The sequence below is a fragment of the Xyrauchen texanus genome, chromosome 26 (genome assembly GCF_025860055.1).
Source record: "Xyrauchen texanus isolate HMW12.3.18 chromosome 26, RBS_HiC_50CHRs, whole genome shotgun sequence".
Taxonomy (NCBI): domain Eukaryota; kingdom Metazoa; phylum Chordata; class Actinopteri; order Cypriniformes; family Catostomidae; genus Xyrauchen; species Xyrauchen texanus.
Window position 1 is genome coordinate 4,798,384 of NC_068301.1, and position 134,718 is coordinate 4,933,101.

Sequence of the window (134,718 nt, forward strand, 5' to 3'; positions counted from 1 at the left end):
CACAAGATTTATCCTCAAACCCCTGAAACGTGGGCTTTCTCAAAACTTAGTGAGCTACCTAGACACAGAACAGGCACATTATGATGCCAAAAATGGTCTAAGTAGGCAGCAAACTACATTTTTTGCTTTGGGTGAATGGACATACGTGTTCTTTTATTGTGTGTTGGCTAAATTGCACACATTTTCCATATCCCCTCTTCATAATAGCGGATACTGTGTTGGCATACACACACACACACACACGCGCGCGCACGCACACATCATAGTTTCATAAAAAAGCAGCAATATAGTTCTGAGAGTCTTCTGTTGAGTCTCTGTGCACCTGGAACAGCAGGTATAACTCAAGAAACACTCCAGTAATCTCATGTGTACGTCAGTGCAAACTCAGCACACTAGTGTGAAGGCCCTGTGCTCTTTGAGGTCCGTGAGTCCTGGGTTAAACCAGACTTCTGGCTGTACCATTTAGAGCTGCAGATTTGAGCCGGCTCAGACCGTTGCCGCTGCAGCTAGGGGGGCTGGACTGCACCGCTGCTCCCATCCTCTGGGAGGAGCTGCTCACCTCAAATACCTCATTGATGGCCTTCCGAAAGCAGTGGAAGTTGTAGTCTATCAAACCTGCGGTAGAAAAGAAAGTTACTGTTGAGGCCTTGAGAGTCATGTGTACCTAGGATCTCTCAGTCTATAGTATTATCTGTCTCTGAACTTGTTTTGAACTTTCTATTCAACTTGGAAATGCCAGTAATGATTGTGCAACAGTCAAGTGAATAATTTGTTATCAAATACAGCCCATTTAAACAAATTAGGCCGAATTGCATTCATGCCAATTGCTTATTTGAACCTCAGAATCAATCTAAGGTTACTCTGTATTCTGATAAAATAATTAGTTTTCAAGAAACATTTAAAATCGCAAATATAAATTTTTTAACAATCACAGATTTTATTCATGTGATTTGGTACCCAAAACCAGAGCTAATCCTGCTGTCTAAGGCCCCCGTTTACACCTGGTATTAAGATACGTTTTGGTAGTGTTGGGTAAGTTACTTAATAATAGTAATCCACTACAAATTACTAAGTATTTCACCAAAAGTTTAATCAATTACTTAACTTTAAGTAATTGATTAAGTTACTTTCTAAAACACTTGTAATTGGATTACACCCCAACAATGTTTTTGGGTAATCCGTTTGAAACGGGACGAAGCTAAAGACAGGTGTACACGGTCCAAAACATTGAGAGATTTGTCCATTTCAACCACATTCGGAGGTGGTCGAAAGTGGTCGATAACTCGTGTCACAACATTGGGCTCATAGTGTAAACGCTCATCCGTTATTATTTGAATGTGTTCGAATGCATTTGAACAGCGCCGTGTACTCACCCGTCAATCAGCCAATGCGCTAAAACAAGACTTTAAACCAGGCCTGCAACTGCTGGCCCGTCTGAAATATTCAGTGGCCAGCATGAGATTGTTAGCTGTCTTAGTGGTTGTTCATACCAAACACTTTTTGTGTCTATTCAAGCTGTTTTTCAACTGCACTAGACGGACATCACACCACGTCTCGATGTTTTTACAGTGTCTTTAGACACATTCACAGGTTGCGCTACAAATAATCATTATACGTCATTTTGACGGAATGGGAAGATTAAAGAACTAAAATCATGGATGACTGATAAGCTTGAGTTCGGCCAAACAGGAAAGTTCTATTCAATAATTTGGTCATGTCAACATTTTATTTGAGGGGTTTGGGTAGCTCAAAGAGTATTGACGCTGATTACCACCACTGGAGACGTGAGTTTGAATCCAGGGCGTGCTGAGTGACTCCAGCCTGGTCTCCTAAGCAACCAAATTGGCCCGGTTGCTAGGGAAGGAAGAGTCACATGGGCTAACATCCTCGAGGTCATGATTAGTGGTTCTTGCTCTCAATGGGGCGTGTGGCAATTTGTGCAATGATCGTGGAGAGTAGCACGAGCCTCCACATGCTGCGAGTCTCCGCTGTGTCATGCACAACGAGCCACGTGACCAGATGCACGGATTGACTGTTTTAGAAGCGGAGGCATTTTATATAGCCCTGCTATTCATTTGATATCAAAATGCACCGACACATATGAGAAGCACAAATATCTGAAGCTTAGTTAATACAGGTACTCCACAAATAACTAGAATTAAACTCTAAACCTCATGCTTCGTTATCATGCAGAAACACCATGGTAAATAAAGGTTTTAGGCATTTGTGGAAAATGTTGTCTAATCAGGATGTTCTCAAAAATAATGGCATAATTATTTTTTGTTTTTCAATTAACGTCATACAAAGTGCAGTAAACATAAAACTAAAATCAATATTTGGTGTGACCGTACTACCAATTCTTCCAGGTACACTTGGGCAGTTTTTCAAGGTTGATGGGATATAAAATAAACCTCTTAAGACAAATATTTTTTGTGAAAAATCTAATGTGCCTAAGACTTTTGCACAGTACCGTATGTCGTCATGAAATCAGGGACCCTCCCCTCGAAATCCGAACACAAGTGGTCAAGATATTACAACCAAGTGTAAACAGTGATGTGTCTCGCCTGTCCACTTGCTATCGGATCGTCCAAATCACATCTTTATACAAGGTGCAAACAGGGCCTTTATGACACTTAAACATCCTCACCTTTTCTCTCGAAGCTCTCCTCTCTCAGGATACAGACCAGTGCCAGGAACTTGGTGACCTCCTTCAGGTAAAGCACTGTGGTGTTATTCAGCTTTATAATAGCCAGAGACTCCTTATCGTAAGCGTTGCTGTCCTCTTTCAGGCTAAAAACACCAACAAATGGATAAGAACATCATTTTATTCAACATACAGTTTGAGGACAAATGGAGGAAACACTATATTAACCTGATATGCATGCTGGCAGCATAATTTTTTATTATAACAGTACAGTATATCTATGGTGCATGACAGTATATTGAAGACAAATAAACCACAAGGTCTTTAGTATTATTGACATTTTCATGTTCATAGTTTCTCACCCATAAATACACGAGACATCAATAACGACATCGATCATGTCACAGCACAGCTCATACGATTGCATGTCCACCGGTGAGCTGTCTGTGGCGATGTAGATCTTACTCACCACATCGAACAGGAACGCTTTCTCAATTCCGGAATTCTAAAAAGGCAACAAATACATTTAAATTAATTGGACATGACTGGACTGAATAAATACGGAAACTCCCAAGAAACACATTCAGATTTACAGAGCAGCATTCCATAAATCACGCTGAATGGAGTCTTAATTGTAAAGATGAGGAAAAGCAGCTGTATACATACAGAAATAAAGATGTTGAGGAGGTTTTCCAGTGTGGGCAGTTGAGGGATGAGCTTTTGGACCACCTTACTGAAGGCCTCAAAAATAGAGTGGTCATAGATGCTAGTGAGATAGAAACTGAAACCAAACACAGACATATCATAAAACCAGACATTAATCGCATACAACAGATACTCATACAAACAAATTTGAGTAGAAACAGTAAGAGCAAAGTTAAATACATATAATAAATCTAAAAAGTAATAGTAAAAAAAATTATATAAAGTAATATTCTATAGCATTTACAGAGTCTAAAGTACTCACAATTAATTTAACTTCCATTTCATTGGGAAATAATGTAGGGAAGGGGCTTGGTTTTATCCATCGGGATTTGATTGGGCAGTTAAGTAGGCTTTTATATAATTGGATAATGTGTGTGTGTGTGTGTGTGTATACATATATTTTAGGGCTGTCAATTTAATGCGTTAATTCAGTGGGATTAATTATATTAAAAAAATGTACGCAATGAATCGTGTCCCCAGCCCATAATAAGGAGTATTTCTTTTATATGAACAATTCAAGCATGGAGTACCACCTGTTTTCTCCAGGGGGCAGTAAGCAAAACTCGCTGTATTATACAGAGAGCAAACCACACTTACCGAGAGCAGACAACACAAGATGAGAACACGTACTTGCATATAAACATAGCTTAATGGAGCACAAATCCAAATGCAGGGATCTCAAGACGTGTTTTTCTAAGTTTCAAACTTCATTTAACTTGACACTAGTGACCTAAAAACAAAGATGCTCCAAAAGTGTCCGTCTGACGCAGGTGTACATTGACGCATCCTTAAACAAACCCTTATAATAAATCTTGGACTGATTGATGAATTAAATTACAAAATGGATTGCAGAGAACTGTAGGCCAGTGATAGGCTTATGTTCATTAATATGGACATAAACAATATGTTGCATTCTAAAGCCACTTTTTGTATTGAGTTTAATGCATTTTAATGATCTGTATTATAATTTCTTTTACAATATATATATATATATATTTTTTTTTTATTATTTATAATTATTTAAATATAACTAAAGTTTGAAGTTTGGAGCAGAACAAATAGAAATAAACCTTATGTAAATTGTCAGCTTTATGCTAAGCTAAAATGTCATTTTACATGCACATTTTACCAGACATGATCATATTTTTGTATCAAGAAAATTCACGTTGGATCATAATTTCTTTTTTTCTAGCAAGACCTTCTGATACAAGGCAAACAGTTTAGATTTCAGGGTCAATATGTTTGGATGACTTACCTGAGGTGAAGCTTTTCCAAGCTGGCGTCGGCTAGATCATCATTAGCTCTCTGATGAATGTCTCTCTGCGTCTCTATCTTATGATCATCCGATAAACCATCCACTTTGTGTATAAACACCTCAAAATTGATCTCTGGATTCACCCTGAACGCCCGTGACACTGTCAGATGAAGCCGCCCTAATGCCTCTACATAGTCATCCTACAGAGAGAGAGAGAATTTTATTTTATTGCATGACACTTTTATTATGTTGTCTTGGCAAAGCAAGCATACTGTTTTTAATAGACCTGTAACAATTTCCAATCGTAACTCCTCCTAGGGCTTTCAAACTACATCCACCAAACTTGGTACAGACCTTCAGACTGTTCTTTGTCAGGTTGCTGTGTGTTTTCTAACAGATCTGACTTTCGGTTTTCGCACAACGGACAATCAAACTTCAGAAAAACCCCATATACTCACATTGACGTGATGTTCAAATGTACTAACATTGTATGCTGTATACAATATATAATATCGTATGTTAAAACATTCATGTCAGTAAAGTACTTTGAAATAATAATAAAAAAATATATATAAAATCACCAGCCACTTTATTAGGTACACCTGTACACCTACTTATTCATGCGATTTTCTAATCAGCCAATCGTGTGGCAGCAGTGCAATGTATAAAATCATGCAGATATGGGTCAGGAACTTCAGTTAATGTTAATTTAACTGGGTAAATAATGTGATATCAGTGATTTGGACTGTGGCATGATTGTTGGTGCCAGACGGGCTGGTTTGAGTATTTCAGTAACTGCTGATCTCCTTAGACAACAGTCTCTCGAGTGTAAAGGGAGTGGAGCGAAAAACCAAAAACATCCAGTGAGTGGCAGTTCTGTGAGTGAAAATGACACCTGACCACTTTTTAATGACAGAGGTCATAGACTGAAGACTAGGCAGGCCAGACTGGTACAAACTGACAGGAAGGTGACAGTCACCCAAATAAACACACGCTGCACAAGTGCTATGCAGAAAAACATTTCTGAACATACAACACGTCGAACATTGAGGCGTATGGGCTACAGCAGCCAAAGACCCTTCTGGGTACCAATACTGTCAGCTTAGAACAGGAAACGGAGGCTGCAGTAGACTGTAGACGATGGGAAAAACATCACCTGGTCTGACAAATCTGGATTTCTGCTGAGGTACACAAATGTTAGGCCCACTGGAGCCTCAGTTTTCTGTTTGTGGCTGACAGAAGTGGAACCCAACATGGTCTTGCCATCTTGCCGGTGGCGGCACGACCCCACCCTCCCTCCGGTCAACACAGCGCGCGCTGAAGCAGGTTTCGCCCAGGGTGCCATTCAAGCTTGAACCGCTACTGTATAAATTTCAGTGCTGCCACACGATTGGCTGATTATATAATCGCATGAATATGTAGATGTACAGGTGTACCTAATAAAGTGGCTGGTGAGTGTATATATAACACTGAGAGAAAGATCCAAACACAACATTGAAGAAATAGTTCACCCAAAAATGAAAATTCTGTCTTCATTTACTCACGCTCATGTTGTTTCAGACCCATGTGTGATTTTTTTTTCTATCCTTGGAAAACAAAAGGAGATTTGGCTTAATGTTAGCTTCAGTCACCAATCACATGAAGCATGAACAGGCCCTCTACATGATGGAAATGCGCATGCTCAGGTGGATACTGGGACTGATCAGACTGGACCACGTAATGAATGAGGACGTCAGGAAGATCATGGGAGTGGCACCGATCACGGAGAAGATGAGAGAAGCTCGCCTCTGATGGTATGGCCATGTGATCCGAAGAGAGGAGGAGTCAGTGGCGAGGAGAGCACTGTGGCTCTGCCCAGACGGAAAACGGCTGCGCAGGCGACCAAAGAAGAGGTGGATGGATCGAATCAAGGAAGATACGGAGCACGTCAATGTCGCCCCCAGGGATGCCCTGGATCGGAGAAAGTGGAGAACGGCTTGCCGGAAAGCGGACCTTTCACCTGCGTGAGAAAAACTCTAGGGAGAAGTAGTTAGCTTCAGTCACCGTTCATTGCATCTTTTTTTCCCCCATGCAATGAAAGCGAATGGAGACTGAGGCGTCCACATCATAAACAAAGACTTAAAGTTTGAAACGACATGAGTAAATTATGACAAAAGTGTCATTTTTGGGTGAAATATCCCTTTAAGATGGAAGAAATGTTTAGGCAAGGAGGCAATTTTAATCCCAAACAAGAAAAAAAAAAAAGGTTTCCAGAAGCAGATGCCCACACTGAACTCAGAGACGGATTTCGATGACATTTATCATTCTTTTTCATTTATCTAGTTTTGCAGATTGGTTGATGAAGGGGCATGTAAGCACTAAACATTCTCCATAAAACGTTGACATGCTGTCAAAGCCGCAACCACAAAACAAACATTGAACTTAGATAACCCTTAGTTGTAATGCCACTAAGGATTTTCTTCGCTTAAAGGGATTTTTTGCGACCGGACTCAGAATCATATTTGGTTCTTTTACCTGAGCATCAATGACAAATATCAATGCACCAGTGCCCCTGAAAATCATCTCGTAATCGAAGGTTGGGTCGAAAAAATCCACCTGCCCCGGAAAGTCCCATATGTGAAAGTTCACAAAGGAACTGCTGGAGATGTCGTCCTTGTGGATCTTGTTGGTGCTCTCCAGAAACAATGTCTCGTTGGGAGACATTTTATGAAACACCACCTGAGATTCAAACAGAGGACACAAGCACTAATAAGTACCAAAACGTACACAGTACCATGGTACCATATTATTTTGACTGGTATATATAGTACAAATATCATATTATTACAACCTGATACATCCCATTTACACTGGCGGCCAAAAGTTTGGAATAATGTACAGATTTTGCTCTTATGTAAATAAATGGGTACTTTTATTCACCAAAGTTGCATTCAACCGATTATTAGTCAGGACATTAATAACGTGAAAAAGTACTATTACAATTTGGAAAAAAAAAATCTGAATTTCTTAAACTACTTCAAAGAGTTCTCATCAAAAAAATCCTCCACGTGCAGCGATGACAGCTTTGCAGATCCTTGTTATTCTATCGGTCAGTTTGTCCAGATACTCAGGTGACCTTTCACCCCACACTTCCTGTTGCACTTCCCATAGATGTGTCTGTCTTGTCGGGCACTTCTCACGCACCTTACAGTCTATCTGATCCCACAAAAGCTCAATGGGGTGAAGATCCATAACACTCTTTTCCAATTATCTGTTGTCCAATGTCTGTGTTTCTTTGCCCACTCGAACCTTTTCTTTTTGTTTTTCTGTTTCAAAAGTGGCTTTTTCTTTGCAGTTCTTCCCATAAGTCCTCCTGAGTCTTCTCTTTACTGTTGTACATGAAACTGGTGTTGAGCGGGTAGAATTCAATGAAGCTGTCAGCGGAGGACATGTGAGGCGTCTATTTCTCAAACTAGAGACTCTGATGGACTTATCCTCTTGTTTAGTTGCACATCTGGTCTTCCACATCTCTTTCTGTCCTTGTTAGAGACAGTTGTGCTTTGTCTTTAAAGACTGTAGTGAACACCTTTTGTATGAAAGTCTTCAGTTTTTTTTTGGTCAATTTCAAGCATTGTATCGCCTTCATTCCTCAAAACAATGATTGACTGATGAGTTTCTAGAGAAAGCCATTTCTTTTTTTTTTGCCATTTTTGACCTAATATTGACCTACAGACATGCCAGTCTATTGCATACTGTGGCAACTCAAAAACAAACACAAAGACAATGTTAAGCTTCATTTAATGAACCAAATATCTTTCAGCTGTGTTTGATATAATGGCAAGTGATTTTATAGTACCACATTATCAATTAAGCTTGATTACTGAAGGATAAGGTGTTGGAGTGATGGCTGCTGTCTAGATTTGATCAAAAATGACTTTTTTTCAAATAGTGATGATGCTGTTTTTTTACATCAGTAATGTCCGAACTATACTTTGTGATCAGTTGAATGCCACTTTGGTGAATTAAAGTACCAATTTCCTTCCGAAACAGCAAAATCTGAACATTATTCCAAACGTTTGGTGTATATACCAGTGTATATACCATGGTACTCAAGAACACCATGGTACTATAACTATGGTAGTGTCCAAAAACTAATTATATTACCATAATGTAAGTAGTCAAATAGATAGAAAGACCATATATTACTGTTGTATCAACATTTACAGAATGGTACTACCATGTTTTAGACATCTACAACGGTATACATCAAAGTATCATATAATTACCATCTGGTTTTACAAGATACTTAAAAGAATACCATAAAATACTTCCATTATGGTAGTGTCCAAACCATGATTTTACCATCTGATCTAACGAAAAGCTGACAGATACACTGTTTAATGACATTACCATGGTAGATGTCCCAAAAACATGGTATTTCAATGGCATTTTTATGTTAGCCTGACCTTCTGTATTGAAGATTTTCCACTGCGCCTCAGTCCCATGAGCAGTATTCTTGGTTTATTGTCAGCAGAGGGAGAATTCTCCAGGTTTTCCTGCATCATGTCCATGTTTTCCACGCCATAGCCGAAATCTTTCGGGAAAGAGTCAACCAGGCTTCCGGCTAGCTGTTCCTCGTAATCAATTGACATGTTTAAACCTCTTTTAAACGTTACAAACACCTCTAATCTGTCTATTTAGGCGTTATGGGCTCTGTTTAAGTGATCGAGGCGGAGTCGGTGTGGATTAATGGTTTAGTTTGGATACAAATGAGGAGGTTTCATAGTGAGAAGCGGTTAGCTTGCTGCGTCAACAACACAAGCAAACGGGAAGCTGATCATATGACAGGCGCAGTGAAGGGAAGCTGCAGGTGAGCTTAAAGGCCTATAGGGTGAGCGGCCTATAGATGGAGCATTCGCGGTTATTTTACTCGATTGGCATTTAAAAATGATTTATTTATGTATTATTTCATTAAACATAAAACACACATTAAACAGTTTTAAATATTTAGATTTATTTTTACATTAAAAATATATTAATGTATTATTTTTATATTAACCCATATTTATATTTATTTTTTCAATTACAAAATTGTAATGTATTATTTCATTGCTATATTTAACAACACGAATTAAATAGGCTAGTGTTAAATATTTATATTTATTTTCAATTGAAAACTATATTTATTTATGTATTATTTTAATGTTGTTTCAATACATTAAAAAAAGAATTAAATAAAAATATATATTTATTTGTCAATTACAAAATATCAATGTTTTGTTTCATTGTTATATTGAACTACATTTTAAAACACGAATTAAATAGTGTTAAATATTTATATTTATTTTTCAATTTAAAACAAAATATATTTATGTATTATTTTATTGTAGTATTTAACTAAATTATGAAAATATTTAATACATTTTAAAAAAAAAATTCTATTCAGTTCTATTCTATTCTACCCTGCATAAAATGTAATGACATCTATGCTAAAATTATTCTATTTGTTTCTCAACCTCGGGATTCATATACTATAATATGATGACTCTAAAACTTTATAGATATTAGTTTTAATTTTCTGTTAATGCATGCTTTTCTGTAAAGCTGCTTTGAAATGATGTGTGTTGTGAAAAGCGCTGTACAAATAAATGTATTTATTTCATCAATTAGTATTTATTGATGAATTTCAATTTTTTGTATCTTTGAATTATTCAATCGATAACTGATCTCTTCATTTCCTTTTTAAGAGGCATTCCTTGTCCTCTTTAGTTTGTAAGTCAGCAGACATATCACCCTGCAGCTCCTGCCTGGTTGCCCACTAATGCTAATTGAGGTTGAGCCTGGCCAGTTCCTGGGTTTGAGACCTCCTGGGGAAACTAAGATTGTTGCTGGAAGAGGTATTAGGGAGTCCAGCAGGGGTACTTTCCCTGCGCTCTTTGTGGTTCCTAATGCTCCAGTATTGTGACGGAGACACCATTCTGTAACAAAGCACCATCTTTCGGATGAGATGTTAAACCAAGGTCCTGACCCTTTGTGGTCTATCCTAGAGCACTTCTCGTAAAGAGCAGGGGTATAACCCAGTGTCCTGGCCAAAATTCCCCCCATTGGCCCTTATCTATCACAGCCTCCTAATAATCTCCTTCCCAGAATTAGCTACATCGCTCTACTCTCTCCTCTCCACCAATAGCTGGTGTGTGTGGTGAGTGTTCTGGTGCACTATGGCTGCCGTCACATCATCCAGGTGGATGCTGCACTTTTGGTGGTTGAAGAGATTCCCCCTATACTATGTGAAGTGCTTTGAGTGCCTAGAAAAGCGTTATATAAAATGTAAGTACTTATTATTATTGTTATTATAAGCACTTTCAAAAAAGATTATATTGAAAACATTATTATAAACATTATTTATACAATGTCATAAAGAGTGAATTAAATGTATAACAATAAATGAATGCATGCTCAATTATTGAAACAAAAATGTATATTTAGGCCATGATAAAAAAAAATGCATTGTTTATTATTTGTTTGACTTTATGACTTAGGGTTCTTTATACCTTTTCATGTTGAATACAGTACCTAGGAGTCAACAAGCACCTTTTGTGCAGTATAGTACAGCAAAATACATTTTAAGTGAACAATCTTATGACCAAAAAGTCACAATCATGTTTTAACCACTCAATTATATATGTCTCTCATATATATAATTCCTTATATCCATATGCACATGTTGAGCCAGTTTTCTGAAACAATATAGAATTAGTTCATGCCTTTGTATTTCACGTCGGAATCTAAATATCTGGCACATCTCAGTAAACACATTTACTGTATGTATTTTTTACTGTATGCATGCATACACTGATATTTATCAATGCATTGTGAATGTAGTTTCTCCAATCCAGCAGGTGGCGCTAATAAAGATTCACGCTCACAGTCACAGACAGCGACAGAAGAAGCTGCAGCTGTGTTGACAAGAAGAGTGTTAGTTTTTGACAGTCCGTGAGTAAAATCATAAACATTTTACTTTTAAATACATGCATTTATCATTTGATATAAAATTTGAATAAATCTCACCGTTTATGTTTTGTATCGTTTTTTAATGGGGCTTCTTAGTGTCACATTGACATCAGCTGATATTTTTTAATAATGTTTCATTCAAACACGCCCCCAAATAAACTTATATTTTATATATCATTTTAAATGAACAAAAGCGTTATATTATTTTATCTAATGACAGGGATGTGGATTTAAATATGATCTTGCTCTGCTCACAGTAATATGGACTAAAATATTTGGTGTGTTTATTATAAGTTTTGATGAAATATGAATTAATGCCAATTTTTAATTATGCATGTGTTGTGTTATTTAACATTGAACTATTCAGGATAGTGTGTGTCAGTGAAGATTACACACCTACTGTATTTCTGGGAGTCATAGAGACTATCTCCAGTGAGTAATCAAGTTTTAATTAGAGTTTTAAATTTCAATCATAATTTTATTTAAAATATTGTCAGTGGTTTTTTTTTTGGGTTACTTTTGCATATCTAGATTTGATTGGAGATAGCTGTCAAATTAATCTCAAGGAAAAATGTTGCAAACTTTAGGGATGCACTTGATGAACACACAAATCTGCCAAATGCATAAATGCAAAAGTGGCATAAAGTAAGAGTATTTTGTTTTGTGGATTGTTTCTTCTCTCTAGAGTTTCTGTCTGCAAACATGAGTGTCCCAGACTACATGCAGTGTGCTGAGGACCATCAGACTGTTCTGGTGGTGGTCCAGCCCATGGGGACCAGTTCACCATTACCCCCCTGAGAACAATGTATGGGGGGGACTTTCAAACCCACCGCAAAGTCAAGGGTCTCATCGCCGTGACCAGCTGCACCGCGGCCAAAGAGTGGCCGCAGACGTAGGACCGTTTTCACGGACAGAAGGAATTGTTCGGCTCCACGCTGTATGACTCATGGCTGCTGGTGTTCGGGATGCAGGGTGAGGTGGCCAAACAGCAGAGGACTAATGTGTACCCCAGCTACGACGACTGTCCTGACGTGGAGAAACGGGTGGAGGATTTCGTAGAGTCCATATTTAATAATAATAATAATAATAATTCCTTGCATTTATATAGCGCTTTCTAGGCACTCAAAGCGCTTTACATAGTATAGGGGGAATCTCCTCAACCACCACCAGTGTGCAGCATCCACCATTTATCGTCCTGGAGTGAAAAACCTTCCAGTTTTGTCTGTGTTTTCCCTTTGCACTGCATCTATTCCTCCACTCCACACCTCCAGCCTTTCTGAGCTCTATGCGTAAGCAGCGATTGTTGATCTTAATGTGAATGTCTGATGAAGATCACTGCTCCTCTTCCTCAGGCACTATAAGAAACACTGTCAGGGCCGCATGAGGAAGCACGTGGGCGATCTGAGTTTGCAGGCGGGCATGTTACAGGACGCTCTCGTCCATTATCACATGGCTGCGAAGCTGCTGCGATCCGTCAACGACTTCCTCTGGCTAGGTGGTAAGACAGTAATTGTTTGACTAAATAAAGAGATAGTGAAACAAGCAAGTACAATCCCCCCATTATTTAAACCATGATCAATGGAAACATGTTCCAATGGAAACAAATGCTTCACGCAGCAACCCCCCAATGTTCAAGCCAAATCTACGCCCTCGGGGATAGTTCACTGAAAAATGTAAATTCTGTCATCTTTTATTCACGTTTTCTTTCGTCTATGGGACACTAAAGAAGATGTTAGCACGATGTTAGACTCGGTCACCATTGAGTTTCATTGTATGGAGGAAAATAAGATGTATTGAAATGGTTACAGAGGCTAACGTTTGAACAGAAAGTTGTCCGGTTTTATGAGGGTGAGTAAATGATGACAGACTTTTCATTTTTGGGTGAACTATCCCTTTAAGACCGTCTTTGTTTTGACGTTCACAGTCACATATTTATCTTTCATTATTTTCCGAAGATCTGCTGTTCTCACATATAATGTACAGGCTTGAATAAAAAGGAAATGGCATTTGTTTTATTCCTCAGCCGCTCTGGAGAGTTTGTTCTCTGCATCTGTCATCTTCCATTACCTATGAGGCACAACAGGAAAGAGTGGAGCTCGCAAACCTGGAATCTCATCTGCTGCAGACGCCGGAAAGAGAGACAGACCTGGTGAGTGTGATTACACGTCTATAGAGTCCCTTATTTTATCGAACCAAACTGTTTCTCAAAATGCAATAGACCTTAGTCCATTAAGTCTGAGTTTGGATTATTTGGTTGGTGTAAAAGCTGTTCTCCGTTCTCGTATGAACACCATACATTGAGGGTGCTTCTCATTTCTGAAATTGTGCATCCTCGTTTCCTTTCCTTGCTTCCTTTTCTCGTTTCCTTGCTCCACCCACTTAGGAAACGAGGAAAGGATGGAAGGAATCAAAGGAAGATGTTTTTGTAAAATGGAATGTCCTGCTCCCTGCTGACTCTGCCGTCTCTGTGCCGGTGCATTACATCGGAGCACTTTCCATTATATTGTTGAAACTTTATAAATGTATATTTTCATGATGAAACGTAATATTTCTGAATGAACTTCGACCAAAAAGTCGTCTGCATAGGAACTCCTGTGTTTCCTCGCTCAAGCGTCTTTGGGAAGCTTTCTCGGTCCTCGATAGATACGTTCTTCATGATGGCAGACTTTGATCCGGGGTCAGGGGCTCGATGACGGAGGAGTGAGGAAATGAGGAAGCAAAATTTAGGAAATGAGAAGCACCACATGTCTTTCTTCCTTCCTTTCTTTTCTTTTCCCCTCCTTCCAATTTTCATTGGTTGGTTGACAAATTTCCTGCTTAAACAGGAAGTTGGCTTATGTTTAATAGGCTTTAGTTTACACCGCAGCCCGGTAAAGCCACACACATACACATACAGGTGTTCAGCTTGGGAAAATGAGAACTGATCTCAATACTGAAGCGAATGAGCATTTAACTGACCTGGTTAAAATGTAACCAGCCCACAACCAAAGACATCACATCTTGTTTACAAGTCTTGCTAGTTTTAAACAGCATGGATTGTGAACCCTTCATAGTGCCCTGTGAAGGGATCTTCTGTGTGGTTAGAACACACATATGTGCTGACATGTGCATGATTTTTAGCTGTTAGAATATCTAATCAATTGTTTTGTGACTTCTGTGCAAAGTGTATTGATTGATTTGGCAGCTTTTGCAAATTGCAACACAGATTGCACCCTACATTGCGTTTGATTGTTCACACAGACAATTTTGCCTATGTATACCACCAGATGGCAGTGCTGAGTGGTAGAGCCTTGTGTAAACCAGTCACATTTCTATGATTATTGTTTTGCAAACCTTTTTTTTTTTTTTTTATCCCCTTTTCTCCCAATTTGGAAAGCCCAATTCCCACTACTTAGTATGTTCTTATGGTGGTGCGGTTACTCGCCTCAATCCGGGTGGTGGAGGATAAGTCTCAGTTGCCTCCGCTTCTGAGACCTTCAATCTGTGCGTCTTTGCACGTGACTCATTATGCATGACACCGCGGAGACTCGCAGCATGTGGAGACTCATGCTACTCTCCACGATCCACGCACAACTTACCACACGCCCCATTGAGAGCGAAAACCACTAATCGCGACGACGAGGAGGTTACACCATGTGACTCTATCCTTCATAGCAACCGGGCCAATTTGGTTACTTAGGAGACCTGGATGGAGTCACTCAGCACACCCTGGATTCGAACTCACAACTCCAGGGGTGGTAGTCAGCGTCAATACTCGCTGAGCTACCCAGACCCACATTGTTTTGCGATCTTTAATTAATGAATCTATGTTGGTCTGACATGGTAAAAGCAGCAGTTCTTTGAAATGGCACTTTGTTCAGAAATCTTTTGCCAAAGCACTGTTTATGTCATAGATGATTTAAAAATGACACAGACACGGGAATACTGCCCTTATATCCCTTTTCTTTAAAGACATGAAATTGGCATTTGCAATGGATTTAGCTGGTATTAATGGTTAATATTCATGTTTTTTCAACCATGCAGTGAAAGAAAAGTTGTTTCAGAGGTTGAGAAGGTTTTTACATTTTGATGAATGATGAAAACAAACATTTATTAAGAAAGTGAATGCCTTTAGGGCCAATTCAATTTCAATTTGTCTGTAAATATCTTGAGTGTGTGATTTATGTTTCAGCCAGCTGGAAAAATCTGAACCCTTTATGACTGTCACATGTCTTTAATTGTAGAGTGTTACTGTGTTAGGGCCTATGCACCAACAAGTTTTACAATAGCATGCAGAGTACAGAATTTCCTTCCTATCTTTTCCCTTCCTTCTATCCTTTGTTCCTTGCTTACTTTGCTTTTTTCATTCCCTTCTTTCTTCCTTCCTATCTTTCCCTCCAATCTATTTTCCTTCCTTCCGTTCTTTGTTGCTTCCTTCTTTTCCTTTCGTCTCCCTTCCTATCCTTTTTCCTTCCTTCCTTCCTTTACTCCTTACTTTCCTTTTTCCTTATTTCCTTGCTTTCCTTTGTTCCTTCCTTCTTTCCTTTACTCCTTCTTTCCTTCCTTTACTCCTTACTTTCCTTTCTTTACTCTTTCCTTTCCTTTTTCATTCCTATCTTTTTCCTTCCTATGTTCCTTCCTTCTTTCCTTTACTCCTTCTTTCCTTCCTTTACTCCTTTCCTTTCTTTACTCATTTCCTTTTTCCTTACTTCCTTGCTTTCCTTTTTTCCTTCCTTCCATCCTTTACTCTTTACTTACTTTCCTTTTTCATTCCTATCTTTTTCCTTCCTTTACTTTTCCTTTTTCCTTCCTATGTTTTTCGATTCCATTCTTCCTTTTATCCTTTTGTCTCCCTTCCTTGCACACTACCTCCCTCCTTTCCTTTCCCCCTCCTTTCTATCTTTCCCCTTTCTTTTTTTCCTACCTTCCTATGTTTTTTCCTTCCCCTTCCTTTACTTTTTCCTTCATTTCTTCCATCCTTCTTTTCTTCCACCCACTCATCCCTTACTTTCTCCTTTTCTCTCTCCCTTCCTTTCCTTTTCCCTCCTTCATTTTTGTTTTTCAATTCCCTTTTCCCTTCCTTCCTTTCAATGTTCCTTCCTTCCAATTTTTTCATTCCTTCTTATTTTTTTCTTTCCCGTATCCTGCATTTATTTCTTCCTTCCAGCCTTCCTATCGTTTCCCTTTTTCCTTTTTTGCTTCTTTCCTATCTCTTAACTTCCATCCTCCCTTACCTTTTTTCCTTCCTTCCTTTTCTTTCTTGCATCCTTCCATCCTTCCTTCCTAAGTAGCCTCAATTAATCATTGTCCAGTTTCTCTCTCCTCTTCCTGCTTCCTGTTCAGTTGCTCTGACGACCAATGGGATCAGTGCAGCCACAAGTACTGAGATTGGACGACCCAAAAACTCAGGAGTTTTTGGAGGATATCATTGAGAAATACAAGGAGGCCATCTCATACTATGGCAAGGTAGCTAAGGCACATTCATAATGTTCCAGAATTCAATCTAAGCCCCCAGAGATGGCCTATAATCAAGATGGAAATATATTTTTGTTGGGTGTATTGTAAATCACTCTTCCTGGCATTTGTTTTATGTATGAGTCAAAGCATTTGACTCCAGAATTGTGAATGGAGCTGCTCATACAGTCTCTTTGTCTCATTGATTTCAAGGGCTCATATCTGCCACATCAGCTGTTCTGCTAGTAGCCACCAGGGGACACTATGTCCTCAAGTTTATAGATTGGGACGGTGCAGAGCTTGCCACTGTCCAGTGCTGAGCTTTGATTTTCAAATATGATGACATATCAAGAATAAATGGACATTTCTGTACAAGTGAGATGGATCTGTGAAGTCCTTTCTCTGACCCTCAGATATTTTATTTCTTTATATTTTAGAGGTGTACCCCAATATTTGCAAGTATAAGCAAATATAATGTTACCCCTGAATCAACCTTAAATACACATAGCAGCATGATCGAAATGTCTATTAATTTTGTTTAGATTTACATTTCTGCATTAGTCAGACGCAACTCTGGTCTGCACTTATATAGCGCCTTTTTAACCTTAGCGGTATTTAAAGCACTTTACACTGCGTCTCATTCACCCATTCACGCACACACATTCATACACCAATGACATACATGTAAGGCGCTAACCTGCCATTGGGAGCAACTTGGGGTTCAGTGTCTTGCCCAAGGACATGTGGCATGTGGAGTCGTGTGGGACGGGAATCGAACCACCAACCCTGCGATTAGTGGCCGACCCGCTCTACCACCTGAGCCAAACCCATGACTGTGGAGTAGCAGATGAACTATGGGAACCATTAATTGAAAACTACAGGAATCAACCTTTAGTTTTTTTTGGATTGTACCTTGAACTTTGAACTATCCATTTATATATACTGTAGATAAAATGATATTGTTTATATCATGCTGGTTTGGTTATCAATGTAGAGATATTGGTAGATGTTGCCCTTTGATGTGGATATAACAGTAACAATAGTAACATTTCGTATAAAGGTTAAGGTGAGTGTTTGTGTTGGGATCAGGATGTGTTTTTTTATCTGTACTAGACTGAAGACATGCCTTTAAATAAAGTACTTGTATGATCCTGCAAGTCATACAAGACACACACCACAGAAAAATTATGTGAACCCTAGAGAATTAGCTGGTTTTCTGCATTAATTGGTCAAAAAACATGGTGATATCTTCATTAAAGTCACAAGTATAGACAAACACAATGTGCTTAAGTTAACAACACTAACAATTATAATCTTTCTAGTCTTCATTGAATACATCCCATTAAACATACACAGTGTGATAGAAAAATTAAGTGAACCCTTGGATTCTTGAGGTCATTCCACTGCATCTCTATTGGGTTAAGGTCTGGGCTCTCACTGGGCTACTCCAAAAGGTGGATTTTCTTTTTTTGAAGCCATTACTTTGATGTTTATGGTCATTGTCCTGCTGCATCACTCATCTTCTACTGAGTTTCAGCTGGTGCACAGCCACACTGACGTTATCCTTTAGGAAATCTTGATAAATATGGGAATTAACTTTTCCCTCTGATGGCAAGCAGTCCAGGCCCCGAAGCAGCAAAGCAGCCCTAAATTATGATGCTCTCTGCACCGTACTTCACCACTGGGATGATGTTTTCATGTTGGTATGTGATGACATTTTTATGGCATACGTAATGCTGCAAGTTGGTAAATGGTAATGCTGCAAGTTATTCCCAAACAATTCAACCTTAGTATAGTCAGTGTGCACAAAATGCATGGGAAAGCAGTGGCTTCCTTCATGGTGTCCTACCATGAACACCATGCATGTTTAATGTTTTCATTGGAAAGAAGTGGCTTCCTTCATGGTGTCCTACCATGAACACCATGCATGTTTAATGTTTCGTTGGAAAGCAGTGGCTTCCTTCATAGTGTCCTACCATGAACACCATGCATGTTTAATGTTTCGTTGGAAAGCAGTGGCTTCCTTCGTGGTGTCCTGCCATGAACACCGTGCATGTTTAATGTTTTCGTTGGAAAGCAGTGGCTTCCTTCGTGGTGTCCTGCCATGAACACCATGCATGTTTAATGTTTCGTTGGAAAGCAGTGGCTTCCTTCATGGTGTCCTACCATGAACACCATGCATGTTTAATGTTTCGTTGGAAAGCAGTGGCTTCCTTCGTGGTGTCCTGCCATGAACACCGTGCATGTTTAATGTTTTCGATGGAAAGCAGTGGCTTCCTTCGTGGTGTCCTGCCATGAACACCATGCATGTTTAATGTTTTCGATGGAAAGCAGTGGCTTCTTTTGTGGTGTCCTGCCATGAACACCATGCATGTTTAATGTTTTCGATGGAAAGCAGTGGCTTCCTTCGTGGTGTCCTGCCATGAACACCATGCATGTTTAATGTTTTCGATGGAAAGCAGTGGCTTCCTTCGTGGTGTCCTGCCATGAACACCATGCATGTTTAATGTTTCGATGGAAAGCAGTGGCTTCGCTTCGTGGTGTCCTGCCATGAACACCATGCATGTTTAATGTTTTCGATGGAAAGCAGTGGCTTCCTTCGTGGTGTCCTGCCATGAACACCATGCATGTTTAATGTTTTCGATGGAAAGAAGTGGCTTCCTTCGTGGTGTCCTGCCATGAACACCATGCATGTTTAATGTTTTCGATGGAAAGCAGTGGCTTCCTTCGTGGTGTCCTGCCATGAACACCATGCATGTTTAATGTTTTTGATGGAAAGCAGTGGCTTCCTTCGTGGTGTCCTGCCATGAACACCATGCATGTTTAATGTTTTCGATGGAAAGCAGTGGCTTCCTTCGTGGTGTCCTGCCATGAACACCATGCATGTTTAATGTTTTCGATGGAAAGCAGTGGCTTCCTTCGTGGTGTCCTGCCATGAACACCATGCATGTTTAATGTTTCGATGGAAAGCAGTGGCTTCCTTCGTGGTGTCCTGCCATGAACACCATGCATGTTTAATGTTTTCGATGGAAAGCAGTGGCTTCCTTCGTGGTGTCCTGCCATGAACACCATGCATGTTTAATGTTTTCGTTGGAAAGAAGTGGCTTCCTTCGTGGTGTCCTGCCATGAACACCATGCATGTTTAATGTTTTCGATGGAAAGCAGTGGCTTCCTTCGTGGTTTCCTGCCATGAACACCATGCATGTTTAATGTTTTTGATGGAAAGCAGTGGCTTCCTTCGTGGTGTCCTGCCATGAACACCATGCATGTTTAATGTTTTCGATGGAAAGAAGTGGCTTCCTTCGTGGTGTCCTGCCATGAACACCATGCATGTTTAATGTTTTCGTTGGAAAGAAGTGGCTTCCTTCGTGGTGTCCTGCCATGAACACCATGCATGTTTAATGTTTTCGATGGAAAGCAGTGGCTTCCTTCGTGGTTTCCTGCCATGAACACCATGCATGTTTAATGTTTTCGATGGAAAGCAGTGGCTTCCTTCGTGGTGTCCTGCCATGAACACCATGCATGTTTAATGTTTTCGTTGGAAAGAAGTGGCTTCCTTCGTGGTGTCCTGCCATGAACACCATGCATGTTAAATGTTTTCGATGGAAAGCAGTGGCTTCCTTCGTGGTTTCCTGCCATGAACACCATGCATGTTTAATGTTTTCGATGGAAAGCAGTGGCTTCCTTCGTGGTGTCCTGCCATGAACACCATGCATGTTTAATGTTTTCGATGGAAAGCAGTGGCTTCCTTCGTGGTGTCCTGCCATGAACACCATGCATGTTTAATGTTTTCCATATAGCACACTCATGAACTGAGATGTTAACTAGTTCCAATGATTCCTTCAAGTATTTAGCTGTCACTAGATTTTTTTTACCTCACTGAGCATTCTGCAGTGTGCCCTTTGAGTCATCTTGGCTGGATGGCCACTTCTAGGGAGAGTAGCCACAGTACTAAATTGTTTCCATTTATTGACAATTTGTTTGAATCATGTATTTAATATGTACAAGAACAATACAATAATTTGTGCGTTATTAGTTAAAACAGATTGTGTTTGTCCTTTATTGTTACATAGGTAACTATCTAACTAGATTTTAAAACAAATGTATTAATAAATGCATTTAATTCCAAACGGTTCACATACTCTTCTTGCCACTGTACTTTATATAAAGTTGAATAAACTTTTTATATAACCTAAAATGTCTTTTTGTCCTTCTCTCAGTATAAGAGTGCTGGAGTGATTGAGCTGGAAGCCTGCATTAAGGCTGTCAGAGTTTTGGCAATTCAGAAGCGAGCCATGGACGTGTCAGAATTCCAGCAGAATGCTGTTTACATCAACCTGGGCCAGGTGAGTGCTTCCATCCTTCAAACACTCAAACGTGCTTAATGGTTCAGCTTTGCACTAGTAAAGTTGTCATTTGGCAGATGCAAAGCAATATAAAATACACTTATTACAGGGACAATTCCTCTAGCGGGAAGTGCTTAACCTTAACATTAAGTGCTATGATCAAGGGAAAACTGATGATAGTTAATTGGTCATCCCTTGCATGATTTTAACCTATTATCTTTAGGTTTCTTAACAGCTTGGAAAGCCCATGTAGAATGCCAGAATTGCAATACTTTTCATTTACAAAGGTCTACACATCCCCTGGTTTGAAAGCCAGTGATGGTTTCAGTTGACAATAAGAATGTACAATAATATTCTCAGTTTAATATAACGCATCCATTTCAGAGAATTCTGTAGATTTTATTTGAATAAAATGTCAATTGTTTTTAAAGAACTGTAGACTTTGTTTTGAAATTCAGAGCAGCTTTTTAAGCTTAAATGATTTTTCAACATATGTTTATCTGTGATTAGCTCTCAGAAGAGGAGAAGATCCAGCGCTACAGTGTTCTCTCGGAGCTCTACGAGCTCATCGGCTTCCACCGTAAATCAGCGTTCTTCAAGCGTTTTGCTGCCATGCAAGCCGGTGTGTCGCCCCCACCATCCCTGAGCCAGGCTGGAAGGCCTATTACAAACTTCTGCTGGAGACACTGCCAGGATACAGCCTCTCTATTGACCCTAAAGACTTCAGCAAAGGTAACACACATATCAAATGTTGTCTTTGTTTTTCTTTGTCTGGAATGCAAGCACTTAGCACTTACTAAGTCCCGGTTAGCCAATCTTGTGACTATCAGAATAATGTCTGGTCCACATTGCAGCTTTCTTTCAGCCTAAAAAGGGGCTATTTTAAAATTTAGACGCATTCTTTACCTCCGTGTCCTCAATTAAAGACAAACAATGAACGAACAAGTAGTGAGTGCGCAAGTCTGGAAGTGAAATACACCTTGCATACATTATGGTACGAGTGATGTGCATGCACATTTCTCAAGGTTTTTGAACCTTGATAATGACATCATTTCCCTCTCTTTGTTGTTTACTCTTAATTAAGTTAATGCCTTTTGTTTTTTATTAATGCATGCTATTAAGGTGCTTTATTGTCTTCTTGTCCTCTCAAACTGTTGTTTATTTCAGTGCTCTCTTTTGCAAGACAATGATGGCGGAATATGAATTATTTGAATTGATCGTATTTCTTTAACTCTGATTCTTCAATTGGATTTGGTTTATTTGCAGTCTAACGAGGTGATGTAGAAGTAACCTTGTCCTCTTTGTATGCTTAGAGAAAAGTGTTGTGCTTTCAAGTGCTCTTCTCAGGGTGATATATATATTCTGTCAGCTCTTTGTGTTGGAAAACAATGCAGAGAAAAAAAAATGACCCTGAATGGAGATGTCAGAGTCCGAGTTGCATCGTTTAAGGGTCCTTAACCATATTCTGTTTTCATATGAGAGGCTCTCAACCTTCTGGCCGACTCACTCACTCTCTCTCGCACGCAAGCACGCACGCACGCACTCACACACGTTGTGTTTCCATGTTTTATGGGGACTTTCCATAGACATAATGGTTTTTATACTGTACAAACTTTATATTCTGTCCCCTAACCCTAACACAACCCCTAAACCTAACCCTCACAGAAATTTATTTATTTTTTTTTCCTCATGAGGGCTGACAAATTGTCCCCACAACGTCAGCTCAGTGGTAAAGATGCTGGCTATCACCCCTGGAGTTTTCTCGGTGGGGTGTGTGGCGAGTTGAGCATGGATGCTGCGGTGGATGGCGTGAAGCCTCCACACACGCTATGTCTCCGTGGCAACGCGCTCGACAAGCCACGTGATAAGTGGGTTGATGGTCTCAGACGTGGAGGCAGCCGGGATCCGTCCTCCACCACCCGGATTGAGGTGAGTCACTACGCCACCACGAGGACTTAAAAGACGATGAAAAAACAGTGAGATGCGGCACAACGGTCAAAAACCTGCATCTAGCTGATCTTTACAAAGAAATTACATTTAAAATAGAAATTAAGTTAAATTAAAACAGCCCCTTAGGAATCTCATAGCAACGCCCTGACAACCACCTACAACACCCAAGCATTATGGTGGCACGTTTTGCATGGGATAGCACCACTTTTTCATCAGAAAATGCCCTAATCTAGTTTAATGTCCTAATCCCTTCCCACATGGCCTTGATTACATTGTATTGTTTTATTTAAATGAAATATTATATTGTGTGTAATTGCACAGTAAGTGTGTAAGACTTTGTACATAAAGTAATACATTCTCACAGCATTTACTCACCCTCATGTCATCCCAGATGCATATGAATTTCCTTCTGCTGCTGAGCACAAATATTTCAGCTCTGTAGGTCCTTACAATGCAAGTGAATGAGTCCAAAAAGCACATAAAGGCAGTGTAAAAGTTATCCACACAACTCCAGTGGTTGAATTAATATCTTCAGAAGTGATATGATCGGTGTGGGTGAGAAACGGATCAATATTGAAGTCCTTTTTTTTACTATAAATTATCCTCCCTGCCCAGTAGATGGCAATAAGCATGAAGAATGTGAAGTGCCAAAAACAAAAGAAGAATGTGAAAATGAAAGTGGGGATTGGTTTTAACAAATTGGTTGTAATAAATTGGTTTAAACAAAAAGTTGATCTGTTTCTCACTCACATCATATACTTCCGAAGACATGGATTAAACCACTGGAGTCTTATAGATTATTTTTATGCTGCCTTTATATGCTTTTTAGACTTTAACAATTTTGGAACCCATTCACTTGCATTGTGAGGACCTACAGAGCTGAGATATCTTCTAAAGATCTTTGTTTGAGTTCAGCAGAAGAAAGAAAGTCATGCACATCTGGGATAGCTTGAGGGTGAGTAAATTATGAGAGAATTTACATTTTTGGGTGAGCTTTAATTTTAGATTGCATGATTTTATCTTAAAACAAGATTAAAGAAGGTTGTCTAAATATTGACTCCGCTTTCCCGTGCTCAGTCGAAATGATTCAAACTGAAGTAGAATATTGATTTCTGAATATATCGTAAATATTTCTGTGTTTACTTCAAACAAAGCATTGCATTTCAGTCAGAAGTGACCGCTCTAAAAGACTGGCTTGTAGACTGGGTGTGTGCCAGCTCATGCTGTGGGTGACTCTGGGCTTACTGAAGCTTTAACGGAAAGAGTGAAGAGGACTTAGGTCAATAGAGACACCCGAGACTGCCGAGAGAGAAGAGAAAATAGGTTTTTAATTGGCCTGGGAGCTTGCTTGCTCAACTCTCAATTACACTGAGAGAACGGAGTAGGAGAGAGAGAATATATCATCAACTGCTGATTGATTGGGTTTAGCCCGACCATTGTGTGCAGGGATCCAGATAGTCAGTTAACACACAGATCCCGAACGCAGAACCACAGCAGACCCCTGAGTACTGTAAACCAGTTCCCAGACACTCTAAACAGCCTGTTCGCAACAGCCGTTTTGAGCCCTAAACTACGACATTGATATTTTGAACGGTCTCTGGTTGTAGAGGGAATGAATTGGCTGTCTTGATAATTGGCAGCTAAATGGACAGCAGGTGTTTGTAAATAGTCCAATGTTTTATGGTGTGGTGTTTGTGTTAAAGATTGTTCATCCAAAAATTAGAATTTTATCATCATTTACTCCCCTCTATGTTATTCCAAACTCGTATGACTTTCTTTGTTGGAACACAAATTTGGCACAATGATGACCTTGCGCTTGTCCTTGAAATGAAATCAGTGAAAAGGGGCCGTCAAGCTCCAAAAAGGAAAAACAAGTACAGAAAAAGAAGTCCATAGGACTCATGCGCTATATTGCAATTCTTCTGAAGTTGAACGATAGTTTGTGTGAGGAACAGGCCACAAATTTAAGCCGTTATTCGCTAAACATGTCAAATCTCAATATAGCTTTTTTAATTTTATTTTAAACTTATTTTGCATTACCAGACATGTGAGAAACCATATTTGAACATACACAAACACAAAGGAAATTTGAGAGCTTTGGTGGAGGGGAAGATTTGAATAAAAAAACTTACTTGCATTTCAATCTGTTCATCACACAAATGTAATGTACTTCACTAATGATGGGAAAGTACATACTTTTAGGAATGCGGTAAGACAGTTTTGGGAAATACTACAGCGTCATGAAATTGCGTCTTGATCCCACAGACCCCTTTGTCGCGTACTGTTTGAGTTTGCATTTAAGCGCCAAGTCCAAAGTATACTTCAGTTTTTTGCGTGCCAGTATGTCTCGTACACAGTAAGCGTGACATGAGGACAGTCCGCATCTCTGCTCATCGTCGGCGCATGCTGCATTTAAGAGTATCACATAGCAGTCGTAGTGAGCATGTGTCGTACTAGGGATGGGACGATGTATTGCATTTCGATATAAAAACCAAAGGAATTACGAATCATATCATAACTCGATATTTCAAAATTTCCAACATTGTGATCATAAATTAAATGGTAAATGGTCTGCACTTATATAGCACTCTTTTTTTTTAACCTTTGAGGTTACCAAAGCACTTTACACTGTGTACCATTCACCCATTCATACTCACACTCATACACCAATGGCGGCTGAGCTGCCATGCAAGGTGCTAGCCAGCCATTGGGAGCAACTTGGGGTTCAGTGTCTTGCCCAAGGACACTTCGGCATGTGGAGTTGTGTGGCCGGGAATCGCACCGCCATCCCAGTGATTGGCAGCCGACCCGCTCTACCACCTGAGCCACAGGTGCTCCAATGACCTGTCAAACATCATAATCTCTCTTTCGCTTTATTTTTTAATCCTACTGTGCTTTTTTATACACTGTTTACAGGGTTCACAGAAGGTCCTTAAAGTGCTTGAATTTAGCTTTTATAATTTTAAGTACTGGATTACCTTTAAAATCGCCTTGTTTTGATGAAAAGTGCTTGAGTGTTTTCTCCGTGTAATGTGTGTCCATCAAAGATGAGGCGACTCCATTTTCATTGATGCGTGTTAATATCCTTTCTGTTGTGTTCAGCAGAAGAAAGAAAGTCTTACACATCTGGCATGGCATGAAGGTGAGTAAACGATGGGAGCATTTACATTTTTGGGTGAACTGTCCCTTTAACGGGACAAACGACACTCCGCATCCACCACCACAGCACATACTGGCTGTTTGTGAAAGGATATGTTAATACACGTTATATAATACTACTAAAATATGACTTTGCGTTTATTTTGAATACAGTAAGAGATGTGGAACTTGATCTAAATCAGCTATTTGCAATGCATATTGAGTAATATGCATGTCTGATGGCAGTTTTCATTTTTATATGCCACATTTCTCAGGCCTTAGAATTGTGTTAAACGCAAGGATGTGTATTTATCAACTTGTTTCATGTTTGACTAAATTGTGCAGGCCTTTTTAATAATGTTAAAACTGGTTTTGTCGATAGTTTAAAAAGAACCCAAATATATGTCTTTACTATAAACCATAGATATCCCTTTTTAACCATCTTTATTAATATTAACAAACGTGTTTACATTTACATTATGTAATGCTCAATAGATAAATATAAAATGCAGCGCTGCTCATATCACCATTAAAAGCTGCTGCTCTGGACAACCTGGAATCATGGTTGCCTGCTGGGTGACATTACAGTAATTTAATCTATGCTTGAGATATGGCAGCAGTGATGAGTCACAATTGTCTTTCAGGTGACCCTCTGCCAGCACTGTTCAGTTGTCATACCCATCTTCTGGATCGGCGATAGTACGGCATCACGATTCAAGTGGAGGCGTGTCCTCCATCACAGAGTGGGTGTACGCTGACAGTGTGTCTCAGGTTGAGAGTTCAGCGGCTGTTATCTCCTCATAATGCTTATGTGCCTTATACACACCACCAATAACTCCTCACATGCACAGAGAGAGGGATAGATAGTGTGAATAGTTCAACCAGCGTTTCCTGGTTCGCTCTACGTGCTTGCAGATGGTTGCCTCCTGTTTTTGTATATAAAAGCATCCGACAGGAGAAACGCTGCCATTTGTAGTTTCTCTTTGCAGACACACTTTCTCCCCATAATGCTTAGCATGGATTTACATGAATTGAGTGTAAGGTGAGTGTAAAATTGACAGATGAGAGTGAAATGGTGTGAGTGGCAGAACTGCGTGAAGTGATAAATCCACACAATCATTCCAGAACGACACCCACATTCTTCAAGAGCAGCACGGATCAGCGTCACCTCTCTCTCCTACTCGTTCTCTTTCTCTAATTCTTTCTCTCGTTTGACAGCTTTGCTAGTAGCCTGATGGATGAGTTTTGTAACTGAATGATGTAATTTAGAATTGTAAAATTGATGATGCCTCGGACCGTTTTGAGCACCGAAAGATGCTGTTTGTACAAACAAAGCAAGACTGCGTTTGGCCTTTCTGTCACATTATATTTTCTTCCTTAAAGTGGATATGGTCGCGAAATTATTTATTTTTTGAACTAGAGCTTGATTTATGATCTAGATGTACTTTAACATTCACAACACAATTTGAATTAAGCTCGAAAAATGGCTTGTTAAGAAAACGTCTGGGATGTCGATTATGATTGTCATGATTTTGCATAATAAACGCCGACGTATGTGGGGCAGAGGAGTCTTGTATCGCTCTGAGATTGATTTTGAGATGATGACCTGCTGAATATAGATTATACAAATAAATAATTAAATGGGCATGAAATAATTATTTGTTGAGTTGAAATTATGCTATTACGTGCAAAGAAAAAGTATCCAGAAACAGCTGAATTCAACCTCCTGTTGGTGTTTATATTGTGAAAATGACCATCTGACTGCTCATTATAACGCTTTTTCTTTCTTTCTTTTTTGTGATTTTCTCCCCAATTTGTAACGCCCAATTCCCAATGCGCTCTAAGTCCTCGTGGTGGCATAGTGACTCGCCTCAATCTGGGTGGCGGAGGACGATTCTCAGTTGCCTCCGCGTCTGAGACCGTCAATCCACGCATCTTATCACGTGGCTTGTTGAGCGCGTTACCGGAGACATAGTGCATGCAGAAGCATCACACTATACTCTGTGGCATCCACGCACAACTCGCCACGCCCCACCGAGAGTTACAAGCACATTATGGTGACCACAAGGAGGATACCCCATGCAACTCTACCCTCCCTAGTAACCGGGCCAATTTGGTTGCTTAGGAGACCTGGCTGGAGTCACTCATCACGCCCTGTATTCAAACTCACGACTCTAGGGGTGGTAGTCTGCGTCTTTACTAGCTGAGCTACCCAGGCCCCCAAAATGAAGTTTGTTTGACCAGACTGATAATACTAAACAAGCAACATATAAGTCTTATAGGTCCCTATATGAGTCATGGCCTTTTAATACCTACAATTGCAAGTCGTGGGTGTGGCCTGCTCTAACCTGACATCACTTTAGAGCTGAAATGAAAACCGTTCATTTTGACACACTGTTTTTGATGAATAGAAATATAAGAAAGAGGAGTGGGTGGATTTTAACAATGTAGGGTGGTTGTGTACACACACTGCCGACTTACATTTATGTACAAACACCATGTACAAGTTAATTTTGCATAATAGGTCCCCTTTTTTTCATTTTTTCATTGTTTGTGTGGAATAAAAGCAATGGTGATATTAATTATAGTGACAGCATCAAACTTGAACATACAAGTTAAATAAAACTAATGTCACGCTAGGTGTGGACGGTATGACTAAATATTTGTAGAGTGGAGGAGGGCGGGGCCGGGCTTGAAGGACGCACGCTTGGTCCCCAATCACCTCTATCCCTCACACGCCTCATCAGGCTGATTGGGGACCGGCGTGCGTCGTTCCAGCCCGGCTCGCTGCCCTCCTCCGCTCTACAATATTATATCACAGTATGAGTAATTTTAACGATAATGATTTTTTATGATAATCCTGTGAATTATATATTTTACAAATAAATAGTACTTCATCTCATTCGATTATTTTATGTTTTTCATAACTTTTTTTTTTTTTTTTTAACAATGTAAACAGCGAGCCTTAAAAACAATTTCATCTTTGTTTTGACTTGTTTGGGACATGCTTCATATTTTTATATTTCACTGTTTCTAAATAATATCTACCATACCGTAGTATACTGTAAATATCTACTGCATATATATATATATATATGTACGGTATAGCATGTTATGTACCAGGTGACGCATTTCTACCATTGCACTGAATTTATACTCATTCAACACAGCCCTACTGAGACTTGCAGCACTGAAAATATTTTTTTTGTTAAATTAGTAGTGTTGCATCTCGTAGTTAGTTACTCTCCAACATTGTTTTAGTGTAAGTGTACTTTTATGTATACGTGTGTAAGTTTATTGTGGCTCTGAAAAGAGAATGATGTTCTTTTTTTTTGTAGTTCAGCCATGGTTCACATCACAGCGTCCACAGTGGTTTGTTGTAATCCTGTCTGCCTACACACACACACACACACGCGCGCGCGCACGCACACACTCACACTCAATGGGGCCTCCAGCTCTTGGGTATTGAGCTCTGCCAAGCTTATCATTTCCAAGCAGACAGAACAAATCCAGAGTCCCCTCGACTGAGCTCTGGGATTGGTCGAACTGTTTTCAACACCGTGTCAAGGTAACAATGGCTCCCTGTGTTCTGATAAAACCCATTTCTGCTCCCGTCTCTCCTCTGAGAGCTAACGGAACCACTCTTATTCAGGCGAATGCATCATGTGATCTGTTTTGGGTAATTTCATGAATAAATCTGGGCATATGGAGTTTGAATGAGACTGTGGAAGATTCAGATGAACATAGCTGTCTAATGAACAAGCACAAACTAATCTTCAATTTAGAGCATAAGCTTGTTAAAGGGAAAGTTCACCCAATAATGCAAATTCTGTTATTTACTCACCCTCATGTTGGTCCAAACAAGTATGACTTTCTTTCTTCCATGGAACACAAAGGGGCAGATTCACTAAACTGTTGCGCCATTTTTGCGTGTGGTGTTTCAGTGCAAATACCTGCATTTTATTCACTAGCCACCAGCAATCACGTTTAGCGGGCACAATCAGTGCTGAAATTGAGCTGCGTCTTCAATATTTAAATGAAGTCACTGTCATTCCTTTATGCGTAAACATGCATCCTTTCTATGTAAATTAGGCTCATTAAAGATTGCACTTCATTCACAAAATTCAGCGCAATTTGCCCTGCTCAATTTACATCGCGATATTAGCGGCAAATGAATGTAGGCCAGAAAATGAATTTTATTTGCAATAGAACATTTGTGAACATTTTCAAGCGATCATTTCAGCAGTAATTAATCAAATGATGTTTAAGAGTGTTATAGTGTTATAACCTGCCAAATATGCAGATGCATCATGCGTGATGGTGTTTTCAAGCCGTTGCCTGATCTGCATAATTCTTTAGGTGAATCGGGCGCTAAACGAGCGCAGTTAGCTGTTGTGCATGTTTACAGTGAAAAACAATTGGAAAAACATTGCAGACGGATGCAAAAACTTTTGTTAAATAACTAATGGAGGTGCTACTAAAAAACACCATAAAACCACAGTAAAACTAGTTGATAGACCTCATTTACAGTTGCACCATCTTTTTTATTTATTTATAACATTTTCTCCCAATTTGGAATGCCCAATGCCCATCTAAGTCCTCGTGGTGGCATAGTGACTCGCCTCAATCCGTGTGGCGGAGGACAAATATCAGTTGCCTCCGTGTCTGAGTCCGTCAGTCCACGCATTTTAACACGTGGCTTGTTGAGCGCGTTACCGCGGAGACATAGCAAATGCGGAGGTTTCACGCCATCCACCACGGCATCCACGCACAACTCGCCACACACCCCACCGAGAGCGAATCACAATATAGCGATCATGAGGAGGTTACCCCGTGTGACTCTACCCTCCCTAGCAACCGGGCCAATTTGGTTGCTTAGGAGACCTGGCTGGAGTCACTCAGCATGCCCTGGGATTCGACCTAGCGAACTCCAGGGGTGGTAGTCAGAGTTTTTACTTACTGTCTCTTCATTAACATGCGCTGTAAAGCTGTCAAAAAGCTCCTAAATCACAGTTTTTTGTCTACTAAAACTTCTTGGAAAGACTTTTTCAAAGTCTCTTCAACAGAACGATCCAAAAGCACTTTAAACAACTGTACTTTCAACTCTTTAAACAATGACTGTAAATGTATTCCTTACAACCTTGTTGTCTTTCAAAGATTAAAGATGGTGCTGCTGTAAATTAGGTCTAAACGACTCATGCATAATATTCCAAGTCTTCTCAAGGCATACGATCAGTTTTTGTGATGAAAAGCTCAACGTTTAGGTTGTTATTCATTGTCAAATTAATTAAATAATTTATCAATTTCTCATAGAAATCAAATATAGCAGCACGCAAGTAACATTAAACCTCATTTGATGTTATTGTCGTGTCTGCATGTTTGATTTGTGCGTTGTTTGCGGGAGTTGATGACCGTTTTGATAGTGAATAACAACTTAATTTAACTTTATCACGGTCAAATTGTTTCAGAAAACTTGTATAATAGTGCACGAGTTGTATTGACTACTTTTACTTTTAAAATGTGACAGGGCGGGACTGGGTGGTGATTCTGCACACCCGGTCCCTTATCAGGCTAATTAAGCCTCCGAGAGGGATAAAGGCCGACTGCGGATGGTGGTGCGAGAGATAGATCGCTTACGGGCAGCTGTCCGCCATGTGTCTGTATTTGTGTCATTTGTTCAAGTTTTTCATTAAAATATTATTTATATTGTCAAGCCGGTTCTCGCTTCCTCCTTTCCATTGAACTCCTTTACACTCTCCCCAGCCAGTTGGCGGCCGCCGGTAATCGATCCCTCTATCTCACACCACCATCCGCAGTCAGCTTTTATCCCTCTCGGAGGCTTACTTACCCTGATAAGGGACCGGGTGTGCAGAATCACCACCCGGCCCCGCCCTCCGCACTGTCACATAAACATTTGTTCTTTTGTGTTACTCGAAAGTAAGAAAGTCATACATGTTTGGAGTGACATTTGGGTAATTCATAATTCCTTCGAAGTCCCATTTTAGGTGGGTGATTTGGTGATTTGGATGTGTATTATGCAAATCATTTATAATAATCCGTATTTAGTTTTTTGTACGTATTCACCTCTTATGAATTCAGCAGAAGTTTTGCACTTATACATTTAAATGCATAGTTAACCCCAAAATGAACATTTTGTCATCATTTACTCACCCTCATGTGGTTCAACACATATGACTTTCTTTCTTATGCAGGATACAAAAGATGTATTAACGAATGGCGCATATTATGGCGTGTACAGTGTGTTAGCGCATTGGCGCCATGAATTCTGTGGAGTGGTGGTGGCGTAGTGGGCTAAAGCACATAACTGGTAATCAGAAGGTCGCTGGTTCGATCCCCACAGCCACCACCATTGTGTCCTTGAGCAAGGCACTGAACTCCAGGTTGCTCCGGGGGGGATTGTCCCTGTAATAAGTGCACTGTAAGTCGCTTTGGATAAAAGCATCTGCCAAATGCATAAATGTAAATGTAAATTCAAAATGTAAACAAGACAAATAAAAAATGTTCTACTGCATATTGAGATCTTGAGTAATCGAGTTAACATATATTTTTGTGATCCACATAAGAAAGTCATGCTAGTTTGTAACGACATGAGGGTGAGCAAACGAAAACATAACTTTGCTATGTAACATTTTTAGGTGAACTGTCCCTTTAAATGCGATGAAAAGGTTCACAAAAGTTCTGTTGGCTTCACAACAGGTGTGTGCGTACCAAACATTTTTTGACCCTTGTTCTAATGTTGAGTCTCCCTCTAAATAAGAAAACTTGTACACCGTTATTAGTGAATGAGTCTCACTGTGTGGGCCGGCCAATCAAAAGCCTTACAGAGAAGCCCCTTTCTGTTCATTCACATTACAGTCAGTTACCCACTGTTCAACTTATCGATCTTTGATTGAAGAGCTCTGCTCAGCCTACCTGAATTTAAATAGCCATGCATTTGAGAGGTAAAGGGATCATTAGCGACAGTTATGCTTTGTTTCAGTCAGCTTCCTGTTGATTCAATTCATGTCAACACTGCAATTCACTCTCTGTGCACAGAGAGAACAGACAGTACAGTCACATCTGAATCCATCCCGTTATACGCTGCTATATAATGACCAATGATTACCTGTTTGCAGGGGTTGTTAGAAACGCCCTCAGAACAAAGACACTTGTGCTGACTGATTTAAAAACATCTACTTGACATTGATCAGCGTTTAAAGTCAATCTTGAGCTCTAGTGGGGATAACAGCGGAAAAATAAATGCTTTTATGAGTTTTTATAGGGATTGTGTGAGACGACGCCTTTAACAGACCTGACAGAGTGACATTAGAAGAAAAGGCAAGAACGAGATTATTATTTAAGGCAGGGCTTTGTTGAAACTTTACTCTCATAAGACACATTAATGACACAGTACGCATGTTAAAATCTGTAAAATGTAAAAAGCAAAGTTTTCAGCTAATTAGCGTTTTATCAAGTTTTCTTTGCCAAAACTAGCATGTCAGCAGGAGCTGTCTGCTTGGAGCAGTGTGAAAGAAGCTATTTAAGGTATGTGTTCAACTGCTATTTTTGAAGAGATTCAGGAAGACGAATCAAGAGTGCCAAATAAAGAGCTTCATTTAGAGAGCTGCCACGGAACGGAGGAACATTCTTGTGAAATTATCACCAAATAATAGGTGTAAATTGCAACACAGAGATTCATTTTCGGCACAGCTCTGATGTCGGTGGTGTTAATGTAGTTTTATTTAGGAGTTAGTAACACATTTTGTGAACGGATATGTCCAAACCACCTGACGAGACTTTACCTGCGGGAAACTGTGGGTTTGGATTCTATAGAGACACTCACTCTTAAAGGGACAGTTCACCCAAAAGTGAAAATTCTGTCATCACTTACTCCGGTAATGGTATTACACCCTCATACCATCCCAGATGTGTATGCATTTCTTCTGCTGAACACAAGCAAAGTAGGTCCATACAATGCAAGTGAATGTTGGCCAGAACTTTGAAGTTCCAAAAAGCACATAAAGGTAGCATAAAAGTAATCCATAATACTCCAGTGGTTAAATCAATGTCTTCAGAAGCGATATGATTAGTGTAGGCGAGAAACATAAAAATGTATGTCCTTTTTTACTGTAAATCTCCACTTTCACTTTTACATTTTTCTTTTGTTTTTGGCGATGCGCATTCTTTGTGCATATTGCCACCTACTGGGCAGGAAGGGGAATTTACAGTTGAAGTCAGAAGTTTTTATACACTTTGGCTGAAGTCATTAAAACTCAAACTATATAGCAAACTATAGTTTTGGCAAGTTGTTTAGGACATCTACTTTGTGTATGACACAAGGATTTTTTCCAATAGTTGTTTACAGACCGATTGTTTCACTTTTGTTTCACTTTTAATCGACTCTATCACAATACCAGTGGGTCAGAAGTTCACATACACCAAGTTAACTGTGCCTTTAAGCAGCTTGGAAAATGACAGAAGATTATGTCAAGCCTTTAGACAATTAGCTTCTGATAGGATGTGTACTGAATTGGAGGTGTACCTGTGGATGTATTTTAAGGCCTATCTTCAAACTCGGTGCCTCTTGACATCATGGGAGAATCTAAATAAATCAGCCAAGACCTCAGAAAACAATTGTGGACCTCCATAAGTCTGGTTCATCCTTGGGAGAAATTTCCAAATGCCTGAAGGTACCACGTTCCTTTTTTAACAAAACATCATTTCTTATTTATTTCTTTTGATGTTGTGGTGAAAAATGACCTGGACATGTTCTTGACAGGTTTTGTGAGATTCACCGATATTCTCTCAGATACAGTCTAAGAAAATGTTTGTTTGTGTGAAAGGATTAGAGTGTAGTCCCATCTATGTATTGAATAAAACACTTAGCCCGGTTGGTCTCTGTGGCACTGTGCTTATTTCACTCTTATACAGCTTTAAATAAACACTTTCTCAACCTTTACAGCACTGCTAACACACACACACACACACACACACACATGCACGCGCGCAACACACTCTCCAAAACACTCTCATGGCAAAAATATGAACGCACTCACACATGCACCTCTCTAAACAACCTCTCTCTTGATTTTAAACTCTAGCTAAAAGCACTCTTGTTCCTGAAATATTAAGAGCAGCTCTTGGAAGAAGGACAGAGAGAAAGATAGATAGAGAGAGAGAGAGAACTTTGTGACAAAAACAGGGACAGGTCTTTTTAAACGGTTTTCAGGCATGATGTACCTGGTTAAAATATTCAGAATTTTTTAGCAAGCATGACTATTACGATTGCTCATTGCTATTGTTCACATCCTTAACCCTTCATATTGAATTTTGAAGCAATACCTTTGCAACTTCTCAGAACACAATAGAGCAGGGGTTCTCAAACTTAAGTCAGCCCCCCATTAAACTGGATAACTTTGAAGCCCATCTCTCAAGGCAGCTTACCTGATGTGTTATCCGCCAGATACGTCACCCTCAACGAACTGATTTTCAAATGACGCCTCGCTTAAAGCCTGATTTATACTTTGGAAGAAGCCAAACATTTTTCTCTTGGGCGAACAAACGCACCCTCGGTGAACGAAGCTGCCGTCTATACTTACACATCAGGTAAGCCGTCTCAAGAGATGGGCTTCAAAGTTATCCATTTTAACCACATCCATGAATGGTGTGGCAGGGCAGAGGGCGGGACCGGGTCGTGATCCTACGCACCCGGTCCCGTATTAGGCTAATCAAGCCTCTGAGGTTTAAGGGCCGACTGCAGAGGGGCGCGCCTATTGCCCCTGCTTTCCGGGGAGGCGCAGCTGGCGGCACAACAACTTCCCGCCGCCAGCCTCCTGGACTATAATCACCTGAAGAAGGCCATTCAGCAACGGGTCGGTTGGACCCCGGAGCAGAGTCGGCAGCTATTCTGCTCATTGAGCTTCGGGAAGGACGGCCGCCCGTTTGCGTTTGCGCAGCAGCTCCGTGATGCCTGCCGGAAGTGGCTGTTGGTGGGGGGATCCCGCCATGTCGTGGAAGTGGTCGACATGGTGGTACTGGAGCAGTTCATCTCTCAACTTCCCCGAGGCATGTCGGAGTGGGTCCAGTGCCACCGCCCGGCGTCGTTGGATGGCACCGTCTAGCTGGCAGAGGACTACATGGCGGCGTTCCCAGGAGGCGGCGAGGCAGTATCTTCTCTCTCTCTCTCCCACACGATACTCTGCAGTCGGCCCTTAAACCTCAGAGGCTTGATTAGCCTAATACGGGACCGGGTGCGTAGGATCACGACCTGGCCCCGCCCTCCGCCCTGCCACAAATGGTTTTACCCAATCATCAACGCTCTTCGACCAGCCGAGTTCTCTTGGGTCAAGGTGTACGCGAACAGGAGAAATCTCACCACACGAACTCTTTGGCCGAACTAAAAGGTCACTGCACTTCGTCAGCATTTGTAGGCATACCAAGCGAAGCCTGTTCGCCAAGTAAGTATAAAATAGCCTTAAGTATAAACGCCAGCTTCGTTCGCCAAGGGTGCATTTGTTCGCCCAAGAGAAGAAAGTTCGGCTTCTTCCAAATTATAAACCAGGCTTTAGGCAACGCCCTTGCAACCACCCAGAACACCCGAGAAATCACAGAGAAGCGACCTTGCAACCACCCTAGGAACCACATAATAACACTCTTGCAACCTTCCAAATGTTGTTTTACATTGTTAATTTGGGAGCTTTTATTTGGTCAAAATAACCTCCCATTTTTATACTAATTACAGTTTTTTTCCTTCATATATTCTTAATTTTCTTCTAAAATCTTTCCTTCGAGGGTCAAAAACTTATGTTATGTACCCTCATGTCTTTGCTTTTAAGAGTGCAAATCTGTGCAAAGTCGGTAATTATACCTTGATCAGGAGGCGTGCAATTACGTTGAGCTGTCATTTTGAACATTTTTCCTTCACTGGCTTTTTCCTATGCATCCCAACATGTTGAGATTTTCCATAGAAACAACCCCTCCCTACCGCATCCAAAAAAGGTGGATGGCATTATGTGGACCTTAGTGATGGACCGTAGTAACGCCCAATCTATTCTTCATCATTGCACTGCAGAAAACATCAATTTTCTGAGTCACTTGTCAGTTTACTGCATCTCTCCAGCTCTGGTGGCTCTCAATTTAGGGGGCACTTTTTTTACTATCCTCACATTCTACCTCTCCGGTTAAGCACTGTGCAGAAGTTTTTGCCATTTTAGTTAATCGGTAATTTCATTGCAGTTGACTTCAGTGCCCCTCCCTGCCTCGCTGATAAATTATTCATCATTTATATGACAGTCATCTGTGCTTTTATGCCGTCAGCAGCCCTCGCATCAACCCGAACGGAGAAGTTAATCTCTTCTGACAGCTCCAGGCATTTTCCTCGCTCAGTCATGTTTTGGGATTTTTTTTTTTGTCGAGTCGATGACATTTTCGCATTATGCAACACATTCACTCGCTCTCTTTACTCACAATAGTCTTTCTCTCTCTATCGTGTCCCATCAAAAATACCTGTAGCTAAATGTTTTGGGTGGAAGAAAATTGGTGATTCTTTTGAAAGTGAAATCAGAGAACTTCAGTCAGAAGATATATTTTCTACGGTTTGCTTTGATCACTGTGATGTAGTGTTGTGTGTTGTTTAGTCAGTAACAGTCAGGGGTGAATTCACTTAACGGCTGCGGCACTTTTATGCACGCAAAAACCTGCGTCTTATTTAATAACCAACTGCAATGTTGTTTATGCCAGCTCAGTTATCACCGAATTATAATCTTGTCTTGTGTATTTAAATTAAGTCGCATCTTTCCATTCAACATGTCTCCTTTCTACGTAAATTAGGCTCATTATAGATTGTGATTTATTCACTAAACTCTGTGCTTTTTCCTCTGTGCAATAAACATCACCCTATTATAGTCAGAGGAAAGCAGGTGGTAAAATACATTTGTATTTTTTCAAAATACATTTTCTTGAATGATCATGGCAGCTGTAATTACCCCTCCTGTGGTATTGAAAAATGACACCTCCCTTTGGTATTCAGTCATTTTTGACCAGAAGGGTCAGATGCCAACAATGACCAAAAGATGGCTGTAGAGCTTCACTTATTAATGCCCTGTGTAAGTGTTCTCCATTGTGACTGATTTGTATTTTGACAAATGTATAAAAAAAAAAGCTCTGCGTTACAGTCTCACCAGTTCATTTTTGTGTATGTGTGTGTGTATGTGTATGTGTGTGGGTGTGTATGTTTTGCACTGAGGATGTTTTAGAGTCTCACCCTGTAATTTCTGTCTCTTTTTTTTTTTGTTGCATTGTGGCTGATTTAGTTTTTTTTTGTATTTATCTGTCATATACAATTAGACGTCTAACGCTTTTTTTTTTAATGATGATCATGATATAATTTCTTCATCACTCAAGGACAATATAATTATGCATTTCTTTTGGGATGTTATGCTGTATGATTTTATTTCCATGTACATTTCTAAGTTTTACCATTAAACCTACATTTTAAGATGAAACATGAGGCAGATTGCTGCCAGCTGATGAACAAATATCAATTACATGATTTGAAAACCATGTCATGCCAGTAACAGCCAGTAGATAGCTGTAGCCACATACTGTGTAGTCTGACGGCTTGTTGTAACCTAATTTAATATTTTCTCACAAGATATGCATTTGGATATACAGTACTGCGCTAAAGTCTTAGGCACATAAGATGTTTCACAAAAGCATTTGTCTTAAGATGGTTATTTATATCTTCAGTTTTAGTGTGTCAATAGGAAATATAAATGTTAGACTCCTAAACATTACATTTGCAAATAGAATAGAAGAACAGGGAGCCCTGCATCAGATGTCATGGCCCCCACAGAGCCCCCCACTGAACATCGTGTCAGTCTGATATTACATAAAGAGACAGAAGCAATTGAGACCGCCGAAATAGACAGAAGAACTGTGGTGAATTCTCCAAGAACTTTGGAACATCCTATCTACCAACAACCAAGAATAACTGTGTCCAGGTGTATCTAGGAGAATTGGTGCTGTTTTAAAGGCAAAGATTGTTACACTGAATATTTATTTAGCTTTTTAATATGTTTACTGGACTTTGCATAACATTAATTGATAAATGAAAACTATTTGTCATTATTTTTGAAGACATCCTCCCTATGCAACATTTTTCACAAGTGCCTAAAATGTTTGCACAGTCCTGTATAATTAGACATTATCAAACTATAATTTGTCAAAGTTTAGCATTTAAAATGGTTTTCAAATGTAAGTTTTTGCAGTTTTTGTCATTATGCTTGTCATCAAACATGACCATGGTGTTACAAAAAGACACAAAAGAAGCATTTTTCTACTAATATTTTAAACATAAAAATGTAATAATGCATAACAATGTCAAGACAATGAACATCAAGAAACAAATGAACTGCACAATTCTGAAAATTCAATTAGAGTATTAAACAAGAATCAGAGTAAACATTTAGCAATTTTAAACTTTATAGTAAAAATGTATTAGTGTGTGTGTGTGTGTGTGTGTGTGTGTGTGTGTGTGTGAGTTCTGTCATCAGCTGATTAACAACAATGACCAAACGATGGCTGTAGAGCTTCACTTATTAATGCCCTGTGTATGTGTTCTCCATTATGAATGATTTATGTTTTTTTATTTGACAAATGTAAAAAAAAAAACGCTCTGTGTTATAGTCTCACCAGTTCATTTTTGTGTGTGTGTAAGTGTGTATGTGTCTGGGTGTGTATGTGTCTCACTGAGAACATTTTAGAGTCTCACCCTGTAATTTCTGTCTCTTTTTTTTCTGCATTGTGGCTGATTTTTTTTATTGTATTTACAGGTAAAAAAAAAATAAAAAGCTCTGTTTTTTGCTCTTTCCCATTTATTTTCAACGGTCAGTCAATTTTGACCGTGAATACCAACGTTTTTTATTAGTTTACGCCCACTTAGATTTATCGAATCAAGCCCAATTTTTTTGTATGTTCAGATGGCTATTGGATGAAAAGTCACAAAGTCGTGTGCTGCTCAGATAATGGAAACCATTTTTATTAAATTAGGAAAATGTATTTAGATAAAAAATGACCGAATACCATAGGAGGGTTAATCAAATCATCATCATCATCAAATGATGGAGAAGAGTGTCATAACCTGGAATATATCAGGTTCAGAGCGGAAGATCGGAAATTGCGCTGTGAAAATTGTGTCCAGCACAGATTTGGTACATTTACATTTATGCATTTGGCAGATACTTTTATCCAATGTGACTTACAGTGCACTTATTACAGGGACAATCCCCCCTGGAGCAACCTGGAGTTAAGTGTCTTGCTCAAGGACACATTGGTGGTGGCTGTGGGGATCGAACCAGCAACCTTCTGATTACCAGTTATGTGCTTTAGCCCACTACACCACCACCACCACTCCATTAGTGTTTTTTTAAGATTACAATAAAACTTTCATTTTGAAATGGTCACATTATTGAAGTGAAAAGGGTTGTGAATGCTGTTTCATGAAAAAGTCTTAAAGGTGCACTCAGACAAATGTGTTTATGTTGCGCAAACACCTATTGGCATAGATGCAAGTCAAGTCATTCTTATATGTATAGCTCCTTTAACAACACACGTCGTTTCAAAGCAGCTTTGCAGACTTAAAAACCAAAGTTTTCAGTTAATGGTGCCATTGTAAAAAAAATAGCTAGTCACTGTTAGCCATGGATAGTTAAATGCGCAAGTGAATGTGTTCAGTTATGAGTCTTCATCTCATGTAAGTGTACATCATTTTAAACACTTTCCAAAGATACTATTCTACTAATACTTTTTAGTTTCTGTTTAAACGTTTAGCAATTAGCAAAAATGCTACTGAGTGCACTTTTAAAGGTTACTTCTACTAAGTGCATTGAACAGGCCTTCACATAGCAGTGATAAGAAATGATGTATTTGGCATGCAAGGAAGACTTGGTAAACAATAAACTGTTCTTTCACCCAATTAATTTATTTCAAATACAAATGCCAAATCAAAAACCTTGAATAAATTACATGTCAGTTCCTTTCTGTCGGAAAACGTTTTTGATTTATGCAAAGAACTGAGAAATGAAGTATTATGAAAACGTTGGAGGAGAGCACATTTTAATACCATTTTAAAAACTCTGCTCAACTCTGCAATAGTTTTATAGACATGATTAATGTGTGCTCCGCTGTATCATTTGATTTTTCATTTCACAGATGATGAGGCAAAATAAAGCCTGAGCCAAACAGTCCATTAACAAATATATATCTCTCCTGTTGACTAGTTGCAAGATGAAGAGACACGTTAATGCAACAGCATTAGTTCACCCTAAAATGACAATTCATGTCGTCTCAAACCCATATGACTTACTTTCTTTTGTGGAAACATAATAGGAAGATTTAGGCAGAAAGTTGGACTCCGTCACAATTTGCTTTCAATGTATGGTAAAACGATGCTATGTAAGTGAATGGTGACTGAGGCTAACATTCCGCATAACATCTCCATTTGTGTTAGGAATTAAGGAAATCGTACAGGTTTGGAACAACATGAGGGTGAATAAATGACGACAGAAATGTCATTTGATTGAGCTATCCAACACATCAAGTCCTGTGGTTTGAGATTATCTGTAGACAGATCACCCCTCATGAGCATCATTTATAAAGTGATATATTCACACAGAGACTTTCTCTCAATCATGTTGACACTATAGAGTCCATTAGTAAGAATATGAATGGCTACGACGGTGACTGGCCTGCTGTTTCTAATCTAATGGGCTTTCATGTTTTCATTCCTCTTTTCAATATCATCTCTTCAAACGAGAGAAAGCCCGAAATAAATCTTTGTTGTGGTGTTTTGATAAAGCAAAAAAGAGTAAAAAATAAAGAAACACTTAGTAACATGGTGTCTAGACTTGCTTAAACAGCCGTTTGCAGTGCATTTAACTCATAAATGTGAAATATTAAGAAGGAGATTTTTCGGTGGGAAATAAAATAGGGAGGGATTTATATATATATATTGTGGCAGGGCGGAGGGCGGGGCGGGGCGGGGTCGTGATCCTACACACCCGGTCCCGTATTAGGCTAATTATGCCTCCGTGAGGGTTAAAGGTCGACTGCAGAGGATCGTGCGGGAGAGAGAGATTGTTTACGGACATGTCCGTCATGTGTGTGTTTGTGTCTTCTTTTAAGTTTGTCATTAAACCATTATTTATATTGTCAAGCCGGTACTCCGATATGCCGCAGCTTGTTCCTCGGCCACTCCTCCACCCTCTATCGGACGACAGCCGCGCCTCTCCGGGCAGATCAGAGGCAGTCCTCCAGCCCCTGGCGGACGGAATGCCCCGCCGCGTTCTCGGGGAACAGAAGGGCTCTCCTTCGCCCCTGGCAGCGGTTCTCCAGCTCCAGGTGGTCGCCAGTGAGCCCCTCCCTACTCGCAGTCGGCGGTCTTAAACCATGTTGCGTTTCAGCGGCCGGTAGGCGACTCCTGCGCCCCTGGCAGCGGCCCTGACCGTTCCAGGCGGTCGGTTAGGAGCCCCTTCTCCCCTCGCGGTCGGCGGCCATCGTCCTCTTTCAGGCGGCTGGGCTCCTCGTCCCCCGGCAGATGGCCACGGCTGCTCCGTTGGGGTGGACGGTAGTGGCGAGAACTCTACTACGGCGTATCCCTCCTCCTTCCCGGGCTTCGGCACCAGTGTAATGCAGTTAAAGGATGGGCAAGGAGGAGGCGAGAACCTGCTTTTGAATATAAATAATAGTTTAATGATAAAGAAGGCACAAACACACACATGACGGACATGTCCGTAAACGATCTCTCTCTCCCGCACGATCCTCTGCAGTCAGCCTTTATCCCTCACGGAGGCATAATTAGCCTAATACGGGACCGGTGTGTAGGATCACGACCGCCCCGCCCTCAGCCTCTGCCACACATATATATATATATATATATATATATATATATAATATATATAATATATATATATCCATTCTGATTTGATATGATTGTGAAAAGTGGTCCATTTCAGTTTTGTCAATGTTGAGGAATGATGTCGGTGATTAATATAATTTTTCCCGCCTGCATGGCCTTAGTTACATTGTTATTTCAAAGGCAGAAAATATTGAACTTGGATGACCGTTGAGTAATTTTGACACATGACAAAAAGTTGTCTACACTGAAAGAAATTATGTTTTGGTTAAATAGCACAGAAAATATAATATTTCATTTATGCATTTGGCAGGCACTTTTATCCAAAGCGACTTACAGTGCAATTATTACAGGGACAATCCCCCCGGAGCAACCTGGAGTTAAGTGCCTTGCTCAAGGGCATAATGGTGGTGGCCATGGGGTTCGAACCAGCGACCTTCATCGACCTTCTGATTAACAGCCCTGTGCTTTAGCCACTATGCCACCACCACTCCATGAAGTGCTTTCTACATTGAATAAGGTAGTTTATGTGTGAACTTGAAATTATGGCCTACCCTTTTCTCCCCAATTTGGAATGCCCAATTCCTAATGCACTCTAAGTCCTCGTGGTGGCGTAGTGACTCAACTTAATCTGTATGGCGGAGGACAAATCTAATTTTCCTAAACATCTGAGACAGTCAATCTGGGCATCTTATCACGTGGCTTGTTGAGCGCGTTACCGCGGAGACCTAGCATGTGTGGAGGCTTCACGCTATTCTCTGCGACATCCACGCACAACTCGCCACGCACCCCACCGAGAGCGAGAACCACATTATAGTGACCACGAGGAGGTTAACCCAATGTGACTCTACCCACCCTAGCAACCGGGCCAATTGGTTGCTTAAGAAGCCTGGCTGGAGTCACTCAGCACGCTTTGTATTTGAACTCGCGACTCCTGGTGTGGTAGTCAGCATCTCTACTTTCTGAGCTGCCCAGGCCCCCCAATTTTGGCCAGTATTGATAAATTGTGCATCTGTATTCATCTTGTCTCTAATGTATAGTGTGCTACGGATCCTTTCCGAGCATTTGGATCCAAATCTAACTGCATCAGGATCATTGGTTTTATCGGAAAGGCTGTGAGGTGTAAATTGATGGCCGAGTGATGCCGTAAAATTTTTTATAGACAGCGCAGTAAGTCAGTACGATGCTCACCTGTGGAAACCGAGCTTAAAATAGACCCGATCGTTAGCCATGCACGTCTCCCCTCATGATGTACTGATGCTGACATTATTTGCCTTGTTAAATTTATATCTCACTGTGGGCTAGAGGCCTGTGAGTGAGGATTGTGGGTAATTTCTCCCTAGGGGCTCTCGGCTCAATTTAGGTACATTGATCTAATGATTTATGTGCTGTTGGGTGGGGGTGTGGGTGTAGGGTGGAGAAATGCTTGGTAACACGTTTCTTTTGACTACTGCATATTTACCCCTCCCCTTGTGTTCATATTTTTTTTTTACCAGTTAAAACCAATCTTAAACTTGAATTTGGTCAAATGCATTAGGATTCTCCTCAACATTAAATAAACGAATAAGGGGAAACATTTTTACGACACTTGTTTATATTTATGCAATGTCAGGGTGTTTTGGGTGATTAATATGGTGTTTCTAGGGTGTTGCTATGCGGTTGCTAAGGCAATACTAATTGGGCTACTGGGCCAAGTCAAAAGAGTCCATCCCCATCCACCTTTTCAATGATGTCTATGGGATTTTCTTTGCAAGTATTCTTACTAACTACTCTAAATGAAGAGTTTACTCTGTATCTTCTGTAGAAAGAATCGTTCCACCATTAATAAATTGGTGGTGCTCTTTCCAGATGAAATGCTATTTTAAAAAGCTTGTGTTGAGTGTGAAAAATTAGCCTCTGGCAATGTTCATGATTACAATTAAAAGGAAGTTGTTTGGAATTTTCTCTAAAACAGAAGGTTTAAAGGGATAGTTCTCCCAAAAATGAAAATTCCATTATCATTTACCCTCACTTTTTTTTGTGAACAAACCTAAAGACCTAAAGATTCTGCTCTCACTCCAATACACATACACACGGGGCGGCTGTGGCTCAGGTGGTAGAGTGTGTCGGCCACCAATCGTAGGGTTGGCAGTTCGATTCCCAGCCCACACGACTCCACATACCGAAGTGTCCTTGGGCAAGGCACTGAACCCCAAGTTGCTCCCAATGGCAGGCTAGCGCCTTGCATGGCAGCTCTGCCGTCATTGGTGTGTGAGTGTGTGTTAATGGGTGATTGGGACACAGTGTAAAGCACTTTGTATACAGCTAAGTTAAAAAAAGGTGCTATATAAGTGTAGATCATTTACCATTTACCATTTTCTCCTTTCCCTCTTCACACAGAGAAAAAAGAAGTGACCCTGAGTTTAGAGAACTACACGCCAATGTGTCCGGGTGTAATGGAGGTGATTAAACTTCCTGACAGACTCACACTTCCTCCTGTTCCGTTCACCAAGCTGCCTATCGTCAGGTGAGAGATCTCACGACCCACATTGTTTAAATGAGGCAACATAATCCTATCCTTCTGTAGCCTTTTATTTTTCCACAAAAGTCCACTTATAATGTAATGGCAAGGATGATTGCGACAAAACCAATCCGAAATCGTTTTTACCACCATTCTTTAAAGCTTTTTAGCCAATAAACTGTTAGAAAACTGTAAAAAAATCTAATAAAAATAACTAGATTTTATTTCATTTATACCTCCCATTTTAAGCATTTTAATGGGAAGCCGAAAACCTTCTTCTTTTATCCTTTCATCTCCCCCATGGAAGTTACTGGTCTTCATTGTGCATTGAGCAGAAAGGCCTATAAACATGTTTAACAGATACATTTCATAATCCCACCATTGAGGAAAGCTTCATATATTCACTTGATTAAAGTCTCTCTTTCTCCCAGTGCTTTTCTCTGAAGGGTCTGTATGTAAGAATTTGAAACTTTTGCTTAATTTATTCTTAAAGGGATATTTAATTGTAGAAGTTTAGACGAGTTGTGTTTCTCCTGACATCTATCTCCCTGTCCGCATGTCGTTAACATGCAATATCTCACTCGCTCACGCGCTGTCTTCTGCCAGCTTTTACACAGAGGCGTAATTTAGGCATTTTTTTTAAGTTCCATGAAGAAATAATAACACTGTCTCACAAGAGAGATTGTTGTCTTATAAGAAAGACTAAATGTCAATGCTGAACCCCTACATTTTTTTGTTCAGAGATTTTGTTGCTTTGGCAACAGTTTAAGCTCTAAAGCTGAATTGTTTCCAAATGCAGTTCTGAGAGTTCTCTCATTCTGGTTTAGCTGGAGTTTATTTACCCTTATGTTTCATTTCTGCTTTAACTTTTGATTAAAAAAGGGTCTTTGAGCTTTGAAAAGGTGCCTTAAAGATAAAGTATATATAGTAGAATGTCGCACGCCCGGTCCCCAATCGGCCTGATGGGGCGCGCAAGGGATAAAGGCGGCCGGTGACGAGAGAGAGAGAGAGAATTACGGGCATGTCCGTCATGTGTGTTTATGATTGTGTGTTTTGGTTTAAGTTTTCATTAAATTGTTATTTATATTGACAAGCCGGTTCTCGCCTCCTCCTTGCCCATCTTAACCCCCATTACATAGGTGCCGAAAACCTGGGAAGGAGGAGGGATGCCCGTCGCAGAGTCCTCGCCACTGCCGTCCACCCAGGGAGCGCCGCTGCCATCTGCCGGGTGACGGAGTAGGTGGACCACCCGGACGTGGGGAATGGCCGTCATCCGCGGGGTGAGTGGGAACTGGATTCCCCGACCGCCTGGAGCGATGGAGCCGATGCCAGGGGCGGAGGAGTGCCCTGCCGTCCCCCAGAAACGTGGAGGGGTCGAGGGAAGACCGCCGTCCGCGAGGGGAGGAGGGAAGTAACTCCCCGATCGCCTGGAGTGGCTGGTCACAACGAAGCCATTTTTGTGTCCTTTTTCCATTATTTTTCGACATAAACGCTAGATGGCCTCTTTGACCATTTTACCGCATCCAGCTGTTTTTTCAGCATCTCGCACAGGTGTGCCACGTTTTTTGGATGCCGTACAAAGATGAAAAGAATTTCAGGTAAAAAAGTCAACTTTTAAAAGTGTCTCGAGACATCTTTGTTTTATGCGTTGAAAAAAGATATTTTGTCTTGTTTTCAGAGAAATTAACAATGTTTAGTATGTTTACTTCGCTTATAATAATAAAAACAAACAATTTTACAATGTGGTCAGAAAAAAAACCCTTGATTTTGAAGGAAAAACTTTTTTTTTACTTATTTTAAGCATAAACCAACCACATTTTATTATTATATATTTTTTTTTAAGGATCTTTAGATATTTTGACTTTAACACACAAAGGAAATACACAAAATAAGGTTTGCTTTTTGCAGTGTTTCTGAAGGCACAGTATTGTTGTATTGAGACATCATAATATATATTTGTAAAATTATTTAATAATTTGTTTTAAATTATTGTCTGTTTTAGGGCTTTTACAATGAATTGTCATACTTCTTCAAGTATATTAGTGCTTCATTAACCTCAAGTCATTTATTCAGATTTAACTGGGAAGCATATAATAAAATAGGGGTTTATAATTTCCTTTTAGGCTTTAAAAACTTGAATGAATGACATAAAATTACATGAAAATATTTAATTACATTTACACCATTGTTTTTGGAACCTAGCCAACCTCAATAGCTATTATATTATATTATATTATATTATATTATATATAAGCAAGAGTGCGATATGGCCCTATATCAGCACTGCTGTGATTCAGCTGTAGGTAATCAGTGCTGATTTAAGGCTATATAGCACGATTGCGAGTGTGATATTCCTTATATACAATAGTTCAATGAACAAGTACATTTTTTTAAATTAGGAAAAATGAGTACGGTCATAAAAATGCTTTTGTGCATGGAACTACTTTCTTACGCAGCTGATCAGAATCTGGCATGGCTGGTTCAAACCAAATGATGCATCCAAGCATATCAGAAATAGTATCACGGCTTGTGCTGTTTCTAAGAAGCTATTGGATTAACAAGGATGGATGTGTGCATGTGAGAGTGAGAGAGAGATCACCTGTTGCCACACCCAAGCAGAGATGCTGTCAGCTTTCTGAAGATCAGCTTTCTCAGTGGATAAATATCATCCAGGGGAATTTCTCCCTATTTCGCCGTAGCCGGTGCAAACAAGTTGATCACTATAGAAACCGCAATGTCCTCCGCCAATTTAAACAGCACTCATTGTGTAATTAATCAGCCTGCTGTGTCTCTCAGCTGTGATGAGCCGTAATGCTGAAGTTGTTTACTTAAAGCTATTTCCTAGCTTTAGTAGTGTAGTAGTAATATGAGCGATCAAGAAGAGCTGTTGTATGTAAATGGCTGACGTGGATTCACTTCACGTCCTCTAACTGGGTCATATTACATACAAAAATTATCTTTTACAACCAACATATGTAATGTTAAAAAAAAAGACTATCAGTAGCTCTTAACACATCTGCACTGCTCTTACACTTTAGTTTAGAATGGCATGAACACAAGCAGAGTGATACACACGCACACACACACACACACACACACACACACACACACAGTGAAGCGTCGGAGTGCTGACGGTATCAGACCATCAGTGCTCATGGAACATCTCTCGTCCAATCAGATTTGAGGACCGGAAAAAACTGTTGTGTATATATATATATATATATATTCTATTATAGTTCTACACTCTAAGAAACTTATGTTAGTATCTTTCCGGAAACTTTTTTGTTTTGTGAATCACGTGTATTATCGAATCAACCTAAATATATAATAAAGATTTATAATAGGATTTTAAAAGATGGCTGTTTGGGTTCTGTGGAACTTCCACAGAGATTATTGCATAAGTTTGGGCTTTCAAGAATGCAGGGCTTTTTGATGATTTCGTTTTTTTTATATTTACAGTTTGCTGTGACAACTTGTCACTCACAATCATAGACAAACTCCAGTCCCTGTGGCTGTGCCTTAGGGCTAACTCTCCGTTTCCTTTGTCATTGATCTTTCTAGATCCGTATCTCTGCTTAATCTGCCGGTGAGTCTGCGTCCTCATAAGGTTAAAGGACTTCTGGGACGGGGGTGTCCACCGCCAGTCCATTCATCTACTCTCCAATCACAATGCACAGCAGAGGAGATGAGCACTCCAAGAAGATTGGTACATCAACAAAGGGATAGTTCATCCCAAAAATGAAAATATGTCATCATTTACTCACCCTCATGTGGTTCCAAACCACACAAATGAGATGTTTCCATGGACGATAGAAAGCCATACAGGTTTGGATGCATTTGTACATTTGTTGAATTCGTGGACTGTATCTAATGATCTACTTGTTTAAATTGTATTGTTTTGTTGCAAATTTTTTGGGGCGTATTTTTGGATCTTCGGGCCCTGAGGAACTGGCAGGAATCTTATGAAGACAGATGGCCGTTCACAGTGAGGTTGCCCCGACTTTTCAAACAAATCATGTTGTATAAGTGTCAGATGGCTGTTTCCAGCCTGTCTTATTTCGTTCTGCCAAAACCCACCAACGTCTGCTGCGTCCGCCCAGTTTATTTTTTGTTTCTTTGTTAGTTTTTTTTAATCTGCTATCCCTTGAACACTTTGGTACTCCCAATGGTCCTGATTTCACTCTCGATTACATTTGTGTGGTTAGTCAACCACTTCTGTTTTTGTTACATGTTTTGCTTGAGAAGTGCACTTGTGCTATCTTTCTAAATGAAAATGCCACTTGGTTTGACATTTTGCTATCAGATGCAATGCCATTCAGATATTTTTAAGTGTGGTTTCAAGGAATATTCCGGGTTCAGTACAAGTTAAGATAGATCAGCAGCATTTGTGGCATAATGTTGATTACCAAAAACAATTATTTTGACTCCTGCCTCCTTTTATTTATAAAAAGACAATATCTGGGTTACATTGAGGCACATACAATAGAAGTGAATGGGGCCAATTCTTGGAGGGTTTAAAGACCGAAATGTGAAGCTTATAATTTTATAAAAAAATCTTCTGTTAAAACTCATGTATTATTTGAGCTCTAAAGTTGTTTAAATCGTCATTTTTAAAAGTCGTTTTTGGGTTTGTTGACATTACATCATCATGGTAATGAAGTTGAAAAAATATCTTTACACAGAAAAGGTTTGTTAATGATTTTATCTCACTAAAATCATGTTATCACACCTTCTGGCTACATTTTTGAAACAGTGAGTACTTCAACATTTACAGATTGGCCCCTTTCACTTCCATTGTAAGTGCCTCACTGTAACCCAGAGTTTGTTTTTGAAAGAAAGCAGAGACAAGTAAATGTTTTTTTTCCCAATATTATACCACACAAATTATGTTGACTAAGCTTAAAGGAATGTTTCTGGTTCAATATAAGTTAAGCTCAATCGACAGCATTTGTGGTATAATGTTGATTTACCACAAAAATTAATTTCGACCCTCATTTTTATTTTTTTTTATTAAAAGTGGTTACAGTGAGGCACTTACAAATGGACGTGAATGGGCACAATTTTTTTAACATTAACATACTCACTGTTTCAAATGTATAGTCATAAAACATAAAGGATATATGTGTAAACATGATTTTAATTTGATAAAATAGTTTGCTTACCTTTTGTGTGTATAGATACACACAAATCTACATATAGATATAAAACACTTCATTACAATGAAGATATAATGTCAACAAACCTTAAACTGACTGTAAAATATATGATTTAAACAAATTTCAAGCTCAAATAATACACAAGTTTTAAAAGAAGAATTTAATACTTTTTTTTATAAAATCACTTATAAAAGTACTTTAAACCCTTCCAAAATTGTCCCCCATTAACTTCAGTTGTAAGTGCCTCACTGTAACATCTATTTTTTATTAAGAAAAGAAAGGACAAGTCTAAATAATGTTTTTGTGCAAATCAACATTCTGACACAAATGCTGTTGATTGAGCTTAACTTGTATTGAACCCGGAATATTCCTTCAACTTGTATTGAACCCGGAATATTCCTTCAACTTGTATTGAACCCGGAATATTCCTTCAACTTGTATTGAACCCGGAATATTCCTTCAACTTGTATTGAACCCGGAATATTCCTTCAACTTGTATTGAACCCGGAATATTCCTTCAACTTGTATTGAACCCGGAATATTCCTTCAACTTGTACTGAACCCCGAATATTCCTTCAAATTGTACTGAACCCGGAATATTCCTTCAGCTTGTACTGAACCCGGAATATTCCTTCAATTTGTATTGAACCCAGAATGTTCCTTCAACTTGTACTGAACCCGGAATATTCCTTCAACTTGTACTGAACCCGGAATGTTCCTTCAACTTGTATTGAACCCAGAATATTCCTTCAACTTGTACTGAACCCGGAATATTCCTTCAACTTGTGCTGATCCCGGAATATTCCTTCAACTTGTACTGAACCCGGAATATTCCTTCAACTTGTACTGAACCCGGAATATTCCTTCAACTTGTACTGAACCCGGAATATTCCTTCAATTTGTACTGAACCCGGAATATTCCTTCAACTTTACTGAACCCGGAATATTCCTTCAACTTGTACTGAACCCGGAATGTTCCTTCAACTTGTACTGAACCCAGAATATTCCTTCAACTTGTACTGAACCCAGAATGTTCCTTCAACTTGTACTGATCCCAGAATATTCCTTCAACTTGTACTGAACCCGGAATGTTCCTTCAACTTGTGCTGATCCCGGAATATTCCTTCAACTTGTACTGAACCCGGAATATTCCTTCAACTTGTACTGAACCCAGAATATTCCTTCAACTTGTACTGAACCCGGAATATTCCTTCAATTTGTACTGAACCCGGAATATTCCTTCAACTTGTACTGAACCCGGAATATTCCTTCAATTTGTACTGAACCCAGAATATTCCTTCAATTTGTACTGAACCCAGAATATTCCTTCAATTTGTACTGATCCCGAATATTCCTTCAACTTGTACTGAACCCAGAATATTCCTTCAACTTGTACTGAACCCAGAATATTCCTTCAACTTGTACTGAACCCAGAATATTCCTTCAATTTGTACTGAACCCAGAATATTCCTTCAATTTGTACTGATCCCGGAATATTCCTTCAACTTGTACTGAACCCAGAATATTCCTTCAATTTGTACTGAATCTTTTGTTTTTTTGACACTTATATTAATTGTATAATAGGACAGGGATTGATGGGGAGATGAAGGTGAAATGGGTTTTAAAAATGATACTTGCATGGCATACTTGCGACAAGAACTTCTTAGTCTTTCAACCAGTATTTACAAGTACAAGTCCAGATGATTTAATCAGACACCTGGGTTGTGATGTGGAGAGGAGCAACAGGGGAGAATCATCATCATACAAGCCCCACATTCTCCTGGCATGACAGAAGTTGTTAGTCTTCCTTCAACTTGTATTATTTTAAAGTTTGAAACTCACAGCACAAAACACCACTGAGTTACAGACAGAAAATGGTCTCCACCAACGACAAGGTTTCTAGGGACGAATTTTGATAAAGTGCCTTTAGAAGAAGTTACCCTTCCCAAAGTCTACTTAAACCCCTTCCAGTTCAGGTGGGCTGATCCCTCGTTTGACATCTTTTCCAAATAACCATGTAGTCACTCTCCGTTTACACACGACTCACTCTGACTTCATGCCTGTCTGGTAATCACCAGAATCCTTTACTTCAAAGACATGAAAGTGACAAGCGACAAGATGTCACTGTGATTCACCGCTTTCATTTAACCCTCCTTCCACAAACATGGGTGATCGTGCCTGAAATTCTCAAAACAAAAAAGTCTCGGGCTGTGGTGCTGCCTGCTTAACGATTTTAATTATAAATAAGTTTTCTTGCTTAACGCCTCCCACGCACTTTGTAGTGTCAAATGCGACTTGGAAACGAGCCACATTATACGATCCTTCTCAATGTTGGACGGATGCAACCCGATTAATAACATCCCAGAATGGCACAGCGAGGATGGGATGTGTCACTTCTGTCTCAGGGTAAGCCGTGCACCCAAGGCTAGTGTTTCTGAGTCACACACTTTCTCTTGACAGAAAAATCTTTGGGCCAATGAAAAATGTCACTTGTTTGTTGTTTGCCGTCAAGGCAGCAGCGGTTTGAATATTTTATGTGGTGATGACGTGTCGCTGTCCCGCACAGCTCTAAATTTGGCCAGGCAGCAGCGGTTGCGGGTAATGAGCGCTCTGGTAAACATTCGTCTGTTTGATCTGAGGAGAGGAAAGAGTGTGTTTGCATTGATTTAGGATTGTGTGGGTCTGTTTCTTACTCTGGTGTTGATGTGCAAGCTGGTTACTGTGTGTTTCTGAATCACAGTAATCGACCCTAGACGGTTTCATTGGTGTGTGTGAGAGTTTGTGTGCTTTCTCAGTCTTGCCAGATGAGTCTGATTCACACTCACCAGATGTCTCTGGCGAGAAGACCTTTATCAAAGCGAACAACACACACACACACCCACACGTTGTGTTTCCATGTTTTATGGGGACTTTCCATAGACATAATGGTTTTTATACTGTACAAACAGCTGTTTTCCTCATGGGGACCAACAAAATGTCCCCACACTAATCATAACCCAAACCATTTGCCCTAAAAGAAAATGTTTTTTGAAAATAATTAGCTATTCGTGTATCAAATTCCTCCTTTTTCAATCCAAATATCCCCAAAAAGAAGGTATTGTCAGATTTAGCAAACTCCTCCAACTATAGCTAGTTAAACATACACACAGTTACTTAGCTATCGAAAGGACCCCTTATCAAAATGTGTTTTGCCCGTTCCATTATAAACTGCCCCCCTAGATTTTCTTTGTGCCCTAAACACTAAGGGTAAATTTAAGGGAGTTTTGATTAGCTCATCCCCCCCTGTGGTATTCAAAAATGGCACCTTCCTTTGGTATTTGCGGTTATTTTTGACCGGAAGGTTTAGATGTGTAACACTTTTTTTTATGATGATGATGATCATGATACCATGTTTTCTTACCTCAAGGAAGAACAGTAAAATTATGCATTTCTTTGGGGATTTTAGGCTATTTTTATCTTATTTACATGTATTTTTCGAAATTTTACCATTTATTTGCATATACAAATAAGCAATTTTGGGGAAAAATGTAAAATTCTGAACCTGCACTTCTATAAATTGAAACATGACGAAAATATGAGAATGTGACAAATTGGAGGCAGATTGCTGCCATCTGGTGAATAAAATATAAATAACATAACTTAAAATAACCATGTCATGCCGGTAACAGCCAGTAGATAAATGTAGTCACCTACTGTGTAGTCTGATGTCTTGTTGTAACCTAATTTTAGGATTTATCACAAGATATGCATTTGGATATGTATTTATACATCATCAAGCTATTATTTGTCAAAAGTTTATCATTTTAAAATGTATTTGAAGTGTCAATTTTTGCGGTTAATGTCATTATGCTTGCAATCAAACCTGACCATGGTGTTACAAAAAGAAGTCACATAATAAGAATTGTTCTACCAATAATTTATTTCAAACATAAAAAAAAAAAAGTTATTTCGCAAACGTGTGAAAATCTCGTTTTGAATATTATTGTGACACGTTCCCTTTTATGTTCTTACTTTTGCCCTTTTGATGGTGTGGTTTGAGCTCACCTAGAGTAATGTGGACAGGTAAAAATGTCACGTGACTTACACAAAACAACACCTAGGAAAACTATGTATATACACATCAGGTAAGCAAGTGAATGCCACCCTTGTATGTTTTTGTGTTTGTTAGTCAGTGTAATTTAGAGAGGGCGTTTGACGCTGAAGAGGTTTGTCTTTACTTTTCTTTTGTTTATTAGTTAGATTAGAGGTTTGATTTACAAGTCAGACTGAGTTGTGTTTTGTTCTTTTTATTCATTTGGCTTCACTAATTACGTCCCTTTATTCTCTTGGGTTAATTATTTTGCTTATTATTTTCTTTGTTTATATTCAAATTATTATTATTATTAACATTAGTCATATTTTTGGTATATGTTAATTCACTTATGTATAATAAATCATTTTTTCTTTCGCATTATTTCGTTACGTGTTGTCTCTTGCCATTTTACTCACAGCAAGTTCATCGCAACCTCAATGTTACCTTGGCTCGTAACACACCATTTTTTTTTGTTTATTCAGATGCAAGTGAATGAAAAGTCACCAAGTCTTGTACTGCTCAGATAAAGGAAACCATTTATATTAAATAAATAATTAAATAAAAAATTATAAATTGGTAAACAATTAACAAATATCATAGGAGGGTTAACATTTTTGGTCACTACATAATTTCCATATTCCCATTTGAATTAATTCATAGTTTTGATGACTTTATTATTATTTAAAAATGTGGAAAATACTATTAATAAAAAAATACGTAGGTGTTTCCAAACTTTTTGATAGTGTAAATCTATAATTTTTGTATTAACTATAAACTATGAACCAAATATTGCATTTGACTTGGACTAAACACACACACACACACACACTGGTGCGACACACACATTGGTGCGGCTATCCCTATGAGGACTATCCCTACCCCAAAACCTAACCTCACAGAAAACGTTCTGCATTTTTACATTTTCAATAAAACATCGTTTAGTATGTTTTTGTTTTTATTTTTTTTAAGCGATTTGAATTATAGGGACACTAGAAATGTCCTCAAACCACATTTGTAGCATAATATCCTTGTAATTACCAGATTGTAACAAAAAAACACTTTCCTCGGATACACACACACACACACACACACACACACACACACACACACACACACACACACACACACACACACTATTCCTTTTTATCAGGTAGGATACATTCTTCAAAGCCTATGTCCAATTATAAGAAGGAGTTAGGATGAGAGTCACAGATGCATCATGGGACTGGACCCATGTCAGTTCCCAGAGAGTGACCTTTCTATTAGAGATGGGGCATCTAATTTAATGTGGACCTGTGGCTCAACCTTGCCAGACAATTTCAGGAAGTGTATCCTGCCCAGGAGGAGTGCTCTGTTTAGATAAATCTCGGCTCTTCCCAAGGTTTCTTCCTCGTCTACATCTTAGCCACTGTTGCTTTTGCCCCCCCCTAAATATTACTATACTAAATATTTGAGAATTAAACTTGGTGAAACGTAACCAAGGATGCACCGAAATTTAGTCCGCTGAAGATACTTTTTTATATAATTTTTTATCTGGAAACAGAAACGGTTACATGGAGAAAAAACATTGTTTATGTTGCACATTAAAATCCACATCCCCAGAAGTAACATGATAGCTGAATCAGCGCAACTCTAATCCGTGGACTTTCCGGTTTGCGTCGCCCAGTTTCTACACATACGATATTTGGTCCAACCAAATTAAACACTGACCTTCTTAAGACTTGCCTTGCTTAGACCTTACTCAAGAACTTCGGTTGTGTTCACACTTGGTGCGATTGCTCTGTTAGTGCGATTCATTTGAACAAGTGTGAATGCTGTCACCCGAACCTTGGTGGGCACTAAACAAGCGGACCGAGACCGCCTGAAAAGTGGGTCTCGGTCCACTTCCAAATTAACTCTGGTGCAGTTCGATTGATATATGAATGCAACATGGACCAAAGACGTCTAAACGGACCAAAAACAGGAAGTCATTTGCCTAATACTGACCTCAAGCATACCTGGTTCTTCTCATCATAGGAGCTGTTTCCCATTACAGTTCGGTACAGGCGTCGGAACCGCCGTCAGCTGTCCATGCAGCATATCATCGTTTGTGTGTGCAACGGAGGAATCCCTGCCGCTGTTTTGACTCCTTTACACATTTTATTAACTCTTCGTTTGTTCTCAGCTGTTAAAAATACCACCATATATACATATATAAATATAACGAGCGCATTCGCTCAGCAGCCCAACATTGTTTTGGATTATAGGCAAGTTCCGTTATATGATATACATCATAAAAGCTGTCCAAGAGAACCGAACTACAAGTGTGAACACACCCTTACGTGCAACCCTACCCTGCAATCTAACGAAAGCGTGCAGTACTCTGGAGTGGAAAGAATTGGTCGCCCCAGCATGCCACGCTTGGTGTTGATTCTTACACTTTGAGCCAAATGGAATTTCAGGAAGTTCCACTGGAATCTTCTCAAGCTTTGTCCCTCTTCCATCTTTCACTTGTAAAAAGTTTGTCTGCAACCCTTACAGATCTCGAAACACTTCCGTTAATTGTCGCGTTGCTTGTTTCGTGGGCTGATCTGAGAGTGAACTTACAGCTGCAGGGCATTTAGAGATTCGCCTCGTCGTCGGTCTCCGCCCCTTCCCGTCTCCTCTCTCTGTCTGATCTGATATCAGAGTTTAGCCACCTCTGCTCGTCTATCCTGCTCCATGGCTACAGACTGAGAGAATATTTAATGTTCTGTGTTGTGCTTTCCCATCCACGTCACATTCTATAACCTTGATTGATGTTTGCTCTAAAATAAAGGGGGTTATATAACCGGAGATGGGCTTTTCTATAATTGCCCAGGCGGAGGATGATTCAGAGGCCGCCAAGTTCTGCCTGATTCTGTTTGTGTCTTGAATCATAAAACGAGACCGATGTCTTGCTTGGCTATGTACAAATGCAGAAAAAGCTTTACGGATGGAGGGGGAGGAGAGATTAGGTGTCTTCTGACATGTAATCAATTTCTTTATCTTCTGGAGTGTGTTTGGGAGTTTAGTGATCGGTGTTGCTTTGTGTGAATTGTCCTTTTGAAATGCCATAGATTTTATATCATAAGAGTAGACTACAGTACCGGTTTCCAATAAAAGTACTAAATGTAACAGAGCAGGTTTCTTTTCTAATAAAAATATTACAATGTTTGTATTTTATAGAGTTTTGAGAGAGGGTACAGTTTTAGGCTACCTGAAGTTGGTTGCTGTTTAATTTGAGGCTCATTAGATAAAACCACAAAGTATGACTGCTGGCCATAGATGCAAGAATGGATGTTTGTTTACTGGTAGGTTCCCTATAGAGAATGGAATCAAACTTGAGCCATAGAGCAAACTGACAGTAAACCCAAAACACTGTTAAATCTCAGCCCAATGCACAGAGCCCAAACGGATTTTTTGGAAAGTATGATTTGTTGTCGTCCCTGTGTGCGAGGTGACGGCGTCTGCCTTCAAGCTACCTTTTCAAAAGGTGAATATATTAACTCTTATTCCCTAAGAAGAGACCACCAACCTTTTAAATCTGTGTGTGTGTGTGTGTGGGCGGGCGGGTTTGGGTGGTTTACGAGGAAATATTTTTAGGTTACAAACTGGTAACCTAAAGTGTATTATGCTATAAATGTGGTTTATGAGGACATTTCTAGTGAGGATTAGGGTTAGTGGATAGAATCTAGAAATTGTACAGTTTAAAAATCATTATGTATATGGACAATCCTCATAAGGATAGCCACACCAACGTGTGTGTGTGTGTGTGTGTCTGTCTGTGTCTGTGAGAGAGAGATAGATAGATGTCAGACAGATAGATAGATAGATAGGTAGATGACGGATACATTTACATTTACATTTATTCATTTGGCAGACGCTTTTATCCAAAGCGACTTACAAAAGAGGAAGAACATCAGCGAATCATCTTAGGGAGACAGTGGTACAAAAAGTGCCATATTACAAAGTTTCACCATCATCAGAATAGAATACAAAACAGATTTAAGTGCAACAAGAAATTTAAATAATTATTTTTTTTTTTTTTTTTTTTTGTGACCGGTTAAGTGCTTTTGGAAAAGATGTGTTTTTAGCCGTTTTTTGAAGACAGAGAGTGAGTTAGCTTCCCGGATTGAGTTGGGAAGGTCATTCCACCACCGTGGTATGATGAAACTGAAAGTCCGGGAAAGTGTTTTGGTGCCTCTTTGTGTTGGTACGACAAGGCGACGTTCCTTAGCCGACCGCAGGCTTCTGGTGGGAACGTAGCTCTGCATAAATGTTTTTAGGTATGCTGGAGCAGACCCAGTGACTGTTTTATATGCCAGCATCAGGGCCTTGAATTTAATACGTGCATGAACCGGCAGCCAGTGGAGAGAGACAAAGAGTGGTGTAACATGTGCTCTCTTCGGTTCATTAAAGACCAGACGTGCTGCTGCATTCTGGATCATTTGCAGGGGTCTAATAGCACATGCAGGAAGGCCTGCAATGAGAGAGTTACAGTAGTCCAGTCTAGTTATGACAAGGGACTGAACGAGCAGTTGTGTGGCATGTACAGAGAGGAAGGGTCTTATCTTCCTGATATTGTAGAGTGTAAATCTACATGATCTTGCAGTTTTTGAAATGTGGTCTGTGAAATTTAGCTCATCATCAATGGTTACCCCTAGATTTCTGACCGTTTTGGAAGGCAAAACTGTAGTTGGACCCAGCTGCACGGTGATGTTGTGTTCAACAGCCGGGTTGGCTGGAAAGACAAGGAGTTCGGTCTTGGTAGGGTTGAGTTGAAGGTGGTGTTCCTTCATCCAGGCTGAGATGTCTGCCAGACAGGCAGCGATTCGAGCGGTCACGTTGGGCTGGAAAGACAAGTAGAGTTGCGTGTCATCAGCGTAGCAGTGGTAAGAGAAACCATGTGACTGAATGATGGGTCCCAGTGATGTTGTGTATATGGAGAAGAGAAGTGGCCCAAGCACTGATCCCTGAGGTACCCCAGTAAGTAACTGGTGTGTCTTGGATACTTCCCCTCTCCATACTACCTCAAAGGACCTTTCTGAGAGATAAGAGTTGAACCAGCCCAGTTTAGAGAGGGTGGAGAGTAGGATCTGATGGTTGACTGTGTCAAAGGCAGCAGAAAGGTCCAGCAGAATCAGAACGGATGATCTGGATTCAGCTTTCGCCTGTCTCGGCGACTCGATGACAGACAGCAGGGCAGTCTCAGTGGAGTGTCCACTTTTGAAGCCTGACTGATTGTCATCCAGCTGCTTGTTCTGTGAGAGATAGGCGGAGAAGGTGTGATGGAATGGGGTCAAGGGAACAGGTTGTGGGGTGGTTGGAGAGGAGGAGTTTAGAGACCTCAGTGTCAGTTAAAGGAGAGAACATAGGGAAAGAAGGGTTGCATACAGGAGCCAGGTGTTTGACAGGGTGTGGTGCTGTGAATGTATTGCTGATGGCTGTAACCTTATCAGTAAAAAATGTGGCGAATATATCTGCTGTCAATGATGTGTCAGGTGGTGGAGGGGGAGGGCAGAGAAGTGTGTTAAATGTTCTAAACAAGCTACGAGTGTCTGTGATGCTGTTGATCTTGGTCTGGTAATATGAAGTTTTTGCAGTTTTTATAGATAGATAGATATATAGATGACGGATAGATAGATAGATGACAGACAGATAGATAGATAGATAGATAGATGGATGGATTGATAGATGACAGACAGACAGATAGATAGATAGATAGATAGATAGATAGTTGGATAGATAGATAGATGACAGACAGATAGATAGATGGATGGATAGATAGATAGATAGATAGATAGATAGATAGATGACAGACAGATAGACAGATAGACAGATGGATGGATGGATGGATGGATAGATGATAGATAGATAGATAGATAGATAGATAGATGACAGACAGATAGATAGATGGATGGATGGATAGATAGATAGATGACAGATAGACAGATAGATGGATGGATGGATAGATAGATAGACAGATGGATGGATGGATGGATGGATGGATAGATAGATTGACAGATAGATGGATGGATGGATGGATAGATAGATGACAGACAGATAGATAGATAGATAGATGGATGGATGGATAGATGATAGATAGATAGATAGATAGATAGATAGACAGATAGATGGCAGACAGATAGATAGATGGATGGATGGATAGATAGATAGATGACAGACAGATAGATAGATAGATAGATAGATAGATAGACAGATAGATGACAGACAGATAGACGATAGATAGATGGATAGATGATAAATAGATAGATAGATGGATAGATGATAAATAGATAGATGGATAGATGATAAATAGATAGATGGATAGATGATAAATAGATAGATGGATAGATGATAAATAGATAGATAGATAGATAGATGGATAGATGATAAATAGATAGATAGATGGATGGATAGATGATAAATAGATAGATGGATGGATAGATGATAGATAGATAGATAGATAGATAGATAGATAGATAGATATATAGATGACGGATAGATAGATAGATGACAGACAGATAGATAGATAGATAGATGGATGGATGGATAGATGACAGACAGACAGATAGATAGATAGATAGATAGATAGATGGATGGATGGATGACAGATAGATAGATGACAGATAGATAGATGGATGGATTGATAGATGATAGATAGATAGATAGATAGATAGATAGATAGATAGATAGATGACAGACAGATAGATGGATAGACAGATGGATGGATGGATGGATGGATAGATGATAGATAGATAGATAGATAGATAGATAGATAGATAGATAGATAGATAGATGATAGATAGATGACAGATAGATACAGTAGATGGATGGATAGATGGATAGATAGATAGATGGATGATAGATAGATAGATAGATGACAGACAGATAGATGATGGATGGATAGATAGACAGATGGATGGATGGATGGATGGATAGATGGATGGATGGATAGATGATAGATAGATGGATGGATGGATGGATAGATAGATAGATGACAGACAGATAGATAGATAGATAGATAGATAGATAGATAGATAGATAGATGACAGACAGATAGATGGATGGATGGATGGATAGATGATAGATAGATAGATAGATAGATAGATAGATAGATAGATAGATAGATAGATGGATGGATGGATGGATGGATGGATAGATAGATAGATAGACAGATAGATGGCAGACCGATAGATAGATGGATGGATGGATAGATAAATAGATAGATAGATAGATAGATAGATAGATAGATAGATAGATAGATAGATAGATAGATAGATAGACAGATAGATGACAGACAGATAGACGGATAGATAGATAGATAGATGATAAATAGATAGATGGATAGATGATAAATAGATAGATGATAAATAGATAGATAGATGGATAGATGATAAATAGATAGATAGATAGATGATAGATGATAAATAGATAGATAGATAGATAGATAGATAGATGGATAGATAATAAATCGATAGATAGATGGATAGATAATAAATCGATAGATAGATGGATAGATGATAAATAGATAGATGGATGACAGACGGATAGACGGATAGACAGATGGATGGATGGATGGATGAGGAGAAGACTGGAGCTGTTTTCGCCCGTACTGGAGATCTACAATTGAATTGACTTTCTCCCCAAGATGCTGAGATTGTGTGCTCGAAGTCGATGTGAAACTGGGCTTTGATCAAAAGTCTGACTTCATTAACCTGTTGGGGTTCCCTATTAAATCTCTCATCCATGTTCTGCCTGTCGGTTAGGCATGTGCAAAACTACGTTTTCAAAATAGACTAGTCAGTAGGTTACCTGTGTGACTATCAACTAATTGTTCTTAAGGAAGACCTGTATATTTAGGGCTGGCTTTGGGTTAACCTGACCCAAATCTGATGTGTTTCTCAGTTTTTACGTTTACATCAAGACATCAAACTCAAATCCATATTTGAAGTTTTTATTTATTTGGTAAGTAGATTTGTAAAAAGCAGGATACTGTACAGCCTGCCGGTCATTATATCTTCTTCAGGGTAATACTAGAGCTCTTAGCATTGCATCGGGGTCCCGATCACACTGTTGAGGTTTATTTTGAGATAAGACATAAGTGGAAATGTGTGTTGACTTCAAATTCAGAATTTCTGTTCATCCAAAGTAATACATTCTAATTATGTTTTTAATTTATTTATTTAATGCTAAATGCATATTCATGTGATATTAATAATGATATAATACATTTAATATATTGTACAATAAAATATGCGTTTATTTAATATTGAATAAATATGAATTTGGATCAATATTAGATTATTTAATATTAATATACTATATATATATATATATATATATATATATATATATATATATATATATATATATATATTTTACTATATAATATGTATTAAATAATTACTCACTTAATAATATTTATTTATTTAATAATAAATAATAGCAATTTAATATAAAATGTTCAGTTTATACACAATATATTAATATTGAATATTTATGAATTTATTATTAAATACTCAAGATATATTAATATATTTCTAACATATTTATTTTATTAATATAATGTTATATGTAATATAATGTAAACTTATTTAATGTTAAATATATTTAAAAAATCTTTTAATAAATAATATTATTTTGGTGTATTATAATTTATGTAATATATTATTTAATATTACATTTAGCATTTATTTAAAACAAATCTATTAGAACCCAGTTGACTTTACAATTTGAAATTTTATTTATGTATTATACAATATATTTAATATTATATATTGATTTAATATAAATGTAATTGTATATATTAATGATGTATATATCACCTGTAATATGTTATAAAATTATTTCATATTGAATAATGATTCATTTAATAATATGTCATTTAAAACTAATATGATTCTATTTATGCAATATATTATAAATGTATTTATTTAGAAATAATCTACTATAAATCCTGTTGATTTTACTCATCGACCAGTCGGTTGTTGGAGGACAAGTCTATCATCATGAACCATACCAACCGTCAGAAGTGTAATCTTGTGCCAGCAGTGATTTAGTGTGGCTTGGCTGATTATAAAAAAAATCCCCCTGCTCAGAATCAAATCAATGCATCTGAATATTTGATGCTCAGCTCAAAAGGAGCTTCTTTGTATTCAAAGACTGTAAAACTCTGCTGGTTATGCGCTGAACAATTCTCCTTTCACCTCAAGGCTGCTATTAACAAAACACCCGGCACATTTTTAAATAGCAAGCTCAGAGATGAAAACACAGCCAAGCTGCATTTAAAGATCCCTGGATGCAGTACAAAATAAAGTTTGTTTGATCTAGAAGCTTTACCGTTCAAGAAAAGTGCAGATAAGACATTTAGTTCAATATTTAATTACCTGGGAATGATGTTTATGTTTCTGTATTTCCATATCTAACCCCAAAGTCCATAATGTCAAATGTTAATTGGAATAAACGATTTGTAAAATATCCAAACAGTCTTTCCTCACATTATAACATGGAAAATGCGACTTCAATTAGGTGTTGTTAAAACAGAGTGGCAGACTAACCTTTTTATATTTGCTGAAGAATATGTAATGGTGCTTACTACACTAATGTTGTTCTCACTGTCATCTCCGTCCAGTATACGGTGACAACGTGTTCTTGTCTTGATTCAGCTGTACAGTCTGATCTTCAGCACTCTTCCTGTGGTAAAGCTTTAAGTTAAGACTGACATGGGAACAGCCTGAAAGAACAAAATGAATCGCTCTTTACTAAGTCCTATGTGTGACAGATGTCTGAGCACATGCTGTAAAGGTTATAATTGCATAATAGAATAATAACACTCAACTATGTTTGATACAATATTCATTAATTTGTTCCCAACGTGAGTTCTGGTCTTGTTTGGTTGCTGCAAGATACGTTTTACAGAATATCAAGTATGAAAAAATGTAGGATTGGACTTGATATTATACATTGGGATTAGATCTGGTGGACAGTCTGTGAGCAGTGCAGGAGTATGAAGTTGAGTGTATTCCAGCGGAACAGCAGGAGGAAGCTTTATCCTCTTTTCTGAACGGATGGAGATTTTAGTAAGGGGGAGATATTGTCTGCTCCTTCATTACGCACCTAATGAGGCATTAAACACTCCTTCACATCTTTATCAGGACTGTGCCTCACGTGTTTGCTCGTCCTGATGCTGTTTCAGCGTTTTTTAAAAGCACCGTCTTCCCACTGACAAATGAAACGTGGTTTCAGCAGACACTTTTATCCAAAGCAACTTTTATCCAAAGCATTCGAGGTATTTTATCGTAATGTTTTTGGTGCAAGATATTTTGACTTATAAGTGGACTTCAAGGGGAAAAAATCTAATCATAAATAAGGAAATGAATGGTTATTAAATGTAATTGTTTTTAGTTGACCAAAGTAAAGTAATATAGACATTTTTACTAGGAAGTGGCACTGTAATAAAATGAGCACGACTGTATTTTGCATGTTTATGTGTGAGTGGTATCTCAGTATGTGCTGCGTTCGGGTGAACAGCTGCTCACACACTGTGCGCATGGTGATAATCAGCAGCACTTACTAACGAGATAATTCATCTCTCGTTAACATTTGTTATGACCTGCAGGAGTGCAAAGAGTTTCTCTCTCTCTCTCTCTCTCTCTCTCTCTCTCTCTCTCTCTCTCTCAATTTTTTTCAATTCAAATGAGCTTTATTGGCATGACAAATTGTACATTGTATTGCCAAAGCATTTATATGAGCATGAAAAATAACAGAGTTGAACAAATTCTGTATTGAACAAGTGTGTAAAAAAAAAAAAAAAAAATATATATATATATTTATTTGTATAATAATGATTAACAGTGTATATACTTTCAGTGGTGTGTGTGTGTGTGAGTGAGCGTGTATGTAGTGTGTAGTGTGTGTGTGTGTGTGAGTGAGCGTGTGTGTAGTGTGTAGTGTGTGTTGTGTGTGTGAGTGAGCGTGTGTGTAGTGTGTGTGTGTGTGTGTGTGTGTGTGTGTAAATGGGCGCATCACTATTTGGTCGACTCTTCCCTCTTTTTGTGGCAGGAATTTATGTATTTTGCTGCTAGTGAAATGCAGTCTCTTTGTTCACCAAGTAAATAGTGGAGTGTAGTGGTGGTGGTGGTGTAGTGGCTAAAGCACAGGGCTGTTAAGCTGGTAATCAGAAGGTTGCTGGTTCTATTCCATGGCCACCACCATTGTGCCCTTGAGCAAGACACTTAACTCCAGATTGTTCCGGGGGGATTGTCCCTGCAATAATTGCACTGTAAGTCGCTTTGGATAAAAGCATCTGCCAAATGCATAAATGTAAATGTAAATATTGAGCTTGTGCATCATTCTTCAACTTTTTGAAGTTGGGACAAATCATTTCAAATTTGGGAAAGAAGTGTTTTCGAATTTCATTGTAATTAGGGCAGGTGGTTAAGAAGTGCAGCTCTGTTTCTATTTGTCCTTGGCTACAGTACGGGCATAGCCTGCCCTCTCTGGGCATCCAGCTCTGTCTGTATCTGCCCTTCTCTATCGATCAAGTGTAGTATCTCTCTTCTCTCTCTCTTCTCTCTCTCTCTCTCTTCTCTCTCGCTCCCTCTCCCCTGATTTTCGTTTTACAATTTCTCTATGTCCTCACCTGTCAGATCTCAACAACCCTTAGAGAAGTTTATTGTGATGGTTTGTGTGTGCTCAAAAGAGCAAATATTTGAAGTATTTGTCTGAATTCCAGACAGCTTTTTTGCTGTACAGCGAGAAGAAGGGTCCTTCCAAACATAAGTGCGCAACCCTTTAAAACGGGATCATTAAAATTTCATTATTTTATTTCCATTTTATTTTCAGTTTGTAATTCTGATTTAGTTTCGTTTACGTTTTCACATAGTTGCTGTTAGTTTTAGTTTATAGCTTTAATATTTTGGTGTTTTCTAGTTTTAGTTTTAGTATTTATATTATATGGATTGTAATATTTTTTAAGATAGTTTGTGTTTTGTGTTTTATAGTTGCAGTTTAGTTAGAATTTATTTTAGTTTTTGTATTTTTTTTAATTTCCTAGTCATGTGTCAATGTCTATAATTACGTGATCCTCCAATTTTCCAGGATTTGAAACCGGAGTTAATTTGTTTGCGAGTTAAACCAGTTTAACCCCCACTGGACATATTCATAAATGTTGCTTAAAAAAACAAAGATGTAAAGTTTTTATTTGTTACAAAAATTTTAACAGCTGTAACAATCATTTTAAGATAACATTCAATTAACCAAAAAAAGTGTAAGGTGTTCCAAATGGCCACATATGAGACACTAATGCCCTGCGCCTTTTAGAGAATTCACTTCAAGGGCTCTCTTTCTTCTAAGAGACTGTAGTCATAGTCCTTTGTGTACCGTATGTGGTTATGGAGTGTGCACTCAATAGCACTCAAACCAGCAGATGATGGTTTGCCGTGTGTCACTCTGTACCCACCTGTCCACTGCAGCCCCACTGTACTGTACCTGTTTGCTAAGCCGTAATGGATGAGGACACAGCGTGGGACTGTATAATGACAGTCACAGGCCTGTCTTTCAGCACAGAAGTCCTGTTTTAGACAGACTCCCTTTCACCCAAAACCAAATGCTGGTCTCGTGTATAAATATAGATCAACATTTAATTGGCCCCCGGACGGGACATTTGGCGCATAGATAGCATCAGCGTCTAATACAGTATATTTTAGACAGGCTTGTTGATAAGCTTATGAAATTGCATGACCTTGGGTATGTTGGGAATGACGTACTACTTAGTGTTTTTGAAAGTAGTATGCAGTACATACAGTATGCAGTGCACACAATGCAAATTTGCTGTAGGCATGAAATAACCTGGATTATATACTACAATGGCTAAGTGTTAAGTATACTCCTTATGGCTTCAGGGAATATTGACTAATTTTTGGCTAAAATTAAAACCTGTGAGGTCATTTGACAATAACGTAGCACACTACTTTTTCAAATGTATATAATCTCATACTGTTAAAGAATGCCAGAAGCCAACAGTAGACAATACATACGGTGTAGTATGCAGTCACTAGTATGCCATTTTTTGTGGTAAAACATACTTAACCGTCTCATACACTCATGTAAAAGATATTTCACTACCCTTGTAGCATACACTCTTACATTCAGCATAGATAATAGTAAACATATCTGCTTTTGTATACCTACAAAGGGTTCAATACCATGAAGTTCAGCTTATGAGTCATTCAAGAGAGCTCCTCACGCATGCTCAACAGCAGAGATAAAGAAATGATGGTGAGTCTCTAGAGAGGTTATGCTTGGAGTGGTGAGTCACATACACTTGAGCAGGGTTTCCTAAATTCTTCAAGAGCAGCCATGATATATGAGTGTTTGAGTCAGAATCACTGGTGGGAGAACACAAGTACATTAATGCAGAGAGAGAGAGAGAGAGAGAGAGAGAGTGTGTGTGTGTGTGTCGTCTGTAGAGAGATTAGAATAATCAGTCAACCATTTTCTGGTCTGATGGAGGAATTTGATCTTTAATTTGTTCTTTCTGGGCCACTTCTATCTATCTATCTGTCTGTCTACCTATCGATCGTTCTTTCTATTGTTCTGTCTGTCTGTCTGTGTGTGTCATTTGTTCCATCAATCTGTCTGTCTGTCTGTCTGTCTGTCTATCGTTTGTTCATTCAAACGTTCCACAGTATCAGTCTGTCATTCTGTTTTGTCTGTCTATCAATCATTAGTTTGTTTGATTGTTCTGTCTGTCTGTCGGTCTGTCATTTGTTTCATCTATCTATCTATCTATCTATCTATCTATCTATCTATCTATCTATCTATCTATCTGTCTGTCTGTCTGTCTGTCTGTCTGTCTGTCTGTCTGTCTGTCTGTATATTTGTTCGATCTATCTGTCGATGTGTTTGTCTGTCATTCTGTCGGTCTGTCTGTCTACCTATCGATCGTTCTTTCGATTGTTCTATCTGTCTGTCTGTGTTATTTGTTCCTTCAATCTGTTTGTCTGTCTGTTCATTAGATTGTTCTATCTGCTTGTCATTCTGTTGTGTCTGTCTTTCAATCGTTAGTTTTTTTTTTTCATTTTTTTTTTCATATTATTTTTATTGCTCCATGGTAAAACACAAAACATTTCATTTTCTTCTTTACATAATTTAAATTCCCATGTGCAAAAGGGAGCAGAAAGAAGATAAAATCTTATAATATCTGTCCCCTATTCCAAAATACAAAATAACTTTCTTAAGCAGCTTACAGCCAAAATTACACTGACAAAAAACAATGTTGGTTTAAATAACAGCAATTCATGCAGTATAAAAAAGCAGGCAATGCCCAGACAGCAAAACAACATGGATCTCACCATATTAATACTAACCGAATTTACTCTGCTTATATCTCTACTTATGCTAACCGATATTATTAGACCCAATAAAATAAAAATAAAAAATCAAAAAACTAAACAAAACACAACAACAAACCAAACCAAACAAATCCAGAAACAACATAAACCTCACCATATTAATACTGACTGAATATACTCCGTTTATACTTATACTTAAACTGACCAATGTTACTACAACTTTTAAGATTATCATGCAATGAATTCCACAATTTTACAAGTTTGTTTGATTGTTCTCTCTGTCTGTCTGTAATTTCTTTGCTCTGTCTATCTGTCGGTCAGTCATTTGTTCGTTGGATCATTCTTTCAGTCTGTCTGTCTGCTTTTTGGTCATTTAATCATTCTAACTGTTTGCCTTCCTATCAGTCATTTGTTAGTTTGTTCCATTGTTCTGTCTGTCTGTCTGATTGTTGTTTGTTTGATCAATCTTTCTGTCTATCTATCTATTGATATGCGTATCTGTCTGTCTGTATATTAGTTCGATCTGTCTGTCTGTCAATCTGTTTGTCTTTCTGTCTACAATTTGATTGTTCTATTTGTCTGTCTGTGCCATTTGTTCTTCAATCTGTGTGTCATTCTGTCCTGTCTGTCTGCTTTTTTGGTCGTTTAATCATTCTAACTGTTTGCCTACCTATCAGTCATCTGTCTGTCTGTCTGCCTGTTTGTTTGATCAATCTATCTTTCTGTCTATCTAGCTATTGATCTCTCTGTCTGTCTGTATATTTGTTCGATCTGTCTGTCTGTTGATCTGTTTTTCTGTATTTCTGTCTGTCTGTCTGTATACCATTTGATTGTTCTATCTGTCTATCTGTGCCATTTGTTCTTCAATTTGTTTGTCTGTCTGTTCATTAGATTGTTCTGTCTGTCTGTTGTTTGTTCATTCTAATATTCTACAGTATCTGTCTATCATTCTGTTGTGTCTGTCTATCCATCAACCATTCATTAATTTGTTCCATTATTCTATCTGTTTGTCTTTCTGTCGTTTGTTTGTTCAGTTGTTCTATTTGCTTTTGTTCATTCAGTCTGTCTGTCTGTCTAGCTATCTATCTGTCTGTCTGTCTCTCTGTCTGATGTTTGCTCTATCGGTCTATCTATCTATTGTATAAATCTTTCTGTCTTCATTCATTACCCTCCTGCCTGTTTTCTGTCACCTGTACATTTAATGTATTGTAGCAGCATGTATAATGTATCATGAAGCTCCAGGGTGGTGTCTCCTTCAGGTATTCTTGTGAAGAGAGTTTAAGTAACTGGGTTGGAAAGTTGAGCTCTGAGCGTGTCTGTCTTTCTTTCCTATTCACTGCCAGATTCTAACTGCATAACATAAAACTGCAAATAAAACCACAATCTCATTTATTCCTCTGTTGATCACATCAAACCCATGAAAAAGCCAACCAAAAACAATGGAAATGGATGAATTAATAGTCAACATGTATTTATTAACTTTCTTAATACTTGTGGTCTCTTCAAGGCTTGTCTTCGTATTCGTTCATTAATATTTAATGTCTTGCTTAATCTCTGAAACTTTCCCTTTCAGCTGATATCACCTTCAAATAATGTTAGGTAATAGCCTAAAAGCTATACAGCCATTGCTACTGTTAGACAGTCAATCATTTCTAAAACATTGCCAATAGTTAATGGAGAAATTTAAAGCTGCGGATGCCATTTCATGTTCAATTTAAACCTTTAAACAGGCAGATTTCTCGTTGTCTCACGGCTTTGGCTTTGCTCAAGCCCTCTGAGCCTCTGGTTTCTATAAGCCACCCATAATGCTGCTCACCTCCTTCACAGTTGTGCCACGGGGCCTCTGTCTGCCATCCAACTCAAATTAAATAGCCCCTGGACTTCTCCTTTCAGGGTAATATTACATTTAATTGGCCCGGCCTGTTACTGTCTCATCTCTTCTGAGGTATTTGCTTCATTCTGAAGCATTCATCTTATGGATAAGCTGTCCCCTGCCTAAGACTTCACTACATCTATAATATGGAAGCTCCATTTTCAACCATGCTTTAATTTCCCACAGGAGCCAGGACTGGAGTTTACTCTCGGTAAATTCAATGTAGCCCAACGGCATGTTCAAACTGGATTTATGCACTGATTGGGGAGTGGATTAATAGATTCCTGATGGAAATGGAAAAATATGGTATTTGGATGCGAGTTCAGGGGTGGAGAGAGAGACTTTTCAATGTGTTATATCATGGAAAATGGGATTTTTCGCGAACTTTTGAGGTAAAAAGAGTTTGATTTGTTATGTAGCGATATTGTAATGTTTACAACTCAGAGTTCCCTCGCCTAGTCCACCTAGACCGTGCATTAAAACTAAGCTGCAAAAGATGTTCGAAATAGTTAAAGGAATAATTCACCCCAAAATAACAATTTTGTCTTTATTTACTTTGTCATTATTTACTCAATATCACGTCTTTCCAAACTGTTCCATTATTTTATCAGTGGAACACAAGAGAAGAACCAATGACATTTGATGATGTCATTAACTATTTTTCCATCCAAGGGTTTTTTTGCGACAAAAGGTGAAGGGCATCAAAAAGTTTAGCGATATAGCTGATGGAAATGCAAATTATCGCTGAAATTTCACAACTGTCAACATATAATTTTTCTGTTTAACTCTGGTTTGGAAACACATTTTGTTGACATGTAGTGTCACATGACAGAATTTACCCCAATCGTTAGCCTGTATTAACCATGACGACAAGGTATACATCCTTGAAATCCAGTTTATTGTACGTGAAGCATTACTTGCACTGTTAAGGATTGGACTTAATGGCATACCTGCACAGATCCGATACTGCAAACACATCTGCGTCATGACACTTCCAGGAGTACCAAAACAAATATCTCGTATCATGCACCTGTCAACGAAAAGTGCAAGGAGAACAAATTAATGGCCACTGTTTGCGATTAATTTAATCACGGGAGCCATCCCTTTATTTATCAGAGTTGCTTTTCCACACCATTCAAAGTAATAGACGAAGTCATGGAATTAGCCCACAATGCAAAAACATCTTGTTTCTGTGCACAAAGTAAATAAATACACAATACTAGGAGAAAAGCTTCATTGTGCTTTTTTGGAACTCTAACATAAATTCTATAAATGATTGTTTAGTTTTGAAAAATTGCCGGCAAAATTCCTTGTATTAAATAAAATAAATTACCAAACGAAAACGTAATATTGTTAGGGCTTTATACTTGTCTTTACTTTACACAAACTTAAATTAGCCTTACACTGTAGACGAAAAAAGTCGTCTGAATGACAATCTCAGAATGTTCTGCACTTTTTTCATGACTATAAACTATCAGATATATTTGTTCACTTTCAGAAAAGAAGCTTTTGAAAATTTCAAAACTTTTAAATATTTAAAATCGAACCACCTCGGATCGCATTTGCTGAGCTTCTTCAGAAAATGTCAATTGCATTATGACACTAAAATAAATCTTAGATTACAATCAAGTTCAGTTGGTCGTTAAAAGTTGCTAGACAAATATCCGGGACATAATGCAGTTGTGATGGTGATGCTTTCGATTAGATCAGTTGATTAGATCAACCCTGTTACTGGAGACCCCCCCCCCCCCAACACTGCACATGTTGTATATCTTCCTATTCTGACAAACCCAATTCAGGTCTTGGAGTCTCCACTAACGAGATGATGATTTTAATCAGGTGTGTTTGATTAGGAAGATATCCAAAATGTGTAGTGTTTTGGGGGGCCTCCAGGAACAGAGTTGGGAACCATTGGATTAGATGATTGTTCAAAATTGCCTATTGAATATCAGGAATTGTAAACTAGGCTATTGACATCCGATCAGAGAGATGGGTGGATAATGATAATGTAAACCAAATGATGACTGTTTTTGGTGCAGGACTAACAATATAAGTCAGTGGGGAAAAATGCAAAAAATAAAATAAAAAGTAAAGTAGAATATGGCCCTTTAACTCATGAGTTTTCACACATTAGCCGCGGTCAAGTGATTGATTAAAGGCAGCCTCTCACAACAACGAACAAACAATTCCTAAATGATTCCAAATACACACTGATTCCATAATTCATGAAATTCAACAGCAATGTCGACAGTAACCTACACCGTCTTTCAAAGGCAACGGATAAGAATAAATGCATGCTGGTTTTCATTCTTTGAAAATAATTGATGCGTTTTAAATTCCATATGGCTTTCGGTTTTTTAGTGTGAGACGGGGCTGCGGTTAATTTGAGCATGAAATCTCAGAGCATACTGTAGATAATACAGTGAATAGATCTCCATCCCGAGGGAATGAGGGGCCATTGTTTGGAAACACTTAATCAGTATCAGACTCCTTCTTAGGTTTAATGGAAAAAGCTCCTTTCCGTTGGCTCCCAAGTCTGGATTTCAGCTAACATGGAGAACAAAATTCAACTGAAAATGCGGATATTATTCTATTCAATATTATTGAACAAACACAAGTGTGTGTTGAGTTTGGATGTCCACATACCTTTGGCTATGACGTGTATTAAGAAAGAGTCTCATACAAGGTCTGTTTGTTTATTAAAGATCTATACATAAAGTATGAAAATAAATATTGCTGCTGGCAATGCAGTTTAATCCGATTTACATTGCAGATGATGCATACATGCTCACGCAGCATAAACGTGTTTGGGGCATTTTTCAAATGTTTTATTTAACTGGGCGCTGGCAGACAAGCTGGCGTTATTGATCATGCCTGTCAACATCAATGAATCTTTGTAAGTTTAAAAACTGGACATTCTTTGTATGTGTATAATACAGACCGTGCTGCTTTCAGTTGATGTTTATATATGTTTGGTTGCAGATTTCCAATGGGTGCAGGGTGACGTGTGTGAGGTGCAGGTAATGGTCTATAACCCTATGCCATTTGAGTTACGAGTAGAAAATATGGTGAGCATCAACTGCACATGCTCACAAACACACAAATATTCCACGAGGCACTGTTTTTTTATTACCATTAATAATGTTCATCCAGAGAATTACAAAATGGTCATATAATTGACTGGTTAACTCTTTCCCCGCCAAACACGGAATTTTCCGTGTTTTATGAAAAAACGCTTCCCCGCCAAACACGGAAACCCTGGCGGTGGCTGGCAACTTTTTTTTAAAAACGCTGGCGGGGAAAGAGTTAAAGATAAGGAAGAATTGGAAAGCTTGATTTGTTTTTCAGCCGAGGTACAGGCACCTCAATAGAAAGAGACTATTTGTTTTGTTGTTTTGATGAGAATCATGACACGGCACAACCATCCGCCCTGCCACATTCCTCCCTCGTGATGTACCCCCCCTTTTCCCTGGGGAGGGCCGTGCCTTCCGCCCCGTCTGTCAGCAAGTCATCCCCGTCTACCTGGATGAGGGAGGGGACAAGGGGAGGGAAACAAAAAAAAGTGTTGCATCTACACGCCGTAATGGCGATCGTGCCCAATGAGCTACTAGCTCATTTTGCTGCATAAAGCAGTTGTTGGATGCTGATTTTACACAAGTGTAACAGTTAAATTGGTCTGGTTGTTTTAGAAGCTTCCAGTAGCTGGTCAACTAAATTATAGAGTTAACATAACAAAACGTACCATCCTCCATCGTGGATCAACGCCAGTCCAGGGCACTCTCCCTCCCATCGCTCGCCGGTTTAGATGGCGTCCATTTGGTCGAAACATTTCTACTTTTCCTTAATTGTTCTGTAGTCACTTTTAAGTGTTTTTACGTGTCCATACACCGTTGGTAGGTCCGGTGGTAGCCGTGTGCGGCCAACAGCTGATACACTTTATGAGAGACTTTCGCTCATCGCTAACGAATGGACTGTCGGCACCTCGTTTATTGACCATGGCTTGGTTTTGTGCACAGCCATTTTTTTTCACAATTCAAAAGTCGTGTTAACAAATGATACTGTTAACGCTGTTGTTAACTTTAAAACTAGCGGGTTGATGTCACGTATCGTAAATCCAGTGACGCTGATAGTGACGATTCTCCCTGACCAATCAGTGATCTGCAGGATATTGACATCACATTTAGTATCGGCTCGGCTCGCTTGGAACCTCGACCGAGGTGGTACTAAAAAAGTATCAGGTACCAGGTACTATCCACAGTGGAAACCCCCCAAAAAGCGAGCAGAGTCTAGCTGAGTCGAGTTGTACCGTGCAGTGGAAAAGCCCCATTATATTACCTTTGTAATGATGCAGAAAACCTGAGCTTGACACTTTAATGTCCTTATCACAGTTTAAAACAAGATCTTTCATCAAGAGACCCCTACAGAGACATTACAATATTACTCTTTATGTCCCTGTGCACATCACTGTCAGAGAGCAATCCGAGAAAAAGAGTGTTATTCATCCACACTTCTTTTGGGGCTGTCTAAGACGAATGGCATTGAGCACTGGGGAGATCTTTTCAAATTCCTTGTTTAATGGTTGTATCGTTTCACATCCTCCATTAAGCTCCTCAAAAAAGAGATGCTTTAAAAAAAGAAAAACAAATCCATCCATACACTATTTTGTTAACACGTTTCAGTACACATTTATAGGTTTTGTCTGAACTGTAAAAGGAGCTGAATACCCTTTTTTCCATCTAAAAAGACCTAGAATCACACTGTTCTTTGGGCAGTTCATGGGTTAAGTTCTTACAACAGGGATGAAACAGTGATGAAGCAGGAATGTGATTGTAGTGACTCTTGGATTGAATCCACAACCTTTATGCTAGCAACACAGATCCATAACCATTAGACCAACACCACCCCACAGAGCTATGAGTGAGGGCACAGGTGTATGCTTCTACCAGAAGTTAAACTCCAATCCAGAAAGTTTTTTGCCCTTTCCCACCAGGAAGGTTTTTGGAGAGGTAAAAATAGTCCAAGAGTGTTCAGTTGTGCTACAGACATGCCCAGATCTGCCCCCAGATGGTATCTGCATGGTGCCCTATAAACCCTCGTGCCAATCACAACTTGTGTCAGATGGCACCACAAAAGGTGCCAGTATGGACCTGTTTGACACATGTAAGTGGTCAGGGTTTGGCTAGTTAGAATGGACGTTAGAACGTCTTTCTAGGCTATTTAATTATTAGTTATTTAACAATGAAGTTGCTTCATTGCAATGGACAATGATAAAATAAAAATAAAAAATAAGTTCTTCAAATATGTGTGAAAGGCCAATTACTTTCAACATTATTTAAAAATGTAAAGTAAAACAAATAGAATTTAAATGACTTAAAAATTAAGTAATTATAATTATAAATAATAATGACTTATTTATCCTATAAAACCTTGTTTTTGAATCTCAAAGCTCAAACTGTTTCTTAATGTCTTTCTTAATGTCAAGTGCAACTCTCATTTTATAATGTCAGTTCATGATACGGCTTTGAAAAAACTGTATTTCTTCTGAAGGTATTAATTTCATTCTAGCCTCGGTTTAGTTAAGTGCCTCTGATAATGATATGGTGCTTTTGAAAAGGGGTTTTATCATTGTTGTCAGGTGGAATATATTAAAAGACACCAAAGAGCAAATTTTCCACAGGGTCTTTGTAGCAGCCACTGAAAACCGCCGTTGGACGTCCAGACCAGAAAAGAACTGATATTTAGCATTAGCTGTCAAGCTAATTAACCTTTTCAAAAAGGAATGCAAATGAGTTATTTCAAAATATACACAATACTGAAACCTTTTACAAAATATGAGCCGCAGGTTTAAGATAGTAGAGTATTTTACAGGTTAGGCACTCACGGCTAGGCTTCGGCGCATCAAAGAGCTAATCACGTCTCTCATTGTACCTAATGGCTAACTAAGGATTGACTATACCATAGTTATTGAATTGCTATATTTTGTGGCTTAAAATGAATGCTGCTCACCAGAGGTTGAATGAGGAAGACATCTTTGATGCGTCTCAGTTGTTTATGGTTCTGCTGTCGATCTTTGACAAGATTTCTTTAAAGTGCTATAAGTGGTTTTAGCCGTTTTGCTAATGAAAAGGCACACACTGATTTCCAGGCAGAAATCACTTCTGATTGACTATTGTGTTGAGTCACTAAAAAAAGTGTGGGGCACTCAGCAATGTCTTGTTTGCCGTTTTTAGTGCTAAACAATTATTATTATTATTTATTTTAATGTGAAGATACGTGCAGGCATGGGAGGGTTACTTATAAAATGTATTCCACTACATATTACAGACTACAAGCTGTAAAATGTAATTTGTAACGTATTCTGTTAGAAATACTTTGGAATAGTTTTATTTTTTCATGTGTTTTGACAATAAACAAGTTAAAAACAAGCCTGTACAGTAAGAGAAAATACACTTATATTAAAATACATTCTCTGCAAAAATCCCAAATATGCAGTATTGGATCAAGTAAATGAATCTTGTTTGAATCTTGTACACCATCATGCTGAAAATCAGCATGATGGTGTACCTGACGTGAATTTTCTTGATAGAAGTTATTATAAAATATAATCGCACCTGGTAACACATGCATGAAAGGGCTAAAAATAGCATATTAGCTTAGCATAAAGCTAAATGTTTGTGACAATTTACATACAGCTAACTGTTTCTTGTGCTACAAACTTACTTCAAAACCCCACAGAGTATATGCAAAGACATCTTTTTCTGATCATATGTACATTTTGTTTATAGAATGAGGCAGAAAATATATAATTAGCAGCTTTCTATACGATGCTAAATGCTACATTGATTAGCATTTCTCATATAAACATCCTTTATTCTTGTTATTGTTGTTCTGCCTAACAAATAAAGTCATACTGTACTTTTCATTTTGGGTGAAATTTCCCTCTAAAGCCTGGTTTACACTTTGGAAGAAGCCAAACTTTTTTCTCTTGTGCGAAGAAATGCACCCTTGGTTGCACAGCTGGCGTTTATACTTAAGGGCGCTGCCGTTTGAAAATTTGTTAATTGAGGATGACGTCTCTGGCGGATGACGCGTCAGGTAAAGTGTCTTGAGAGACACGGGCTTCAAAGTTATCCATTCTAATGATGGTAACCTACCTGTAGGTACCAACTCCTCAGCTGGCATGCCTGATTGCAAATGCAAAGTGTCACGTCCAAACCACACCCACGAATACTTTTAACCAATCATCAGCGCTCTTCGACCAGCCGACAGTACCGCCGAGCCCTATAAGCAGACTACACAGACTGCGTAGGGCACCAACTCCCTAGGGGGGCACCATCTTACCCTTTTCAGGGCACCAGAAAGTCCACCAGCTGCCCTTACTCGCATGTTATACGTTATTGAAGGACCTGAAAGCAGTTGTGGAACACAGATGATCGTTTCGTGCTCATATCACGTGAACCCCCCGTCCACCTGGAACTCTGCATAGGCCATCAATTTGGCCAGCCCTGCCCGCCGAGTTCTCTTGGGTCAAGAATTTCAAAGATGTACGTGAACCAGGGCCTAAAAACGAAAAACGACAAAAACAAACAACATTTTAGTAGAATGTAACCAAGATTTTCAATTGTTTCGCAGTGAAAATGGCTAATTTTGGGCTTGTTTTTCCAGAACATGTAGCTTGTTTCACTTGCAAGATCTGGCAACACTGCAATTGGTATTTCACCCACCCCTTATAGCACAAAGTACTTTCATTTGAAAATGAATGCTATTAACCATTCTTTTATTTCATTCTAACCGGTAACCTTTTGGAAAGGAGGCTGCAGAACTTCTGAACTGGAACGAAAAAGTTATGTTTTTGCTCAGAACGAACCAAAATTATAAACTTTTGTTCCCAGACTTGAAGAGGAGAAATCTCACCAAACGAACACCTTGGCATAACAAAAACGACATTTGTAGGCGAATCAAGCAAAGCCTGTTTGCCCAGTAAGTATAAATTAGTCTTTAAGGGCCTACAGAAAGTTCTCTTTGGATAAAAGTTTAGTTTCACAGATACATTGGACACTATGAGAGGAGCTGAGCTAATAATATCCTCTTGAATCATCCTTATAAATCTCTAAAAGCTACATTGGATGGAGTCCGAATGGTGTCTCTGTGTTTGAATAGAAAGCAGGTAAATACTCAGTGAGGAGCAGCTCGACTTCTTGGGGCACGCTAATAATCGACCGTACCCCTGCGGTGAGGGTGAGGCGTCCCATTTTCAATCTGTCTCTTGCTCTCATCTTCCGCTGTGATTCCAGTAACACTGTTTCCTTTCTCCTTAGAGTTGTGAACAAGAGCAATTTTCTTCATGGGTAATGGGTAGAGCATGCTGGGAATGATTTCATGTCTCCCATATCAGATATCAGGATGATTGATTATGTGATGTTTGGTGTAAAAAAAAAAATGGACCCTTTGTTTTTTTTTCTTTGTTTGTCTTTTTCTGTCTATTCATTTTGCTGTCTTTATTTTTTGCATTTATCTCTGTGTCTCTCTTTATATAAATTCAATTTGAGAACTGTGACTCTTTCGGTTGTGTGGTTATGTTTAACTTCAAACTTTTCTCTCTGTTTGTGGGTTTTAGGGTCGGTTGACGTCAGGTGTGGATTTCGAGTCCCTGCCGGCTGCTCTGTCATTGCCAGCCGAGTCTGGCCTCTACCGGTTACTTTGGTTGGAGTTCCAGGCACCACAGGAAACATCACCATCAATGGTGAGTTTAACAGCTGGCCTTTGATTTGATTGTTAAAAGTAGGTGAGGCTGTAAAACATGTTAGGTTGAGATATTATTGCTTAATATTATTATCCTCCACCCATTCGATTTGATGAAGGATTATGAAAACTTATTTTTCTTCTATTGTTGAATCCAGCACAGTACGACCAGGGTAATTTATTGAAGAAATTAGGGCCAATTTTTACTTAATCAATTGACTTTATCATTGTCTTTTAACTACTAGTCAGACGTTTCCAAAACGTATACATATTTGAATGCAGATAAAATAATAGATTAGTTTGAGCAGAATATTTAATCTGGTCAATAATGCAATTAACAGAAACAGTAAAGCAGAAATCCTTGCTGCCTCAATCTTTTCTGTCCTTGAATAAATAGACTAAATATCTCCTCATTAAAAAAGGATTAATTAATTGATCCCTGTCTTACGGCCACTTCTTAAATGCTACAAACCATGACAGTGTTTTAGAGGGCTTTAATGAGCTCTTATTGGCTTATTATCATAAATGTAGTCTGCGATTATGAAACATTGAAAGATATATATTTTTCTAAATCTGTCTCGTTCACATGTGTAAGGATGTGTTCAAGTAAATGTATTGGTTTTGTGTGTGTCATGCAGGTTACCACACATCAGTGTTTGGTGACTGTATGCTGGAGGGTCTGATTGGGGTGAAAAGTAGCGGCTGTATGGTGGAGGTGGTGCCATCACTCCCTCGACTTCAACTCTGCACGTCCTTACCAAGGTCTTGTCTCTTTTTTTCTCTTCTCGTCTCGTCTCATCTCATTTTCATCTCTTTTCATCTTGTCTCTTTTCTTCTTGTCTTGTCTAATCTTGTCTCTTTTCTTCTTGTCTTGTCTCATCTTGTATCTTTTCTTCTTGTCTTGTCTCATCTTGTCTCTTTTCTTCTTGTCTTGTCTAATCTTGTCTCTTTTCTTCTTGTCTTGTCTCATCTTGTCTCTATTCTTCTTGTCTTGTCCCATTTTGTATTGTTTTCTTCTTGTCTCATCTTGTCTCTTTTCTTCTTGTCTTGTCTCATCTTATTATTGTTTTCTTGTTGTCTTGTCTCATCTTGTCTCTTTTCTTCTTGTCTTGTCTCATATTGTCTCTTTTCTTCTTGTCTTGTCTCATCTTGTATCTTTTCTTCTTGTCTCATCTTGTCTCTTTTCTTCTTGTCTTGTCTCATCTTGTCTCTTTTCTTCTTGTCTTGTCTCATCTTGTCTCTTTCCTTCTTGTCTTGTCTCATTTTGTATTGTTTTCTTCTTGTCTTGTCTCATCTTGTCTCTTTTCTTCTTGTCTTGTCTCATCTTGTATTGTTTTCTTGTTGTCTTGTCTCTTTTCTTCTTGTCTTGTCTCATCTTGTCTCTTTCCTTCTTGTCTTGTCTCATCTTGTATTGTTTTCTTGTTGTCTTGTCTCATCTTGTATCTTTTCTTCTTGTCTTGTCTCATATTGTCTCATCTTGTCTCTTTTCTTCTTGTCTTGTCTCATCTTGTCTCTTTTCTTCTTGTCTTGTCTCATCTTGTCTCTTTTCTTCTTGTCTTTTCACATCTCGACCACTTCTCGTCTTGTCTCTTCCTCTTCTCGTATCATAATTTTCTCTTGTCTCAGTCTCATCCTTAACTCATCTTGCCTTGTCATCTCATCTCTTCCTGTCTTCTCTTCTTGTCTGTTCTAATCATTTCTCATCTTGTGCTGTGCTTGTCTTCTTCTCATCTCGTTCTCTTCTTGTCTTGTCTCTTCCTATCCTCTTCTTCTCCTGTCTCTTATTGTCCTCTTCTCATCTTGTCTCATACGGTTTTCTTCTCATTCTTTTATTTCTTGTCTTGTCTCATCCTCTTCTTTTTTCGTCTCATTCTTTTCTCTTTTCGGTCTTGTCCTCATCTTGACTTGCCTCGTCATCTAATCTAGTCTTTTTCTCATCTTATTATTGTCTCTTCTCGTCTGTTCTCATCACATCTTGTTTTGTCCCATTCTCTTCTTGTCTTTTCTCACACAGTCTCGTCACTCTATCACCTCATCTGCTCTCTCCGTCTCTTCTTCTTCATGTCTCTTCTCATCTAACTCTTCTCTCCTTCTCTTTTGTTTTGTTTCCTTCTCACCTTCTTGTTGTCTCTTCTTCTTTCTCTGTCTCGTCTCATCTCACTCTCCTCTCTCTGTGTCTCCTCACTCCTTCTCATCTTGCAAAATAAACCCTGACGGGGGTGATCAGTTCATCACGGCCTCTGAGTGGACTATAAGCTCATTCTAGAAGTCATTTGACAGCTGAGATCCTCCCCTTTCCAATGTTATAAAATGTTTTATCATCAGTAGACGAAAACATGTTTTCTGATGATTTGCTTAGCATGCATGGCATATTTTGTTCTATACAACTAACGCCCGGTGCCCACTGTACAATTTTGGCCACGATACATTTATCATGCATTTTCTTTACAACTTAATTTTAACCTCCTCAGACCTGGTGTCCACATACGTGGACATCACATTTTTGGTTGTGTGCAGCATAATACTTAATTCTGTGTAACTGGAACATGTTTTTCACAAACGAGGACACTTACACTGCCATCTGGTGGCGTCAGGAGAGAAAAAAATTTAACATGAATAATTTAAAGATGGCGGAGAACACAGGCTACATGTCACGCAGCCACTCCAGACCAAAACGTCCACAAGGTAAACAATCTAATAACATTTCATTGTTGATTCTTGTTAAGTTATGCATAATAGTGTTGTATGATTAAAATGGCATGCACTTTTGACAAACTTTTGTAACAGTAAAGATTTACTATGCCGCTAAATTTGATGTCCACATATGTGGACAATGGGACTTAGCTTCCTTGAAACTGTATAAGAATGTTAGCAAAATCGCACTCACGATCACGAGCACGCACGCGCACACACACACACACACACTCTCTCTTGCTTCATGATCGCATGCACACACACACACACACACACAAACACTCTCTTGCTCACTCATGATCAGCATCACACACACACACACACACACACACTCTTGCTCATGATCGCATGCGCACTACACACACACACACACACACACACTCACACACTCTTGCTCGACGCTGCACACACACACACACACACTCACGATCATGCACTCACACACACACACTCTTGCTCACTCGTGATCGCACACACACACACACACACACACTCTTGCTCACTCGTGATCGCACACACACACACACACACACTCTTGCTCACTCACGACACACACACACACACACACACACACACTCATGCTCACTCACACACACACACACTATCTTGCTCACTCGCGATTGCACGCACACACACACACACACACACACACACAGTCGCGCATAAGATTGAAAAATTTGGCAAAAACTTAGTTTGGGAAGAATTCGTTAGAAAACATCAATTGCAATAGTTTATAACAGTATATATTGACATTGCATGTGTGATAAATAATTTTACATTGATTTTTATTTTATTTTCCTCATGATCTCATTTCCAGAGCGTTTTCCTGCGTCAACGGCACTGGAATTGATACTGGATTCAATTTCTGGGGACAACTCCGAGGTAGAAGACTGGTCCGACAATGATGAACCAGTAAATGACGTTGATTACCATCCTCCAAAACAGGAGCCAAGCAGCAGCGAGGAGGAGAGTAGTGGGGATGAAGACCCCATTCCACAGGCCACCCGGGGACGTAAACGTGCTGAAACTTGTCGTTCAGACCGTAGCACTGTCGTTTTGCACACTCCCAGACGTCGGACTCAGCAGGTTGAGTCTGATGGCTCAAACGAGGACCTTGAAGAGCCAACACCAGGACCAAGCTTTGAAGGACAACCCAAGCAACAACGAAAAATGTTCAGCCGTGCTCAGGCTGTAAATAAAAGAGCTTTGCACTTTGTTACACAATGGTGTATTGATTTTTTTATATGAATACAGACCCAGTGTCCACATATGTGGACATCATTTTTTTTCAAAAAGTGCTTCATGTTCAAAGATGATATCTGGTTATTATATGTATTGGTCCCTCCTAACCCCAAAAAGCTAGAAGAAATCTAAAATGCACGCCAAACCAAAGCTCAGGTCTGAGGAGGTTAATGACTATTTTATTTTTAATAAATGTACTTTAAACATCTGTAAACTTCTTTAGTTATGGTTCACACCACTCCAATTTTATAAAAGAACAATTTATAATGGTAAGTATTTATGGGACGTTTTTATCCAAATCAGCAGATACAGTTGGATACGATTATAGAAATCTATATTGTGTTTGTGTATTATCCATAGGGAATTTGCAAGCACGATATATTATTAGCCTATATGAATTTTCAAAATTTTGCATGGCTTATAGGTTACTAAAAGGAGAAAGGCGTACTATAACCCATCTTTTTTGTTTTCCCCAATGTGAACGGAGAAGTTTAAAATTTTCATAATGAATATTTGCTTGTTGTAGCTAATTATTGCTGTAGGCTACCTCCCGCACTCGTTCATTCTTAACATCTGTAATGTGGTGTATTTGTGATCAGGCTATCTTATTATAGGCCTATCTGACAAAATACATCTTTCTTTTTATATGTTAGCCTATGTTCGCGATGGCCTAAATGCTGATGTCATGACTTGAAGAAAAAAAATCCAAAGTGGGCAAATCTCGCCATTTCGCTTCGATTCCGCAACGCTCCCGTAAAGTGAGTTTTGGGGCGATTGGGCCCAAAGTCGGCTATGGTGTGTATCGTACAGTCTGACTAATTTTGCACAGTGTGCCATGGCGATATCATTGCATTCAATTTATAGAGTCTGACAAGCAACGATCTTAAAGTGGGCTTAAGATATAACATTAGATTATTCAGCCAAGCAAGCTCACAGACATGTAAACAATCACATTCTTTAGAGGTTTACCTAAGGTAAAACCAGATATATGGTTTGTTTGAGCAGATTTTGGCTGGTTGAAGACTCCAAAAGGTCCCAAAGCCCACAGTGCTAATTACAGTAATTCCTTAAGGCCTCCTTCAGTAATTCCTTAATACACAACCACACAATAGAGCAGAAATAAATGACCCTTTCTCCTCCATTTGACAGGATTGTCAGTCTTCTTTTAATAACAGTTAGTGCTGCCGTGGATGCTGTAAACATATTAATTGAAATCATTATTCTTCAAACTGGCATGAGTCAGTATGAAATGACATTCTTTTGACATTTGACATTTTTTTCTCACAGCAAAATGAGTTACTTTATGCAAACGCTTTACAAAGCAAAACACTGAAGCTTGGGGCCCACATTCTGACTGATCTCTTTTTGGGAACCAAAAATCAGAGCTTGAATTTAAGGTTCTTAAAAGCAAAGAAGTGTGAAGATGTAAGAAATGGGTTAAAACTTTTAAAAGGTTAGCTAAAGGTTCTTTAGACAACACCAAAACAAAAAAGACACTGAAGGAAGATTTATGGGACCGATTGTGGATGACACAATGTCTTAATGGAACGTTTATATAACATGGAGTTTTGCCGCAAGCTATTCTCAAGAAATCAAAAGTTTCATTTTACAAGCCAATATAACAACAGCAAAGTTGAAATTTCATAAAGATATATTTCTTTCTAGAATTTTGTTGGTTTAGCTTGCATTGTTGCATCACCTAAAGTAATGGCAAAAATAATGATTGTTTTCAGACGGTTTTTCTGAACACTCTCCCCATCTGCAATTGGTTGGATAAACAGATAGTCCAGTCTCAAACTTATGCCATTGGATGAGCAAATGTTGCTGTATTGGACTGATCGGGATGCACAAACAAACAGAGCAATGATTTGATAGACCCACTGAGCCACAGTCTTACCATTTTTGGGGAAGTCAACCTGCAAATGGATTGCATGTTAAGATACTAGAGAGTTCCTTCTTGGAAAAGATGAGTTTTAGCACTTAAAGATATTTTTAGTACTGTAAAGTGTCATCACTGATAATATTAATTGTCAATTATTTTTATTTTTGATTATAATTGATTTTATTCATTAGTTGTTGCAGCACTAGTTTGGTCTTTGTTGACTTGCCATTGATCACATGACTTCAGTTGCCCTTGTTGAATATGGCAACAGCTTTCCACTAAATACGTCTCTGTGTATTTGCGTACAAATATATGCAATTATGGGAAAGGGAAAATAACTTACATTTACATTTACGCATTTGGCAGACGCTTTTATCCAAAGCGACTTACAGTGCACTTATTACAGGGACAATCCCCCCGGAGCAACCTGGAGCTAAGTGCCTTGCTCAAGGACACAATGGTGGTGGCTGTGGGGATCAAACCAGCGACCTTCTGCTTACCAGTTCATTGCTTTAGCCCACTACAGCACCAACAATCTATGGGTAACCCAGAATGTTTTTTGTCCACAAAGCACGTAATGAGCCGAATGCAATGTGGACATTTAATATGCGCGCATACAAATCATAATTTTTGCGCACTGAAACTAATAAAGTGTCTTTCACAGGCCACAAGTTTCTTGTCCGCTTTGCGTGAGTAGCGCTATTTGTATTGCACACGGAGTAACAGAATTTTCAAAGATACAAAAATTGTTTAAAATAACAGAATTGTTTTTTATTTTACTCCATGGGTGTGTGCAGTATATTTATGCTTATTAGAATATCGTGCCGTTCCTCTCACGCCACCTGTATTGAAATCCATTTCTTCCTACATGTATGTAGAGTTGCTGCCTATTTTCAACGTTCCTATTCACTAATGTAAGACGTTCCGGGTCGGTTAGGATGCTGCCTTAGAAGGCTGCTACCTATGTAGGCAGTAAAAATCGAGGCAGCTTACTAGGTTTGGAAACAGACCCTGAACATTGTCCTGCTCTCTATCAAGCCGTAAACGTTGCAGTGTTTTTTGATACAATGCGAGTGCTGTAATGGGACTGCAGTTCAAAGGCTGCTCTGATTGTTCTGAGCTCGTAATAGAGTCTGTGCATTAGTCTGATCACTCGAACCCATCTCCAATTTCCCATGACTCTACTGTTTTGATGTGCGCTTTCTTTGAATTAAGACGTCTGCTCTTACACATGCCGTCTGTGCGTCTTTGAGGATGGAAAATAAGACAACGCAGGGCTCTTAGCAGTATTCCACACACACACGCAAACATGAAAAGCGTTGTCTTTGTGCTCGGTGAGTGTGAGTGTGTGTGTGTGTACTCTAATCCCAGACTGCTTTCAGCATCGGTGACTGAGCAGCTGGCCTCTACTGGCTGTGAGTGCGAAACGTTTACAAACACACACACATTTTCTTTTGACGTTGTTGTGCAGGTGTCCTTTTAGTGAGCTCTGTATTTGTGGGCTTACTTAGATGTATTTTGGGGACAGATTTGTCCCTAGAAGTGAGCTAAACCTGACAAAACTTCCCTTTGGGGACATTTTGGGATGCCCTCCATTGGAACAATGGTTTGTAAATAAAGCAAACTAAGTTTTATTGAAATGCTTTATTTTATGATAGGAATGGCTCGTGGATTAGTCTGTAGTACTGTAAATTTAGTTAGCTTTACGGTATGAAAAAAACAATAAAAGTATGCCATGTTGAATTGACACAATGACAAATAAAGAGGACAGTCTTATAGGATTATGGATGAGGGTTAAAGGGTGATTCGGATGCAACACCACAAACTGAATAGGTAAAAAAATGGCTTCTAAAGATCTGGCCGCCAATGTGGACACCATACATCAGGCTAAGATATAGCACACCGCTCCTGAACAAGTCACACCATTTGAGGTATCATTCATGTCCTTTGCTTATACATGGGACGAGTTGGGCGTTAACATTTTTTAAGCTTTAAGGTGTTTATAACTAAGTGGGTAACACATTGGTTTGGTTGGGAGCCCCTCCTCCCCTCATGGTCGGCGACCGTTCCTCCACTTCCAGGTGACCGGGCGACCGGGCTCCTCCGTCCTCCGGGGGATGGCCACGGCTGCTCCGCTGGGGTGGATGGTAGTGGCGAAGACTCCACTATGGCGCATCCCTCCTCCTTCCTGGAGTTTGGCACCAGTGTGAAGGGGTTTACAGGGAAAGGTGGAGGCGAAAACCGGCTTGACAATATAAATAATAATTTAATATAAAACTGAAACCAAAAAACAAACACGCAAATGTGTCGGACAGCTGTGCGTAAATCTCTCTTTCCGTCGCACTGTAGCTTCCAGTCGGCCTTTATACCTCTCTGAGGCTTGATTAGCCTGATTAGGGGCCGAGTGTGTGGAACCACGACCCGGCCCCGCTCTCCAACCTGCCACAGCGCTGTATAAGTGCAGACCATTTACCATTTTTTTATTATCAATGTTAAAATATATGGATTAAATACTTCCTTTTTGTTGCAGTTTGAATTTGATATTTCATGGAATGATTTTTTGGGAGCTCACGCATGTTTGTTTATATATCTTTACACTTTCTTCCGGGAGTTGAAATGCCCAAGAGACTCCTGTAGGCTGCAGTTGGACTATAAATATCATGTTTAGTTTCCTTCTAGAAGCTGACATCGCTACAGGAAGGGAAACCAGGAGAGAGAGAGAGAGAGAGAGAGAGAGAGAGAGAGAGAGAGAGAGAGAGAGAGAGAGAGAGAGAGAGAGAGAGAGAGAGAGTGAGAGTGAGATAGAGAGAGAGTGTGTGTGAGAGAGAGAAAGAGAGAGAGTGAGATAGAGAGAGAGTGTGTGTGAGAGAAAGAGAGAGAGAGAGTGTGAGAGAGAGAGTGAGATAGAGAGAGAGTGTGTGTGTGTGTGTGTGAGAGAGAGAGAGAGAGAGAGAGAGAGAGAGTGAGATAGAGAGATAGAGTGAGAGTGTGTGTGAGAAAGAAAGAGAGAGAGAGAGAGTGTGAGAGAGAGTGAGATAGAGAGAGAGTGTGTGTGTGAGAGAGAGAGAGAGAGAGAGAGAGAGAGAGAGAAAAATATCCATTAATCATGTCACATTTGGATGTGGAAATGTCAAGCTATTGCAGTCCTTGCTGCACATATCCCAGGACCTCCAAGCACTAACTAGCTCACCTGTCTGTTTCACAAGCTGGTTTTATTACTAAAAGTTTCCACAAAAAAGAAAAAGAAAGACATAAAGAATCTCTCAGAAACAAATGCTTCTGTGAAGCCACACAAATAAACAAAGCTACCATATTCCCAACATTGAACTACCTAAACTAACTTTAACTTTTGGCAGCATCCAATATTTCATTGGTGAGCCAAAAGCTGTTGACGCTGTCCTTTTCTGCATATCGTGGCGGCACATTTTAGGTTATTGCAGCCCATTCGGCACGTTTCACGGCCCACCCACCGCCCTTGATCGGCCCCGAAGTGCGTCGGCCCACCGGGAAAATGCCCGGTATGCAAGATTACCAGTCCAGCCCTGATTAGACCCACAAACTTTGATAGTAACAATACAAATTATAATAATAAAAATATCTTAATCTGTGTTTTTATCTGAAATATTCTTAAAACAAGATACATTTGTTTAAGAAGATAAATTGTGTCGGATAATAACATTTAATTTAGCAAATATAGCTTGAATTCAGTTTATTTTTCTTGTTTTTTTAGTTCACGTGAGAACTTGTTTTTAGCACTAAACAATGCAAGTTCTCATGAATACACTAGCCGCTGTTAACAAGCTCCACTATAGCGCTCATGAACACACAACAGATATTGAGATTCTTACTGAAAAATGATTTCAGAAGATTTCGTTTGCCTTCAGAAGATTTGGAATATAATGCACGAGTCGCAGTGATACTTTTGGGTCCTTTTTAAGTTAGAACCTCCTGAGACCCCCCTTGACCACATATGAGTGTTGGATATTCATGTTTTTGAGACATTACAGACATTACAGCTGATTTTCTGTAAAGCTGAATAAATAATAATTATTCAAAGTAATGTCCAGCATCATCCAATCACTGCCAACCTTGTTAAAATAAAATGTTGCATTATAAATTCTGCATCTATGTACTGATTATCATTGTCCCGTGTCTGCCAAACATGTTGAGTGATCCAAACATCATCTGCAGCCTGAAACTGAACTTTTGGTCGGATTTTAGGATTGAATGCACTTAACTGCATAGAGAGCTATTGGATGCTCCCTTGCTCCCTAATTAGTGAATGACTTAACCTCCAGTGTGCTGTCTGTCTTCACTGGTCTCAGAACAGTTTGAAATGCACCGTATTTTCATCCTAACTCCATATAAAGCCTCTGAAAGCAACATTTTTCAGCTTTTGGATGAACCCATTTATACTCAATGTGAAAATGCAGAGTAAATATAGGGATGCATTAACTGATGTTAATGAATATAATCATATGCACAGTGATATCAGAATTAAACATAACAAAATATATATTAAAATGAAGCGAAATGACCCACATATGTGTTGGAAGTTAATCAAAATGACTAACTAACAATAAAATAACTTTTTCTACTTTTGAGGAAATTCGGTACCGGAGTACACATATGTGGACATCATGTTTATCAGCACGCTGATGTGTGAAAAATGAACGGATTTTTTAAAGCGGCATATCAAACTAAACTAGAGACTCTACTCTTTACAACCAAACATGTTTCAATGAAAAAACTTAGAGATTTCTTACAAGAGGCACTTTTGTTTGCGCTGCATCCATAGGAGCGCTTCACGGAAATTGACTACATGCTGTTGTGTCACGTGACTCGGTGCGTCAGAACTTTAACCCTTAAATGACAGTCTAGAGTCTTGTGAAGTATTCAGTCGGTTTCTATTTATTTAAATTATGCGTTGCGTATAGCAAAGCCAAAATACAACGTCCACGCATGTGGACACGGGGTCGCACGAGGCTAAAGTGAGACACTATCCACTGCCAATGCATCGAAAAGACGGACTGAGATATTCAATAAAATTTGGAGTTTGGAACAAACATGAAATTGAGTCAATTGTGATGGAAATTTGTCTCCAAACTCCATTGGGCAAATAGTTTTTTCTTGTTTTTATCCAAAGGGATAAAAAATAAGCTTAATTCAAGATTTTTACTGGAAACAAGATCAAAGCACGGTATAAGATATTTGTATTTAATTAAAGCGCAACAACTCTAGTATAAAAATGCACTGAAATCTTTCACCTGATACATAACTTAGAACAATTAAATAGAACTAGCCTTGTTCTTGCTTCTTGAGAGAAGACCACTATGTCTATCGACCTCAGCAGCTGCTGACCATCTCATTTCTTTCTCTCCTTCTTTCTAGTATCTCCATCCTATAGTGAGTCTCTACATCTATGTGAGCTCTCAACAGCTGTTTGAACATGTTTTCCAGGCTGCCTGAAGGCAAAGACACACACTCACACACACATTGACTTTCTTGGTATTGTAGAGCCACACTGGCAATGTATTTGAGGCTTAATGTGACTGAACAGAAAGCTGAGGAATGAGATATGGGGAAGGACTATATCCTGCTGCCGCCCACAGATGTCTTTATTTATGTGTGCTGATACTGAAACTTCCATACCTGTGCCCATAAACAGTACAGTGTTTGCTGCTATACTTCACCTCGGACAGCATGTTCCACATGATAAATGAGATTTCTCTGGTCTTTGTGGTTTTGGAAGAAAACATTTGAGTCTTTTAGAGGATTCCAACAGTATTTCCTTTTGTTAGTTAAGTTCAGTAATTATTTAGTAACCTTGTTTTTCTTTCTACATTCCTACGCCAGTGTTGCGGAAACGAAGGCGAATATTGTTCACTTTCTCAGGTACAAGCTACTCATAATTTGAACTCAATTTGAGTTAGAAGTAGTTAGCTACACTACACTACACAAGTTGCTTAAAGAGTAGCTAGCAACATTAAAGGTATATAAGGAGGCAATTTGTTTTCTTAAATATGTTAAGATGATGTATTTTGATATTGAACATTTCACTACCAAGAAAAAAATAAATACAAAATTTCAAAAAGATTTTATTTTCTTACATCACTTTTGTAAATCGGTTAAACAACCTTTCAAAGATTCACTAGAATGAGGTTTTCCAAACTTTCCAAATAAGGCTTTTTATGGCTTTCATTTCTTTGTTCAATAAATGGTTCATTTAACATGAATTCATTGTTTTATAACTCTTTGAATTAACCGATTTACTGAAATGAACTGAATCACAGAAATCAGGATTTTCCAAGTTTTCGTTTTTTATTTATTTAACTGGTTTACTGAAATGAACCGATTCAATAAAACCAGGATTTCCATGCTGTCCAAATCAGACACTTCAAGATTTTCTTCTCTCTCTTTTTTTTTTTTTACTTCTTCATATAATATGAATCCCATTTTTGAACCGTTCGAATGAACGGATTCACTGAAATGAATCCACATGACGAAATCAGGCTTTCCAAACTTTCCAAATGCGGCTTTTTATGGCTTTAGTTTCTTTTTCAACTGGTTCATTTAACATGCATCACTTTTTTTAAATTGTTTGAACTAACCGTTCTACGGGGCGTCTGTGGCTCAGGTGGTGGGGCGGGTCGGCCACTAATTGCAGGGTTGGCGGTTCGATTCCTGGCCCACACGACTCCACATACCGAAGTGTCCTTGTGCAAGACACTGCTGTCATTGGTGTGTGAGAGTGTGTGTGTGTGTGTGTGTGTGTGTGTGTGTGTGTGTGTGTGTGTGTGTGTGTGAGTGAATGGGTGAATGAGACACAGTGTAAAGTGCTTTATAGAACCACTAAGGTTAAAAAAGCATTATATAAGTACAGACAAATAATAACAATAATAATAAATTAAATAATAACCGATTTACTAAAATGAACTGATTCACTGAAATCAGATTTTCCTAGTTTTCCAAATCAGGCAAAAGCCTGGCAGTAGTCTTTTTTTAATAATTATTCTTAACTGGTTATTAGAAATTTTTTTTTTTTAAATATATATATATATATAGTTTGAACGAACTGATTCACTGAATTAAATCCGTTCACTAAAATCAATATTTCCAATTTAGCCTTTTTATAGCTTTCTTTTCTTGTTTCAACTGGTTCATTGAACATGAATCACTTGTTTGAGCTAACCGATGTTTCTGAACCTGTTCACTGAAATCAGACTTTCCAAACTTTCCAAATCAGTCTTTGCCAGGATTTCATTTCTTTTTTGGACCGATTCAATTAACATGAATCACTTTTTTGAACCATTTGAACAAACCTATTCAGTGAAATCAGGCTTTTGTTTCTTATGTTTCTTTTTTTAAGTGGTTAGTTTAACATGAATCAATTTTTTGAACTGTTTGAGGGCCTATTGATGAAATGAACTCATTCACTTAAATCAGGCTTTCAACACTAGCACACAAAAGGTAAATTCTTGGGGAGTGTGTTTGATAATTGACTCATTTTAACAATTTAATTCACTTGGCTCTAAAGCTGCGTTCGCAACACAATGTGAAAATAAATTGGCAATGCCGGTTTAGTCAAAAAAATGGTTAACTTTTTAGTTGCTCTTCAACACTGTCCTACGTTTATCATAAACAGTCATAATTTCCACTGTCAGACTTTGGCTTCCTTAAACTCTGCATGCTCTCTCTCTCTCGCTTTCTCTCTCTCTCTCTCTCTCTCTCACTGCATTGATGTGATGTAGCTTGACTGAAGTTGATTCCACTCCAGCGGAGACGCAAGGACAAAGACATGCACTTTAGTTCTGCCATGCTACACGGACTCCACTTCCCTTTCCATCTGTATCGTCGTGATGGGAGTACTGTCACGCATGTCAAAACACATATACACCTGTCACAGGTGTGCTGCGTACAGTTCATGACCTCTAACCTGCTGCATCTGGTGATAACCCAGCATATCTGTGGCTCACCCGCAGTTTGTCTCTGTCTGTTTTGATGATGCTCATGCATACGGTACCACTGCTCTTCTGCAAGTTTGCAATGCGGCTTCCTTTTGCTTTGTTAGTTTCATTTCCAGGGCTGTTGTATTGTCCTGACTGGGAATGCCACTCTCTGTGTGTGTGTGTGTGTGGCTTCACTTAAAGGGATAGTTCACCCAAAAATGAAAATTCTGTCATTATTTACTCACCATCATGTTGTTTAAAATGCATTTGACTTAAAACTGCAAAAGTCTCTAAAACACTCAGGAGTGTACTGAGAGACTCTCTATGGAGCTCTGGGAGAATTCTGTGCACTCTCCAACCATGTGCATACTAAAATGTTCTCATAATAACCTTGCTACGAGATGCTCGTGCTGCCTTCAGGGGCTAAACCAGCATGTAGCAGTCGATGGTCTAATTACGCCCCCTAATTACCCAGCAGTACATTAATACACTGGAACAGAGTCCCTGTTAGGATAAAAAGCTCTAACTGGTATTGTTTTATTTGCGGTCCAAGTGCTTTCATAGGCTCATCTGATGAAAAGAAGCCATCAGAACCACACATAAATATGTGAAAGCCTGTGAAAAATTGCTTTGAGATTGCTGTGAATGAAGTTACATTTATATTGAAGCCATGACCTCTGAGGTTTGGAGGGCAGCACAGGCTGACAGTGAACCGAGATGTGTATTTTTTGGTTTTCGGTCTCAGGAACATCAACGATTTAAGAGCAGGTTATTTTTACTTCAGACATCTCAAGAAAGTGATGTCGATATCTGAAATGTCACCCCTGACATTTTTTATACTGCTTTATTTTTACAAACCAAATACTAAAGTTTCTGTTCATAGTTTTATGACAATGACATTGGGGTTTTGGAAAGCTTGACAGCTAGAATGTGGATTTTCAATGTTGAGATTGCGGTGAAGCGGCACCTTGCAAGGCAGCATAGAAGAATATTGTTTAAGATTACAAAATATTATATTCAAAGTATTGTATACTTGTAGACAAGTAGAGCATGGCATCGGCAAGGCCAAGGTCAGGGGTTCTGATCCTAGAGACTGCACAAAGCCTATCTAGCAAGTCAGTCCACTGTCGGCCAACTTTGGAACGTTCTTGGGAGGCTATTTCCAGGCATGATTGTGTAGCTCCTCTCTACTTGAATGGGGAAAGACCGAAATCTTAAAAACGGTTGGTCAAGGTTATGATCAAAGAACATATTTCAAATCAGCAATACAATCTGACAATAATGGTATCATAAATCATGATTCTTTACCTGAGATTGAAATTGTCCTAGTTTGTATAGCTAATATGCATGCATGTTCTCGAGATGATTGACAGGTGATGTCTGTTTCTAAAAGGTGATTGACTCTTTTAACTGTAAGGCAGGACTTACTTTCTACATCCATTGACTGTTGGGTGCTAGAGCTCCTTGGTTGGACGTTCCGGTTTCTCCCATTCAGTTTAATAGAAGAGGCCCGTCTCTGCTAAATAGTGTCTGGAATTCGTGAATAAAACATATTGCTTAAATGCACTGTAAGCTTTGGATAAAAGCATCTGCCAAATGCATACATTTAAATGGTAAAATGATCCAGAAAAGGAGATGAAAGCCAAAAGGATTTGGATATGGAGAGAAAGGGACCCATTATGACATCAGCATCTATAGCAGGCAGGCCATAATGACATCGTTGGAGGCCAGATATTGAACACCTAACATTTCTATCAGCTGCTTTCAAGTCACATCAGTATTATCGTATTTAAGATACGAACGCACATGGATGCCGCCACAATGTCTTCATTACCAGTTGGGAGGATGTTAATTTAAAAGTCAGAGATCATTTTTTAAGTTGTAATTGTGAACATTGATTGCATGATTTAGTTTGTACACATTTTGTATACTGATGCTGATATAGAATTGCAATGAAGCTTGGCAGAAAATACTCATTTAGCCCATTCATAAGATGACAGGCTTGTGCGACAACTCATTTTCAATCATTCTCTGTGGCAGTAAGCATCAATCACACACCAAATGTGCTTCATTTACTCGTCATTTTGTTGCGTGAGTGCTAAAGAAAATCCAGCCTATATCCAAAAGTGAAAAAGAGAGGAATAAATATGAAATGTATGCATCATTTTACTTCTGATGGAGATCACTTGAATCACAATTTATTTCTGGTCTTGAAAGTCTGAACTTCTCGGGAGGGCAACATCCAGACTCTCCTGTTTTTGTGTAAAAACTCTATCTCTATCTATTATCATTTTCCAAAATATATGATATTGTGTAGCATTTACAAAATGCTCCATTTTCAATGGAGAAAAATGCCATTCCATTGCAGATGAGAGGTGTAAATGTAATGAAATAAATGTGTTTTTAAACTAAAACTTAGTCGTGTGCATGTGGCCTAAAGGCGTAGACACATTTATCTTTGCATGACAAAATCCTGGGGGCGAAGAAGGCTTGGGTGGATGTTGAGCACGTGTGAAACCAACCAAAAATATCTGCCAAAAAGCCTCTTTTTTTTTTAATGCTGCACTTTATGCTTTGGGAGAGTGAATTTAAAAAGAAACTCGCTGTAAAAATGTTGTCCTTGTGCAGTGTGTATATTCAGTTAGCTGTGTACAAAGCATATAGTCCATATAGTGGTCAGTGGCAAACAAAACAATTTCTATTAGTCAACGTGGCAAATTCGCCTTTCAAAGTTCACCAAACTTGAACTTGACACAAAATCCGTCCAGGGTAATTCTTCGCCACTTGAAGTCCATCGTGCGAAAGTCACATTTGCACGGATTCCCATTGAGATGACAGTATTTCAGCCACAGAATTTCACCGTGCAAAAGGAATTTTTAACGCACCTTTCTAGGAAATGTTCAGAAATTTAGACTGTGGTAGGGCAGAGGGCGGGGCCGGGTTGTGATTCCACACACCCGGCCCCTAATCAGGCTAATTAGCCCTCTGAAAACTCAGTTTTCATTTTCCCAACCTCATTTTTTCCCAAGGTATGCAGTAATGTAGAGCGTTTCCAAAGCGCTCTGTTTTCACTTGAGGAAAACGCTGTTCAAGTGTTGATGAAAGGTGTAAATGGAACGAAATCGAGGCATTTTGAAATTAAAATCTATTAGTAATGTCATTTGATTTCCAAAGTATTTGGTATGATAAAGCATTTTCCAAAATGCTAGGTTTTCAATGGAGGAAAACATGGTTCCAGTGTGAATGAATGTATAAGTGAGGGATAAATGTAGCAACATCGATGCGTTTTCAAACAAAAATGTATTCCAATCGACGTGAAGTCAGTGGGACAAGTTCTAGAATGTTTGTTGGAAGGCTTATAGAGTTCTTGTAAAGATTCATGGGGTGGCTGTGGCTCAGGTGGTAGAGCAAATTGGCTGCTAATCAGAGATGTATAAAGTACTAGAGTCCCAGACTTGAGTAAAAGTACAAGTGCTCTATCAAAAAGTGACTTGAGTAGAAGTTGAAGTGCTCTTTAAGCACCATACTTAAGTGGAAGTACTAAAGTATTCAACAATTTTTGTACTTAAGTATTGCAAGTAGTTTATTTTAAAATGTACTACTCAAGTACTGAAAGTAAAAGTACAAGTATTGTGTTATGTAGTTATTAAAGAAAGCAGTCAAAAGTTTGAACATCATATTGTTTATTTAAAATGTTTAGCCAGTAGGCCAAAGTGGCCACATTCAAGTATTTCTTATGTAAAAACAAAAGTGATTAGAGCACCTAAAAACACTGAGCTTAACTCTTGTATACAAAACAGATCAAGTATGCCCTTCCCCTTAAAGCATCCCTCTCTCCCTGCTTGTGCTTTATTTATCCACAGCTTATTCCTTCTTAAACTTGTTAGGCAACAAAGATCTCAAAGGCCAGTAGGCCACATTAAGTATTTCATGTAAAACAAAAGTGATTAGACCAACACTGAGATTAACTCTTGTAAACAAAACAGATTAAGCATCCCTTCCCCTCCCCTCTTCCCTGCTTGTGTTTTTTTTATGCACAGCTTATTCCCTTCTTAAACTGGTATGCATAAAGCAGTCATATTTAGGAAGTTAGAAACCTTTTGTTTATCCTCAAAAGTAGTTGGTTTTCAAAATTTAATGTATTCAGTCTCGCTCTTCTAGGGCTAAAGACTAATCCTGCGATACTAAAAAGCCTCTCGCAGGCTGCTGATGCTGGAAGGGGTGTGTTTAACTTAACAGACAACTTGCACACAGCTGGAAAAGACTTGAGCAAGTCCATGTTATCTGCTGAACAGGACAAGTACGCATCTAGCTGTTTGATGCCGTCTTGTGCCTTCGAACCCTGCATGCCAGAAAAGAAGTCGTCCTCATCGGATGAGCTGGACCTGTTGACCTCACCGGACTGCAACGAGGGGTCTTCAATGCGTCGTTTGATATAGTCCATTCCTGAAATATAAGAGTGTTCTATAAACAATAATAGTTTCAACCCATCATGACAGTAACCACAGATTTGACATGATGACATTATCAGTAAGAGAATGATTTTAATGGAAATGACGACTCTATACTTTAAATAATTCCCTTAAACAAAAAGCCACCTTTTGCAGCATTTACAGCCTGGCAGACCTTAGACAGGAAGGCTTGGCTGCCATACTACTAGGCTAAGGAGGAAGGCTCCCATACCCACACAATACTTTGTGGACAGCACTTGATTGGGGGATAGGAAACTGGCTCCAACCGAGTGCTGTCCGCAGGGTATGGCATGACGTGGGTTTAGTAGCCTACCTTCAAGACCCCTTTTCACTCTATACAGATCTACAGTTTCACCACCTCAGACGCAAGACCAATGCTTTAAGCTGTCTATCAAGCACGGTGGAGATAGTCTGGGGTACCATCAGGTCATCTAGAAAAATTGAAAATTATAATGTCTATGGTCTGACAGGCTGTAAATGCGGCAAAAGGTGGCTTTTTTGATGAAGGCAGTGTTTGAAATATAAAGACATAATTTCCATTAAATCATAATTTCATACTCTAACATCATAATGCCCTGTTTATAGGTATGTCTATATTTCTATGCAGGACAAGCTGTGTGTTTCCATTAAAAAAGAAATTCAAAGTAATCCCAAACTTTGAGCGTAATATGTGTGACTTGATTGCAAATTGGTAAAATACACATAATGCACCCATACACTATTATCTTACCTGTTTTGATTGTCTCATCTTCCTGTGTCCAATTTGTCTTGAATTTTGGAAGCAGAATAGCAGCGGCCACCAGCTCTGGGTCTTCCAACATAGGGCCAAAGCGATCCTCAATGCCCACCTGCAAGGCATCCACAAGCGGCTTGCAGTACTTCAGTGGTAGCTTGATCCTGTTCAGCTTGATTTTCAGGAGCTTGACGGTTGGAAGCAGCCACCCCATCTGGACATTGGTTTCAGCTTGCAAAATGTTAGTTGCTTGGGCGACTGGAGTCATAACAGCAGCATACTCTGCCAGGAATGCAAGTTCAGCTGGATTAAACCTGTGATGAAGACAAGAATAAGAGACAATAATATATATAACAGCAAGAGACAAAAAAAAACAGCATTGCTAAATGATCGGATCATTATCATGCAATAATAATGCATTTTGGATATCATGTAATGATAGTGAGTTCATCATTCAATGTTAATCATTCAATTCAATGTTTTACAAGTAGACAATATGGACCAGAATTGAGTTTGACAGAAAGAGTGCCATATGAAACATTTTTAAACTTACATTGGAACCTTCAAATCTGTGCAGAAAACTCTCATTGTTGCCTCTCCCTTTTCTTTCACTATCCTGAGCAGTCTCTCCACAGCCATGAACACAGAGTTCCACCTTGTTGCATTTGGTCGCACAAGCTGGAGGGAGCAAGCATCTTCCACAGTTTCAGCTGCTATTGAGGATCTTGAACACTTATTCCAAAGTGCATTGCACTTGCCAAATGTTGAGTAGCATAATTTCTTGTACGCGTCATTGGACACTGCCTTGCTGGCATCGGCAGTGGCTATTAGGTTTAGAATGTGGCATGCACAACGCTGGAGCTGGAACTCAAAACCATCATCCTCATCCAAAAGTGAAGATACATCGTCAAACTCTACCTCCTCCTCATCTTTGTCTGCTTCTTCTTCGTCCTCCTCTTCCTCCTGAACTAGAGCACCAGCATTGTTATTTCCATCTTCACCGAAGACTTTGAAGGCTTTGATGAAGTTGGAGCCATTGTCCGTTGTTGTTCTGACTATCTTCCCCCGAATTTCATACTCAGCATGGATATCATTAAGTGCATTTGCCAGAAGGACGAAAGTGTGAGAGCCTCTTAATCTTTTACAGGCCAGGGCCACTGAGCACCTTTTTAAACTTTCGGGGTCAATCCAGTGAGCCGTGACCCCAATGAAACTACGGCGCCTGGCTGACCAGCAGTCAGTGGTTGTTGCGATGTGGTCAACAGTTTTCATGGCCTCAGTAATCTTGATCTTCATCTGTTTGGCAGCATCATCAATCATAGATGTGAGTGTGATTCTTGTCATTATTTTGTTATTTGGGACCAGGTCTAACACAAAGTCGCGGAAAGCTTCTTGCTCTACAATGTTGAAAGGCTGAAGTCCTTGGACAACAAACTTCATGATTCTCTTGTCGATAAATCTCTGGGGCATCGTGGTCCAGCTACCCATTAATGTGGGCTGCTTGATGGAGGGGGAGGGAATCGCAGCCTTCTTCTTTCGCTTTGCAGATGTGAGTTCCTCGTAACTACTCAAGTGGCAGTTATGCTTGCTCTGAAAAGAGACAAAAAATATATAGTTTTACCTTCACAGAATTATACCATGAGCAACATTATAGGTGAGTGTAATAACTGCTGACACACTATTGATAAAAGCTAAATTAATTCAATTAAAGTCAGTTATCCACCATAATTTGTCAGCACTTTGGTTTCATTACCAAAAAGTCAGAAGAGAAATGTGGTCACAAATTGGCCTAGTCTACATGTATCACAAAATGCATGTAGCCAACACAGCTCTAACAAGCCATTAGCAACTTATAGTGGATTAACAGAATGTAAGGTTCAAGGTTGACATTCACTAAGACATGTTGGGGCATGCTGGTAGCGCGAACGGATAACTCACTTGATGCTACATTACACAAAACAAATCGGTAACACTTTACAATAAGGTTCATTAGTTAACATTAGTTAATGTATTAACTTACATGAACTAACCATGAGCAATACATTTGTTACTGCATTTGTTTATCTTTGTTAACGTTATTTAATAAAAATACAGCTGTTCATTGTTAGTTCATGTTAGTTCACAGTGCATTAACTAATGTTAACAACATTTTAATAAAGTATTAGTAAATGTTGAAATTAACATTAACTAAGATTAATAAATGCTGTATAAGTGCAGTTCATTATTAGTTATATTATATTATATTATAAGTATATATTTAGTAAGTATATTATATAACTTACCTTGATATGTTTCTTCAGATTCGACGGTGAATTTTTGAAGGCCATTATTTCGCAATCTTTCGGAGGCAGAGTAAGCACTTCATTCGATATGAATTGTCTTTCACTCCGATAAATGAAAACATTGACTCTAAGTAGGGCCAGGGTGGTCTCCTTCCTCACCGCCATGATCACTCGAAGTGGAAGGTGTTGAAGGTGGTGTTCTTTTCTTCCATCACGAAACAAAAAGCTTCTCTATGGATTCAAGCAGCAGAGCGAAAGGCAGAACGGGAGCGCGCGCGGTATCCTTGATCGCTTGATTCGCTCAATGATGAGCCAGCTTCATGATCAAACCTGGTGACAGAGCCATCTACCGCTCTGGCAGTGATAATGTGGGTTTGTAATGATTGATTCGTAACATTTTATAATAACGAGTAACGATGCAGCACATAAAAAATGTATCGGAGTAAAAGTATTAAACTCATCGAAAATATGTACTGAAGTAAAAGTGGAAGTAGGAGAAAAAATAATACTCTAGTAGAGTACAGATACAGCCTTTTAGTACTTAAGTACAGTAGTGAAGTAGTTCGACTTCGTTACTATACATCTCTGCTGCTAATCACAGGGTTGGTGGTTCGATTCCCGGCCCACACGACTCCACATGCCGAAGTGTCCTTGGGCAAGACACTGAACCCCAAGTTGCTCCCAATGGCAGGCTAGCGCCTTGCATGGCAGCTCTGCCGCCATTGGTGTGTGAGTGTGAGTGTGAATGTGTGTGTGAATGGGTGATTGGGACACAGTGTAAAGCACTTTGGTAACCTCTAAGGTTAAAAAAAGCGCTATATAAGTGCAGACTATTTACCATTTACCATATCTATGGGGTGTAGAGAGGAGCCAATGATTCTGGATGGGAGTGGATTTGGATTTCTGATGTTTTGTGGGTGGATATAAGCAGTTTTGGAAAAAGGCCAGGGCTGGATATAGAAAGAGCAGATGGCACCTTGTCTTAAGTAAAGGATGGAGACTCTACAAGGAGCAACGAAGGTCACTGTGAACACCACAACACACAACACACACGCTGTGAGCCACTTTCGGTTGGAGGACCGCGCAGCAGCGCGGGCGGGCGGGCTGGCGGGTGGGTGGGCGGTTTACACACACGGTATGCTTGTCTGCAGCACGTTCTCCTGTAGCCTACAAAAGCAAACGATGAACAAAAGATGAGTAGAGAGCACTCTGATAAGACGCACACACTCTGTGTGCAAAGTGCAGTTATGCCCTCAGCCAACAGGGGGAAGGGATGCCAATAGGACCATTAGGAGGGCAACTGCTCTGTTTGGAGAAATCATTGTTAAACCTTATGTAGCCCATGCATTCTTCTCTTGTGGTTTTCTTAAAGTACCTTAAAATCAACATGAAATCAAAATGGACCCTGTTTACTTTCTTAGTACATGTTTATGATCATATCGTGGGTGTTATTCCAAAGGAGAAAAAAAAAGATTTGTCTTCTTAATTTTTTAGCAAAATATTGTTCTTATAAAACTGTTCAGGTTGTAGTCCAAAAACCCAGAAGCTGCAAAAAGATGCTTTGATGTTTACCTTACAATCTGCTACATTACTGACTGCACTAACAAACTATATCTGGCTAACAACAAACAGATGTGATGAACATGAGTGACATGGTTGTCAGGGACAGGGTTAACGTTATATTATTTATATTGAAAAGGGAAAATTATGGGGTCATTGTTTATTAACTTTCCAGTATGTATTTCACAAACTAGTTAGAAGCTTACTGAGAAGACGCCGCTTAACTCTGCACCGCTTAACTCTACCCTGTCTGCAGAGTCACCGTCAGCTCAGCTCTGTAAACAATGGAGTCGGAGCACACTCTGCTGGACAAACTAGGTTATGACACCAATTCTAAAGCATTGTTTTCTGCATTATATGTTCTGAAAAAAGTTTTCTTATCCGGACATATCGGTAAACATATACGCTGATAGTGATATATTGGTGAAAGGCTAATATCGCCAGATAATATCGGCCAGGCACTAGTTGCAAGATTGTACGCCAGTACATCTGCTGCATTCATGTCCTCCTAGGAAGTTTCAATTTACAAGGTCAGAAGTCATAAATACAATGTCTTTATTACTAGTCATGAATACAATGTCATGTGCGCTCAAGTATTTAGTCAGAAAAGATGGAACCGTTTTCTATTTTATCTTTCTTTCTCTTTTTCACTTGACTTGACAAAGACAATAAGCATTGTTGACACCAGAAACTACATGATGAGCAAAGCACTAGATGTGTCATTGATGCATTATCTCTATATTTTATCATTATCGCGCGGACACAAATAGTGATGGGAAATGTAGTTTTGTTGCACACACCTTTCGTCTCATAAACCAGCTAAATGAGTCTTATTTTCTGGAAATATTTTTGCTTTTCTTCATTAAAAGTACAAAAACTGCATACAAACTAATCTGTACGGTCAGATTTTTTCATAATGCCAATTTGCTTCAGCCACGATTCTTTAATCAAAATGTCCCCTAAATTGGAAAATCGGTACTCAAAAGAAAACCTTGCGTTTCCTACTATTAATTCTGACTTTGTGGTTTTGCGTGGAAGTTTTATCAGCTAGCTTAATTCATTACCTTAAAATTGGTTGTAACTTAAATTTTAGGTTCGTACATTTAAAAACATCTGTGGCAACTTTGGCCTTACATTCCTCAACACTTTTCTAGAAAAGAAAGGGAAAACAATCTCCTCAAAAAGCATTCACTGAAAAACACATCACAAATCCACAGGAAATAATACGCCATTCGACAAGAATAAGTAAAACATTTTACTGTTGAAATCAGTCAGTGTTACCGAAATTCAAATCACTACTCCCAGTGGCCTATACTGGAAGTGTTATTTACTGAATGGGCACATTAAAGGTGCAATATCTAAACATTTTCATGTAATTTTTGCCTTTTTTGCCAATGTGTGAACGGCTTGTAACGCAACTTAAAAAATGAATCCTTCCCGGACTTCCTAGGTTTCCTATTAAAGCTTGTAGACTGATTTTTATGCGAAGGGAGCAGGTCGCTTTTGCCAGGAAAATCCAAATTATATGACGTTTTGCGCTCCCCCGAGAGCCTTGCCTCAGTAATCGCTTCTGTTCCGCTATTCAACAGCATCAACAGACAGTCTGCAACACTAGGTAATGTTATCTTAGAGATGGAATCCAGCAAATGTCCGGCTCCCAGCATAACACCGATTCCTACACAAACTCAAGAGTAAGCCCAAAAAACAAAACAATTATCTACTGAATCCCATCTGGCTAAGCGGGAACATGATTGTGGTTGAGCGCAAACTAGAGTGAACATCGGCAGGGCATTTGATTCCTGGAGGGAACTTTTTTTGGTTTTGGGGATCAAAACCGACCCTGAATTGCCGTTCTTCTTATTGGACAGGTAAACTTACATAACTGCAAAGCATGTGAAATATAGTGCCATAAGGATTGATCTGTTTAATTTGAGCTAACTGATCTTGCCTGCTAACTGATCTTAACTTGCAAACGAATTGCAAGCTACCTTGCTTCCTAACTTTCAAATACTTTAATTAGCTGGCTGCTGTTCACTTAATGGCCATAAGTGTCATTATTAACAAGGGTTTCTGAATCTTACATTCTGCACCTTTTACTTAGTATTATTCAGATTGCACTAAACACAACTATTTTAATGCTATAGAGGACAGTTTGCAAGCAAATTGGGAATATTTTCACTTTTTCTGTCTGAAAACAACTTTGCCAGTCTCAGAACTTTTTCTGTCCACCAAAGATGAGCAGACCCATTTTGATGATCTTTTCCTGTGATTCTATTATTCACTTTTTACTTCTCTGTCTGATCTGTACATACCAAGCAGTTTATCATGCAACATATGGAAATGTACTGTTTTGACATTTTCTCTATCTCTCTCTCACTATCTTTCTACCTGTCTCTCTCTTTGACTCCGGATGGTATGCAGTATTGGGCTGTCTGTTTCTGTTTCTTTTATAGATGTTTAATTTATGACCTTGGTGCTCACAGTCTGTTTGATATCAAGTTTGATTGATGGCTGTCCGATTACAGATCAGTTGTCATGCTTTTCTGAAGTTCTGAAGCGATCATGGTTTCTCTTTTGAAGTTGACATTTGCCATATATGACAGATGGTGCTGGGTTAGTCAATGTTCAACAGTTCAAAGCAACGAGACTTCTGAACAATCTAATTAGAGGTGCTTTTTAAGGCAAGTTTAGCCCATTTACTATATAGCCCCTTTAACTCTTCCCAATCTCTCTCCATCTTCTCAGTGTAGTGTTTGTCACCTCTGTATATTGGTGAGTTCACGTCATGTTGGAATTAGCGTAGTTACGAGATTTCAAGCTCGTTATTACAAATTGTAAACTCCGATTTGACAGTCATGATGTCATTTGAAATGAACCAATATGGCAGCTGCCTCTACAGTTGACGTTAGTGAGCATAGTGTACATATTTCTGCGAAATATACTATTCTATTATGCCATTGATGCCCGGGACGTTACTTTGTTCTTAAACATTTAGCAAAAACATAGATGTGAATTAATTAATTGATAAACATTTTACTGTTATCAACAACAAAACCATTTTGGCGTTATAATTGTTGCCTTGGAAATGAATAACTTACAAGGTCTGAGGGCATGAATGGCTCCGAGTAGAACCTCTGAGTTGCCATATCGCAATTCCAGTAATTCCGACATTATGTGAATGCACCATAACACATGAGACAGCAGAAGATGCTGTCGACAACTCTGCATCTCCTAGCAATGGAGTTCCAAGCTGACCGTGTATTATGGCTACTGCTCAGCTGTTTATAAAGCCATCTCACGCATCTGCGTGCCATTTTACATTTATGCATTTGGCAGACGCTTTTATCCAAAGCGACTTACAGAGCCCTTATTACAGGGACAATCCCCCCGGAGCAACCTGGAGTTAAGTGCCTTGCTCAAGGACACAATGGTGGTGGCTGTGGGGATTGAACCAGCGACCTTCTGATGACCAGTTTACTAGTTATGTGGTTTAGACCACTACACCACCACCACTGTGGTGTGAACATGGCAAGTGAATTTTCAGCATTCACTTGCACAGATTTATGAATTGAATATGTGTCCCCAACAAATGATTCTGCACAGCTTCTTTACAGTTGTATTTGTGTCTGAGTTTTGTGCCGTTAGTCTGTATGTTTATATAATCTGAATTGCCATCAAGGCTGTTTTCAGACTCTAGCCTGCATGAAAATTGGTCTCAGGTAGCCAGACTGTTGATTACTGGCATGGATTATGGATTGGATTATTGGTTCATCAATGGCTTTTAATTGATGAATTTGGCGTAGTCATCATCCACTGACAGATTATGGCAGATTATTCTGCCCAATGTATCTGTCCATTTTTAGCTAAGACCACGTCCAATCTTAACTGTTTTCATATGAAAACAAAATGTTCTGTCTACTGAAGTTAACGTTTTCCAATGTACTCTCACTTAGCACTTTATTAGGAACAATATAGTGCTAATGAAGTGCCTAACGTGATCTTCTACGGTTGTAGCCCATCCGGCTAAAGGTTTGACGGGTTGTGCATTCTGAGATGCTATTCTCCTCGCTACAATTGTACAGAGCGGTTATCTGTGGAACCGTCAGCTTGAACCAGTTTGGCCATTCTCTGTTGACCTCTCTCATCAACAAGGCATTCTGAGTAAACTCTAGAGACTGTTATGCATGAAAATCCCAGATCAGCAGTTACAGAAATGATCAAACCAGCCCATCTGGAACAAACAATCATGCCACGGTCTAAATCACTGAGATCACATTTTTCCCCCATTCTGATTAACTGAAGATCTTGACCTGTATCTGCATGCTTTTATGCATTTGCACTGCTGCCACACGATTGGCAGATTAGATAATCACATGAATAAGTAAGTGTACAGGTCTTCCAAATAAAGTGTATAGGGAGTGTATATGGTAATAGAGAGCTTTTTGGAAACACTTAGTAGAGGAAAACGCCATTACAGTTTGGATGAGAGGCGGAAATTTAGCATAATCAATGTGTGGACATTGCCTAAGCTTATATATTCAGTCTATAATATGTATTGATAATCAGTCCTCAATATGACTACATAAAGTCACTGTTGCTGTATAAAAGCATACTTTCATAGTTTGTTTTTCATGCCTTCTGTAGCCTCATTATACTGCATGCTAATTGCCAATGTTCTCTTTTGCATTAAATCTCAGAATTGAGACTTCCAGAGATCTAGGAGATTAAACTTGAGATCCCTAGTCTCCAAAAACAGATTGTACTGTTGGCAGTCATGTGCATTGGGATTGGATGTAGTCTACTGATCCTTTTAGGACTGCAGCCAGAAAGAGCCCCTCTAGGATGACAGTTCATAGGGCCTGAAGCGTGTTCTTGTGGAACAGAGTTTAACATCTGTTTGGGCTGTTTATTTTAACCTGTGTTGTTCTGTAGAGAGCATCAGATGTCTGGAGAAACAGCTGCAATAATTAACCACTAGTGTAAGTGCAGACACCTTCGGTTAATATGGCAAAACTGTTTAGGCTATATAGCAACATGGATTCAGTCCAGTTTAATACTTTAACAGCTGCTTGCACTTGACAATAGATGAAGGAAATGTTTTGCCTTGTATGGACCTACGGAGCTGACATTTTCTTCATACATATCTGGGATGGCAGAAGCCATAAGTCCACATAATTTTAAAATATTTTTTGTTTTGTTTTTAATAGCTGAATACCTCATAAAGAACTACACTACCCATGACTCTTCGGGTGCTACATGAAGCAACTCCTGTGGCAGTGCAATATCTAACTGACTTGGACTTTAACTTATGACAACTTTCCATGTAATGCTGGCTGTGTTCTGCCCTACAGATTCATACAAGGGTAATACACCCTGTCTTTGTTCATTTTGCGGTAATAATCTTCTGACTGTATGTTATCCCTCACATATGGCAGGTTTATTATGACTTCCAGGTGTTTGTTAGTCCATTACAGGTTGAGTGTTGCTTTCAGTCAAGTTCTGTTCAAATGATTGGCTGTTTTAAAAGCACCCACTCTGACCTGTTCAAACCCTTTGTCAGGCTTCAGAAAGTCAGATAGCAGGTGCTAATAGGAGTCATCAGGTATGAGTGTTTTTCAGGTGAATATCTGATGATGGCCATTGTAATGTAGCATCTTATTCACGCATGTCTTTCATGTGTGAAGAATCTAAGCTCTTCTTCATATGGAGTGTGTGTCTGTGTGTGTGTGTGTGTGTGTGTGTGTTGCTGGATCTTTGATTGTGAATGTGCTAAACTGTGCAGAGCAGACAGCTCATTAATACAACACAAAGGTGTACAGTTTGACTTTGTTATTTGGCCTCTCTCCATTATTTATTCTGAGTGAAATTTGGGAGCTTTTAGCATCTGAATAAAACAGGAACTTATTATGAATTATAGGTGTGAAGTTTTATGTGTCTGTCTGTGTGCATGTCATGGCAAGGTACACAAAGAGGCAGATAGAGTGTGTTAGTTGGTAAAAATGTTCAAACAAAGCATTTCATGGTATAAAAACAGAAATGGACTAAATTAGCATCATTTCAAGTAACATTAAAGGTTTCCCAAAGTGGTAGGTTGACTAATTGAAATAACTAGACTCCAAAGGTTGTGTGTTCCTTCATCCTTTACAGTATTAATCTTGGGTATTCACTGCCACAGCATTCGTGAAGCCGCATTTACATGATTTGAGCCTCTTTGAACTCCACATGAAAAGCGCTTGGTTTCGCTTTTAGGCACTATGATACTTCATCCGAATTGTCCGGTAAGATATAAGCCCAACATGACACCAGGGAAATGCTGATGCGTCACTCCAGCACGCCATCTGAATGCAGCTTATCACAAGTCCCATCTGGGTAAATTTTGTATAAACAATTCCAGTTAAGAGGTCCTTTCTCCATCATTGATCCCTGACACGGAATCACTGTTGTCTCTGTATGTGTGCTATATTTGTCAGTGTTATGTCCCCTGACACATTGCAAAGGTTCTGGTATATTCCAACCAGTGTTTAGAACTCACACGGAGCTGAATAAATTGTCAAAATCTACTGTCAAATTGGGAAATGCATTAATAATGTGATAAACATTTAAAATTAATCACATGTATTATTTTGACAGCTCTAATATACAGATTTATATTAGTGCTGTCAGATGATAAAATATCTTAATTTCAATTAATAACATAATTTTGTAGTTAATCGTGATTAATCGCAGATTGTTGAAAGTTGTTCCACAGTATAAAGATAGAAATGCACTAAAATAGCACCAGTTCAAGTAACATTAAACAAAGTCTAAGTGAGAGTTTGACTAACTGAAAGAACTAGTCCCCACATAGGTTACATATTTATCGCAATAAGAATTAAATATCTTAAACTCTCATCCTCCACAATATTAAGACTGTGGCTACCTGCTTTGTTACGACAATCGTGAAGCTGCGTTCATGATTCACGTCAGGGCATCAATGCCAGCGTCAGTCGGTGCTTTGAACTCCACATGTAAAGTGCTTGCAGACGAATACGTCTCATTCTGCGTTTTGATGATTGTTAAGGCTTGATGTGCTTTTATGGTATTTAAAATGCGCCTTAATTAGGCTGAAAAATACTTTTATTTCTTATATTTTAAATGTCTGTCACTAGTCCCATCCGGGCTTGATTTGTACATTAAATAGGGTCGTTTTATCACTGACACGGAAGCGCTGTTGTGTGTGTTGTGAAGTGTGCGTCAATGTAATGACTCATTGTAATCAAGCTCTAACCAAATCCTATACTCATTCTGTATTCCAGAGAAGTTGTTCTGTGAATATTTGAGCTGGGACCTGCAGGACGCTCCGTCTCGCCTGGCATTGAAATCTGGTCAGTCTGTGTCTATCCCAGTCAAGATTCAGGCCAAACTGGACTTCTGTGGTCAGGAGAACCTGTTACATGACCTGAACGATGGTAAGAATCCACACAAAACCATCACACGCACTAACACACAAACAAATTTGTATCTGTGTCCGTTCTGGTTTGTTCCGTTCAAGTTGCGGTCAATTTTGGAGATTACATCACCAAAGCCATTGCCCTATAATCAAAAACGGTTAAATTGCGCTCTGATAGATATAGAGACTGGATTCAATTTGCCCCCGTTGTGGCAGATCTGATGCAAGAAAAGTGATTTGAAATGGTGTCTTTTACATTCAATAGAGAATGCACTGTCTCTCTCCTCTATTACTCTCTCTGTGTTCACTGCTGCCCTCTCTATTTCCTCCTTACCTCTCATTCCTTTCCCCATCTCATATTCTTCCCCTGTCACCTCTTGGTTAATACTCCTTTCATCTGCACTGTTGAGAAATTCATAAATAAAAAAAGACCAATAAGATCTCTTTAGTAAATAATGATAACTTTGTAAACCATCTGCTTTGTTTCTGCTTGATTTACAAACAGCTGATGAACATCCTCCTCCTCTCTCCTTACCGTAGTTTCTCCTCAGACAGTGCTAAAATGTTTTAATTACTGTTGCAATAATAATTTTTCTGAATTAGTCTGATAAGATGTCTTAAATCCCTTTCTATTACTGCAGCATGCAGAGAGGGCAGTCAGTTGTAACTATTGCTGATGCTATCTCAGGTGCTAATACATTATTGCTGTTATTTAGAGGTAATATTAGCGCTGAAGCAAGACACCATTGTTTTTCTTGCCATGGTGGTTTGTAACCGTGGAAATTATTAAAATAGATTAAACCAAGTCATTAAAATTGCAAAGTCTTTGATGCAGCATGCCAGTTTGTGAGGCTATGCTGAGATGAACAGCTGTTTGATTTTATGCAATTTCTTGATTAGTTCCTCATAATTCTTCCCATTTTGATGTCATAATGGGATGTGAGATATGTCACGTTTTGCAGGAAATTACTTGAGGAATCATCCCAAAGTATCTGCTTTAACCGTGTCTGTGATTACCTTTCTGTATAAGTACTGCTTGAGATCTTTAATGAACATACTCCAGTGATTTCCCTTGTTTTCCAGTTATGAAGCTGTTGTGCTCTTAGGGGCCATTCACATTAAAATGCATATTTGCATAGTCTGCACTGTTTTTACATCATTTTCTAGGTAAACATGCACTAGACGGACATCTTTGACCATTGCACTGCATCACGGTGTTTTTCCAGCATCTCGCAGAGGAGCGCCATGTGTTTCAGATTGTGAACGCCAGCTTTTGATAAGTGCATCTGGAGAAACCTGCGTCCTGTTATATTCGTTGTGCTGCGTCTTGTTTTTTTTAGTGCAACAATGCATATTTTGCATCAGTCTGCACTGTTTTTATATTGTTTTACCTTTTAAACATGCGCTAGATTTAAAATAGCTTTAAAAGAACGGTTAAAAATAAAGTCAACTTTTGAAAAGCGAATCTTGTCCTATTATATGCGATGCCCTGCATCTATCTCTAAAAAAAAGATAGACGCAGGACAATGTATATATTTATATAATAGGACAAGATTCACTTCTCGAAAGTTGACGTTCTTTTAAACCCTTTTAATGTTCTTTTAAATCTAGCGTATCAGTCTGCAATGTTTTTACATTGTTTTTCTATGTAAACATGGTTAGACGGCCATCTTTGACCGCTGCACTGCATCTTACTTTAACTTCTCACGCAGGAGCAGCTTTTTTCATTAGACGCCATGTCTGGTTAAAAAGAACATCAACTTTTAAAAGCATGTCCTGAGACACCTGCGTCCTGTAATATTCGTTACGCCACATCAAGCTTTTTTCAGTGCAAGATTTACTTACTTTGCACTTATCACTAAAACCAAGCCAACACTTGCGTAACACAATGGGAGCTTTACTCCTGACCGGTGTTTGGTGTAACTTGATCGCAAAGTTAGCAGATACTGTAATCTAATGACTTTTTATTAAAAAGCAGCATAACGCATTGCATATTAAATTCTTATCAGATTATAGCTACTGACTTTCAATTAAGTTAATTACTTTTAAGTACTTTCCTTGTGTTATACACATTTATGTTGGCTTGACAAAATCCCTAAACAAGACCAAAATTATAAACGATAACTCCTCTTAGAGCTTTTACTATACATCCACCAAACTTGGCACAGACCTTCAGACTGTTTTAGCTTGGTGTTCTATGTTTTTTGTCTCTCTCGAACGGACCGTATTTACAGTTTTCCCGTAGCGGACAATTGAAAATCTCAAAAATACCGTAGACTTACATTGTTCAAACAGGCCAACTCTTCAAACTTTTACAAATATTCAGACAAACCAAAACTTTCAGACAAGTCTTTTTCAAGCCAACATTAGTTTCTTTTGGCAAATTTTTTATTTTTAATAAAGTTTTGAAGTAATATTTAAAACACTACTTATGTGCATATTCTGTGACAGCTGAAGAGTCACTTGACAGGTTTCGTTCGATTAAAACTAACGCTGGTGCGATTGCTCTGTTAGTGCGGTTCATTTGAACAAGTGTGAACGCTGCCACCCGAACCTTGGTGCACACCAATCAAGCGAACCGAGACCGCCTGAAATGTGGGTCTTGGTCCGCTTCCAAACGATCTTTGATACGGTTCGATTGATATATGAATGCAACATGGACCAAAGATGTCTAAACGGACCAAAAACAGGAAGTCATTTGCCTAATACTGACCTCAAGCATACCTGGTTCTTCTCATCATAGGAGCTGTTTCCCATTACAGTTCGGTACAGGCGTTGGAACCGCCCGTCAGCCGTCCATGCAACATATCATCGTTTGTGTGTGCAACGGAGGAATTCCTGGAGTTGTTTTGACTCCTTGAGGAGGGGGGTGGGGTCGGAATATCGCGCGCCCGGTCCTGATGAGGCACGCAAGGGATAAAGGCGGCCGGTGACGATGGTTGGAGAGAGAGAGAATTACGGGCATGTCCTTCATGTGTGTGTGTGTTTATGTTTGTGTGTTTTGGTTTTTGAGTTTAATTAAATATAATTTATATTGACAAGCCGGTTCTCGCCTCCTCCTTGCCAATCTTAACCCCCTTACATTGGTGCCGAAACCCGGGAAGGAGGAGGGATACGCCGTAGTAGAGTTCTCGCCACTACCGTCCACCCCAATAGAGGACGATGGCCGCCGACCGCGAGGGAAGAAGGGGCTCCTAACCGACCGCCTGGAGCGGTCAGGGCCGCTGTCAGGGGCGCAGGAGTTGCCTACCGGCCACTGAAACGCAGCGGAGTTTAAGACCGCCGACCGCGAGCGGGGAGGGTCTCACTGGCAACCGCCTGGAGCGGGAGAACCGCTGCCAGGGGCGAGGGAGACCCCTTCTGTTCCCCAAGAACGCGGCGGGGCCAGGGGCTGGAGGACTGCCTCTGATCCGCCCGGAGAGGCGCGGCTGTCGTCCAATAGAGGGTGGAGGAGTGGCCGAGGAACAAGCTGCGGCGTATCGGAGAACCGGCTTGTCAATATAAATGATAATTTAATTAAACTCAAACCAAAAGCACAAACATAAACACACACACATGACGGACATGCCCGTAATTCTCTCTCTCTTGAACCATCGTTACCAGCCGCCTTTATCCCTTGCGTGCCTCATCAGGCTGATTGGGGGACAGGACGCACGACCCGGCCCAGCCCCCTCCACTCCACACTCCTTTACACATTTTATTAACTCTTTGTTTGTTCTCAGCTGGTAAAAATACCACCACATATACATATATAAATATAACGAGCGCATTTCGCCCAGCAGCCCAACATTGTTTTGGATGTTCGGTAAGTTCCATCCAAAAATATACATCATAAAAGCTGTCCAATCAGGTCGTGACTTTTCCCTGATGCCTTTGGTTTTGTATCATTAGGTTCAGTGTTAAAAATGCCAGTGTGAACGCTAAACGAACCAGGACTAAATGTATCATTTTCATTTTTGGACCGAACTACAAGTGCGAACACACCCTTACTGTACGTTCACACCAGAAGCGGTGAGAGCGTCAAAATTCGCTCTGGCTGCCCTGCCTTCGACGCTCAAGGACGCTCGTGGACGCTCTGACGTAGTTGAAATAGGCGGCAACGTTTGTTCAGAATGCTTTGTTTTGTGAACTATATTTAAAGGGGCCGCAATTTAAACATCCAGACATGTCGACCATTTACTTTTTGCCGACCTATCACAAGTAGCGTATATCCTCATGTACTCTTTAAAATGTGAAAATAATTAATCGATCGATGGCAGTAAGTAATTAAAATTATAGTTGTTTGTTATAAAAAATAGAATACATTTGTAGTAATAACTGTGGTCTTGGTCATATATTACAGGGAAACCCGCCACGGCAATAATTCGTTTCTCCTCCATTTTATCTTCGAACGAATGTTTGGTGGGAACCAAAGTTTACACGGTTGTGTTTTCTAGACTTCGCTAGAGCGGAGCACTTCTATATTCCAATAGGTTGCCGCCAAACGCGTCACAGCTCATTACCATAATGTTGACTGCACTTGAACTTCCATCTGACGCCCACGCCGCCCAAGACTCGCCGCGCCGCTTCTCGCCGCGGAGAGACGCTGGCTGTCATTGAAAATGAATGACTTCCGGTCGATTTGACGCTCTCGCCGCCTCTGGTGTGAACGTACGGTTAGAGTTATAATATGGGAGAATTATTAATGTGATTACTTTTCCCTCAAAGTAATCAGTAAAATAATCTGATTACATTCCAAAGTAATTAGTCATTTGTGGTGGATTACTTCTTTAAATTTCCCAACGGTGCTCTTGACACACACTTTTTTTCATCTATCTCTTTATTTGTTTCAATATCATGGTGAATCTTACAAAACCTGTCAAAAACATTTGGGTTTTTTTCACCCCAAAATGGAAAATAAATACAAAGAGAGACTTTAATTATACTTAAAAGAGGCCTGGTTTATGGACCATCAAGTTTGTTTGCATATTGACATTATTTTCATGATAATTGGGCACGTTTTCCCTCAAACATTCTCATAACTGTAATACAAACAAATTTCATTCTCATTTATACCGCATTATGAAAAATGATATAAAAGTGTGATATATATCTGCAATATGTACTTTATGTATTTTATGATAATTTTTTAAAAATCATTGAAATACTGTTTTCAACTTCAGCCATTTCCCCTTTTTTCTGCTTGTCCGTACCACTTCGTTCTGTTGCCCTTTTTGTCGCCCTTTGTCTTTTTCCCTTTGTCTCTTCCTCTCTCTGTCTGTCTCCATCCCTGCTGTCGGCATAGCTCTGACTCTTGCGGTGATGTCATCGTGGTGATGCAATGCTCTGTGTGTCTTTTGGGTTCAGGGTGTTCGAGAACTACTTTAACGCACCGTTCCCTCAGTGCCTGCGCTTCGTTCCTTCATACGTCCTCTATAAATCGTCTCTCCATCTAAGTGAAGGGGAGATATGGGGGCAGACTGTCAGACTAAAGACATTAGTGCCTGAATGTTAAAATGTCAATGCAAGAGCAACATAATGAGAGGATAGCAGAGCACCATTAAAATGGGTGGCCCGTAGAGGGGTGGGGATGGCTCCTCCTTGCTAAAAGCTTGCTGGAGGTAAACGTTTACCCTTCACATGGGATGTCACAGTCCGCAGAGCCCTTGTGCTGATGATGTCACATAAGAATGAACTCACTAGCCTCTAGAGTGCGCACGATGCGATGTGGCCTGATGCGCTGCTCTGATTTCACTTAAGCAAGAAAATAAATGACGTCTGTGTCAATTGTCTCTCGTCTGTGTTTAGGGTAATATGGTAAATGGTCTGCACTTATATAGGGGCTTTTTAACCTTAGCGGAATTCAAAGCGCTTTACACTGCGTTCACACGCCACAGTCACACGCCAATGACGGCAGAGCAGCCATGCAAGGCGCTAGCCTGCCATTGCGAGCAACTTGGGGTTCAGTGTCTTGCCCAAGGACACTTCGGCATGTGGAGTCGTGTGGGCCGGGAATCGTACCGCAAACCCTACGATTAGTGGACAACCCGCTCTACCACCTGAGCCACAACTTATTAAGTGGATTGTCTGAGATGATACTGAGCTCTTCTACTCCCCTGAACATATTTTTTATTTTCAATTATGCACAATACCAAGGCTGAAATCGCAGTATGAGACCACAGCAAGAAAAGCCTCAAGACTACAGTGTTACGGCTGTAGGGTATACATTGTTTTTCCGTGTGCCGGTATGGTTCATGCATGGTCGAGCACACCATCTTTTCAAAATACACTCATTAAACAAACGACTGCGATCGCTCCACTATTTCACTCGAGGCCCCGCCCTACTCTGACCTCATTTCATTTTCGAAGCCCTGCCCACCTCTGATGTGGTGTCTCTCTCGTAGCTCCGCCCTCCTCTGATCTCATGCCACTCTCTTTTCTCTGACCGGGCGTCTTAGTCTTGTAAAGTTAGCAGGAGACATTACGGCATATCGTGCCAGACGTGATGTCATCTCAGAGTCCGTGGGACTCATAAATGAGGGCCATTTCTCTCCGTCCAGTGTTTGAATGCTTTCACCTTGCGTTTCAGAATCAACAGCTGTTAAAACAAAATAAATACTCTGGCCAGATCTGTCCTTATGTGTGCCGTTCTATCAACAAGGTCATGAAATCACAGTACAGACTTTTTATGATTGCACTATTCTCTTTTACGGAGCATCTCTTGGGCAGAATATTAAAGAGAACCGTAAAGTGAAGGTAAACATCACATATGGCTTGCTTACGAAAAGAAATAAGATGCAATTTAGTGCATGTACTTTTCACCCGGCGTCTCTTCCTCTCCTCTTGAATGTCAGAATGCATCTGAGTGCAATGCAACATGTGTCTAAGATATGGCGATAACACTGTGTGCGGAAAACTCTGCAACTTGCCCTCATTATTCTGCTTATGACGATGGCAGAGCAGGTTGAATTCAGAAATGTCAGCACGTTAGAAACACCTTCAATTAGAGCGCAATGCCTTTGTGTGCCTGTGCGTTTTCTCCGAAAATACAAACGCCATGCTTTGCCAGACACTGAGCTATTATTTATGATTTAAATTTCTTTTAAATTGAGATCAAGCATGACAGAAGGCGAAAGTTTATTAAACAAATGGTGGTAGATGGGTTTTAGTAGTTTGTATGGCTAGGCGATATAGCTAAAAATAATATTTTGACTTTTTATGAGTGCAGAGTGATTTGTTTTCAGTCAGAGGAACCTTCAAGACGACTAAACAGAATAATAATAATAATAATAATAATAAAAACTTTAAAATAAAGTAAAAAAGCAAACAAAGTCAAGTGAAGTTTTTAACAGTTTGTCACTAACTAAATGCAAGCAAGAATAATCAGTAATAATTGTATTCATATGCTCCAATATAACAATACAAAGTAATAGAAACTACAATCTTTTAGTTTTTTTCATTTGTTTGTATATTTATATTTGATCTCATTTTAATCTTAACAATTTGTGATAACGCAAATAAATAATTGAATCAAGTGTTTGAATTGCGATTGTATATCAACACCATTTTTGTTGCCATTAAGTTTAAATTAGAGAAATTTATCGTAACGTTTTTATTCTCACGAGTCGCGAAACAGGAAAGGATTGAAAAACTAGTTTAATGACATACTTATTTAGAAACATATTGGGCACCTGGATTTTGCCATACAAATAGCCATAGAACCTGGCATGCCATTAGAATCCAACAACATTTTTATGCACCAATATAATTTTTTTTTTATGAATAAACATACATTTTGACCTACAAATAATGTTTACTAAAACATTTTAATTCATGAAAAATGCAATGCTGCTGTCATGTTTATTCTGTTGGTTCATGATTTCATGTCTTTTATTTTGAAAAGTCTAGTTCCTGGTTCTTGTCATGTGATTTCATGCTTCCCTCCATCTTGTTTTCATTGGTTCATTGTTTCATTATGTTGTCATCAGTTCTAGTTTGTCATTGGTTTTAGTTGATTAGTTCTGTTCTGTAATTGGTCATTGTCTTGTTATCTTGTTTATAGTTCGGTCTGTTCATCGGTTGATGTTTCCCGTGTCCATGTACTTAAGCCTCATGTTTTCCATTGTGTCTTGATCAAGTATTGTTTGTAAGTGTAACTTTGTTGTTTTGTTCATGCCATTCCGATTAAAGTAAAGTCCAGTCTAGTTCAAGTCAAGTTCATTTTTAGGGTTTTTGGTTTCATGTTTATTTAAATAAACTGCACTTGGGTTCTTCACTTCTTCGTCTTCGTCCTTGCCAGCATCGTTACAGAATACCTGACCAAGACACAATGGAAAACATGAGGCTTAAGTACATGGACACGGGAAACATCAACCGATGAACAGACCGAACTATAAACAAGATAACAAGACAATGACCAATTACAGAACAGAACTAATCAACTAAAACCAATGACAAACTAGAACTGATGACAACATAATGAAACAATGAACCAATGAAAACAAGACACATGAACACGGAGGGAAGCATGAAATCACATGACAAGAACCAGGAACAAGACTTTTCAAAATAAAAGTCATGAAAACATGAACCAACAGAATAAACATGACAACTGGTTCTTCCGATGACACTTTTAATTGGTAATGCAAATGAATGATTGAATTAGACATTTGAGTTTGAACTGATTCACAGAAATAAATCAAACTTATGAACTCTTAACAACAATTTTTGCTACTGATGTTTAAATAATTTACATTTACATTTACATTTATACATTTAAGGGACTTACAGAGCCCTTATTACAGGGACAATCCCCCCAAAGCAACCTGGAGTGAAGTGCCTTGCTCAAGGACACAATGGTGGTGGCTGTGGGGATCTAACCAGCAACCTTCTGATTACCAGTTATGTGCTTTAGACCACTACACCACCACCACTCATCATACCACAAATCATAGACGCTATTAAAATTCTTTCATACGAGTCACGAAACAAAGAAGGATTGCAAATCTAGTTTAATAATGCACTTGGGTCGCTTTGGATAAAAATGTCTACCGAATATAAGTATATACTGTATAACCTAACCTTACTTATATGTATGTGTAGAGATTTATAGATGATGTTGTGCATCAGGAGATTTGTATTTCCGAGTTTTGTGTTTTTATGTTTTTGCCCACTTGCAGACTGTCCCAAGAGCCAGGGCAGTCTGTTTTGATGAATGCATCATTCCTCATATTTATGTCCTCTTACTAAAAATAGCCTGAATGTTTCCCACTTGAACGAATTTGTGTGTGCGTTTGTGAGTTGATGCTGTTGTCCGTATGTGCTCTGAAGATAAAATAACTCCACCTGACTGTTTTCTTCAGAGCCGCTGCAGCCTTAGTTTCTCCACCTCATCATCTTTCAAACTGTCATGTTATGGATTTTTATTTCGAGCATTAACTGCTGCACAAACAGATGAGCTCAGAGATGGAAATGTGGATGGAAAGAGAGATAGAGAGGAGAGGGTTTTGAGTGATATTCACATCCACTCATCTCCTCCTAATATGCCTGTTCGGAATATGAGGAATTGTAGGTGTATAATACCTTCCTCTCTGCAAATAAGTCATGGAAGATAGTAATCTCACTTGCCTTTCTGCCTTCTACCTCTCTCTCTCTCTCTCTCTCTCGCTTTCTACCTGGCCTTTGGCTGCTGCATTCATGGGTGTACATATGTGTTTTCAGATGGTATCAGTGTAACAGGTCTGCCAGTATCCAGTCCACTGCGACAGGTTCCTAAAGCCACGCTCTGAAAATAAGCCTGCCGGCACTGACGCCAACCAGAAGGAATGTCAAGGTAGGATTTGGCATACCCAATTCCCAATGTGCTTTTAAGTCCTCGTGGTGGCGTAGTGATTCGCCTCAATCCGGGTGGCGGAGGACGAGCAGCTGCCTCTGCATCTGAGACCGGCATCTTATCACGTGGGTTGTTGAGCGCGTTGCCACGGATACATAGCGCATGTGAAGGTTTTGCGTCATCCACCGCGACATCCACACTCGATCACCACGTGCCCCACCGAGAACAAACCACATTATAACGACCACGTGGAGGTTACCCCATGTGACTCTACCCTCCCTAGCAACCGAGCCAATTTGGTTGCTTAGGAGACCTGGATGGAACCACTCAGCACGCCATGGTACTTGAACTAGCGAACTCCAGGCGTGATAGACAGCGTCTTTACCAATGAGGCTACCCAGGCGCTCCATTTCATTTGATAACGTTTGCTGGACAAATTGGAAAAATTGTTGGATCTTATTTCTGTGTTTATTTTGTGTTGTAATGCGATGAACTATGCATAATAATGGGATATAATAATGATACAAAATGGTAAATGTTTGTTCTATATAGCTGCTTTTCTATTGGGAAAAAAATAAAAAAATAAAAAATAATGGAACTACCATGTAGTTAATATAAATATATTCAACAGGGAGCAAAAGGGGCCAAAGCAAAAAACACATGTGGTTTCTTTTTATAAAGAAATATTAAAATAACGAAAAATCGTTAGGTTATGGCTAGGGCTGTGCGATGGAATAATATGTTTCTATCTGACACACAAATCCGTGTTTCATGTGAGTGTCGCTTGTGCTTTCTCTGGTCCCTGCGAGTCCAGCAGGGTTCCCGAAACTTACTGGAAAGGGAGGGGATCACTTGTGCTACTTAATCACTTTTGACCTATCTCCAAAGAACGGGGCAACTCCCAAACAATTAAAGAAAATGAAGAGGATCTTGCTATTTAAACAGGTTCAACTTCTGGTGTCGGTTCGGTCTACTTTACCTCCTCATTATGTGCACGCAAAAGAATATTATGAATGCCAGATGATACGCTCCTCATTATTTCGGTCGTATATATTTTTGCAAGAAGGGTTTTTTATTAATTCATATTTATTATCTGCAAGAAGTGTTTACATAATTGTGTTTATTTTCTGCAAGAAGTGTTTATTTGAGTTTTTTATAGCCCTATATATAAATTTGTAGCCGCGTTCTCGGGGAACAGAAGGGGGTCTCCCCCGCCCCTGGCAGCGGTTCTCTCGCGCCAGGCAGTCGGCAGTGAACCCCTCCCCACTCGCGGTCGGTGGTCTTAAACCCCGCTGCATTTCAGCGGCCGGTAGGCGACTCCTCCGCCCCTGGCAGCGGCCCTGACTGCTTCAGGCGGTCGGCTAGGAGCCCCTTTTCCCCTCGCGGACGGTGGCCATCGTTCTCGTTCAGGCGGCTGGGCTCCTCGTCCCCCGGCAGATGGCCGCGGCTGCTCCGTTGGGGTGGACGGTAGTGGCAAGAACTTTACTACGCCGTATCCCTCCTCCTTCCCGGGTTTCGGCACCAGTTTAAAGTATTCAATGGCAAGGAGGAGGCGAGAACCGGCTTGACGATATAAATAATAGTTTTAATGATAAACTTAAAAGACAACATAAACACACACATGAAGGACATGTCCGTTAACGATCTCTCTCTCCCGCACGATACTCTGCAGTCGACCTTTAAACCTCAGAGACTTGATTAGACTAAAACGGGACCGGGTGCGTAGGATCACGACCCGGCCCCGCCCTCCGCCCTGCCACAGTAACCTTTTATTGTCTTTGTTCCATTGCTTTGGGAAGATCTTGAATTTCTTGAGAAAAGTTTTTAATAAAATAAGGTCAATAACATATCAGACTGAAATGTGGCATGATGTGAAATGTAGCATTATGGTAATGATTCAAAACCATGTTGATTTTTAATGTAATACATTTTTTACTTTGATTATTGTCAAGTTCTAAATAAAGAGAAAATTATATAAGAGGAAGTATTACATTTTTGGACTGGATTATCCCAAAAGTAGGCATTACAATATGGTTATTTAATATATGAGTAATTTTATATACCAATAACAATATATATATATATATATATATATATAAATTGCTAATTTGGTGCCAGAAAATCACTTGCCATTATATCATATCTGTCTATATGCAATCTATAGGTCAATATTAGGTCAAAAATGGCAAAAAAGAAACAGCTTTCTCTATAAACTCATCAGTCAATCACTGTTTAGAGGCATGAAGGCTATACAATGCTTGAAATTGCCAAAAAACTGCAGATTCCATTCAAAGGTGTAACTACAGTCTTCATAAAGCACAACTGTCTCTAACAAGGACAGAAAGAGATGTGTAAGACCAGATGTACAACTAAACAAGAGGAGAAGTACATCAGAGTCTCTAGTTTGAGAAATTGACGCCTCACATGTAAAGAAAATTATGTAAAGCCTTTAGCCAGTTAGCTTTTGATAGGAGTTGTCCTGAATTTGAGGGGTACCTGTGGATGTATTTTAGGACCTACCTTCAAACTCAATACCTCTATGCTTGACATCATGGGATTATCAAAAGAAATCAGCCAAGACCTCAGAAAACAACTGTGGACCTCCACAAGACTGGTTCATCCTTGGGAGAAATTTCCAAATGCCTGAAGGTATCACGTTCATCTGTACAAACAATAGAAAGTTTAAACCTCTGTGGCAACAAAGCGCTGTAATCATTGGGATGGTGTCATGCTGTGCATTTGCGGCATCAACTAAAGGAGAGGCTGACGCTTCATGTTAATATTCCACCGTACAATATGAGTACATGGTAATGAGTATCATGCCCTTTTTTAAGATGACGTGTTAAAAGGGGTTACACTTTCAAATGGACGTCTTGAGATACTTGCATTCATTTATACTCCACTGCCCTGCATCTTTCTCCTTTTGAGCAGTTCCTATTGGTAAAATAGTACAAAGGAGAACTTCTAAACTTCTTGTGAGAATTGAAGAGGCCGCATGATTTTTGGATAATGCATCTTTGGCTCTTTGGAGAATGAGATATGATCTTTGTCAATGGTACTAAAGTTTGTATGTGAGTGTGTGTGTCTCTGTCCATGGTGCTGAATCCATTGAATTGTAGCAAAAGTCTAAACTGTTGGTGACATTTCAGTTCAAATGACCTCAGTTTTATTCTTTCTTACTGAAAAGCTCAATATTAATATTTTACTTTTTGAATGGTCCAAAGTTTAATTTTTTTTGGAGATTGCATTCATGAATATTTACACTGACAACAGTTTAAGTGTCTGAGCATCTGCAGCTTGCTTTGTTGCTATAGAGACAGCTTGGCAATCCCGTCTCATTACAACCCACTTGGTCAAAATACGGATGCAAAATCCAATTGGACACATGCAGTCATTAGGGAATGAACTATAAGAGCCGATTAACACGTACAGATTGAAGCTGGACACTCTCTCTCAGCCCGTATGTGCTGGAAGTCAGTTCCCGGTACCTTTCTCACATATTACACAGTACATTTATAAATAAAAGATTGTGAATACCTTTGATTTGAAGGTGCTGTAAGCAATTTCATTGGTTATACTTCCAAGAGATTGAGCTGTTGAATTAGCCACACCCCCTCTTTCCAAAACCCTCACTTCAAAGATTACAAATGAGCTTCATTGAGAGCATCATGCAGAAATGGTGAATAGCGCCAAAATAGCGCCCTCAACAGACAACTGTTAGGAACATTGTGGATTAAAAATGGCATTAAGCCTCAACAATTTGCTGCAGTTACAATACTATGAGAATGATAAAATAACTGACAGGTGAAAATCGTCAATGTCCACGATCCGCTGACACATTTTTGTTTGCTGTTTACAAAGTCTACAGCTGTCACAGAGACTGGTGAGATATCTCATGACAATTATTTCATTAATATCTTTAAGAGAGTAGGACAATTATTTGCATACCTTTCCATGAAAAAAATCGCATACAGCACCTTTAAATAACAAGTTGAAGCATTTTTTGAGTTTAATAATTTATTTGAAAAAGCTCCATTATACAATTTGTAACTTTAAAATTCTTTCAATTTAATAATGATTTGGAAATATATTTAAACTATTCAAAACTTTTTTTTTATTTAATTACAAAAAAATATATATTTATTTCATATTTAAAATTAGCAATTTAAAAATAGATTTTAAATAGATTTAAACATTTCATAACTTTTTATTTTAGTTGTATTTAAGTTGAAAACTATATAACTAAATTGTTTGAATGTATTAATGATTCATATAGAGATTTAAACTATTTGTAATATATATATATATATATAATGTAATATAATATAAATAATTAAGAATTTAAACAATTTGTATTTTTGAATTTCTTTCAATTTAATAATGATTTGGAAAAAATATTTAAACTATTCAAAACAAATTTTTTGTAATTAAATAAAAAAATATTTTTTAATAGTTTACATTTTTTTCCAAATCATTATTAAATTGAAAGAATTTCAAAAATACAAATTGTTTAAATGAGCTTTTTCAAATAAATCATTAAACTCAAAAAATTCCAAATTTAAACTATTTGTAATATATATATATATATATATATATTTTTTTTATATATATATATAATAAATAATTTAAACAATTTGCATTTTTGAAATTCTTTCAGTTTGATAATGATTTTTAAATAGATTTAAACTATTAATTTTTTTTTAAATGTAGTTACAAATAAAAAAACGTATTTAAACTATTTGTAACTTTTGAATTTGCAATTGAATAATGATTCAGAAATAGATTTAAACAATTTGTAACTTTGGAATTTGAAATTTTCAAATGAATAATGATTTGTAAAGCATTTTCTAACATATTCACTGTAATACATTTAATAATAATTTCCTTATTGTGAAATGTTATCGGGGGAAATGTAGTCACATGAAACCTTCCTAGATATGATTTGAAATGTTTACGTGTATATATGCAGATGAGAAATTGTGTTTAGGAGTAGGTGTGTCTATTGTTAGGCCAGACAATACACAGTAAAAAAGTGTGCTAAATCACTGTAATACCAAAATACCAAACCTCAGCAAATGTTAGTCTGTCACAATGGAGAACAAAACTGAATTCTGGAAAATGTTAGGAATTGAGAACAGCACATCTGAGACAGTGGCTTTCTATCCATCTACCTCCATTTATCTCCCCTCATCAATTCAACACTATTTTCCGAAGAAAGAAAGAGAGATACAAAGAGTCTGAGGTGGACGGAGTGAAAGAATATAAATGTAAATCCATAAAAATCTGCATTCGGTAAAGTATGAAACAAAACGAGAAGGAGATGAACAGTGAAAGAAGAGAAATAATGAGAGGCCAGAGAGAGGGAAGAGTTGAGTGACAGGGCACACAGACGCTGCAGGATATAAACTCGATACATCTCTGAATGTTTGAATCTTGAGGAGTTGAAGGGAATCAGTTCTATCAGACTTGCAGACTTGAGTGAAATTTAAGATGACATTTATTTGATGAATATAAAACAGAAATGTGATGTCTCTCTTTGTCGTAACCCTGTGTGGCGGTCCGAAGAAGTTGTACTCGGAACCGTCATATCCTGCCGGAGATAGGAGGCAGGGGCGAGGAGCCTACCCCCGTGCAGGACGGGACTCGACAGGTGGTGGTGGGGTGGTGGAGGTTGCCGTGTTAGCACACTGAAACAGCAATGTGATAGATTGTGAGCAGACTTATAAAGCAATGGCTGACATGTGACTGGCTAGGAATTACCCAGCTAACGGTGCGATGATGTACAGCTGCTAGTCTTCCCGCTAGAACTACTCTGGCCTGGCCCACCCAATCATGAACTTGGCCCTCCTTGAGAACTACACCTACACCCACCCCTCCAACTGTTCGGCCCACCCGGCGGGTCCTATGGCCCACCTTACATCTTAGAGCTGGAGCCAGGCCTGTGAGAAGATGGTCAGATGTGTCGAATGAGATATTTGTAATGACTTTGTGTTGTCTCTTGGAGTTTTATGAGCACAGAGGCACATCAGTAGCTACACCCACAGCTTAAAGGTAGGATCTTGTGTATTTGTGAATGAGAGTATCTCCAAACCTCTAAATGACTTAACCGTGGATAGAAGTCCTCCTGCTCAGCTGTTTTTACTCTCCATCATTCTTTCTTTCCTGTTTTCCTTCCTCCTATTTGGCCTGGGAAAGGATGAGGAGTGATAAAGAAGGAATAGACTGTCACGCTGCACTCTGTTGAATCGGCAAAACACAATACAAAGAAGGATCGGGATTGCTGGGGAAGGATGATTAGGGTCAGATATGTGAGAGGAGAGTGTGTTTGTGTGTACAAAGACTTCCTGTTTTAGCCTTTTCGTTAAAGGTGCAGTAAGCAAATTTTTTTTTTCATGGAAAAGTATACAAACATTTTTCCTACTCCCTTAAAGATATTAATGAAATAAGTGTCCTGAGATGTCTCACCGGTCTCTGTGACAGCTGTAGACTTTGTAAACAGCAAACTAATATGTGTTCGTTTTTCACCTGTCAGTCATTTTGCTCGTTTGAAGCGGATCATTGAGGCTACGGTTATAATGTTTGTCAGTTGAGGGTGCTATTGTGCCACTGTGGAATTTGAGAGTCACAGGAACAAACAATGCTGTTGTTTTGCTCAGTTTTTGTCTCAAATGTATCTTTGGAGGGCGTGGTTTTGGATTGAGGGGCGTGGCTAATTCAGTCAAACAGCTCAGTCACGTGAAAGCTCCAGAACCCTAAAATCACTTACAGCACCTTTAACTTTGACAAAATGTTTACACTGGGCGTTTTCCAAATGGCATTTTGCGCCTTTGAAGGGCACTTCGGGAAAGGGACACCACTCGAAGAGTCGGTTCAAACTAAAGAAAGCTTCGTTTTTCACAAAGTTCCCTTTAACATGACATTTAGTGAAGGGTACGTTCAATCTGTAATGCCATGCTCTCTTTAAAGGGCCCACATTAAGAGCTTTGTCCTTTGTAGTGAGTAGGGCATAGGGATGAACGCTTTCGATTGGAATTCGTCCACTGTGTGCTAGGGCACTTCCTTTTGTTTCATATGTGTTTTTTTTATTTGACACTTCGTCAAGCCCCGCCTTAAAATCCTTACTGACCAATCCATCCTTAACAACTGTTGCTGTCCGCTGCATTATCAGACATGTTCACAAGTCCCTTCGGTCCAAGTCAAGTCTGAAGGCTAATTTTGAAATATTAAAACTGACTACTTTTTTTTAACCTGTCTAATAAAGTACATAAGGTTTTATTTTAAATCACAGATTTATTTTTATTCAGGAGAAAATCTATAAATTATCCTTGCTTTAAAAGAGAACATATTTTACACAGAATCAAATCTAGGTTTGTCCATAAATATTTAGCCTTCTATTTATTCTATTTTGCATTTGCCCTTATGAAAATGTACAATAGTCTTTATGATTTAAACAGTGGTATTTATTTGTTACATGATTTGTATAAAACAAACTGTGAAGTTTTTGTAAAGAAAAGTAGTATCCTAAACACATTTAAAACTATATATATACAGTATCTCACAAAAGTGAGTACACCCCTCACATTTTTGTAAATATTTGATTATATCTTTTCATGTGACAACACTGAAGAAATGACACTTTGCTACAATGTAATGTAGTGAGTGTACAGCTTGTATAACAGTGTACATTTGCTGTCCCCTCAAAATAACTCAACACACAGCCATTAATGTCTAAACCGCTGGCAACAAAAGTGAGTACACCCCTAAGTGAAAATGTCCAAATTGGGCCCAAAGTGTCAATATTTTGTGTGGCCACCATTATTTTCCCACACTGCTTTAACCCTCTTGGACATGGAGTTCACCAGAGCTTCACAGGTTGCCACTGGAGTCCTCTTCCACTCCTCCATGACGACATCACGGAGGCTGGTGGATGTTAGAGACCTTGTGCTCCTCCACCTTCCGTTTGAGGGTGCCCCACAGATGCTCAATAGGGTTTAGGTCTGACAAAATGTTTCGCAGGAGATCAGCAGTTACCGAAATACTCAAACCAGCCCGTCTGGCACCAATAATGCAATTATCTAATCAGACAATCGTGTGGCTGCAGTGGATAAAATCATGAAGATACGGGTCAGGAGCTTCAGTTAATGTTCACATCAACCATCAGAATGGAAAAAACATTTGCTCAAATTGATTTAGACCGTGGCATGATTGTTGATGCCAGACGGGCTGGTTTGAGTATTTCTGTAACTGCTGATCTCCTGGGATTTTCACACACAACAGTCTGTAGAATTTACTCCGAATGGTGCAAAAAGCTAAAAGCGGCGGTTCTGTGGATGGAAACTCCTTGTTGATGAGAGAGGTCTAAGAGAATGGCCAGACTGGTTTGAACTGACGAAGTCTACGGTAACTCAGATAACCACTCTTTACAATCGTGGTGAGAAAAATATAATCTCCGAATGCTATTCTGAGAAGCAGATTGGCGTTGTTTTGGTGGCACGAGGGGGACCAACACAATATTAGGCAGGTGGTTTTAATGTTGTGGCTGATCGGTGTGTGTGTATATATATATATATATATAAGTGGGTAAAATTGGGCACTGTGGCTGGTGTACAAAACAATAAGTTTTATTTCCTGATTAGAATCATTAATTTGGGAATTGGAATCTACTGGTTACACTGTATGTTTTGCACTGAATGGTAGCGCAGGCAATGCTGTGCTTTTGTCACGGTACTTTGTCCACTTTGATGAGAGAATGAGAGAATGCACGTTTGAAAACCATTAATGGAACCGAAAGACCTGAAAACCTTACAGATTTTGCTCTACCTTTTCTTGCTCCCCTAGCTTGCTTTCCTCTTGATATTTTCCAATTTCTCTATATTCCGAGTGCTTTATCCTGCTTTAGAGATAATCAGCAGACCATTAAAGAACACAAGTCAGTTTGTCATCAGAAATGAACGTTCCTTCGGCCAGACGGGGAAGGAGCATTTTAATAATTTCTCAGATGTTGCTGGAGGGAGAGATCGATCGACTCAAGCTTGTTTTTTTGGAGCTGATTTGAGCTCAGTTCACCAGATTAATGACTCAATTCCTGCCATTTTAAAATGGGCATCACATCTGACCTCTGTATGTTACAATGCAATGTATTCATGACATCCTACAGGGTAGACGCTTTTAAAGAAAGGCATTTGGTACCAAATGGCTCATGTGAGGTTGGAGTTGGAGTTTGTCTAGACAGCTGGCATTGTAGCACAGAGTGGGTTTTGTCATATAACCTAGTGACTATAGTTTGTTTACCGTTATTCTGTGATTATAAAGGAAATATAAAGCTCCTTTTCCTGTCAGTGGATGTCTTTAGAGGAGTTCCTTGAGGGGAGATTAGGCTTTTAAAATAAAATAATCATTAGAGGTTATGAAGTCTTGCATGCATTTACATAAGTGTCGTCCTGAAGGGACGAATATACAAATATTTAACACACACACAAACATATGCTGCCTTCAAGTGCACCTGGGAAGCTTGTTCCTCCGAGTCGGGCATTCATTACTTCGACATGTCACGCACTCAAGTGAGAAACTAAACACGGAAGAAGTCAAACTTAAACGGTTACGAAAAAGCATTTTTCTGTTGTTCCGGTGAATAAACATTAGTGAATAAACCTGCATCACTTATAAAGGACATATATGATTTATGAATGCGTGGTATCTAATATATTATTCATTCATTTGCTTAAAACAAACCGAGAATTAGATGATTGTCATATCAAACAAATACATTTTATTGAAATAAATGACAGAAGTTGCAAAATCTTTACTTCTTATCATCTTTCACGTTGACACAGCCCTTCCAACATCCCAACTCGGAAACTCGTGTATCATCTAGAATTCCGAGTTTCCCACTTGTTAATACGTCTTTGCAGGTTCATTCATGTGCTCAGAACTCCTCTTGAAGGGCACTATAGCGAGTTCATTCAGAAGTCACAAGTTTCAAACGCTTCACTTCCAGTATTCTTTTTCCTTTTCCTTTTCTTCCTTGGTTACTTCCTATCCATTTCCATTTCCTTCCTTTTTTTGTCTGTCTTTCTGTCTGTCTTTTTCTTTCTGTCTTTTTGGCTTTCTTTTTTTCTGTCTGTCTGTCAGTCAGTCTGTCTTTCTCTTTTTCTTTCTTTCTTTCTGTCTGTCTTTCATTTCATTCTTTTTTGTCTGTCTGTCTGTCTATACTTTCTTTTTGTCTGTCTGTCTGTTTTGTCTTGTTTGTCTGTCTTCTGTCTGTCTGTTTGTCCTTCATTCTTTCTGTTTTTAGTTTTTGTCTTTCTTTCTGTCTGTCTTTCTCTTTTTCTTTCTTTTCTGTCTTTCCGTTTTTGTCTTGTCTGTCTGTCTGTCTTTTGTCTTTCATTCTTTCTTTCTTTGTTTTTGTCTTGTCTGTCTTTCTCTTTTTCTTTCTTTTCTTTCTGTTTTGTCTGGTTTGTCTTTCTGTCTGTCTGTCTTTTTCATTCTTTCTTTCTGTCTTCTGTCTGTCTTTTTCTTTCTTTCTTTCTGTTTTGTCTTGTCTGTCCTTTGTCTTTCATTCTTTCTTTTTTAGTTTTTGTCTGTCTGTCTGTATTTCTGTCTTTCTCTTTTTCTTTCTTTTCTGTCTTTCTGTTTTTGTCTTGTTTGTCTTTCTGTCTGTCTTTTGTCTTTCATTCTTTCTTTCTTTTTGTCTTGTCTATCTGTCTTTTTTCTGTCTTCTGTCTGTCTTTCTCTTTTTCTTTCTTTTCTTTCTGTTTTGTCTTGTTTGTCTTTCTGTCGGTCTTTTGTCTTTCATTCTTTCTTTCTTTCTTTTTTTCTGTCTTTATTCTGTCTGTCTTTCTCTTTCTTTCTTTCTGTATTGTCTTGTCTGTCTTTCTGTCTGTCTTTTGTCTTTCATTCTTTCTTTTTTTAGTTTTTGTCTTTCTGTCTTTCTCTTTTTCTTTCTTTTCTGTCTTTCTGTTTTGTCTTGTTTGTCTTTCTGTCAGTCTTTTGTCTTTCATTCTTTCTTTCTTTCTTTTTGTCTTGTCTATCTGTCTTTTTTCTGTCTTCTGTCTGTCTTTCTCTTTTTCTTTCTTTTCTGTTTTGTCTTGTTTGTCTGTCTGTCTGTCTGTCTGTCTTTCTTTCTGTATGTCTGTCTGTCTTTCTTTCTCTCTTTCTTTCTGTCTTTTTTGTCTGTCTGTCTGTCTGTCTGTCTGTTTTGTCTTGTCTGTCTGTCTGTCTTTCTTTCTTCTGTCTGTCTGTCTGTCTGTCTGTCTTTTTCATTCTTTCTTTCTGTCTTCTGTCTGTCTTTTTCATTCTTTCTTTCTGTCTTCTGTCTGTCTTTTTCTTTCTTTCTTTCTGTTTTGTCTTGTCTGTCTTTTGTCTTTCATGCTTTCTTTTTTGGTTTTTGTCTGTCTGTCTGTATTTCTGTCTTTCTCTTTTTCTTTCTTTTCTGTCTTTCTGTTTTGTCTTGTTTGTCTTTCTGTCTGTCTTTTGTCTTTCATTCTTTCTTTCTTTTTGTCTTGTCTATCTGTCTTTTTTCTGTCTTCTGTCTGTCTTTCTCTTTTTCTTTCTTTTCTTTCTGTTTTGTCTTGTTTGTCTTTCTGTCTGTCTTTCTGTCTTTCTATTCTTTCTTTCTTTTTTGTCTTGTCTATCTGTCTTTTTGTCTGTCTGTCTGTCTGTCTTTCTCTTTTTCTTTCTTTTCTTTCTGTTTTGTCTTGTTTGTCTTTCTGTCTGTCTTTTGTCTTTCATTCTTTCTTTCTTTCTTTTTTCTGTCTTTATTCTGTCTGTCTTTCTCTTTCTTTCTTTCTGTATTGTCTTGTCTGTCTTTCTGTCTGTCTTTTGTCTTTCATTCTTTCTTTTTTAGTTTTCTGTCTTTCTGTCTTTCTCTTTTTCTTTCTTTTCTGTCTTTCTGTTTTGTCTTGTTTGTCTTTCTGTCAGTCTTTTGTCTTTCATTCTTTCTTTCTTTCTTTTTGTCTTGTCTATCTGTCTTTTTTCTGTCTTCTCTCTGTCTTTCTCTTTTTCTTTCTTTTCTGTTTTGTCTTGTTTGTCTGTCTGTCTGTCTGTCTGTCTGTCTTTCTTTCTGTATGTCTGTCTGTCTTTCTTTCTCTCTTTCTTTCTGTCTTTTTTGTCTGTCTGTCTGTCTGTCTGTCTGTCTGTTTTGTCTTGTCTGTCTGTCTGTCTTTCTTTCTTCTGTCTGTCTGTCTGTCTGTCTGTCTTTTCATTCTTTCTTTCTGTCTTCTGTCTGTCTTTTTCATTCTTTCTTTCTGTCTTCTGTCTGTCTTTTTCTTTCTTTCTTTCTGTTTTGTCTTGTCTGTCTTTTGTCTTTCATGCTTTCTTTTTTGGTTTTTGTCTGTCTGTCTGTATTTCTGTCTTTCTCTTTTTCTTTCTTTTCTGTCTTTCTGTTTTGTCTTGTTTGTCTTTCTGTCTGTCTTTTGTCTTTCATTCTTTCTTTCTTTTTGTCTTGTCTATCTGTCTTTTTTCTGTCTTCTGTCTGTCTTTCTCTTTTTCTTTCTTTTCTTTCTGTTTTGTCTTGTTTGTCTTTCTGTCGGTCTTTTGTCTTTCATTCTTTCTTTCTTTCTTTTTTCTGTCTTTATTCTGTCTGTCTTTCTCTTTCTTTCTTTCTGTACTGTCTTGTCTGTCTTTCTGTCTGTCTTTTGTCTTTCATTCTTTCTTTCTTTCTTTTTGTCTGTCTGTCTGTCTTTTTTCTGTCTTCTGTCTGTCTTTCTCTTTTTCTTTCTTTTCTGTTTTGTCTTGTTTGTCTGTCTGTCTGTCTGTCTTTCTTTCTCTCTTTCTTTCTGTCTTTTTTGTCTGTCTGTCTGTTTTGTCTTGTCTGTCTGTCTTTCTTTCTTCTGTCTGTCTGTCTGTCTGTCTTTATTTCTATCTGTCTGTTTTGTCTTTATGTCTGTCTGTCTTTCTTTTTTGTTTTCTTTGTAGTTGACTCTATGAATTACCACACACACTCTCTTCTTCCCTTCAGGCTGGGGTATCTTTCATTTAAAGCTCTGAAAACCAAAGACATGAAGGATGTGGAGGGTACAGTCACCACAAACTCTAGATATATGAGTCACACTGCACCTGGAGGCCTTCCAACTGTGTGTGTATTTACTTAACTTCTGGGGACAATTTTGTGCCAAAGTATAGCTAAGTAAATCTGACAAAACGTCCCTTTAAGGAAGTCCGATGATGCCATTAAAAGAAATATTATTCAACGTAAATAAGGCTTTTTTTATTCTATTAATGCAAGAAGTTTTCTTTTAAGGGGAAAAGGTTGATTAGCCTACAATAATTATAATAATCTTTATGTAAAATATAAATAATTCTTTATTATGTCCCAATTTAGATTGCATGGCAAGTATGTGTGTTTGCTATTTTGATCTGTGCTTTAAATCAGAAACCATAAACCCACTGAGATTGTACTGAAACTCATCAGTGTTTGAATTAAGCTGCGAATCTTTACATTTACAGTCTTATGAAGAGCCTGTACACTCACAGATCTGATTAAACGGTTTGCTTTGATTATTGAGGAGGGAAAACCGCTCTCCAAATTCTCTAAAATGGAATATGCGGATGAAAACAGACTGTGATCTGATTGGATCTTGAAAAGTAGTCTGCAATATTATTGGTTGATATTATTTTTCTCCACACAGATGGCTTATATATCAGCTGAAAAGAGAATTTAATAAACATTTATAATTTCAACGCAGCTAGAGTCTTCCAGAGGTTAGCTCATCACAACAAAGGTGAATTACACACAGAAGTCTTACATAAGATACATTAGCAAAAGCAACTTGTTTAATTCTAAGGGTCAGAGAGAAGTTGTGTGAACTCTCAGTGCTCAAAGAAAAGTCTTTGGACAGCTGCCTGGAATATGGATTTATAATGAATGTCATTTCATAGCGCCGGAGCTGTGTCGCTCATACAGTGAGAGGAATAACTGTTGAACTGTGATTCTGAATGAACTCGAGGACGACAATGAAATCTGTTAATACTGTTTATTGAGACACTGAGGCAATTAAAAGGTCTTTGCTTTTTGACCATGGTTTTGTTTATAGGTTTATTATGTTTAACCTCCTGAGACATAATAATAAAAAGTGTGTTTTAATGTGCTATTGTATGTTTTGTGTGTGTGTGTGTGTGTGTGTGTATGTGTAAATAGGTTTAATTCTGTGTGTGAGTGTGTGTGTGTGTATGTGTGGAATTATGTGTGTGTGTATGTGTAAATAGGTTTAATTCTGTGTGTGAGTGTGTGTGTGTGTATGTGTGGAATTATGTGTGTGTGTATGTGTAAATAGGTTTGATTCTGTGTGTGTGTGTGTGTATGTGTAAATAGGTTTGATTCTGTGTGTTTGTGTGTGAGTGTGTGTGTGTGTATGTGTGGAATTATGTGTGTGTGTATGTGTAAATAGGTTTGATTCTGTGTGTTTGTGTGTGAGTGTGTGTGTGTGTATGTGTGGAATTATGTGTGTGTGTATGTGTAAATAGGTTTGATTCTGTGTGTGTGTGTGTGTATGTGTAAATAGGTTTGATTCTGTGTGTGTGTGTGTGTGTGTAAATAGGTTTGATTCTGTGCGTGTGTGTGTGTGTGTAAATAGGTTTGATTCTGTGCGTGT

At 38.9% G+C, this 134,718-nt stretch overlaps 1 protein-coding gene and 1 pseudogene across 1 annotated transcript in view; one reads left to right on the plus strand and one right to left on the minus strand.

Moving 5' to 3' along the window:
• LOC127619551 (ras-related GTP-binding protein C-like) overlaps positions 1 to 9,396 on the minus strand; it is an 11,015-nt gene extending 1,619 nt beyond the window's left edge. Inside the window, exons 1-7 of the mRNA XM_052092408.1 lie at positions 9,050 to 9,396; positions 7,119 to 7,322; positions 4,605 to 4,804; positions 3,311 to 3,425; positions 3,007 to 3,149; positions 2,648 to 2,790; positions 1 to 615 (exon numbers count right to left, since the gene is read on the minus strand). The exon at positions 1 to 615 is cut by the window's left edge and continues 1,619 nt beyond it. Of these exons, the coding sequence (XP_051948368.1) occupies positions 437 to 615; positions 2,648 to 2,790; positions 3,007 to 3,149; positions 3,311 to 3,425; positions 4,605 to 4,804; positions 7,119 to 7,322; positions 9,050 to 9,235 (1,170 nt within the window). The 5' untranslated portion in view covers positions 9,236 to 9,396 and the 3' untranslated portion in view covers positions 1 to 436. The remainder of the gene's footprint in view (positions 616 to 2,647; positions 2,791 to 3,006; positions 3,150 to 3,310; positions 3,426 to 4,604; positions 4,805 to 7,118; positions 7,323 to 9,049) is intronic.
• Positions 9,397 to 11,529: 2,133 nt separating this feature from the next.
• On the plus strand, positions 11,530 to 120,209 carry LOC127619454 (trafficking protein particle complex subunit 9-like; annotated as a pseudogene).
• Positions 120,210 to 134,718: the final 14,509 nt, after the last annotated feature.